The 144,179-nt window shown below is 40.7% G+C and overlaps 1 protein-coding gene across 2 annotated transcripts; it reads left to right on the forward strand.

Annotated features, from left to right (window-relative positions):
- Positions 1-2,211: 2,211 nt before the first annotated feature.
- Positions 2,212-54,168, forward strand: mctp2a (multiple C2 domains, transmembrane 2a). Of its 2 annotated transcripts, XM_072695488.1 has the most exons (23): positions 2,212-2,301; positions 7,368-8,159; positions 8,732-8,785; positions 10,771-10,843; positions 16,728-16,870; positions 16,958-17,034; positions 17,223-17,334; positions 17,782-17,817; positions 21,198-21,356; positions 22,067-22,200; positions 22,811-22,982; positions 23,162-23,255; positions 23,354-23,456; positions 23,673-23,775; positions 23,958-24,059; positions 24,381-24,455; positions 24,688-24,807; positions 38,902-39,021; positions 40,797-40,838; positions 47,408-47,517; positions 49,029-49,138; positions 49,982-50,079; positions 52,597-54,168. In XM_072695488.1, the coding sequence occupies exons 2-23, from the start codon at positions 7,413-7,415 to the stop codon at positions 52,654-52,656; spliced, it is 2,844 nt and encodes a 947-aa protein (XP_072551589.1). In that variant the 5' UTR covers positions 2,212-2,301; positions 7,368-7,412; the 3' UTR covers positions 52,657-54,168. The 2 variants fall into 2 exon arrangements, with proteins under 2 accessions (XP_072551589.1, XP_072551590.1); XM_072695489.1 differs by lacking the exon at positions 2,212-2,301 and having other exon boundaries at positions 7,308-8,159.
- Positions 54,169-144,179: the final 90,011 nt, after the last annotated feature.

The raw sequence follows: 144,179 nt of genomic DNA on the forward strand, positions 1-144,179 counted from the left end.
TGTGTTTTCACTAGAACATTTCTGCTACATGGATTTTAAGAAGATGAGAACAGTGAAGTTACAGGAGATGTCTTGGAAAGAGTGGGCTGGCACAACTTCACTGTCCAACAAGGTGCTCGATAAAGAGTAAAACCAGCAACACTTAATGCCTGGAGAATTCCACACTTTATTTAAAACCAACACTTTTCAGCTTGTGGGCCTTCATCAGGGTTGACAGGGTTTGAGTATTGCGCAGACAGGTAACCACATCATAAAAAAGAGGCATGTCTTTTGGATTTTTTACTTTCACATATGGAGGAAAGAATTATAAGTTTATAATAAACAAGTTTTTTAGAGTGACTAAAGGACAAAGTAGGTAAGGCCTGGGAAGCGTCCAGCACGTTCAGAAATGTAGAATTACATGTAAAAAACAATCATTTAAACTATTAATTCATTGAATTATTAAAAAGCAAAGTATGCAATCAGATTGTATGCGTGTTTGGGAGTTTTCCTGATGCAATATGAAAATGCAGTCTGTCAACCTTATTTGCATTGGAATTTTTCACTAAACCAGGAAACAAACACAGTTTCACCAGCTTTCCATCGCTTTTAATTAAAGTTAGATGCAGCCTTTTCAATTTCCTTTTTTTACTCTTACCCTATTCTCACTTTACTATTATCTTCATTTGTGTATCTGTGTCTATCATTCAGCAGTGCAAAAATACTACTATAGTATATTACTACTATAAATTGTTGTTTTCACACAAAAAACAAAAAGATAACTTTACATAAGAAGGAAAACCTTCTTAACTTGAAGTCAGGGTAAAGACAGAAGTCTTTTTGGAGCTTTTCTATTGGTCCATTCATCATTTTGACACAATGTGAAGAACAACAAACAAATTCACATTAAAAAGTGAAAATCTGGAAAACGGAGATGACAAGGTTTTTGCACAATACATGGTTTTTCCTAAACAATGACAATCGTACACAGATCAGGTGAAGTGAATAATAAATTAAAAATGGTGATGGTATTCCATGATGGCAGTGGCCTCTTTCTTATAGCAGGATAATGTTGTTCAGTGTTTTGAACAAGTTCAAGGTGTTGACTTGGCTTCCAAGTTCTCCAGATCTTAATCCAATAGAACTTCTGTAGGATGTGCTGGACAAACCAGTCTGAACCATGGAAGCCCCACATCGCACTGCCCGACTGACGGCTTGGTGCCAGATACTACATCAGGCCTTCATAGGTTCCACACCTCAATCGGTCAGGGCTGTTTCTGCCATGTAATACTCAATATTAGGCACAATGTTATGGCTGATCTGTGTATAGTTTATACCACCAAATGCTAATAGATGCTGAGACATCCATTTTTTCAGTGTATAAGAAATTATTTTTTATATGAGACATATATACAAAACCAATGATTAGCACTGCTAAAAGTTTTCTTTATATATTCATTTAAAAAAATGAATTAAATGGGAAGAACAAAGTTTGCTTATGATTAAGATATGCTAACTAAGGGAAAGTGAAATTAAAAGCTGGTGTACTGTTCTGTACTGCATGTACTGCTGCAGTGTGGGGTTTTGGACGTAGCCATTGGCTCACTGATAGCATGTCTGGCATTTGACTTTATTGACTGAATTGAATGCTTCACATATCTTGGCCTTGCTGAGAATAAGGAGGTCATGAATGAGGAGGCAGCGGCGAAAACAACGTGTACAACTAACGTACAACTAATGATACCAAAACACAGGACGGATCGACACAGCCAAATTAAAGCAAACTAACGAGACTTAACGACACGACTAACTTCGTTTCGCTACGACTGTTTTCGCCGGTGGCTCATATTTTCCTCTTCCCGGCCGTCTTTTTGGAGATTTGGGTGCAGTTGCAGAATAAAACCAGCAGAGGGAGACATAACCCCTACCAAACACAGCGCTGCACATCACTTGCTGGGCACGTGGACCGTCTGAGGCTCGTATCAACAATGCAAAGTGAGGTGAATAAGAGAACTCTTCATAACTGAATAAACACAGAACAAAGACTTTGTATAATACTAAAGTAGCACTTCGAAAAAATAAAAGTGTTAAATGAATGTCGTGTTCTAGACAGTGAGGCGACACAGCCAAACAGAAAGGTGAGACAGGAGCCACACTGTGTTTTTATGGATGACGTGTTTGAACTACGCCCCTCGTACACAAAACAAACCGGCCAAATGAGACAGACTGCTTCGGGGAAGCTGAAGCACTACAGAGAGCGCATGTATCGGTCATGACTTACATAAGGAATGCTATGACTTAAGTGTTTTTACCTGGGAATAGGTAAGAGATACTCACATTATTATTTTCCAATGGCTGAATAGGGATTCTGAGGAATGCCAGTTGTGTTTACCTGTTGACATTTGCTTACAGGTGGGTTTCACAAAGCACTCCTCAGTTAGCCTCAACACTGAAGCCAAAGGTCAAAGGCTGTGAATGTGAAAGTTTTACTATATTTACTAGAGTAAATAATAACTAATGTTCAATAGGGAAAAACGAAGGGATGCTGGAGTTAAGCTACAGCTTATTCAGCATTTCTGTTCCACCTTTACTGGCACAGAAGTTATATGTTGTAGTCATGTCTTGTGCAGGCGGCAGAATGGAAATGCTGCACCCTTTAAGGTGGAACAACTTCAGCTCTGTCTTTAGGTACAGGTTATTCGGCTTTGTGAATACTCCCTGCTTTCTGGAATACTTCATCTCATTTTAGACATCAAGGCTAAAGGTGGTGCCTAAAGTCCTAAAGGTAGATATGGTGAACCAAATCAAGCAAATTAGATAAAAGTCTTAGATTTGGTTCATTCATTTATTTATTGAGTAACATGATCCAGTATTACAGATCTATGAGTGGCAAAAGGTATGTGATCCTTTAGGATTAGCAGATCATTTAAAGGTTTCAATCAATGGGATGACAATCATCCTATTTTATTCAAAGAACAGGGATCTAGCAAGTCTCAGGGACCTCAGAGGACCTCAAAGGACCTCAGAAGACGAGTTGTTGATGCTCAACGAGCCGAAAAGAGTTACCAAATCATCGCAAAAGGCTTTGAATTGTGTACACATGGAGGAAATTCAAGAGCATTAGTACCCTCCCCAGGAGTGGTTGACCAACAAAATCATTCCGAAATAAAAAACCTTAATCTGTGAAGGTGGTGGTAGTATCATGGTTTGGGCCTGTTTTGAGACGTTTGGCAAGGAGGGCTTGTCATCATTAATGAAACAATGAATTCTGAACTACACAAGCACATTCTAAAGAAAAATGTAAGGACATCTGTCCATGAGGTGAATCTCAGGAGAATGTGGGTCATGCAACATGACAATGACCCTAAGCACACAAGTTGTGCTACCAAAATATGGTTAAAGAAGAGTAAAGTAAATGCTTTAGAAGTTAAAGTGCTGACCTTAATACAGTAGAAATGCTGTGAAAGGACCTGAAGCAAGGAGTTAATGGGAGGAAACCGACCAGCATAACAGAGTTAAAGCTGTACTATACCGGAAAAAAATCCTCCAAGCCAATATGCAGTTTAGTTATTGCTGCACGAGAGAGTCACGCCAGATACTGAAAGCAAAGGTTCACATACTTTTGCCATTCACTGATTATATCTGTGGATCATTTTTCTCAATAAATAAATAAATAAGCATATCTAATATTTTTGTCTCATTTGTTTGATTGGGTTCTCCTTATCTCCTATTGGACTTGTATGAAAATCTGCTGAAGTTTAAAGTGAAATGTATGCAGAGGGTTTACAAACCCTATACTGTACAGAACAGGATACTCTTAGAATGTACATGGGTTCACTCATTTTCTAACAACCAGCACACTGCCCAGGATCAACTGTAGTAACCCGGCTGTGATGTTTGGTCTATTTTAGAATGTTAATGAATAATACATAAACTAGTCAAGTCAAGTCAAGTCAAATTTATTTGTATAGCGCTTTTTACAACTGTTGTCGTCACAAAGCAGCTTTACATAATTATTACTTAATAAAGAACAGAGACAGAGAAGAAAGAAGAAATAACATGAAGCGTCAAAGACCCCCGTGAGCAAGCCAACGGCGACAGTGGCAAGGAAAAACTCCCTCAGAGCTGGAGGAAGAAACCTTGGGAGGAACCAAGACTCACAAGGGGGACCCATCCTCCTCTGGCCAGACTGTTTTAAACATTAATGATAAAAATTACCAAACCAGGTACAACAGAAAGTTAATAGTTGTGATATTAATAGTGTCAGACAGGCACGAGTCCATCTAGGTTTCAGCACGGCCACCAAACAGGCAGCAGCGGCTGGCGGGTGAGCCATGGGTGGTGGCGGGTTGGGGGGGACCCGCTGGCTGGACTGGTAGGTGGCAGCTGGTTAGATGCAGGTAGAGGGGACCTCAGCGGGCAATCTTCCTGCAGATCGGGCTGGGTGGCCATTTACTCGGGGAAGGTAAAGAGAGAGAAGTTAGTTCTAAAAGGAATTTTATGGAGTGCAGAGAATGTTGATCATCAGCATCTGGGTATGTCTGATGACTCCGGCAGGTCTGATTATCACAGCATAATTAAAAGGAGAGAGCCAGAAGGTAACACGGACACGGGCGTACCCTGAGAACACCAGCATCTATCTGCTCCACCGTCAACAAACCTGAGTGATCGCGTGTAAGCAGCGAGACGACAGCTCCAGCATCTCAGAGTACTACAATTCCCTGGGTCCGCGAACCCCTGGACCTGCAGCCTCTTAAACTAGGACATCAGTTTTTTATGATTTCTAGGCTTTCAAAGAGTTGAGGTGATAGTTTAACTGAGGGGAATGAGGGGAAACCCAGCATGTTTATATGTTACTCATATGGGCTATTAATGAATGTAAGTAGTTAAAACAGACAGATCACTAGCTCCTAGTCAGGTGAAAGGTGCTTAATTATTTGCTCACATCTGAGAAAAAGTTGTTCAAATGGCATAATTCACAGTCATGCAAAAACAAATTGAAATATATCTGGATTGGGAATGTGTCTGTGCCCTACTTACGACTGTGCTTCCATTGCCACATGCTGTTGCCATCATTTGACAACGATTGTTGAAGTTCTTGTGTATACATTAATTATACACAATTCAAGAGTGCTTCAGAAGATTTGATGAGAAAGCCATGCAGTAAAGAGTTTACCATGTCCCAAACTATTTCCTTAGTTGGTAATGCAATTAGAAATTGAAGTAATTCAAAATACGGTAAAGGTCAATTTTACGAGAGATGGCTGGCTAGGGTAAGTTACTTTGAGGCACCTATACTGTGTGCAGTCATTTCATAATGTCTGGATGTTTTGACCTTTCAGGAGTTCTGAGTAAGAGAATAAACACAGCCACATTTCTTGATGATTATTTAAATGACTCAGTGTGCTGTGGAAACAACTATCCTGCTTTAATTACCAGTTAGCAGTTTCTGTTATCCACCTATTTTTATTACCCATCCCTGTTTTGGTGCCACATTTGTGCATAACAAAGGTGTCTGTACTTCCAATACACTTGCATGCTAAGAATGCTCTGTCAAGGCCCCAGACAGTATCACACCCAGCGTGGACAGATTGCTTGCACCAGGTGATAAAAGCAATGGGGCTGTCTTTTGCTACCACCTTACGTTGCATGGTCATCATTTCTTAGAGTGAAAGCAGGAAGAACACATAGGAATCTGCTACCAGTATTCATTGAGATCCTTTGCAGTATGTTTCAGGGGCAGGAGAGGTGCAGCAGAATGCAAATCAGTATATTTTAAGGCGGAACAAAAACTTCAACATTGTCTTTAAGTTGAAGATAATCAGCCTAGTAATAGTGCTTCATGAATACTTCCTGCTTTGTGGAACATTCCATATCCCCTATAGACATAAAGGCTAAAGGGACCTGTTTTTTGAGCATGAACTTCAGAACAGTGACATTCTTTAAAAAAGTGGATGGTTTATTGCAGGTCTATGTAAGTTTGACTGATTTTTAGACTGTAGTAGCCTGGCTGTGATGTTTGGTCTGGTTTAATATATTGGAATGCAGATGTTTGAGCACTCCTAGTCCAATTTTCCTTTTATTTTCATGTAGAAATTTCATTTTAATCAAAATTACTGTATTCTTTTTGTTTTGTACAATTTTAGAGTGAAAAAGACTTGCTAATTAGTCATTAGCTTTCTAGGGCTAAGACCTGTTCACAGTAATCTTTTGGAAAAGCCAGGTGGTACATGTCAAAGCTTTTAAGCTTTGCTAGAAAGGCCTATGACTGCAGAAGACTTTAGAGAAGATTTAGCAGACTATGCTGTGTGTGGTGATGTATTATCAGATATCTCCAGTGAAGATTCGTTAAGAGAAAAACATTTCTGTGTACTCACCACAAAAATCAGCATTTTCCCAAAGGAACTTCTAAACAAGACTGATGCAACCAGTGGCACAGGGAACATTTTCACTGTTAGAAGGAAGAATGGATTCAATTAATTACCAATAAATTCTGAAAGCACACTGTGCTTTCACATCTGTGAAGCTGATGATGATAAGAACATGGTTTCTACAGCCTTGACCTAAACATCATCGCAAATCTATGGACAGACCCCAGAAGAGCAGTGCATGCAAGAATTATTTTAGAATTAGAATTAGAATTATTTACTTTTATAAAGAAGAACTGAATGCTGATAAAAAAGCATATACAAACTGTGATACTTGAAAGAGGGGTTTGAGGAGGTCCAAATGTTTGCCTTGTCCCTTTTTCTTTTTGTTATTTTGTAACTGCAAAACAATATATATATATATATATATATAATTAAATAGCTAGTATAGTGTAATAATAATAGTGTAAAATATTAAATAGCTGTGATGCCTTTGCAAAATCAGTTTATTCATCATATCACATGAATAAACTGACATCTCATTTATTGATGTTTTCTAACTTTGAGTAGAAAATAAGCATATATATATAAGTTACTTAAAATACTATACAGTGTGCAGTTCTACTGTGTGTTTTAAAAATGACTTGCTTGCAGCTTCTGTGTTGCACCTTTCCTGTTTTGGTTCCACCGCCATACATGATGATGCTGGTCCATGTATGCCCTAGGCCCCAGACAGTAATACACACTATTTTTTTCTGCACCAGATAAAAAAAGCAATGGGGTTAAGTCTGACTACTATCTTTTGGTGAAGAACACTTAAGAATGTACTTCCGGCATCCATTGAGCTAACACTGACACAGTTTCAGGTGCCAGGAAAAGTCTTAGTTAATGTGAGCGAGAGAGAGAGAGAGAGAGAGAGAGAGAGAGAGAGATTTTTTATGACCATGACTGCAACAGTGTATAATGTGATACGTTTGTAATGTTTACTTGTTTTAACATCAGTTTGTTTGTGTTTTTCAGTTTTTGTTCAAAAATCAAAGTTGGAAAAAAATATTTGCTGTCAGAATGGATCCTAAAAAGAATGTTTTTTCCAAATTGCGAGATAAAGCGAAACCCCTTTTTAATGTAAAGAAGAAGAAGAAGACTCCCTTGAAATACAGACGGAGTATCTCGGTGCCTGACCTCAGCCAGACATCGCCACAAATGCTGCCCAGATTTGCCCAGTTTAAAGTCCCCGAATCTGCCTCTTTCCTGAGCTCTGTTGATGAAACCTCCAGCTTGGCAGATTCTGATAACCTCACAGATGTCACAGATGCAGCTGTTTCAGCCTGCCCCCCAGACCAGTTCCTATGTCCGGACACACTGTCCTCAGCCAGCTCCAGAGATCAGCACACTGCTCCAGACACACAACCTCTAACCCAGTTACTGGCTCAAAACATTTCTGCAGACACAACATCTTATGTTAACCAGTTCCCTGTCCCGTACAAATGTGCACTCAAGCTGCACGACCAACTTATTGCCTCATCCACACCATCTGCAAACAAGGTTCTGGATAGGTTTACCTTCCCAGATATACCATCGTCAGCTAGGATTTCTGGGGGTGAAGTGCCTTCGACATCAGAGTGGTCAGCTGTTGTGGATAACCCTACCACCAATGACAGGCCTGATCAGATCAGATCCAAATGGTACATAGACGACCCAGATAATGAATCTGCGAGCAGCATGCCATCTGAAGATGAGTCTTTCTCATGTCCTGAGCAGGAACTCACAACAGAAATGTGCATTATTGGATCGGCCGAGTACATAAATGAAGTTAGTTGGAATAATATACTCTAGGCTACTAGCTGGTTGGGTACAGATGCCTTTTATCTACACTCATTCCTCATTTTATCAGGTACACGAATATAAAAAGATGGTAGTATAAATACTACCATATCAGCCATAACATTACTACCACCTGACGGTGTCTCATGGTATCTGGCACCAAGACAATATTAGCAGATCCTTTAAGTTCTGTAAATAGTGAGGCAGGACCTCCATGGATCATATTACTGAGCCTCGGGTGCACATGACCCTGTTGCTGGTTTACCGGTTGTCCTTTTGGTATTTTCTGACCAAACAAACCTGACTGTTTTTCACTTGTTTTTCACCACCTGTCAGTGATCTGTCAGTGGTCAATCAACAATATTCAACCAACACAGCTCAGAAACTGACCTCACAGGCTACAGTTAATCATTGTGAATGGTAGATGTATCTGATAAAATGGCTAGGAGTGTAGATAAGGAGTAAGTGTACCAGATTTTGTGTCTTAATGCATATCTCATATAGGAAGGATTGACCACTGTCACTACTGACTACTGCCATTCTAATCTTTTTCTTGTCAGGGTACAAATGAGAGCAATGACTATGACACAAATGTCTCAGGAGGAGAAAAGAAGGTGAGTAATGTGCAATCCACACGTGTTCCATATTTACAATCTGTGTGTGTGTATAATCAGTGACAATGATTTATGATCAGTGCTTGTTACTACTTATAAATCTAATACTTAATCAATTCTGCAGCGTGAACCGTTGTTTAACCTTGAGTTACTTCTGTTCTTAAATTCATTCTTCTTAATGAGTAGCGCTGCACTGCTACATTGTAAAAAAAGAAAAAAAAAGAAAGGCAGGCCAATTAAAAATAAAACGTAACAGTTTTTTTTTGTTAACTCAACTTAGTTTAGTTTTTTTTTTATTTTCTTCATATCAGTTTGGTGAACAATGCAGTAAGTAAAACAAGTAATAGTAAAACAGTTAATAGTAAAAGGCAGTGGTGGCTCAGCGGTTAGATAACCAGGCTTGGCAAGCTGCAAACCACTGCCCACCGCTCCGGTGCTCACTGTATACTGTTTGAGATTGCTTACTGTGTGCAAAATCTGAAAACAAATGGTAAATATGCCTGTGTTTGTCTAAATGTACTGCAGATGAAATTGCTTTAATATTTTGGAAGATTTTTAGTCTTGTTCTTTCCTTTAAATTTGTTTACTGTCCATTGGACCATTGTGCCACTGTAGAACTGTGAAACTACAAAACATTAAAACACAGTTCTGAGTAAGTTCACCTTTTTATTCTTTCTTGGACACAGAAACGTACATGGTTTCACACAGAGTGGCGTAACCTATTAATTGCTTATTTGGAAAAGGAGATCATAAGTTTGAATCCCATCAACACCACAGCCCACCATGCTCCAGAGTCTGAGAACAGGAGCAGCAGAAAACATTATATGGAACATTCAGCAATGTTTAGAAATAATGAGAAATAATATTTCAGGAAGCGTTATAAAAATGAGTGAACTATGTTATTAGAGACCGTTTAAGAATGTTTCTTACACAAAGTTCATAGTTTTTAGACAAAACTTCATGGAAACATTAAATACAATACAAAACAATACATTAAATACAATAGAGACATTGAAAAAAATTATAAATAATCAATCACACTTAATATTATATATTATATATTAAATATTATATAATATTTATTAAATGTGTCATAAAACATTTTCAAGTTTTACAAACTTAAATTTGAGTATTATATAAACATAAAATAGAATATATAATGTACTTACACTGATAAAAAAAGTTAAAATTATGTACATTGCATTATGTTTTGGAATGTGCCAATCCAAATGTAAAACAAAACGCCTGGATTAAATAAATAAATGAATAAACAGATAAAAATGTTCTAGGAACATCCAGAAAACTAACTGTTCTACTAACCACACTTTTCAAGCTGGGAAGGCCTCCCCCCAGGTGATAGAGAGTCCTAACCTGCAGCTGGAAATGAACAGTAAACAAATTGAAACGAGGGGACTCCGACACCTCAATATAAGCTCAACTTAAAATGTATTGGTGATTAAAATGAGGTGCAGAACTAAAACATGTGAGTTAGAAGAACTTGTGACTAAACTGAGTTGAGTTAACTCAAAAACACTCTGTAGTGTCATAAGTTGATATGTCTTTACGTTTTTAAAATATGTATCATATTCTTAATCTGATTGAAAGAATTCATTAAAGCCATTAACCCCTTAAACTCCCCTTCAGAAACGTACAGTTTTTTAAATGTTAATGCAGCATTTCTGCAATGCAGCGTTTTTGAAATTCAGCATTTAATAAATGTCTTTGGTTTCAGTTAATGCAGCATTTCTTTTTTCAGCATTTTTTAAAGAAAAACTTTTTAAAAAGTTTTGGTTAATGCAGCATTTTTGGAAATACATTTTTAAAGTTTCTGCTAATGCTGTGCTACAGTTACTATTTAGTTTTTGAAAGAAGAAGAAGAAGAGGAAGAGAGTCCAAAGAAAGCTGTGGCTTAAGCCATTTCTCAATATCTAAACTTTGTGATGACCAATTAATTTGTATTTTGTAATTTTGTATTTATATAACAGCCCCAGAAGGTCCACTATGTCCTCTCCATCAACTTAAAAGAAGGAAGGAACCTGGTCATCAGAGACCGCTCTGGTGAGCAATTTTATGTTTTTATGTTTTAAAATGTAAGTATTTTCTATCCTCCTTTCTCATAAGTTTTGTTTTGTCTCATTGCTCAATTTAATCATTCATGAACGGTTTTATAGTTTGTAATATTCTGTGATGGCTTTGTGGAGTGTTTTTTCATTTGCGAAGAGATTCATCTGCAGTAAATTTGCAATTATTGTCATGCCTGCCCCTGTTTTGTGTTGCCATGTGATCCCAAGCACATGGCTCTGTTTGTATTTTGCTGTCCTAGCCACACCTGTCCATTAGTGTTTCCACCTGTGTCTCATTTGTAACCACAAAGTATTAAAGAGTATTATTACTATTAATAATGAAATTAGTATTAATAATAGCAGTATTGCTATTAGCAGTAAGATTCTGATCTGCTGTTTGCACATGTACAATTCCTACTTGACAAGAACCACCTGTTTGCAAATGTTTTGATATGGTTTTAGTAAATGGCATGCAGGACATGAGGCTAAATCATGCTAGATATCTGGCAAGACTGCATTTCTAACCCAAGCATTGACTTGGTACAGACGAATGCACAGGTGTGGCAGGAGGTTTGCATCATGGACATAAATGTTGTGGCAATACTGGGCTTTCAAAAATTTCTTTCAACTGTAGAAGCAGTTCAAAGAAATGATTCACAGCCCAATATTGCCACAACATGCCAAAACATTATGTGTATGCAAACCTCTGACAGCAATTGTATGTTATGGAAACATTTATTTGATTGATAAATGTCTTATGATAACAATAAGGTCAGGATCATACAGGTCAGGATCAGACTGTGGAGTAGATAAACTACTAGGAAGCTGGTGCACTCAAATTGTACCTTAGAGAGGTGAGAGTCTAAAGGGTTGCCTCTCTTAATAGAGAGGGTTAAAGTAAGGTTTCTGGATATAGAACCAACACTTAACAGACACAAGGAATCATACTGTAGCTCCACATGGGTGAATGTTGATCCTGAATGTACTAGCAGACTTTTATAAACTGTGGAAATAGAACATATAATACTGTAATAAAAATTAAACATTTATTTGTTTAAATAATCTCAACAAACAAACAAATAAATAAAAACCACAATACATTCTGTAAACAATACATTCTGATTTTGTGTGTGTATGTGTTAGCTTAACCATTTCCAAAGCTCTGAAGGAAATCCAGTGTTTACAGTTAACATTCACTACCTAATTTATATAATCAGTTCTGTACTAGAGTAAATCTGGTGGAACTAAATAAATCAATACAGTGGCTGGAGTTCACAGAGAAGTCAGTGAATAAATAATAATTATAAATAAATAATATTCTAATGGCATTTTGTTTAAGGCAAAAGCACACTTACTGCTGAGATACATAGTTTTAAACCATTATATGGCTGCCTATCACGTTTGGACAGTAATGCATATGAACACAAAGCGAACACTTTAAATTGCACTAAAGCTTTGTCACAAGACTATGACCATACGTCCGGTTTCTTTATCTCAGCTGCTTTAGGCTGGCGACACCTTTCTGAGACAACAGTAAGGCATGTGGTCTGACCTGAATGCAACAGTGCTGCAGACTCAGGCCACTCCTTTAATGGTTATAGTATTCACAAAACGTACTACCCATCTGTCAGAAACAGCTCTTGTATCATATATGTCCAAATGTTTCTGGACACAACCTCTAATTAACAGATTCAGCTATTATAAGTTGCACTCATTGCTGACACAGATGTGCAGATGCACATGCACATCTAGAGAAGGATTGCCAATTGAATAGCACTCTCTGAAGCAGCTAAACATGAACTTATTGGAACTATACCTAATGCCAGTGTTGGACTAGAGGGGTATTCGGCCTCCAGCATAGGGCATGAAGCAGTGGAATGATGGTGCTCTATCCAATATTTTTGGCATGAGTAGGGGCTAACAGGATTAGGTAGCAACCTGACCTAACTAACACTCTTGTCACTAAATGCAATCAAATCCTCACAGGAGTGCTCCAAAATCTAGTTGAAAGCTTTCTCTGGACAGTAGAGACAGAAAATCAAAAAGTCTTTTTAATACCCTTGACTTTTGAAGAAACAATGAATAAGCAGGTGTCCCAATACTTTTGTCCATATAGTGTATGATATGATATATAGACTCTTGGCAATGAAATCATGTGGGAAATACACACTGAAACGTTGTTTCTATTTTGGTACAATGCATAAAGAAGCAAATGAGACTTTCGTCAGAACACAGTGAATGCAAATGGACTGTCCGGGCATAAAACAAAGCCTAGAGTCAACATGAGCACAGTCAGGCTAAGCTGCTACGTGAGGAGCCAAAGAGAAAGAGCTTTTGCTCCACGTCAACTATTCTAGCACAGATACAGAGGAATCTTCACAAGAGCTTTTAGTTTGCAAAGTGTTTGCAGCAATCTTAGGCACAAATGGAGTGAGCACAATTCCAATTTGATGCCCAGCACAATTCTTCAGATCCAGTGCCAGTTTATCTGGCAGGCCTTGCCAAGCTGATTGGGTACCTAATTCTCCTGATGAGTGTCACAGGTGTATGCCCAGAGGCTGTTAATTACGATCATCCCCTCATTATTTCTCATAATTACAATATTTCAGTCATATTCCTCACAGCCAGTTGAATCTGGTATGAACGTGATTCATCTCTGCATTTCCAGAAAGAACAATTATTGGCGATGCAACGCAGACTAGATCTTATAAACCAGAGGCACTTGTCTTGTCTTGTGAGACAAAAAGGAAAGGAAAAAGAAAAAACAGCTCTTTAAAATTTGAAATATTCTCAGAGGGGATTTTCCCCTTGTTGATTATGCTGCACAGAAACTGAGTCCTACAAATAAGTGAAATACATCACCATCTGCTGGTGGTAACATATAACATCATCTTCAGGTTTCACCACACCCTGCTTTTCAGAACACTGTGGTCTACTCATCAGTAGGCCTACAACACTCCACAAACCAGACCACTGTTTAAAATGTCAGATAGGACTATATTCTCTAATTCACACTGTTAAAACAAACCTTTTTTAAGAATGAAAATTCTTTTTGATGTTAGTTATTATAATTTTTTTTTCCTCAATTAATTTTGGACAGTTCTTAATGGTCCATGCATTATGAAATGTTCATTATGTAATGTAGAATAAAAAAATTGGGGATTAAATTCCCTCATATATAGAAAACTGCAAATGTGGCATATTCAGTATGATACCTAAGATCAAGACTTGTATTTAAACTGTAAATACGGGATGCACTGTTATAGGAATCATGGACTAATTCCACCAGGATGTTTCATATGGTAAATATGCAAATGCAGTAAAATACAGTATCTCCATAGGTTGGTCCATTATACTGATCTAATTGTACATTAGGTTTGTGAACTATATATAACTATATATAATATATCTCTTATTACCTAATTAGTGTTAACCACATATTATTTGTGCTACATTTCAGCTAAATACATTCACACTATTTAACAGCGAACACTTGCACTTTGGGTAGGCTTGAAGAGTTTTAGGTATGAGCAGGATGAGGAATAAGGAAGCATTGGATCAATAGATTCCACAGAAGTTTTTGATTCCTTAAAAACATGTAAGAGTGTGATGAACCTTAAAGAAAACATTCACACCATAGAACCTTTCCTTTATTTCTTTATTTGCAAGTACCCAAGGCCTAAAGGTTAGAGAAGCGTTCCCGTGGACATCCACAGCTGAAGTGCCCTTGGGCAAAGCACCTAACTCCAAATGCTCACCAAGCACTGCTGCCCAACACTGTTTGTCTGTGTGTGTGTGCGTGTGTGTGTTTGTGTGTGTGTGTGTGCATGCGTGATTACTGCCACAGATGGGTTAAATTCAGTGGGTAAATTCCATTGTACAGTGGTTATAAAGGATGATCTACAAAAATAACCATTAACTGAATGCTTTTTAGGGAATTAAAAGAACTTTATTATTGAATTACTTAGGAGTGTGTGATGTGTCATAAATAAGAAGATATCACAGTATATTTCTCTATTTGTTTTTAAATTTAGTTTTTGACATCTGAAATTTCAAATGGATGAAAACAGCAGGGTGTTTAAACTAAAAAAAATTATGTATACATATGATTTTGTATTCAAGTTTGTATTATGTTTTTATGCCATTCAGTAAACTGTGCTAAATCCAATCAATCCAATCGACTAATTACACTCGCTCTGCAGTGAAACATGTAGTTGGTCAGTGTTTTTTAGTGTTCTTTTTTTACTGATGACATCCGTAATATACCCAGACAAGTTATGCTGTGATTTAAGCAGTGCTGTGATTTAGAGCGTGGAAAAAAGCTGTGGCCAGTTGTGGCCAAAGAAAATGGCTTTGTGTGGTCAAAATGCATAAGTGAGACTTTTAGGCACATTTAGGTGTGTATTCTCTGAACTTTGAGATCACACACACACACAATATTAAAAACATATTAAGTAAATATTAAAATAGCAAATATAACATTTTGAGGAAATAGAGGTTGTTAGTTTGTAGTTAATGATGCGCATAATTCTACCTGATATTTTGCTCAAAATAAAGCCGCCTCACCTTTAAGTTTACTCATTTGAATTAAAAACACTTTGGGAAAGAAAGGGCAGTAAATCTCCCAACGTTACAAACTTCAAAGGAGGAAAATGTTTGAAATCACTGTGTGTGGACTTTGCAGCTTGCACCTGACAGCTCTCATTAAAACTGCAGGTGGAGGTGGTGTGTGCCGTAGCTGCCGTTTACACCCTGATCTCTTTCTGTCTCTTCACTAGTTGAGTCTTCACTTTCTGTGACAGCGAGGCGCGATGCCCCCCAACATACCCCCACCTCCGTCTCGCCTCTATTTGCCTAACAATTAACGCCCAGCCCACTGCCCGCCTGACACCACACACACCACTGCTATGTCCTCTAAAAAGCAGTCCGACAAGCCCACCCCCCCAGCACACACACCTTCCTTTTCTTTTTCATCCACCCGCCTCCCCAAACACACACACCCTGCCCGCGTTAATTTCCGCCGTCACCGCTTTCAGTCACACTGCAGCTCTTCCCTGGCTGCTCCAGCCCTTCTCCTCCTGTCAGGCTGCCTGAGGCTGGCTTGTCAGCGGCTGGCAGGGCGGAGCTGCCTCCTGGAGCTGTTCATTTGGAGAGGAACGCTCTGACAGGCCTGACAGCCCGTCCCCACAGGGCCTTTTGTCATGTGATTCCAGGCTCCCCGCAGCTTTTCTCAAGCACTCCCTTTATCCGTCCATACAAATGAAGCCATGGGTCCCTTTCTTTCCGCTCATATTTTGTTTTTTGTTTCTTTTTTTTTCCCTCCCTCTCCCCCTCCTCTTCTTTTTCTTACCACCAATCTAGCGTGCCATAGCATAGACAAAGACACACTGTCCCTCTCCTCTTCTTCGCCCAGCCATAGCAGGATGGAGTCTTAACAGGCTTTTTGGAGATTAACACCAGTTGCTCCTGGTTTCGGGGGGTTTAATGTGCCGGGGGATTCAAGCTGCCCAGAGATCTTACTTTCTTTCTTTTTTTCTTCTTCTTCTTCTTTTTTTTTTTTACAATTAACCAGCTCACATCCTTCTGTGTCTGAAAGAGATGTGATGTCCACCTCCCCCCAGGCCCAACAATAGCACTGCTGCTGTATCTAGTCTGCATATGTGTGTGTGTGAGCGAGTGAGTGAGAGAGTCTGTGTGTGGTTTGCAGGTTGGGTGGGCCACATGGCTGTTCTTTCTTTTAAAGCTAATCTGTTTTTCACCAAGCTTACGTGTTTTATACCCCACCAGCTGCTTTATACTTGAGTTTTACAGAGAAAAACGTGATTGCAGTAATTACTAACACACTGACAGCTGCTTTTTCTCAAATTCTTTCTCAACAGGTACCAGTGACCCATATGTCAAATTCAAAGTAGACGGCAAGACGTTGTACAAAAGCAAGGTTGTGCACAGGAACTTGAACCCCATGTGGAATGAGTCCTTCTCCTTCCCCATCAGAGACTTGGAGCAGACTGTTTTAGTTCAGGTGTGTCAGAAATCTCCCACAGCATTTCTTTATGCATGTCTGCAAGTTCCATCCAAGCCTTTTCTGACTGTTTGTTTGTTGCCACAGGTATATGACCGCGACCTGAGATCACACGACTTCATGGGTTCGAGCATAATCACGCTTAGTAAACTGGAGCTGGACAAGTACGACACTTTCGTCTTTGGTCCCTGTCATATCATATATTTGTGAATGATATGACTTGAATTGATACATGAATTGATATACGTTAAAATTTAAGACTTCCTTCTCCCTTTTGCCTCATCATACTACTTAAGTAACTTAACCTATGTACTGTTAGCAGCTGAAAATGATGCACATTCTTTTGTTTCAGAACCTGTGAGCTGATCTTGCGTTTAGAGGACGCCAGCAGTGCAGAGGACGACATGGGGGTGATTGTCTTAGACGCCTGTGTGACTGTCTCGGATGGGCCCACTAAACGAACTGTATGTTCTGCAAACAAAACACACAATATACATCAATCAGCTATAAGATCAAAGCCACTTGTCTAAAATTGGGTAGTCCCCCCTCAAGCCACCAAAACAGCTCTAACCCCTCAAAGCATGGACTCCAGAAGACCTCTCAAGGTGTCTTGTGGTATCTGGCACTAAGACACTAGCAGCAGATTCTTTAAGTCCTGTAAGTGACGAGGTCGGGTCTCCATAGATTACATCAATGAGGTTTGGGTGCCCATGACCTTGTCACCCCACAAGACCTTCTATTTTGGACATGCTCTAAACCTGTCATCACAGCTGGGGTCTTGTTAAAGTTGCTCATATCCTTAGACTTGCACATTCTTTCGTGCTTCCAACACATCTAATCCTCGGATAGCTGTAAGATACAATAATCTAATAATGAGAAATTCATGTGTGTTGTCTTTGTCTCTACCACAGAAGTGGCAACTGAAGAGGAAAGGAAGCTTTAACAAGGTAAATGATTCTTGATGATGACTTCTTAATGACTTCTTAGTGGCAATCTGTGTGTGTACAAGTACTACTGTACACAGCTCATTTTTACATTATAAAAATATCTATTCTCTCTTATCCTTAAATAGCTTTTATAGCTCACAAGCTATAAAATAGCAGTCATGTGAATTTGCAAAGAAAAGAAAGTCTTCCTTCAGTAAATGCAACAGAAACTTTCAGTTGCTCTATTATTTGCCACTGGAGGGCAGTAAATCATTATACTACATCCCAGTAGAACTTTATTTTCAGAAAGTTTTAATGCAAACAGCACACATTGTTGAGTGACTTGTCTTTTGACCACCTCAGCTCATGCTTTATAAATCTCCATATGTCTGCTTTTAGAGTGATGAGTATTTTTTACACAGTACGCTGAGCAACTGCAGCAGCTGGACTGGGCAGCATGTTGCAGTGGTCTGAACATGTCAGATTGTCTTATTTGCATTTTGATTAAGGTTAGAAGGACTATAGCCACATTTCAACAAAAATCGCTTGATGTCAGAGCAATGGGCAATAGCCTTCATTTATAGAGGCAGAGCTAAGAGGCACTTCAGATGTTTCCTGGATGGAGGCTCCCACTCATTATTTCACTTCTGGTGGTATGGCTTTATGCCCAGTCTATATATGTACTTGTCTACTATCTCATTCTGTAAGGATATTCAGTTTGGTGCAAATGAAATGCCAAACTGTGCACAGGCAGATGCAGATCAAGAACTTGCGAGGATTTTTCGATTGAACCTTGGCTTAAAATATGCATTTAGACACCTCATCTTGAACTTTACTGAAGTTCAACTGGTCTTTCATTCTGAAGGTGACTGTTTTTCTGTGGCTTTCACACTGGTGGTTTATTCAGCACCAGGCTTGAATCGCATCTCTCTGCCGGCACAGCTGAGCCTCAGCTCTATTTGACACCTATCCGGGAGAGGCGGAAGACTGTCCTCTCATCTCCCCGTCTTCTCCTTTCTCTCTCACACTCGCGCCATCACAGCCACACTGACACTGCCTCCGAGATGGAGGCTGGCAACTGTACTGGCGTGCAATGTGTGGTGCTGTTTCACTCTGACAGGGGGGCTTGAGCTTGTATGAGTGTATGTGTGTGTGTGTGTGTATGTGTCTGTGTCTCTTTGTGTGTGTGTGCGCGTGTCCGCTCTTCAAGGCATTCTGCCAGCATAGGATGCTGAGGATCTGAGCTGCGGCCCATTCCCAGGCATGGCGAGCTATAACCCAGATGTTAAGATGTAATATCACAGCTGTGGACGGACAGCTCAGCAGCAGAAGCCAAATGGGCCGAGCTTCGAGCGCCTTGCCCACCGTCCCCATGCTGTCCCACCATATGGAAGCAATCCCCTGACCCTTTTAGCACCAGGAATAGCCTCTCTTTAGGGGCCACTTACTGTTAAGTGGAATTGTTTTATTGGCCGCGCAGATCGCACATTTGTCCAAAATAAACACTTGGGATGACTTGGCTCGGATGAACATTATATCTCTATCCCAAAAACCCTCTGCAGCCCCCCTTATCTCGCACTCTCTCTCTTTTTAGAGAGCCTTGTTTATGGAGACATGGCCATCACATTACATGTTAATGCAGGGGTGTGTGCAGTGCGCAGTGTTTGGTGGGGGGGGTTGCTGTTAATGGGGCACAGGCTCAGACCCTCTCCCACACCAGCCATGGCCTGTTAACAGCTCCGCTCTTTGATTACTGCCAAACCTGCCTGGCTGCTCACAGACGCTGCTGTTTTTAAAGTGCAGGGCCATCAACCCACGAGTCAGCCCTTCACCGCACTGCCATCCATCTGCCTGTAATGGACTGTTGCTAACATACGCGTGCTCACTGATATGGACATCCTGGTTGCCACTTTTGAACAGTTGACTGAAGTATTGTGAATGCTGCCATTCTAATAACACATTATGTGGCACACTGGCCAGGAGTTTGTTTTTGTTTTATTCTTTTTGACAACAGCCTTTTAGATGTAAAGCATCCAACTTTCATTTTAGCATCTTTTTAGCATTTTTTCCTTGAAAAGACAGCCTTGAGATCATTGTGATGCTCTATTAACCTGTAATTTGTAGAGTAGTGAGACTATCATTGCTACTCCGGGCTCAGCACGCTGCTAACTGCACTATGCAACTTTGGCCGGAAAACACTCATGAGAACTGCACAACACTGTGTAACCTGAGTCACACTTATGTAAAATTCCATAATATTACTCGAGTGCATTAGTCTATGCTTTAGACTAGTCTAGTCTAATGCTTCTTTCACTTCCCATGATGGTTCTGTATCTCTCAGCTTGTCTAGAAATGCAAAAAACGTGTCATTTTGTGGTGGCTTAAAACACGAATTACACTTTCCGAAATGCCAATTATCACATAATGCTGCTTTAAATGAACTAACATGAAATAATAAGTTCAAATAAAAAAGCAAATGATGCTAAATATGAAATTAAATAACCTCCAATTAGCATTATGAAAAACAGTCCTGCTAATTGGTGGCTACTAGCTTCTGTTGGCTGTTAGCCTTGTCAGCATATTTGGTAAACTGTAAAGCCTGAAGATTCTCCACAATGGATAGCTATTGTGTAGCTTGTGTTATTACTGGAAGAGAGGAAACTGGCATGAATCTATACTGGCAGGATCTTACTGTGGTACATTTGTTTGTAGTCAAAACTTCATATGCTATCAGCATATGGTAATTGGGAGGAAATCAGGTGGCTTCTGCTGGTGAAAAAGGATTTTAGGGAGTAGGGGCTTCTGGCATATTCCTCCTCCCATATTTTTGCATAACATCACATAAAATTCCCAACATAAGATAAGATAGTCCTTTATTAGTCCCGCAGTGGGGAAACATTATACTAAAATACTTTATGAGTATGTTTATGAGGACGTGAGGTGTAGGTTTGTATGTTTAAGTAAGTAACATTTCTGTACCAACATCTGTACTGCACTGCTTTGTGATTCATCATTCCTCTGTACCTTGAGATTTATCATATATTTTAGATCAAGGTAACATCAAAATGAAAAGGGCCTAACAAAGTTTGCTCCCTGTGTAGAGAGGATATGTTTCTTAGTACTGCAAGTTAGTTTTACATCATTTTTTAATTTTTAACTGAAGTAGCAATACATTTATTTTAGTATGGGTTTAGGCTATTCAAGTCACCTTTGAGTGTAACCATACATCACCCGAGTTGTGTAGTGGTGGCTTGCATGATGAACAGTTTGTTATTTTCCACTTCATCATTTAATCACTCATATTAAAAATCGAATGTATTCTATTTAAATTTTCACAGTGTGAGCTGAGCCTTTTCTATATATAGTGATGTAACCAGTTAAATTCATGGGTTGGTTTCCAGGGTCAGCCACAGCAGATACGTGCAACCACCACCCAGAAGTGCCCATGGTGGAGTGAAGTTTACACGGTGGTGCTGGTAGAGGGTCAGGACATGCCTGAGGGTGGTGAGGGCGACTTGTACGTCCTTTTCAGCCTGGGTGAGCAGAGGTTCCGCAGCAAGGTGAGAGTTATTGCATGTTTCTTTCTTTTCTCTCTGTTTTTTTCTTGATCTCTGTTCCTGCCCTGCACTTTCTCTCCATATGCCCAGTTGGATTATTTCAACTGTAGCACCGCCTATCACTCTGTGGCCATGCTTCCCCTGTATGTACCTCTCTACTCCTCCACATCTCTCTCACTCTCTCTTTCTCTCTTTCTCACTCTCTCAGTGTTTTTTCTCTCTCTCAGGCTTAGCTGAGAGTGGCTCATTAGTTTGGCTGTGGCTGGCACTGAGAATCTCCTGATGCTTCTGCCGCTGCTTTTCACCAGGCTCATTTGCGTACCCAGCATGCCTTGCTCATCTGCTTCTGCTTCAGTGTGTTGGCCTCCCCCCCTGACGATTCCACCCAGCGCTAGTCTTGTGTTCTCATGTCATTGTATTTTCTTACTCTTTTTTTTTAACAGCTTCGGCTCTGTTTGGGCTTGCTTGTTTGTTTAACAAAGCTCATTCTAATTGGATGGTGTCAGGATTTGTAATCCCTGGGAGGAGATGCAAGTGTGTTCTCCAAAATGCCCCATTTCCCCTCCTCCCCCTGCCATACTCAGCCTTAGCCTGGCTGAATGAAACATAATTCACCTGTCATGTTAACTGTCTCTGCAGTGGCACTGCCTTAAGCCTACTTACTGTGGTGACTCTCTCTCTCTCTCTCTCCGCCTCTCTTCCCTCTGTCTCAGAATCTGTGCATTAAAGCAAACCCGCAGTGGAGGGAGAAGTTCGACTTCAATCGTTTTGATGATGGCCAATCGGACACACTGGTAGTGGAGGTGTTCTGCAAAAAGGGCCGAAAGCGCGAGGATTGCTGGGGAATGTATGTCCACATGTCAACCACAATACACTTTAGCTGTACAGTTCACTTCCCTGTATCAAGTACCAACAAGAGGCCTCTCTGACAAATGTCTAATATTTTTCTGTGTGACATGGCAATATTTGAAAAGTGAGACGAATATTTCATACATTAAGTTTGGATCCTGTTTGGATTCAGTTCAGCTCCCCTCAACTTTTTTATCATCATGCACGTATGATGGAACCAATGGTTCCCATTAAAAATATATGGACTCCATTGTGGTGCACTGCTGGACCAGGCCAATGTAAATGCAATGTTAACCTTTGTCAAGGTCAGGGATTTACAGGGCATTTTGTACTGCTATTTTATTATTCACATGGCACCACTATCTGTGTATTTTAGGTCACTTAGTTTTTGGATCAGATTTTTCTGCATGGAAAGCACAAATACCAGTTAAAAGATCAGAATCTGCACTCTGAAATCAACTGCTTGTTTTAGGGATTGAACAAAACGTAGGAAAAGATGTGTCTAAAGGTATTGAGCACAGGGAGCCCATAGGCTTATGTTGCGTACATATATAGCTTACAGTACATTGCTATTGCTGGTTTCAAATGGTAACTGCTGTCGTGTGCAGGCTTGAATTTGACCTGTCTCAACTACACATCAACCAGAAGCATTCATACACGCATGTGGTGGGTGCAGGAAAAGGCAGACTGGTGTTTTTGGTCACTCGAACCCCCTGCCCTGCAGCATCTGTCTCTGACCTGGGTTCCGCTCCAATAGACCAGGAGACGCTTCAGCAATACGTCAGTCTCTGTTTTCTTTTCCTTTAGCCCATTCTTCTTCTGCATTTGCTCCCATCAGCTTCAGTTACTGTCTAAATCAATATCCTATTTGTAAATTGATTTTGATTGAAAACAAACTAGACCAAATGAATGATTAATGGTTAATAAGGCTGAAGTGGCATGGCTTGTTTTGTGTGCAGAGTCTCAGGAACACACTAACGAACATACAGGATGTTGGGTACCTACAGGTCAAGGTTGTGAGGGCCACAGACCTTTCTTCAACTGATCTGAATGGTACTGATTTAATTCAAGAGTATATTCAAGCATTTTAGTATTTAGACTTTCCCTCATTCTCATTACATTTGTAATCTGATTGGTCTGCACTGTTTTAGGTAAGAGTGACCCATTTTGTGTGCTGGAGCTTGGAAACAGCAAGCTGCAAACTCAAACCATCTACAAGACCCTAAATCCAGAATGGAGAACAACCTGTACATTGTGAGTGGCACATATAGCTCTCATTCTAAACTTAAGTTTAAGATGTAAACCTGATATCTGCAAGTAATCACTATTAAACTTAAAACATTGTGTGTATGCAGTTTGTCCTCACATTTGATCTCCTATACACTTTTGTTAGATTCAATGGTTACTTCAAACTTTAGTACAGTCTTTGATTTACTGCATTGTGAAATGAGTTTTGGGGCTTTCCTGCAGTCCAATAAGGGACATCCACGAAGTCTTGGAGCTCACCGTTTTTGGCGAAGATGGGGACAAAGCACGAGGCTTCCTGGGAAAAGTTACTATTCCTTTGCTGACAGTAAGTGCAAAAATAGACATTCCTTGTTTTTTCCCTCTATTTTAATGCCTTGCCTATTTTTATCTGGGAGCCTGTGTGACCCGTATTTATTATGCATTTTGAAGATTACTTCTCTGGAATTCCACATAGCCCACCAGAGGTCCATTTTGACATGGTATTAATACACATCATTGATGTGATAGGTTTCCAATGGACAGCAGATAACCAGCTTTTTGAAAAAGGAGGATTTGACAGGGCCATCCAAGGGAAGCATCACGCTGGAGATGAATGTTGTATACAATCCGGTAAGAATGCAGTTGTATATTAAACAGAGGGATACTGTCTAGCACCGCCTATACTGTGTACACTAATATTTTGGTAATGAAGAATGTTTTTAAAAAGATTACCTTATTACCTTATTTTAGATTTTTTGTCCAAACAACATAGTCCTGCTTAGTACTATCAAATAAATTACTACTACTGATTTACTCATTATTAGTAATGGGTAAGTAGGTGTGGGTGAGGATAAGTCGTCTGACCCTAAGCAAAGAGTGAACCAAAGCTAACATTTTCTTTGACTTGATGAAGCTTTATCCCCTCATTGCCTTGAACTCTCCCTCTCACAGGTCAGAGCTGCCATCAGAACCTTCAAACCCAAGGAAAAAAAGTTTGTGGAGGACAACCCGAAGTTTAATAAAAAGGTGGGTTTATCACTACTGGTGTTTTGCAGTCTGTCACCTGTGGTTGGAGCATAACAATATGTTCTTATATGGCTTCACATCAACACACAAGCCCTAACACGGCTCAATGCATTAATATTTATTACCAGCTAAGCTTCCTTGTAAAAAGCCTCTCCACACCTCACTTAACGTCGTGTTGCGAACATTACGTCCCCAAGCACATCTTGCTAACTACTGTTTTGTCCCCCATTAGCTGTTAGCGCGCAACATTTACCGTGTGAGGAGGATCAGCATGGCTGTTCTGTATACACTGCAGTACATTAATAGCTGCTTTCAGTGGGAGAGCACTCAGAGGAGCATCACTGCCTTCCTGGTAAGTCCTCCAGCCATCCTGTATAGAACTCCATAGTAGGCCTACGTCCCAGCGACAAGACTGACAAAGTAATCACTCAGCTATGATAAAGCACATTTATCTTAGCACTTTTAGACAGTCATCATTCGATCATCAGACAGCACACATAATGCTGTAATGCCACCGCTGAGTGGTTGTGTTCTCCCATGGAGTTTACCTTTGTGGAACACTGTGCAATATAAACATTGTCCTTGTGGTGTTGTTCCAGAACCCTCTAGAGCATGGCTCCGCTCTAGCGGAGTGGGTATTTTTAGAGGCAGGGCGTTTTGGGTGCCAGAGTGCAATCTGCACTTCCCCCTGTGCCGCTGGAATGAGCAGTGCCCCCTGAAGGGTAGGTGTTGGAGGGCCATGTGCTTGGCCACCTGGGGAGAGAAGCAGGCTAGCGCCGCTGCTGGCTGTTGCCCCACGCCGCTCTGTGAATAGAAAAAACAGCCACCTTAGAGCCAAGCTCGCTATTCACATGCGTTACATACATGGATGTGGGTGAATAACGCAGGGTTTGGGTTAGGGATGTTCAGAGCAACTATGTGCTGCCCTTTAAAAGTTTGGGGACTCCTTTAATAAAGAAAATCGAAAAGTAGGCAAACCTACTTTTTATACAAAGGATGACACATACACAAAGAATTAACCAGCTGTGTTATGTTAAGAAGAGCTTTACAGATATTTAGGCAGAAAGTGAACAGCGAGTTTATGAAGCTGATGTGTTGCAAGCAAAAAAAAAAATTTAAATGGACAAGCATATTGAGGTCAAGCATCGCTGAAAGAGCCAAATTGTGATCATCTCCAAAACAGCAGGTCTTGTAGGGTGTCCCCAGTATGCACTGGTTAGTACCTAACAAAAGTGGTCCAAGGAAGGACAACCGATGAACTGACAACAGGGTCATTGGCACCCAGGGCTCATTGATGCATGCAGGGAGTGACGGCTGAGCACAGACTGCTGAGAACATAAATGCTGGTTATGTCTTGTGGAGTCAAAGCTCTTTTGCCAGCTGGGGGGCACAAAGCATACAGATGAGTAACCAAAGGTTGAGTGGGGTCTTCTTGTAAGCATTATTGGCCACTATCTATAGCTCCTCTTGGAGACATATTACATCCAACTGCCAGCCCCTCTTGAACCAACTCACCATTGATGTGTTGTGAGCAGTGTAAATCTAGATTAATGAATAGCTCTCTCATTTTCTACTGTATGCTTATGTCTTAGGGCTTTAAAGAACTAAGGTAAGTGAGTCAGACATTGGGCAGATGGCCTCTGCTTTCCTCTTACATCTGCATAATTAGAGCAGACTCTGTGCTTTTGCTGTGCACTTCCAGGCTATACCGGCGCCATTCGCCTCATGTGTGAGCCTGGCTTTAATATACATTACCATACATTATTTATAAATCACAGTTCTTTGGGTTTTACACCTATAATGCATTTGCTCTGCTGCGGCTTCTTTGTCCATAGCTATAGGCTCCAGCAGCCGTGCTGTGTTCCAGGAACACACTCGTACACACAAACTCTGCCGCTGGAAATCCCCGAGGCCAGTGCGCTGACCTCCCTCACAGCACAAGAGCTTATACACACTCCCTCTCTCGGCTCTACTCCCTCTCAAAAGACATGGCTTTTCATCCACAGGCACTGAGAAATCTGTGTGTGTGTTTCAAAGAGTGCATCTCTGTCTGAACATGCAGACTTAGCACAAAATGTATCAACAGCCTTAATATATACATACATACACACATAAATATATATATGTGTGTGTGTGTGTGTGTGTGTGTGTGCGTGTGTGACAATATATTTGGGCCATCTGAACACAGTGGCATTTTAAATAATGAATCAAATTTACCTGATGGTATGTTGATTTTGTGACTCAGTAGTGACTAAAGTACTGCATTATCTATGCTCAAATGCCTGTTATGGAAGCAATTCCGAATGGTTCTGAAGCCCAGTTTTATGAGACAAGATCCCTCCAGCGGTATCCCTCACTGTTGGTGTAAACTTCAGCATAGAAGTCATTGTGTGCGGGGTGGTGGGCTTCTACCTCTGATTGCATAATCTCCACTCTAAGTGGACGTCTGCCTTTTGAAGTTCTCCTCCATATCAGACTGCGGCGGTGGTTTTAAAATAGCACCCAGCTCATTAGGTAATCTTGAAAGGGCGCATCGTCTGCATTTAGGGAGAAAACTTCTGGCGAATCCTTCGAAAGCATCTGCAGCTCTGCACCCAGATCCAAACAGCAAAACCTGGAATACATTTTATTACTTGTTTATGCTACAGTAATGAGTCTAGAAATGGCACTTCTAAAGTTTTGACAAGCTTATGGTCTAGCCACAGAGAGAGAGCGAGACAGAGAGAGAGAATCATAGTGAGGGAATGCGAGAGAGAGAGAGAGAGAGAAGAGAGAGACATAGTGAGGAAGGGAGACTGTGACAGCTAAAATCTTCATAAAATGCTGCTTTTTAGATGTGGCTCTTTCCAAGACAGAGAGATGAATGTGGCATGCATCAGCAGAGACTGCAGAGGGGTCAACTAGAGTTCTTTTGTGCACTGCCCATTCAAGACTGCAGATGGTGCTATAGCACTGCCAAACATACACACAGTGTACAGAGCTCTAAACAGGTATTATTCCTCTACTTCCAGAAGGAAGCTGTGAAGGCTATAATGGCAGACAGCGAGTATGAGAAAATCTCCCACTCATTGTCCAAACAAAACACACACAAACACACCATGAAAAAGTTTTGTGCTGCAGAGGCTAAATGAGTTATGCGTTTACATGGCCAAAATTACTATGCCTCAGAACTTGAAAGTTCCAAAAGCAGTTTCAACTGGGATGAAAAAGAAGTGGAAGAAGGAGGAGGAAAAAGCGATCATTTACACATGAAAGCTGATTGCGAGCTTTGCTGTCATTAGAGTGCTTAAGGTATTTAAGTAGAATTAATATTTTAACATATGAGCTTGCTTCGGCTGTCAGTAGTTGCCACTAGAAAGAAAAACCTGTGTGTATGTGTATTTGTATGTGTGTGTGCGCCCACAAGTGTGTTTGAGACGTTTTTCTTTTTGACACTGCCAGGTAGCAAGCGGTTTAGACATCATTTGACAGGCTGTGAAATGCTGATTGCTTCACATCACAGACTGTAAAGATGGCATCTGATGAATGTTTGATGCCGCGCAGCTGTAAACACAGTTGGCAGCTATGACGGAGGGTTTTTCTCTCTATCTCTTCTCCCTCGCGCCCTCTCTCTCTCTCTCTCACTCTCTCTCTGGGTCGGCAGTGGCCATCGCTCCAGATGAGAACTGCAGAGGGGCCAGAGCCGGTTCCAAAGACCCCCGGGGGAGCAGCAGCAATAGTACTGTCTCAGTCTGGGCCATTAACTGCTTTACTGGGACCACCATGATCAAAGCGATTACCACTACGGCCACCATTATTCCGCTTAACTCTGTCCCTGGCGATGACAGGTTTAAAGAGATAGTTTGGCCAAAAATCTAATTTCCACACAATTTGTCCCTTACCTGCCCTAATGCAGCCGATTAGCCAAGACAAGCTTTGGTGTTCAAAGTTTACTTCTTCAGTGTTCCAGTGTCACTAAAACCAATAGGTAGCTGGAGCTGGAGCAGCTAACAATGCAAGTAATGCATTAATGTACATAAATAATGGGGGCTATGTGATAGATTAGTCTTGCAGTTTTGATGATTATGATTATTACCAGGAAGTCCCATTGTGATCAAAAAATCTTTTTTACAAGACAGACCTTTTTTTAATATTTCTGCAGATTATTCTATGTCCAAGGTGCGTAATAATGAACAGAAACAGAAGCAGTTTTTTCCAGATATGTCAAAACCCTGGGTACATTTAAAAGCAACCACTTGGAAGAGTGTAGCTGATAACTACCCAAGCTAAAACATAGAAGAGTGCAGAGATAAGATGGAAACATCAGTAAGGCTTTATAGATCCAAAACATCCACCAATGCTGTTCTCTGCAGGTGGTCAATGATGTCCAACACATTAAGTCATAAAGAATGCAATGGTGAACAAAAGTTAACAATAAAGTGTATGGATGTTATCCACAGGCAAAAGTGTCTTTCTCAAGTGTTTTATTTGCATTAAAAGTGAAACAATTTCCAGTCTTCCAAACTTAACTTCTTAAGGACATAACATTCTTATGGACATTAAATCTTCGCATCTGTCCAAATAAACCTGTACGTTGTAACCCTTTAAATGACTTTTTCCATCAGACATAAAAATGCTAAAATGGGGAGGTTCACATTAGTCGTCGGAAGTTACCTGCTACATTAGCCTCTTAACTCCAGTGCATTGGATGCCAATGCAATAAAGGGGAGATTATATTATATTCATTTGATATCTGAAGTGCTTTAAGATGCACTGGAAAGTGTTGTGCAGTTTTTATTTTTATTTTTATTTTCACTGCATTTCAGTGTGAGCAAATCTTACTTCATCCGCATTTCATTTTTCTTTCTTATTTCTCCCACTTTGGTTTAAAAGTTTGCTGAATGGCCTGGCCTGGACATTTGGATTGAGATTGAGTGTGTATGTGTGTGTGTTTGTGTGTGTCCCTCTCGGCATCTCATGGGGCCCAGGCTCCAGGCTCTTCAGGGACCTGTCATGGAGTTTACTGCAGATATGACAGCCAGAAAAGCCCTTGATGGCGTTATATGTGAGCAGGGTTTTCTTTCTTGAAACCATCCTCCAATCGATTAATAATTAACGAGGCGGACTGAGGCAGGCGCTAAGCGTAGCGTGATGGCTGCAGCTTTGACAGTGCGAGCATTATTGAGATGTGTATGCTGGGTGTTATCTTCTGGCTCCTGAGGCTTGGCACTGGGTTTGCGCTGACCTTATGGACCTTTCTCTCATCACGCATGCTGACAGGCCTGCCATTGGCCAATCATGTCCCTATGCTCACAAACAGCTTCAGAATGCTTGTGCAATCACTCAAATCTCAAATGTGAGCGGCCTTTCCTCTAGACTGCTTTTACGTGAATACTGCTAGGTGTGGTAGGTTTGTGATATGCATACAATGAGGCTTTACCATTGTAGGAAATCTTGCCTATTGGTGAACTTGCATGCATGTTTTATTATTCGATTATTCAATTAATTGACTTAAATGCCTAGTGTGGTTTGCCACATCACAGTGCTGCCATCATTTAGTCTGAGATATATTATTTTATGAGGTCAAATGTTCTTTTAGTACATTACAATGTCAGAATGACTGTGTGCATCATATGAATGTGCAGTATTATTTTCAGATTAGATATGAGGCAATTCACTTGCATAAGAAAGGGAAAAGTCGAAGGAAAATCAGTGAAAACGGTTTTCACCAAATAAATAAAAAAAAAGCCAAACTTTCATCTTTGAGCAAGAGGAGAAAATCATGCTGCATTCTTGCTTCAGATCAAACCACAGGTGTTTCTTTGCATCCTTACACTGTGAGAAGAGGACTAAAAGTATGTGTAGGTAATCAAGAATCTCTTACTGAGAAATATAAACAAACACTTGGTACAAAATATTTGGAAATCAATCAAATAGGCTGTTGGTGTTCTCAAAACAATGGACCAGTCCGGACCTCAGCATCACTAAATGTGTTTGGGGTTACTTGCATCGTGAGAAGCAGAAAATGCTCCAATTTCTAAGACTTAACTTTGGAAGTGTGGAAGAACCTCCCTGCAGAAAATCTGAAAGCAAGTCTCATGAAAAGAATAGACACTGTAATAAGGGAAAAAGTGGACATCTAAATGCTCCAAAAGTTTCCATTATATTTAGTTGTTGAGACTTCTGTTAAATGTCTTTTTCTGCTTTTTTCTCTGTTACTCAAAAAATAACTTGTACTGCATGACCATTTTGACTGGAAATGATAGTAATAGACAATAGAAATAGACTTTGTGAAATTTCTAAAGTAGTCTGTCTGCAAAGGCTGACTTTTCTTTTTAATAAAAACAAACCCTATTTTTTTACTGTCCTATTTTTAAAGCCACTAATTGTAGTGTTTCTTAGCCAGAGTTAGCACACACACACATCGGCATAGTTGTGAATATTTCAAATTCACTAACTATGTGTGCATATACATGGATCAGTCATAACATTAATACCAACTGCCTGATATTGAGTAGGTCCCCACTTGTGACACCACAACAGGTCTGACACACTCAGCATGGACCCCACTGCATACTAAAAAACTCCATGATGATATTAGCAGAAAATCTGCTTCAGTCCGCTAATAAATCCAAGGCTAGCAATGCAACACAAGGTACAGTTGCGAAGGCATTGCATGGCACTGGAAGTAAACATAAATTCAGTAAAGATCCAAAAAATTGTCATCGCTGTCATACCAATCTGTGTATCTCTATTTTAGCTATTTTTCACTTTTTGACATAGCATGAATCTGACAGTTGTTCTTTACATTGTATTACCGTTTTATGATGAATGGACCAATAGAAATGCTTCCAAATGACTTGGAATAAAAATCTTTTTTCTTCTCCTGTAAAGCTGACATTTTGGAGATATGAGGTGGAGATACGAGCGACGATATACAGGATAATGTATACCTATGGTAAAAGCTAACATGTGGTTTTACTGCACTCTGCATCTCGACAGCTCTTTGCTTTTGTACCTATTATAAGACACAATGAAACATGTTCCATGTTCAACCCTAGTGGGTGTGTGTTCTGTGCTTACACTATGGTAATGAACATGCTCACCACCACCCCAGTCAGAGTGGACAGTTCTCCCCAGGCTCCACTGGCTCTGGCCTCGGCTGGCCTCTGCCTGGTCCTTCTGGCCGTGATGCGCGTGTGTGTGCGTGAGCAGAGCTGACACTCGGGCTCTAGTGGCCTCGGGGGAAGACGGCTCGCATGGCGGATCTGTCACCCAGAAGGTCGCTGAGTGTTAACGCTCCCGACACGGATTAAACAGTGGTGGCCAGTGTGGCTGGCCGCTGACAGCCACCCTGCATTCTCTGCCGGCAGCACACACACATTACCACATCCCACCGGCAACTGTATGGCCCGCCGCCCATCAGCCTCTATGTGAGTAAGTTGAAACTGTAGTCAGTGTGAACAACTCCAGTAGCTTCACAGCAGAGCAAAAGACTACACTATACACCAAAAGGAAAGCAGAGCACAAACCGTCATTGTGCAGCAGTACAACGAAATTCACCCTCCGCATTTAACTCATATGTGGCAGTGAACACACACACTTACACACTAGTGACTAGGGGCTGTAAGAACCCACAACCAGAGCACTGGGCAGCTACCTCTACTACCGGAGCTGCTGGGGAGCATTTGGGGGGCAGGTGCCTTGCTCAAGGGCACCTCACTCGTGTTGAGGTAGGAGAAAGTGCTGTTTCTTTTACTCCCCCTAACCCCACTGATTTCCTGCCTTGATTGATTTTTGTTTTGTTTGTAACATTTTTTTCTTTTATTTCCAATTTGGTACTGCCAATTAACCCACATTTATAACTCCCCCTATGCTAGCAATGCTTCCAACACTTAACACATGTCTTCTAAGGACTAAAACATACAAAGCCAGCCCCCACCTATTTTTATACACACTCAGAGAAAAGCGTTGGGTCCCCAGCTCCACAGTACCAGCTAACAGATGCCAGTGACGGCCAACATTGCTTGAAAGTGATGAGGTTGGAAAGCACCATCTCTCCCTCTCAGGTCACTGATGGCAAAGCAGCATAGCTTGGGATTCAAACTCCCATGGCCATCGTGGGAGCGTATTATACCTCTACTACCTAAAAGTGTGGAATATTTCACAAATATTAACTGACCAACAATCTGCATGTTTATTGACATCTGATTTGACTAACAGTGATTTACAGGGGTGTAACTGTATCTTACATGAACTATTTGTAATGCTATGTAAACTGCTTTCTCTTCCGATTAATTTCCTTAAGCATTCAGGAGCACCTGAATGGGAGGATGAGGTGGTTATGATTAGGTCTGCAATAAAACTCTGCAAAACTAATCAGTCAATTTTACACTAGAGCTGCAGAGATTTAGTAAATTACAGTTCTTCTTAATACCATTTAAAAAAAATGGTGACATATGTTTTTCAAAACTACCATGATTATGATTCAGAATGCTACTGAATGATGAGTTTTACTTACAGTACTGTAGCTAAGGCATAAGCTCTTTGCAGCAAGTGCTATTACTGAATTCATTAACATGCAAGCAAAGATGTTGCGCAGCGCTGTAAATGGCATTACTTCTGAAACTGCTCTGTTTAGTCTGAGCCACGCTGGCTGTTAAAGATGCTAATGACAGAGATGATATTTATGCCTTCCTCAGCGCTCTTAGTAAAATGAAGCTGTCTTTCTCTGTCATCTCTGTCTATGCCTCTCTTTCTCTCCATTCCTCCCCCTCTCAGTGTTGATAGGGTTTGAGCAGAATGTATGTGAAATATTTATTCAGCGTTAGCTGCGAGCAGCTCGCTCACCCACCCACTCTACCTGCCCTGTGGAGAAATCTTCTCAGTGTGTCCCTCTCACACACTCTCTGAAAGCCTGGCCCCAGCTCGCCACAAATTACATGTCTCATTGCTCCTGCACTTACTGCAGCTTTAAAGAATAGCAATGCGACGCCATGGCCAACATTAGCCCACGGCCGGCCTTCTCCACTTCCTCTCTCTCTCTCTCTCTCTCTCTCTCTCTCTCTTTCCCTGGCTGAGAAAAGGCAGGCGTGAGCTCAGCAGTCGCTGGGGCCTTTGATTCATTATTAATACTATCTTTTTTGTATTTTAATTGAGAAAGCAATGCAGATTACTCCAGCTGCCCTCTGATTCACCTAGAAAAAAAAATAGCCAAGCAGTTTTCCCCCTACTTTTTCACGTTAAAATTCTCTCTCACACACAACGCACGCACAAAAAAAGCCTGTAGCCACAAGTCGGCCTTGTTAGACTTGTTCCGATATGTTCATATAATTTGGCATCCATCCATGGCCCTCTTGCTGACCCTCACAGGCTTGGCTGGCACTGGCAGCTGTGTGTTAGCGGCTCAGCCTCTGTGCTGCTTCTATGCTACAGAAATACATGAGAGACACACATCTATGAGAGAAACTTCCCCATCAGGTTTTAGCTAGCAGCTGTACAAGCAGAGAGAAAGCACAGACATGCAATCCTTGTCAGACTGGTCAATTTTAATGGTCAGTAAAACATGCAAAAATGTTCATGTACAGAGTGAAAGTGATTTTACAGTGTAAAATGGCTGTGTTTTATGCTGCTTTAGTGCTTGCTAATCTGAATGTAGTTTACTAGTAAGCCAGGACTTTATTTTTTCATGTGCTTCAACAGTCATATTTTTCACTGTTGTAATCCCATCAGTTTATTCAATTTATCTCTGCTTGTTTAACGATTTATCTCTTCTGCCTACGGAATTCAGAGGAATTAGATCTTAACAAGGAAGAAGCTGCATTGTACTCCCACTACAGTAAATGTTTACATGTAGCAGTGGTTTGAAGAACCCACCATTCTGCACTTTTTTCCCCCCATCGCTCTGCTGTTCAGTTCTTCAGTAAGCAGTCTGGACTGAAAGCCTCTCTCCACCCCCTAGACCCGTTTAATCAATTTGCAGGATTGTATAAACTCTTAGTGAGGGCGTCTTTGTCCTTTTGTTCCTACTGTGGCTTCCCCTCGCTCCCCCTCCAGGGACAGTGTGGGTGGTGTGCTGCTGCCAGCCTTGCTCCGGCTCCTGGAGTTGTTTTATTCACACTTTTAATCGCTGAGTGTTTTATTATTAGGTGCAGGAATTCCACCCAGCCAGGGGGGATCAGCTCTAGATGGCACCGAAATGCATTTAGCGGAATCATATTAACGGTGGCATAAAGCAAGAGCTGTCAGGCTGTTGTTAACCCGTCGGTGGAGTGGCCCGGCCCTGGCTGCTCTCCTCTAGACACGCACAGGTTACGGAGCAGAGCCCATCTCCCGCTACCCGTCAAGCATACTCAAACACACTAACACTTTTTAATAATTTGCTTCTTTTTAATTAGAGCTTTTCATTAAAAAAACTGGTGTTCACTAAAGGAAGCTGTTCCCACCACACATACACACTGATATCTGTTCAAATTAGCATCTGTTCATTATCCAATTCTGCATGGTTTCAAAACAAATAGCCTAATTATGGCTTATGACTTTTTTCCTTCAGTTTCTTCCCCTCTTCATGTGAACGGTTAATGATTGTCAGCCATATAGACTCAATGCCGGCTTGTTGTTGAATCCAATCTGACTCCCAATAACGCATGGCTATGCGCTTCTCTGCAATCTAAAAGGAAGTCTTAATTCTTTGGCCAATTAAAATGTGGATTATTTTCAATATAAATTTACTCCTAAGCCTGACAGGGTGCAATTTGTCTACTCGGCTCTTTAATCACTGACGCTGGATGCTAATAAAACATAAACCACTTAGTGGAGAATTAGTTCCGTCTCTCTTCTGCAGGAGCGGTGGAATATTTTAGAGGGGGGGAAGGTAGACCGCTGCCTCTGCTCATTAGCTTGAGGCTATTTGACAAGTTGGACAATGTCTCTACGTCCAAGCGATGGAACTGGAACGGCTTTCCCAGGCACTTGCCGGGACATTTTTATTAGCGTTTAAAAAAGGCATGTAAATTCAGTAGATTTGGGCTGATTCTCTCTTTCTCTTCCTTACACACACACACAAACACACACACACACATGGTGGGAGGCAAAGCTGAAGATTTTTCTGACAGGCTTAGTTTATCCCCCCTCATTTAGACGCTGCGTTTAGACACAAGGCGCTGAATTTCGCTGGGCTTTTATCTTGTCCACCAAGGCTGTGTGCCGCTGAGCAAAAATTTGCATTAGTGTGCGATTATGAATACCTGTGACAGATTCCCACTTGCAGCTCCCCAGGTGGAAATGAATGGGCTTCCTCTGCCTAGTTGTGCGGGAAGACACAGAGCAGGCAATTGGACTTTAGTGGTTAATGTAGCAGCTTGTGCAGTGAGGGCAAAAGGGTTTTGGCTCTCCTGCTGGGCTAGAGGCAGTTTTGCAGACTCGCTGTCTCTTGCTCTAGCCGCGGCTGGCTACCTGTAGGCCAACCTGCTAAGCTCAGGTGGCGGGGGAGCCCCAGAACACTACCTCTGGGGACTGAAGGTGACACAGTATTACGCAGGTTACTCCAAATCAGAGCAGACAGGCAGAGGCCTCCCTCCACACAAACACACACACACACACACAAAGCTTAATACCATTCCCTTCTCCTCTGTTCATCTGGCAGTTTTCAGTTTGTATCATTTTCCCTCACAGATTAAGGTACTGTAGCGGCAAGTGGTGAAAGGCATCACTTGCAATGGTACAGTACGGCCACGATTGTTATGAATTATTAAAGAAAGCCCCAGACGTGTACCATGCTGCTGCGATGCCTGGGGGGCTGTGTAGGCCGAACGCTCTGTGCATTAGACATGGTTCACATATCCCCGGTGGCAGTGTGTGTGTGTGTGTGCGCATGTGTGTATGAACCATGTCTACGAGTGATGGTAGGTAGACTGGCCCCAGAGCATGGTGTCTGGATGCTGGTTGATATGACAGGAACATGCTGCTATTTTACCAGTGCTAAAACTCCAGGCCTGAAGGCCTAGTCCAAGCTAAGCTTGTCTCAGGCTTAAGTCAAACATATTGTTTCTAACAAGCACCTAGCCAGGCAGCAGCCCATTGTTCTGTGTGCCGCTGTAAAGCCAACCGTCACTACAGTATATTCACTCTGCACATAGAGAAATCCACACAAAATAGAAGAAATTGAGTGGAATATATATTCACACTAGGCCTAGTACTAAACCAGTACTGCTACAGAGGGTTTACTACAGGAATTTATATTTATATTATTATACAGTAATATGACATGTTATCTTTACTTTATGATACATAATATGTCACAATATTTATATTCATATATTTTATAAGGATAAATACTGCAGATGTATATCTGCTTTTGCTGCATTATCAGGAAAGCATTGATGGCTCACATGGCTCACATCTGTAGTTACATACCATTTCTGAGTATCATAAAATTGGTAACTTTACAGAAGAAGGGAAAATAATTTCTATTTTAATTTATAATCTATAATTTCTTATTTTTTGTTGGTCTTTTCATCATGACGTTAACACAACTATGTTTCCAAACATTGTTTCAAACGTGTATTATAAGAAAATCCATGATGAATGATGAAGGTATTTAAATGTTGACTTCAACAAGACCAAAATTCTTAAGGCCAGACAACTGGGTTGGAGTCACTGGTCTCCAAATCAACTCAAAAAAATGGCAAGCGGCTGTTGGGCGCCCAAGGCTCATTGTTATGTGAGCAGGTTATCCAATATGGGAGGAATTGGCAGAAGGGCTACTGTGGCACAAGTCTCCAAAATGTGTAATGGCGGTTACAGGAGACATTCCTCACAACACACAGTGCATCACACCCTGCTGAGTAGCTGCAGTCCAGCCAGAGTATAGAGCCCATACTATCCCCTGTCCACTATCAAAAGTGTCTACAATGGGCACACGTGCATGTGCACTGGACCTTGGAGCAATGGAAGAAGGTTGCTTGGTCTGATGAGTCCTATTATTTATATATATTTAAGAATGTTAAATACATTTTTAATAAGACAGCAACAATATGTTATAACATCATATACCTAACACACAACATCTCTGCACTCGTTCGTAGACCTCTTTCTTCTGCTTCTGTTTGATTGACAAATCCTCAGACACGCTCATTAAGTTGCCACTAAAATGGCTTAAGCGCAGTCATCCAATTAGTGCTCAGATGTGAGATGCAGAGCTGCCGTGTGTCTCCTCTAACTGCAGTATAACCCGTTTGACTGACATGATCTGTGCCTTACTGCTACCAGAGCAGCTGTCTTTTTACAGGGGTCTTTGCAGAAGAAAGATGTAAAGTCCTAACAGTGTTAGAAGCACCTGCACAGTAGTCCAACGTCAGGGCTACGCAGTAGTCAGAAAGCATTTAGAGCACAGTATGTCAAACCAACTCTGATCAGCCCTGCTCTGCTGTCGCAAAATTATGTGGCATCAGCATGGTGTTAATCGATGCAAATGGAATTTTGAAATATTAAAAACGCTGCTGTGCTGCTAACATGTATGCACACCCCCTCCCTGTTCTCACACACAGACACACACACATTCAAAGAATCACAGAGGTTCTATAGCCAAGACCGAGTGATATTCAGGAGGACTAGAGTGTAGGGTAATCCATCATCTAAACCAATACTGACGTTGCATAATACTGATTTTTAGTTTAGCATCATTGACAGACCTAAACCTTAAAGTAGGAGTGGGACATATGGTGATATTTAAGCTTTATAGTGATAAAGTATGTCAAATGATACTTTTCTGAGCATATCATGTATATCAGTAAGCACTTAAAGAACACATTTTTATTTGGAGTTGTGATGCAGTGTCTAGGTCAGGCTAGTGGAGCAAACCACTGAAAGGTTGTTGGATCCAAATATTGTACTGAAGTTAATCATTCTCATTTAGGAAAGGAAACAAGCCAGTGGATTTATATAAAGAAATCCGGTGGTAGAGAGTAAAGTTGCTTTCTACCAATCCAAAACTGGGACTTATGCATTACAATAAACCCCAAATCTATTTGTTCCAAGAATGCATTCACATTCAGTTGTGTTCCTAATGGATTCATTACCTTTATTAATTGAAACTAATACTATATATTATATAAATTGATCTCTGATAGTACATTGTAATAATATTTTGATATTGTGATATTGAATTTCATAAGTACCGCCCAGCAGTACATAGCCATAGCGCCTGCTTGGGTTATTTCTGTGGGCTGAAAGGTCTTATGACACATTTGTGTAGTGTTATTGAGGAGGTGGTGTACTGGGCACCACATGGCTCAGTGTGTATGGGAGTATGGGAGTAGGCTGGTGTTGTGTGAGGGCAGCACTTCACACTGGTCATTTCGTGACTCTCACCCTCAGTCTGCCCTCTCTCTCTCTCTCTCTCTCTCTCTCTCTCTCTTTCTCCCTCCCTCCCTCCTCCCTTTCCTTCTCTCTATCTGCTCTCTCTCAGATCTTTGTAGGGACGGTGTGCCACTTTGAGCTCTTCATGCTGCCTCTCTTCCTCCTCCTGCTGATTGGCTGGAACTACTTCCACAACACCCCAGGCGCGGGCAGCCACAGTCAGGACCTGGTGAGTGCTGTGACCTCACCCACACAGCAGCGTAGCAGATCTCCAACTTGCGGTCGGCCTACACAGCCCTCCAGATTGAGAAGAGATCAGCAGGGCACACTGCATTTTGCTGCATTATTTGAAAGAGGCAACTAAGAAGCTCATATTGCACAAAACGCTTTCTATTCAGGAGTAAGGACATTAAGTAAATAGTGTTATTTCCACATTTGAACTAAGAGACCTTCTCATTTATGGTCAAAACCAGGTATATTGTACAAAAAATAAATAATAAAAAATGGGTGATTTGAAGATTTACTGCAGTGTACAAAGGTTTTAGGCATGTAAGCACATTATTTAAAACCATTTACACTATATGGTCAAATGTTTGTGGAGACCTCTTCTAATTAATGTATTCAGCTACTTTAAGTGGCAACCTATGTGTAATGAGCTTTGTCTAGTCTCTGTAGTGAAAGTATTGCCAAAAGAATAGGACTCCATACCTAATACCAGGCCTACATTTACCTTTATGGTATTTAGCTGACATTTATCTATTGGTGTAGCACAGCATAAGCACCCAGACCAGGAATAAAACCACAGTCTCCCACATTGTGTGTCAGCTTATAGTCTAGTAGAGGTGTTGGTCTAGAAGGGCATAAAGCCCCCCAGCATTGAGCTGTGGTAGTGGAATGTTTTTTTTTCTGGAATGATGACGCCTCATTCAATACTTTTAGGATGAGTTGGAAGTTGGGGAATGAGGTGGGGTGGTAAATTAACATAATTGAGCACTGATTTGCCAAATGTCCATATGTTTAAATATATAAGGTTTTCACATGACTGTAATTTTAAAACACTAATATTAGTGTTTTACTGAGTAAATAAACACTAGCTGCTCAGATTAGGGACTTTTTACATTACATTACATTTTTACAGGAGTATAGAACATTTGTGCAGTAGTGTGTATTGTTTAAAGTGGTGTCAAAGGTCAAATCTCATTGTGGTCTACATCACAGAACCACTGGCCGGTATTTACCTCTCTTAACTTTTAGAATTATAAAAGACAACTTTAGCAACTCTAAATATTTCATACTGTCAAAGCAAAATGTCTATAGTTGTGCTCATGTGGCTAATAGGTCCAGTACAGACATAGATTAATGTGCATAAAAGTTTTATTTGAGGCTAGCATTGTTCATGCAGTTGGAATGACCTCCATTTCCACTGGTTTGGAAGTTTGTCGCCCCAGTCTTTACCCAGAATGCATCCCATCCTTTGAGCGACATCCTCCCTAACTCATGGCCTGTATGTCAGCGCTGTGGGCAGAGCAGTGCACTCAGGGCAATGTTAAAGTCTGGGTGCGCCTCTGTCACCTTGCCCTGACCCCTTTTCCCCGGCAGAATGCTCCCTGGCAATGTCACATCCCATCCCCAGCCAGTGACAGCGATGACTTGATGTAAAGTGATCCAGGCACAAGCAACCCAAATTAAATGTTTTTCATTTTTCCCTCCCCCTTTCTGTTTTGTGTGTGTTTGTTTGTGTGTGTGTGTATGTGTTTATGTCATGAAGAAATGAGATTGCTCGGTGGTGACATGGCTCTTCTGAGGAAGGCCCCTTTCGCTCACCTTTCTTTTTTGTACGAGGTCACCCGTGATGTAGTTGCTACGGCAACAGGCCTTTCCCAATAGGGGTGTATGTACAAGAGAAGGTTTTCATTACGAGGTGTTTGTTAAAAAAAAAAAAGCTCCTGTGCCTACATGTGTCCACCTTGCAGACTCCACTAAGTCATTCTTCTTTTCGTCCAGGAGACCATGTCCGTGACGGAGGACGAAGACGAGGATGAAAAGGTATTTCTTTTTTTTTTATCCTGTCTCATTCCCCTCCCTGAACCCCCCCCCCCCCTTTTTGATTAACCACAGCCTCAGAGTTCACAGAGCTGCCGTGTCTGACCTTGCAGCACCGCGCCAAGCGCCACTGTCCCTCCAGTCGTCGTGTTTAACTCGCAACATCCAAGTTAAACACGCTGGAAATGAGGACAGGCACTGTTACCGTCTCAGCAAGCACAATTTTTCCTCTGGTACTTTTAGTCCAGTCTCCGGGGAACGCTCCCGCATACGACAAATGGATTTGGTTGCTTTGCTGCGCTCCTTTGAAACACAGAAATAAGCACAGAACGGAATCATTAATTGAAGTCTGGCTTCCACTGGGGAATAGAGGCATTGTGAAAATTTCACACCAGACGTGTCTAAATAGGGAGGCTCGTCTTTAGTTGAACTCGAGCTCAACAAATAAACTGTGCCTCATTCTCTTTTTATATGAAGGGCAGCAACCATTTGCGGGCCTAAGGTAGTTCTTCGGGTTAATAAACTGTAACAGATTTTGCGCCTTATTTAATGTTTTACTTGTATAGTAATCATAATGCAGTTGCAAATAGCTTCTCGTCAGAGATGAATTTTAGTTCCTTTTGCTCTGGCGTGTAGTTTAATTTGTGGCCACAGTTAGAGACTCATAACTGTTAGCCATTAAAAGCGCACTGCTGATTGAATTTGTATAGTCACTGATATGGCTCCTAATCATATTAGCCTATGTTGTCTGGTCTGGAGAGGAATGAGTTAATAGGAAGATGATGTGTTATTGGTTTCTGACGGTGATGCGTGGAAGTATGGAGCCCCGAGCCTCTGAGCAATGACCCTGGCGCTGTGTGGCTACAGGCCCGGGATTCATATCCATAATGTGCTAAATATATTCTGTTGTGATGACCGCAGGCTAGCTTCATCTATGGAGAGGAACCCCTCTGTTAAAAACAGGTCTCTCTTCCAAATCCTGTCTGAGCTGAGCAGCTAATTCAAGGATGAAACACATTATGTGTGTGTGTGTGTAAGCACATTAACTGATGCCCAGCAGCTAAACAATTGTAATAAATCTTGGGGGGGAGAAAACGACTTTGCGCCCAAAGAAAATGCAATGATATGGCAATTACATGTGGCTTATATGAGTACTGAATGCAAATGCCTGTATGTGTTTAAGGCTCAGGAAAATAATATTAGCTTTATGTGTTATCCACAATAATCAGTTTCATTTGTCTAATTAGTTTTGAATTTAGCAGTAAAAAAAATGCCACCAGTTCAGTTCCCACTGTCAGTGAACAGTGATAAGATATTTTTTAATACAGGCCACGAGTATCAGAATTAATGTTTTTTTTTTTGTCTGATGCTTCTTTCTCTGAAGCCCTTTCACATTATGTGAAAATTAAATATGTCTTTTCATTTACTTAATTAAGCAGCTGTCTATGTTTGTTTTAAGCTGTCTGCTCTAATTTAAAGTGGCCTTGTTTCAAAGTCCTGTTATGGGTCTAAGCTGTGCCTTTTAAATTTGATATCATAGAGGCAGATCAAGCAACGTAGCTTTTCACAGTGTATCAAAGCCAACACGGCTAATGTTTGGGGTTAAAGAAGGGCCGGTGTTAAATTTGATAACTTCAAAGGCGATACTTTCTCCATGTCGTCTGGTTAAGATGGGAATAAAGGTTATCCCCTCTGAGAAGGTGACACATACTGCTCGCATTTTTGGGGGATATTTTCCCCATAGCAAGAGAATATGTAAACGTACTGCCGCGCAGTGTGGAGGTCGAGGAATGAGGATAAAGAAAGCCGATAGGAGAGGCTATGTTACAGCAGAAATAACACACAACAGATCCTGCCCTATGAGCACAAATCTGTCCTGGGGGAAAAGGGTCTTACCGATCATGTGAGCAGGCAAAGTCACTTCCCTTTGGCCTTAGGTCCCAGTTAGATTGTGCACATGGACAACTGGTTTAATCAGAAAGCAAGAGAAAACAACCCCTGGATGTGTCTTGGATAACTGGGAGGCCGCTGTGAGTTTGGCCACAGGCCTTGATTAGCCTCATGGTGCCTGTCCTGGTTGGAGAGACCATGCAGCACTGAGCTAGAAAAAGATCTGACCTTAACGACTTTATTTATACTATATATATATATATATATATATATATATATATATATATATATATATATTTATATATTTATATATATACACTTTATTTATACTATATATATATATATATATATATATATATATATATCATCATCATCACTGGCATATATGACCATTTGTCTTTCCCATTGTGTGACTATAAATGAACGGGGCACATTCAGACACGTTTGGACGACCTGGGCATCATCTATTCACCTTATGTTGCCCACTATCAAGAGTTTGCTTTTTCCGCCTTTGTGTTAGAATATCTGCCAATTTCGTATATATGATGGTTTATGGTCATATAGTATTCAAAGTTAATGCAGTCTAAAGTTGTCTATTGCTGTGGACACTGTTATGTGTTGTGGGGCACCATATACAAAGAAGAGGACCTGCGTCTGTTATTGTAGGTGGTAAATCATCTGACCAAATGTCCATACATCTGCATTTACCATTTTGTTAGTGATAAACTTGGTTATGAAACTCGTAAAGCAAGTAAAACGGATGCGTCAGGTTTTTGTGAGGCTAATCTAAAAGCTTACCCTCCGCTTCAGTGGAACTTCATGACCAAGCCATTTCTCTGGGTAAAGATGTTCTGGTGTTGGTTTCCCCACCACACAATGGTAAGAGCAGACATATAAATGGTATTTTTATATTTAGGGCATTTAACCATAGACGCAGGTCCCCTACTTTGGAAGGCGGTGTATAAGTTATATGCTGCCCTACAATGGTGATTGTGACACCCTCTGGAATTATTATACTACTTATTGTATTTCATATTATCGCTTATAATGCTTGTATCTATATCAGTGAGTCTGCTGTTGCACTAGAATTCCTAACACAAAGTAAACAAAGATGCCCTCCATTGTTGTCAAGGAAAATAAGGTGAATATTAAGCCTGATCTATGTCTGACCCTTTTGTTTCTTTTTGATGCTGTTCTCAAGCCACTGTAGTAGAGCCTCCATTAACAGACACAAGGTGCAGAAGTGAGGTGTGTTTTCAAAGGGTAGCAAATAGGTCTAAAAACATTCTGCAGTGTGGAACTGGTTTAAATTGGAAAATGATAATGTATAATATAATGTCTGCAATCACCAATATTTCCAATGAAGCAACTGCCTTTCCTCTGAACATGAGCATGTAAATCATAAGCTTACCATGAGTAACATGCCATCTATACCATTCCCTCAATATTCTAGGCTTACATTGTATCACTGGTTAAAAACAAAATATCAGGGACACATCCCGTTTTTGTTACATGTTTAGCTGGTACAAATCAGTGTTTAACTCCATGGTAAAATTTCAGAGGGAGGAGTAGCTCTTGCAGCTAGCAAAATGAAATTACGCTATGAATCTAAGCTAATTCCATGACTTTTGTAATCCATTTGGGACACAACACTAAAAAAATGGTTATTTCATATATCTTACCAAACAAGAGTCTACATTTTTACCTTGTTTTAACTACTAAAGGTTTTAGGATGACAATGTACGTAGCTAGCTATAATGTAATGTAGTAATGGAATTTTCTAACCCTGACCTTGTCCCTCACCTCAGTAAACGAACAAAAAGAAAACAACTTGCACTTGGTTAAAATAAATGTAGAAAATGTAACTTTGTAAAACAGCACTTAAAAAAAGTCATGGTCATAGTATATACTGACATTGTAGGTTCCCCATTGAAATTGTGGTTTTCCTAGAAAGTCAGGATATTTTTGCCCTGAAAATGTATGAAAAGACATACACACACTCCTCTCAGTGCCCTTTCCCTGTCTTCACTCACTTCCATTGTATTACTGTCAATACATAACACATGGGCAGAATGCTGATGCAGGTGAGGTGCATGAACCACGGACATAGCCTTGACTGCAGAAGTACTGTATCTACTGTTTGTTTATCCACTCGCTTGTTTCCACGTTCCCATTGGTGTTGCATTTATGGGCCCCCAGCACAGGTGTCTTTCATTTAGCACACCTCTCCGCTATCCACGTGGAATAAGTGAGTTGTAAATATTTGTGCTGGCTTTGAATGAATATTCAAATTTGGCGCCACTTACTCGAATTAAAGGCATGTTAAATAAGCTCTTTCTGGACGCTTTTTGATCATGCCCAGCGTCCCTGTGAAACCATATTTTCCATTTTTTACCTTTGTACTTCAGATCAAATCTGCTTGCAGCCACCGTAAAAGCCAGCGTGCACGATTTCATCCGAAATGACACGTATTTTCTAATCAGTAGAATGAATGGCTCTTGTCGTCTGTCCCTCCAAAACCCGTCCTTTTCCTCTTCAGAGGCCTGCTCCTGATTTTGTTTTCCAAGAGTACTGAAGAGTTTGCAAGAAGCACGAGGCAATACACACAGATGAAAAAAAATGAAAAAAAGAGAGCATCAAATGTGTAATGGGGGATCTGCAGCCCATGTGGGGGAAAGCGGAAGACTTCAAGAGTGTTTTGGAAGATGAAATGCAATAATCCGCAGAGCTTATTCATGTAGTTCCCATGAATGATTCACTCTTTAGTTCTTTGGTCCCTATTAGCATGAAAGCCTAGTGTTGCTTTTTTCCCCCTTAACCTTGCAGCCTTGCAAAAGTTACATATGACAGTTTATCTTGTATGTATGTGTAGTCTAGCTGGGTAGGGTTAACTGTCTCCCATTATGCGAAATCCCCCCATGATATGGGAACTTATGTTGAGATAAAGATATGAAAGGGGGCTGTGGATTGACATGAGAGTCAGGATGTATGCATGTATGTGTCTATGATACACAGTCAGTCATTGGGGAGCACAGAACCATGTATCTGAAAAGCTCTCTGAAATGAGCTCTAGTTCCGCTGTCTAAAATAACCCAAGAGAGATGAACTGATATGGAACATGGGCCACACAGACATATTTAGGTGCACTTCTCTTGTGCTTTTCTTCCTTGTTTTGCTGCTTCAGACAACTACTTCACTTAACTGAAGCCTTTAACCCTTAGAAATCTGTTCTGCAGACAATAACAAGAGCTTGGTCTAATTTGATCTGAAGTGCTGAGGTGAGCAATCAGTATTGCTAATGCAGAATGTAAATCCAATTGAATTTTAGTAAATTTTAATGTAATTGTGCGATTGCTTTTAATACATACACCAAAATGGCAAAATATCTGTAGACCTTTAAGGGTTAAAAACATGTATTGGGATTATCCGTTGCTCTCTCTGTGCATAGACAGGGTGTGTTGACTGTGGGAATGACCGGTTTCCTATGGTTTCCTGTGTGTGTCTGGGGGAATGGAGAGTGACAGCAGGGAGTGGTGACTGGGGTCTCCCGGGGGTCGCCTCAGCATCGCCGATAAAGACCCTCTCTCAGTCTGCCGTCTGGGAGGGATGCTTTTTAAACACAAACATATACACCACACATCCTCCCCTCAATCACACGCTTCTCACCCCCCCCCCCTCCCCCAACTCTCTCTTTGACTCTCGTTCACTCTCTCTCTCTCGCTGTCATTATTCCTGTCATTATTCCCTCCTTTTGATGTGGGGCTTCTTGGCTCTCTTTAGCTTGCATTACTCCTGTTATCTGCGGCTCTGTCTCTGTCTCTCTGCACCCCCCCCCCCCTCTCTCTCTGGAGAGCTCCACGCCAGGCCTTCATTGCTGGAGAAATCTCTGATGTGATCATGCTGCTTTGGACTTCAGATTATACTGGCAATCTTCCCTAAGTAAAATGGACTTTTCTCTCTCTCTCTTTTTTTATCCTCAGAAAGTCCATTTGGTCCTTGTCTCTGAATTACACTGCAACCCAATACTCTGTGATGCATCAAATACAAAAACGACAATGGGATTTCCCATCCCACTCATATTAAGTAAAAACATTGCTCAGTATTATGAGATTAGATATACTAGCCCGAGTTCACTCACAGAAGATCACAGGCAGTAATAGATTTATCCGCTGAGTCCAACACCACACTTAAATCTCGCTGTTAGCCCTTGCGCTAAGAAGTGTGATGCATGTTAGCACGCACTCTAAAAAAAAGAAAAGAAAAGAAAAACAAGCCTGCACTTGCCTAGTGGAGACTAGTGGATCGGGCCCCCTGACAAGTTTTCTTGCATCCTCTGCTCCCTCACTCCCTCAGCCCTCTCCTTCCATCTGTCTGATGTGTTTCCTGATTGCTGATGGCCATTTTAACATCTCTTTCCTTCTCCACTTAATCTTTGATTGTGATGTACTTCCATTGTTTGTGGCTGACAAAAGCTTAAATTCTCCTCGCTCCGACTAGAACGGCACATAGGAAGTTGCCTCATTTTCAAACACCAAGGAGACTGAGGAGTTGCAGTAGCTCATTACAGGCTATTGAGTAGATGAATTACTGCTGATGGCACACTGGAAATAAACTGCTCTTTATCTGCCCGTTTCCCAACCACACGTCCCTCATCACTGTTTTTTTCCCCCGTCTCTCTCTAGGAATCAGAGAAAAGAGGACTGATGGAGAAAATCCATATGGTTCAAGAAATTGTGCTCACCGTCCAGAACGTTCTAGATGAAGTAGCATGCATAGGAGAAAGAGTAAAGAAGTAAGTGCTTACATTTCATTTGAACGTGCACGCAAGTTGGCCACAAAAAGACCCCCTGTGACTTTCAGTGAAAAAATGCAGTAAAAATTGCATTTAACACACATACACACATACCGACGTTATAACCTGCTTTAATGCCAGTGTGACTGAAGGTTTTGTGTATTACTCTGCAATAATAAACCGCCATGGACAATGAACATACTTAAAGGTTCAGGAGGGCAACAATGCTTGTCTTTGTGAAGCTATGTGTAATAGTTGCAAGCTAACACTGGATATTTTAAACACAAGTACACATAAAAGGTAACAGCTATGTTGCTAGAGGCTAGGTTGTTCTTGTCTAAGCAATCCAAGTGCAAACTGAATCAGGGCTTTGTTTACCAAATGAAAAGGTGTACTCTATCTACGGTTGTAAGGTAGATTACATATCCACATAAAGAGACACTAACATGAATATATGTACTCACCGAGCACTTTATTAGGGACATCTGTACACCTGCTCATTCATGCAATTATCTAATCGACTGCTGATCTCCTGGGATTTTCAGCTCAACAATCTCTAGAGTTTACTCAGAATGGTGTGATAAAGAAAGACAGAAATGCTTTGTTGATTAAAGAGGTAATTGGAGAATGCTTAGGCTGGTTCAGTCTGTCCAAAAGGCCATAAAAACTGTCGATAACCACTTTGAACAACTGTGGCAAGCGAAAAAGTATATCAGAATACACAACCTTAAACCTTAAGGGCTGCAACAAAGAAAACTGAGGCTGAAGTGGGCCCATGCTCACCAGAATTAAAAAAAAAGTAACCTGGTCTGAAAAATCTTGATTTCTATTGAGGCACAGAGATGGTGAGGTCAGAATTTGAACAGTATGAATCCACAGGCCCAACCTGCCTTGTGTCAAAGTCCAGGCCGGAGGATGTCCTGTAATTTTTTTTTGGGCCTGTTAAAACCAGTCCTCACTTGAATGCCACAGACTTTTTGAGTATTGTTGCAGACTATCTGCATTCCTTTCAGGGCCATAATCTACCCAACTTCTAATGTCTTCTCAATTTAAAGCTGGTTTCATGAACGACTATAAGTTCAAGGTTCTTCAGTGGCTTTCTTAGTCACTGGATCTGAATCTAATAGAACGTCTTTGACATGTAATAGAATGGGAGACTCAGCATAAGAGTGCTACTGAACAAATCTAAAGGAACTGCATAATGCGACCATATCAACATGTGAATGGAATTTCTAAGGTATGTTTGGACAAGAGCAAGAGAAGGCAAAACCCGGTATTAGTATAGTCCTTAATATAGTGCTTGTGGAGTGTATTTCATTTCTGTCATGTGAAAACTTGTCTCTGTGTCAATTTGTGTGTGCACACTCTTAATAGCACGTTTAGAAAATGTGCAACTTATTTAGAGTAAGTTGTGGAATCTTGAATAAATGCAAAAAATAAATAAAGCTCAGAACACCAGTGCTGAAAACTTCCATATGTAAATATTCTAAATCTGAACTGTTTCTTCACAGCACCTTTAACTGGTCAGTGCCGTTCTTGTCGATCCTGGCCTGTGCAGTTCTGTTCACTGCTTCTGCTGCACTCTACTACATCCCTTTGCGCTACATAGTCTTATTATGGGGTAAGTTAGCCAAGCACCAGTTCCAGTAGTGCATCACATGGATTGACAGTGTTATTCTGTCTCCATTGCAGAAAATATTAAGTCATCAGTGTCACTTACGATTTGAGCAGCAGTGCTTACTGACAGCTGACTAAAGGTATTTGAATAGTCATTCATTTTCACCGTGCTGCCTAAGCCAGCAGATCACAATCATGAATTTGATCCACTGTCAGTTAGTCAGCTGGTTGGGGAGTTCAGCTGTACCTTAAGAGAGACTCCCCAAGTGTGCCCCAAAGGTACCACACTGTAAAGAAATGTTAGATGCCTTTGATGATTGCTTTTCCCAGTGTGTGTACTGAACATGCTAGACATGTAGCAAGAGAAAGTCAGTAAGAATTGTATATGTGTATATAAACTGTATATATATATACACACACAGTGTATGCAGTGGTGAGTACCTACTAAAAGTGATCCAAGAAACAGACAATAGGTGAAGCGATGACAGGGTCGCTAAGGCTCACTGCTGCTAACATGTTGGTCCCTGATGCCACAGGATGCCTTCAGAGGTCTTGTGGAGTTCAAATGGTCAGATCTGTTGTGGCAGCACAAGAGGGACCTATTCAATATTAGGCAATATTAGGTGGTGTTAATGGTATCTCTATTACTCTGAATGTATGAAGCTGTTAGTCTGCAGATGCACTGCTGTGGTCAAATGTATTAATGCACAGTCACTGACATGTTAAAGTAAATTGTTGCTGTGAATCTGGAATTTTTCTTTAAATTTTTTGTATGATTTTGTATGATGAATTGTCATACTGGTGTGTTGCAGATGTGGTTGAGATTAATACACTGTTCTTTGCACAGGTATTAAAAAATTTAGCAAGAAGCTCATCAACCCACATGCAATTGACAGTAACGAACTACTGGATTTCCTCAAGAGGGTGCCTTCTGATGTTCAAAAGGTAAGGGTTCATTTTTACATATAGAGGAAGACATTGAGAAGGAACAGGAATTCCGGATGGGAATTCCCCTAAGAAGCTGCATTATTTGCTCTGCTAGAATTCCCAAGTGTTGTGAGGGATATTTCCTCAGGCTTTGTTTGATTTTAATAGAATCTCACCTTTAAAGGAGACCCCCTCCCTGTCTAATTATAATAGGCTATGTCTTGATGGAGTGGCTCAGCTGCCCAGATGAGGTCAACTCTGATCTGTCTTCAGCCATATTACTTCAGCCTTGTCTCTGATTATCAGAGTTGCATGTGCATGATAAAAGCAGAGTAATGTCAGGGGTGGCCAGGGATTGACCAGGGGTGGCATTCCCTGTAACTTCAGTTGTTTAATGAAGTGGTGAGTGTGCTATCCTGCATACCATACCATGTGATGGAATATAAGCCATGGTAAAGTGAAACTAAGATCTTTAATTTAAGAACTAAGATCACATTTGACTGTAACTGCATTGACCTTATGTTCTGAAAATCTGGTGATAAACTGCTTAGGGGTAAGCCTGCCCCAAATCACCAGGCTCCATCTCTGATTTGCTACAGTAGCTAGTGGACAAAATCCAAGAACTAAGTTTGATCATTTGAACTCCATTTAAGATGAAACCATCTCATATCATATGAATGAGGATGCAAGTCTATATACTGGGCACGGTGGCATTGTTTTCTAAAAGGATTAAGCAAATCTCAAATTTTTAGTCCGGAAGTCTTGAGTAATTTCACAAGAGTGAATTGTTGGGACACTGATTCAAGCCATTAGGGCAATAGTACAGTGAGCATTTCTAGCCCTCTGCAATAAACCTCTGCAATGTCGTGCCACTTACTGATCAGTCACCAGTTGGTCAGAAAAAAAAAAAAAAAGATTTAAGAAAACGTTGTTGACATTTTAACCTTTTTAAGCATCTTTTCATGACTGGATTAACTATCTTGCTTTTGTGCACTGCGCATATCAGAGAACACTCCACCACTATAACACAAAAAATGTTATTAATGTATTACATAGGATGTATGTGTGCTCTCTCTGTCATCTAAAGAGGAAGAAGGCACATGTGCAAATTGAGTACAAAAACGAGGAAGTTTGTCGTTTTCAAACCTCCATCTCAGAAACATTGCGAATCGCCCAAATAAACGGTGCATTACAAAAGCTCAAATTGACTCCTGTCTCTCGGTTTTTGAAATGACTTGGCAATTAGTGCCTGTGCAGTTCTTCAAACGTAAAGCCTCAAAACTGGACTTCTGACGGCAGCTCCTCTGTCCTAAAATAAGAAGCATCTGTCAGTTCTGAGGCCGGTTTCATGTTCTGATGCAGCCGCCACCGTCTTTGTTCCCTCTCGCTCCATCTTTCCATTCTCATAATCAGGGCCTGGTAATTAGTGTGTGCTCCGTTACCTTACAGCACACCACCAGGTTATTGTTTTGTCGAGGGAAACAAACAAGAAAAGCAGTTTTGTGAGTTTCATGCTTGAGCCCTTATCAAGTGAATTTTAAGACTTTTTCTTTTCTACTCTGTTTTGTTTCTTAATGCTGCACATGGTGTGTACTGTGGACTTGGACAGGGTGTGGGGGCAGTGACTGAACCAAGAACCAAGAAATTTAGTTTTGAATTTAAGTTTATCGTTGGGTTATTGGTCTTATTATTTAATAGCTCTTCTATAATATATTCCATAACAACTATAGGTAGTTATGAGCAAAGGTTCATCTACAGTTAAAAAATCTAACTTTTTGCACCATATAGAACCAACGGCAAAGAAACGCACATCATTTTGCCTGCAGGCATTATTTATTTATAACTTATAGTAATGGTGAATACTACATGTCTGCATGTGTTTTAAACTAAATTGTGAAGTCGAGTGATTAGTTCCCCTGTGTCTGTATGTAACGCAAACCTGCAGAGAGTGTGTGTGACGTAGGCAGTGGAAGCTCGATGGAGCGGTGCTTAAAGGAGGCGGGGGAGCAGAGGTTGGAGCTGAAGGTCCCCGTGATGAAAGGGAAAAGCGAGCCGCGTGTTCGGTGAGTCTAGAAGGAGCGCGTGATCATCCATAACCGAGGAGCCCAGAGTGGTCAAAGCAGCTCAAACAGCCCAGACGCAAACTCCTGCCTACGAGCTGCTATAATTAGGCTAGCGCAAAAAGTTTTCTTGGGAAGGACACAACTCACAAGCGTTATGACGACCTTTTGGCAGGGCTGATGAACCGGCACACATCTGCATCCGATATAGTTTGTCTACTGGTGCTGGTGCTGGAGATGTTGGTTGGGGGGGGGGTTTGGTGTGCTGCTGCATCGGAGAGGAACCCTTGGCTTTTCAAATCCTTCCTCCCTGTGATTAATCCCCTCTGCTCCTGTGTTTAAAAAATGATTCATTACAGGCGTGCCCGCCTCTGCTTTCTCCCTGCAACCGGCTCTCCTCATGGGAGCCATTACTGTGCGCCAGGCCTCAGCTCCGATTACCTGCCTCCCACCAAAGCGGTGTTTGTTTTTACAGGTGCAGAACAGCGAACTGAGAACGGCTGGCATCCAGAGTGCGCAGAAGAAGAAGCGCTAGCGCCAAAGGCCCAGCAGAGACTTTCTGGATGAAAGGCGGTTGTTGAAAGTGGTGCTCTCTTGTTCAGTCTAGACTGCCCCCTTTCAACTCCCAAGGCAGTCAAGTGGAGGCCCCCACCTCCACCCCCATCCCCATATTGGACCTCATCTACCCCTTAGGGTGAGGCTGCTGCCAGCCTTTCCTCTGGCCCTCTGTGTGTGCATGTGTGTGTCTTTTCTGACAGGAGGTTGTGTCTCTCATGGCCAGCACATGGGTTAGTCATTCACACAGTGAAACAAACAAACTAAAAATCTGACACTCTGCTATGTTAAAGCTGCTAGCTTCTGACAAACAGCGTAGTTTTTTTTACAGTTTGTTCAAAGTTGCTAAGTGACAACATTTTTAATATAAATATAAAATTCTAATGTGTGTTATTATATGTGTTTACCAGAAAACAGACATACTACAGTATCTCCTCATTTAGACTGGATATATTGTACCTATAGAATAAGAATGCTGAGAATGTTGAGAGTATTGAGTATTGCATGTCTTTAGTGGCCTGCAAAATCAGAAATGGTGAAGCACTTATAAATGTCAGTTCAATTAATGATATGTGACAATGTAATAATTTAATCTGAGATTCTAAGGGGGAGCAAGGCCCAACCAACACTAGGAATGAAGTTATGAAATAAAAATAAGTGCAAAGTTTATGTGCATTCTTTTTTCCCCCACATTTTCCACATTTGCATTTTGTGTATGAAGGCGTATTCACACCATATACAGTTTTTCCCGGACGAAAAAAATAAATTTTTTATTTTGATGCTTTTTTTTCTTTGCCCCTGTCCAGTTTTGCTCTCTTTAATTTCCCTCCTCCACACGAGTGGACATTAGATAGTTCCACCTGACTTAAACCATACAACGCGGAAATAGAGCAGGCTCTAATTGGAAAATTTACGCAGCCTGTCAGTTTCAGACTCAGTTTCAGACATCATTAGTATAACTGTGTTTGTTTTCAAAACTTGACTTGTTTTTTCGTCCGTAAAATTCAGACTAAGTGTGAATAGACCTTAAACCACAGAATTCACTCCTGTATTATTTTATTCACCCGCTCTTTATTTTATTAACATATACAATTCACAGTGAGAGCTAGACAGGCTCTGAAGTAGACCTACCTGGGGAAGGTTTATTGCAGTCTCAAATAATAAACAATATAAGAAGGCAATATCCTTCCATAAACATTCAAAACAGTTTGTGTTTTAATGCACAAATTCATGTCATCTTACAGATATTGTGTAAATATATTTTTTATATTATGTTTATGTTATACTATTAAATGCACGGGTTGCTTGTGTTAAAATATGAATACTTTTTTTATCAAAAACCAAAACATATCTGGCCGTGCCTGCTCTCCACTAATTACTATATTTACTAAGCTACTGTATATGGATTCTAAGATTTTACCCTACTTCTATCTGTATTTTTCAGCCTTTTGTACACTGTAAAAAAACATATAAAAATGTTACCACTAACTAATGGTTTGACTTCTTGAGTGTGTTTTTTTCCCCCATTGCTTACGTCCTCAGCGCTCCATTAGCCGTGGAGGATCCTTTCTGTGTGTAAACACAGTGGCGTGCGGTGAGCCTGTGTGATTAGCCAGCCCACCCCTGCTTTAGTGAAGGACTGTGGCCATGGCTGCACCCCGCTCAGTGAGAAACACATCAAAGACCCCCGCGTGTCCAGAGCAGCAGGCTAATGCACTGCTTTTGTTGTTCTATCACAATAACAAGGTCCAGATGAGAGCTCATCTCTCTCTAGACAGAGAGACAGAGCGTGTGAGACAGAGTGAGTGAGTGAGTGAGTGAGTGAGAGAGAGGGAGGGAGAGAGAGAGAGAGAGAGAGAGAGAGAGAGGGAGAGAGAGAGAATATGCTCTCCATTGCCTGCACTTAGTGTCTCCCATTTTCATTAAAATCACCTCCAGTGCCTAATGGCTCTCTAGCAGGCCCATCACTCTGTAGTGTTGTTCTCAGTGATGGAGCCCCAAGTACAGTAAATGGAGCTTCCCTGCCTCATCAACTTATTTATTCATATTATACACACATTCTTGTCTCTCCTCCATCAGAGGGCCTTTTTGTATAAAAAAGCAACATTTTCAAAAGTGTTGCAACTTGAATCAGGCCATAGAAAGCATTGATATCCAATTATAATAATTAAATGATGATCAGTATATTAATCATTGTGCGGTGAGAGTGGTCCCTCACACTCTCTTGTTTTAAGGATGTTAATTAAGTTAAATAAATAATTAAATTATTATCCCATTGATTCCAGTCTCTAGGGATCTTCGTAAGGAACGGTTTAAGGAAATCATCTTTCTAAAAAAAAAAGAAAAGAAAAGAAAACCTGAGAGAAAGAGAAACTTTTTGCTTCTTGTTTTCCTCATCTTACAGCAAGGTAAATAATACGTAAAAATAGCCATGGTGGGGCAGAGTCATGTCTGGCTCTTGACGAACAGAACAGGCTGCACCCTGCTTAGGGAGTTTGTTCTGACTGATTGGTGTGCTGAATATCACCCCCTCCCCTCCACCTTCACCTCCAACACCCCCCCACCTCCACACACACACACACACATAGACATACACAACTACTCTCCATCTTACACTCTCTCTCTCTCTTCGGTACCTCCCCTCCTCTGCAGTGTGCTTGCTGGTGAAAGAGCATCGGGTGGGTGCGGCATGAAGAGTTTGATTGGCTCCGGGGGACCTGCTGGAGCCCCGGGCGATCTCTTTTGACAGTCTGATAGAGACATCACGGCGCTCTCCCAGGAGCTGCCACCAGGGGTCCGTTTCAAAGTGAGGGGGAGTGGAGGTGACCCGCAGCCCCCTCAGACGAGAAGGAATCCCTCACACACACACAAGCTTCCAGCCCTTACCGCCTATACCAACTCCGCTGGGGCCCGGAGAGAAAGAGAAGCGCTCACTAAAGCAGACCCAATCAGGCGCCAGTGAGAGGTGAAACCAATTAAACAATGCAAGCAGAAAAGCGCTAGTCATCGGGTTAGCGACTTGAAAGCTTTCCTTTAACTTTAAGTGGATGTGAAGTGTTTTTTTTTTGTTTTTTTTTTGCTGCTGCAGGACAGGCGTGTTCTTTTTTTAAAAAAAGGATTGGCTCAATAATGCACATACAATGAAAAACTGGCAATTACAGTTCCTATGGAAAAAAGGTCAAATAATGACCATGATCACCAGTTACAGCTTTCATTTATTGCACATGTAATTTTCAAGGTTATGTTGATATATTATATATTACCTCTTTACTATAGGAAAAAAGTGCTAATGTGCTCCACTCATTTCCATCATGTACTTGCTGAGGTTGTCATCAGTGCCAATGTCAGTAAAGTGGAAATATCATCAAGGCTTACCAAGAGTTTCTCTTCAGCTGTCAAGTTATCTATGCTGGTTACCATACGTGGTTTCATTCACCCTGTCAATAACGGCAGACAAAGGATCCTGGGAAACCGCAATGGTTGTTTGCTTTCACTGCAGCATACACACAATCATATTTAAGAAATGATCAATTTATGTCCAACCCCTGGGATCTGGAACCCAAATCTCTACAGAAGACTAAGCAGGCAATATGGTCCCTGAAAGCATTTCAAATCCCTGGATGTTCCACGAGCTCGCTAATGAACATTTCAACAACGCAGCAGTTAACACGGCTTGTATCATCCCTCTCCCTTTCGTTGTTGTGCTCGGCGTGGTACTGATGTCTTCATCAGCCTGTCAGGATGGATGCGCCTGCAGCTGTGGCAGGTCCCTCAAGAGCCTGTCGCACTCCTTGTTTCCATGGTAGTCCTTCAGGCAGCACCACGGGCAGGCTGTGCGCAAGGACCCCGACAACTTCTTTTTTTCCCCTTTCCTGCCTTTTTTAAAGCAGTCATTTCTCTGATTTGTAGCCCCAAAGCAGGTGCCAAACCACCATGCACCAAACTGTGCTTGAGAACCTGCCGCATCACTTCTTGTGCGGTTCTACAGCTTTTTTACTTTCAGTAGCGACGCCAGCCGGAGCTCATTTTAATAAGTCAGGTACTGTTCAGCACCAGTTAGCGGTGTGGGAGAGCTTTCATTAAGACACGCTGACTGGCCCTTGCCACATTTCCAGGGAGGAAGTTGTGAGGCAAATGCTTCCTGTTAGCTTACAGGTGTCACATCATTTTGGGTTTCATCCGTTTTGCCCAGGAAGCTGCTAACCCCCCCCCCCCCCCCCCCAAAAAGAAAAAAAAAAAAAAACACAACAGAGATTAGAGCACTGAGGTCAAGTCATGACTGTAGAGGTTAAAGCTGAGTCTGAGAGAGAACCATGACACCAATAAAGTGGCAGGGCTTGCCTTGAATCAGTCACTAATGAGATTCAAATGACAGTCTCAATTGGTTTTGCAACACCTTGGGATTGTAGTGCTGCATAGCTGTGTAACCTCAGGCACCTTAAGCATACATGCTGGGAATACCACTGCAGTGCTGACTGGTTGAGGAAATTAAGCATCATAGTACTTTCACATTATCAAGGTATTAACGTCTATTCACATCAGCCTTTAAATGCACACCAAGTTTTTCAAAAAGGAACACACACATATATTCATGATGTCTTTTACACAGACTCCGAAACTGATAGACTGCAATGCTGCATCATTTTTTCAATTAGAGACTGCTGTAATTTTTTTTACAGATGCAATAAAATCAGGCTGACCAATCAGAGCTCTTTTCATAGTTGCAGACCAAATAAATGAGCATCAAGACAGCTTATCTTGTTCGTAACAGAACACAAAAGCTTATTACGAGCAACTGCACTGACTATAAAAATGCAGGATATGGTGAAGCAGAGCTGAAAGGCTCTGGAATGATGGTGAGTAGTTTAAAGGCACTATATGGAGACATTCAAGTTTATCTAGGTGCACCCTAGCCTGCCCACGTCCACAAAGAACCACGCGTGGAGGAGGGAAATCAGCAAGCAAAAGTGGACAGGGAGCAGAGAAAAAGAAAAATTGGACATTTATCAGAGCTATGGAGTTTCTAGCTCTGGTTACGGAGCACAGAAGGCAAAAATGTTGTCCTGACCAGACAGAAAACCGAAACCAGGATGTGTGTTAACATACAGGTCGGCGGTCCGGGTGGGCGACTTCTATTAAGTAGCAGTATACTTCATTAAAACAGACTGAACCCAAACTCTAATATTGTAATTTAGAAAGTTGCCTGTTAGGCCCAGTAGGGAGAGCTAGTAATTTCAGGAGTATAGATACAGCATACCCTGTCTTTTGGGAGTGCAATTCTCTATTATGGGTCTATAGGTCTATTTTGATTTAGCGATAAATAATTGGTAAGAACAGGCACCATTAATAGTCTACCAATAACTGCCCTGCTAAAAAATCCAGCTTGCTTTTTATGCTAGTTGAATAGCAAGCTTGCTGGTCTTGCTAGTTAACCAGGATGGTGATGCTGGTGGTGCTGGTCAACTAGCATAGTCAAGCTTGGTCATACTAGTAGTTAGCCTAGTTTGGTCAGACTAATCAACCATCAAACTCAAACAAAAATATACCCTGTGCTGGTCATGAGCTAAACTGGTCAACCAGCTTAACCAGCTTGACCAGAGCCAGCCTGGCTGGCTGAGATTTACTGTCCCTCCTTCTTTTCAAAGAAACCACCACATTTTCTTAACATTATAAAAATAAGACTTTTATCAAAGGTGTAATAACACATCTGAAATGCTCATAAAACACTGCTTTATGAAGGTCGACTGACTTTACAAGAACTTCTTTTCTATTCAAAGTGTTTTAGCTTTAATAATCTAAATGTGTTTGTACACATGTGGGTGAGCAAGTCCATTAGAATTAGCAGTCCTGGTAACCAGTAATGTAGCTCAAAATATAAAGTCATTGTAAAACTGAGCTGAAAAGCCAAAATTTTTTTAAACCTTACTTTACTTTGGTTGTTACTGACTGTGCTGAGGTTTTCCTAGGTTTCAGCTGTGGATATTCTCTAGATGCCTAAGCAGGACAGTTGTGCTATCACACCACTCTCAATTTTACAACGTCTAACAGCTAACCATTTAAAGTTGTTTTAAATGGACCGTTTCCATATTTTTGACTCTGTGGGTCATCCCAGCACTGTCTTCTCTGCTGTCTGCATTTCCCTTCTTTCAGTAGTGTGGCGTATGGCAATGGAAAGCACTAACCTCATCAATCCAACTAATCAATAACACTCATTGCCAACATTTGTTTTTATTGTCAATGTTATCGATAATGTAGATTAGCTGCTGCAGACATATAATTGTTATTGTGGTGTAATGCTGATTTGTCCTCTGTGTTTGTGTTTATGTATTTTAAACTGCTGTTAAAGTCAACACAATGAATTTTTCTTCTGTACTGTGATGCATTTCTGAAACATCAGATTAAATAGATCCTCTGAGTGTTTTCACTTGATAATAGGTGGGGGTGGTGGGAGAGAGAGGTGAACCATGTCATGATTATTGGTTAGTATTTTTCTCCAACATTGGTGCATAGTGACATAGCCAAAAAGACTTCCAACTTCCAATATCTTTCTAAAAGACATATAGATTCAGACCATTGATTCCAGAAAATGAATGAAAATTAAATTGCAGAATATAATAAATTATGTTGAAAATAAGAAGGTAAAAAGGAAAATTGTATGTTTTTTTGACTAAAACGAAGAATCAGTAATGTCTCACACCTACACATCGTCACTACCACGCAAAAACCTAGTGTCTCCATTTTTGCCATTTTTTTTTTTTTTTTGACATAGTTTGTCAGGTGTCATGGTCAATAGAAATGCTCCAAAATGACCTGGAATAAAACCTTTTCACAGTAATTTCCACTTAAAGTTAAGATGTTATTTTCCTTCTCCTGGAAAGTTGTTATTTTTTAGAGGCAGGTGTTTTGGGGGAGAATGATGATACTTCGACAGTACATAGTTCAACATTACTGCAGGCTTGAGCAGAGTTGGGAAAATAATTCTGTAAGAATAAAGAACAGTGCTACGTTATTTCCAGCCGACGCTGTATGTAGATGAGGGAAGGCCAGACAGCGCTTAGAAAAAGGGCAAAGTTCAGTATTGAGCATCAGGGTGAAAATATTAATGAAGTAATCAAGACGGCAGATCAGCCCACGGAAAGCGAGCGCTGTTTCCAAAAGCCATAGCTTGTGAGTTATTTATACAAAGGGTGTATTGCACTCATTGACACCCAGTCACAATTTCCTGCAATACATCAAGTGCGGAGGGGTAGCCTTTAAGAGCTTAAATTAAATCATTGGCCTTTAAAAGCATCTCTCTGTGGGGTCCGCCCGCATTAATAAATTCGTCTGATTTGGCTGTAATATTATTCTGAGTGCATTAGAATAAAGTGAACAGCTGGGATGGTGGCCAGTCTCGGGGGGTGGAGTAGGGGGGGTTAGACATCAGGAAGGGCCAGGAGTTGTGCATCGTGCCTGTGTGAGGGCGGGCAGGTGTGTGAGCGGCCTGGGCCGAGAGGTCCCTGCATTTACAGGTGCAGCCATGACAGGCTCGGCTCCAGGAGCAGGAAAGGCCAGGCTTTAGATGAAAGGAGGCAGAGGAGAGCGACTGACCGCCACAGAAACAATGTCACCCCTTCCAAATGGCCGTGCCAGACAAGCTCACTGTACTGATAAGAAGCAGCAAGGGAATGTGATTTTTGCTCTCTTGTCCTGCTTTATCAGTGCACGGAAATATGCTAAGGAATGTTAATAGGAAGGGCCAGTCTTCTTGCTGACTGGGAATAACAATAATCAGGAAAAAAATAATGTGGGAAATATTCTTCTGTGATTTTTTTTAATCTCCAGACAAACTGCCTTGAGGAGGCACCTTGAGAGTCTTTTTTCATAAGAAGCAACAGCACTGATATGGAGATAGAAACACAGGCGGGGGAAGAAAAAAAAAGAATGCGAAACCTTTGTTAACTATCAATTGTTGCCTCAATGGTTGGCGTTTAGCGTGCGTGCACTCCGTCAGGCAACAATACACAGTATAATTTAATAGCATATTTCATTTTAATTAACAGTGATATAACGCAGTGCGACTCGCAGCCTCCTGAGGCCAGAGCACAATATTTGGTTTGATGAATCTGCCTGAGCCACTCTCAGTCCCCGCTCTCACCCCTGGGATTCAGGTATCATTAGAGACGAGCACAGAGCTGCTTTTTGTCTCATAGAAAGAGAGATTAAAACACACACACTCACACACATACACACACACACAAATTTTCCACAGCGAGTGGGTGACTGGAGAAGTGTTCAATATTAATGGCCTTTCATCAAGGACACAATTAGGACACCTCTATTTGACACGTTCTATAGTATGCGGATGAATATGTATAGCCAGTCACCACGAATGAGCAACAGCCAAAAAGGGAAAAAAAAAATTACAAAGTGAAATCCTGACGATAGTAGTTAGAGGAGCAGATAGAGGACTGAGGAGGGGAGTGAAATGACAATCAGGGCCTGATACATTTTGATCTACGGAGAATTTCAAAGAGGCAAGAGAGTTAAACCTCCATCATAAGCCCACTTCATAACATACAGCCTAGGGCAAATGGTATGCAAACATGCATTAGCATATGCATATGTAGCAATGTGTTTGAAATTCCCTGAGCCTTTTCTCTAGAAGAAATGAGCGCACACAATGCGCACACACACACGGTGTGTCCACGCACATGCTCGCGTGTCATGCGTACACATTCGCGCACACCTCCATATGTTACTATCTATTTTTCAAAACATTTGATGAGGATATACACTTATGTTGCGTAGGACCTTTTGACCTAATGCCAATGCAACCCAAACCTGCTGTGGTTGTTAGCATGTATGAATGTAACCATAATACTAATATTCTTCATTACAGCCCAGTTTGTCATTACACTACATTACGGAAGCAAGCGTCAGACGGAGGATCAGAGCGGTCATCATCTGTCGCCACTGATAATGCAGGCATGCTCGGGGCCTAGTTAGCCTCCATCACTCTCATTAACAAGACCTGCTAATTACGGCCCACGTGAACTCTTCCCTAGATCCAAAGCACGCCACTGCGCACATCCTAAATGAACATACCACCGATGGAAGGAAGAGGGGGGCCGTAATTGCATGAAAAAGCTCCCGACTCAGATTAATTAGATATGGTCTTGCAGTGTAACCACTTTGCTCTATGATCATGGCTTAAAGCGCCCAGTGGCGGAGATGCTAAAACACTGTTTGTTTTACTTGTAGAGTCTGCGATGTCAGCCACCAGGGCCCAATTAGCCAGCGACTGAAGCCTACATTAGATTCTCCTCTTTAGCTTTGACAGTGGGGAGAGGCCCACGTGGTCATGTTTCCCCACTGACCAGTCTGCTAGAACCTCAACACGCAACATGGCTCCATAGGCTTGCATGACACAAAGTCATAGCACACAAAAAAATCATAGGATACTTTCAGAGAACGAGAAGAGTGGAGGAGAGCACAGGTTGTTCACTACACCAAGGTAATTGTTTGATTTTTCTATACTCTATGCAAAAAAATGGTTCCCTACAATACTGAAAAGGGTTCCTTGAACAATTGTGAAAGCCTTCTTGGTGCTATATAGAACCTTCTACAAGGGTTTCCTTGCATTTGAAGGACCATTTAACTAGTCAAAGAACCACTGAAGTGTTTAAATGGTTACACAGAACCATTAATTCCACTGAAGAGCCCTTGCAGATCTTTATGTAGCGTACACACATTTACAACAGACAATAATTTCCCTGTACTTACAAAGAACAGAAAACCCATTGACTTGAAGCACTTGTAATAGAATCCAGTGGTCTGGTTCTTCTCGAAATGCAAGAAGAGCTTTCAGGGCATTTAGTGCGTCCCTTTTATCAGTATCAAATACATTAACTACACAAAAAAATCAGTCCAGGAAACACCTTTCAAAATTGGAGAAGCTCTCTGTCCAAGAGCTAATAGTGATTGATTTTGCCAAATGAGCGGCATGTCAACAGTGTTGGTAATGCAACATTTCGACATTTTCCATCGAAATTTGGTATTTATAAAACTGCACGGTCTAATTAGAAACTGACGCTTCGCAGTGAGCACTACCATCGGCAACACACTGCAACTGAATACCTAGCGCTCCACAACGTCAAGTGAGATGTAATAACACACATTACTGCACAAAAAAAAGATAGTGGAATGTCCACGGGTCTTTAGGCAGGCAGCAAGAGACCAATTAGCAAGTAGTTTGAGTGTGAAGGAGAGGTGTGTGTGCGAAAAGGGGGGATGATGATGGCAGGAGGAGGAGGAGTCTGGGCGTCAGACAGACAGAGAAACAAAGGCATCATCTTGCAATGCTGTGCCCTCCTCTCCCCTCTCCTCGGCTGCACCAATTACTGCCTCTCCTGCTCAGGCATCAGTATGCAGCCAGCCGCGCTCTCCACAGCTCTTGCCCCAGGCCACTGAATACGTTACCTCCGCTATGGGGTGAGGGGCTCCGGGGCACTGCGCCCCGTAAACCCCTGGATAATTTGGGATTTCTGCTCCCTACTGGAGGGGGAGAGAGTAAGAGAGAGCGCACGAGAGAGAGAGAGAGAGAAAGAGAGAGAAATAAAGAGCCACACCGAATTAAAAAAATAAAGGCCTACCCCCTGATCTACTGATTTATTGATTTGTTCATTCTTTCATTTGATGTTATTTGTAAACTGTTATCGAGCCAGCTTCGTCTACTCCCTCAATGCTTGTCCACTCAACTTTGGCCAACACAACACAAGGAGAGAAGTCAGCACTGCATGATAACTAGCTTCCGAAGCGTCCTCTGTGAACTACGAAAGAATAAAAAAGGATTTTCTGGAATGAGAGAAATACTACTGACTGTTGTGGAAGTCTGAATTTAAGCTGAGGCAGCACAGTGTGGAACAATGTCCTGTGGTCATTTGAAATTCTATGTGCCGACCCATAAAAAAAATTATATTCAGCAAAGCCTTGAGAACGCCTCTCAAATACTGTGTTCCAGAAGTAAGGGCCTTTACTCAGTCAATGAGGCGAGTCTGCTTTAATAGCAAGTCATCTCTTATACAGACTTACAGTGTAGGGGAGAGCTCACACTTGATGTTTGCTAAATCATTAAAAACTGAGCAAAGTTAATAATGTTTATATAAGCAACCTGCACATCTCTGCGTCGCACAAAAATGTGCACTTCGCAGCATCTATTCTGAAGATTTCAGCCCAAAGCAGAGTGAATGCAAATGTTACATTGTAGGCACAATTAAGGGATAGACTTATTTATACTTTTTTATTATGAGTCTGTGCAGAGACAAATCCTAAAATGAACTCTTTTGAATGTATATGTACTTCTTTTATTGTTATATGGAAAGGCCTTAATTGAATGCTGAACCTAACCCCTCCAAGCGAAGGCATGACTTTTGCATGGCCAGCTCTCACAGCAAGCTATTTACACTCTTCAAACCAGGGTAATGTTAAAGACACGAGATGGAGATTAAAATAATGTAGGTGTGAATTATGTGGCTTACACACACAAGTCAGTGATAACAAAAGAATAAGGAAAAGATTGTTTAGTTTGGTATTTTATGTGTATTAAGCTTTCTAGCTAGTTATTCTCAAACCTTGTATCACAGGTTCCTCACTACCACTCCTTGTCCACATATTTGCTCTGACAGTGTTTTGCAACTCAAGTCCTCCAGTTACCCACTATACAGCATACCTGTAGTTATGCCCTGTCCTAAGACACTGATTTAACTCTTCAGGTAGTAATCAAGCTCTCCATGAACAGGTGAATCAGGTGTACTGCTGCATCTTTTGCATCTAGGTGTCAGTACTGACTTGTATGTGGCAGTCTCTAAGCTTGAGGTATCTCTGGACTGTGGATTTTTTCTAAATTAACAGCGAAGCACTTTTGTAAGTTGCTCTGAATAAGCTTAATGTCTGCTAAATGCCATATATGTAAATAGAAATGTAAATAACTTGTTAATATTACCGACTGTTGAGTAAAACTGCTTATTGAGGGATTCCGTATTCTTAATTGATTGGTACCTCTGTGTCAGGTCCAAGGACTGATTGGACACTTACGGAGCTAGATAGTATATATCAGGGTAAAGCCTGAAATATCTAAAATTAGGAAAAACTGGCACCTCGCTCCCCACGGAAGTGAGATTAAGCATTTGCTTTGAAGACACCAGCGAATCAACAAAAGCTCATCCCTGGTCTTTTACAGAACTTGTCTGAAGACTTGTCTCGTCATTAATGAGCTTGAACTAAACCTTATATCGATTACACTGGTGATGTTCCAGATACTTTATGCAACCAGTATTTGTTCCTGTGAAGCTACTCTATGTAGTGTTTAATGGAAAGCAATTAATGTAGTGATCAGTGTAGTAAAGTAAAGTCAGTAAAGTTTCCTGTAATGTAATAAAATGTACTCAGAATGACTGCTCATATCATACGAACACTGTAAAACATCATCAGTAAGTAAGCATCATGTCAACGCTTCAATGACTACTTGACTTTGATAACTCTGTATCACTTTGATATCACTGTAGTCTTAGTGTGTGTCATGATGTAACTGCCTGGATACAAGGCCCTAAGTAGGATGCTGCTGTGCATGTTCTATATGTAAACGTCGAAACTAACTCTGAATGCATGTTGAAGTACTGAGCAAACTCCCACGCTGTGGCCTCAAAGCATGTCCGAGCCTCTGTCCACTCTGCAGGCCAGCAGCTGCACGCTACGGCTCGCATCCGCCACGACCATGCACTAACAGGCTGCGGGATGCGATGCGACACAACGGAAGGAAATACAGAGAGCGAGAAACAAACACTTTCCACTTCAGTGTGCTGCCTGGCCAAGTTAGCAGCCGCTCGGACGAGGAGGAAGGGGAGGAAGAGAGAAAGGAATGGCTCGGAGCGCTCAGTCAGATTAAGCTCACGTTGCACCCAAAACATTTTATTTATGAGCTGCTGACATTAATGCTTCTTTAATATGCCTCTGTTTCCCCCCCAAAAAACAGTCGGAGTAATTGATTGTTACATTAGTTAATGTAGCGGCGAATCAATTATCCAAAGTGTCAGTCTTTTCTGGAGAAACAAGCTGCGAGAGCGGCAGTGGTAGACACCAAACGTAATAGAGCCATAGGGAGGAATTATGAGACTATTAAGAAGACGATGCTGTTACTCTTGGCTTCTCGAGGAGTTTTCGTCTTTGCGAGCGGTTCTGGGTTACCAGCTGGCAAAGCGCAAACCGGAGAGAGTAAATCAACTGGCCAGGAAGTCTTACATTGGGAGATCTTCAAGTAACGCAATTAATCGATGAGGTAATGTGAGATGAGGTAATCCACTCTGAATGATTAGACCACGCTTCACACGACTTGATTAATAATAGCACACTACGATGGGAAAGCACAGTTTAAAATAAACTCTGCACTATGAAAATGTCTCAATTTCATAGCATTAACTGCACAAATGTAACATTAGATGCTGGCGAGCTGAATGCAGTCATAATCGTTCAATGCAGAACTCTTATCAAACAACAATTTCACGTTTCTGTAATAGCTGCTCTTGTAAGTAATCACCATGTAACGACCACCTGGGCAAAATTTCTGGATGTGCAGTCCTCCTGAATGCCTTTGAGCTGAATTGCTGTAAATACGTACAATATAGAATGGAAAATGGAGCAAGTGTAGCATTGTGTGTCACCGTGTGGTTATGAATGCTTCAGGAAATTAATGTAATCAACAATTCTTTTATTCGCATCATTTGCTTATAGCGACACTTCTGTGCAAAATAACATTTAGACAAATGTAGTCCATGTAGTAATTGCCAAATGCTCAGATAGATAGACAGATAGAACTGCAGCGCTACAGTAGCAATACATGTAACTGCACAAAAACAGACACATATTGCTTAATGTAGTCTGCTGCATTGCTTAAAATCTAACACTAGCTACCTGGAACCAAGGATTTCGTCTATACTTTCAACATTTTTTACAGATAAAAGTGCCACATTGTGTCTAAGGTAAGTGGTATTCAGACATGCAGCTTATCCACTGCTAACGGCCGGGCCACAACTATACCTAGTACCTATTACAGCTGCAAAACAAAAACATTATTTGTGTAAATGAATTAGCAAACATTTGATTAAACAGCTTATACTCCATCTCCATCTTTGATATTTGAGAAAACCAAATGGATATAGATATGGGCAATATCACAATATTTCATCACATCGTGATAGACAACATGCTTTTTCTAATTGTCAGGGCTTTAAGAACACTGACCAGCTGTACTACTACTTATGTATTACTAAAAAGCATATTAAGTCATTAGTGCAGCACATTTTGAATAGAAATAACCATACTGAGCAAGGGAAGGTATCTAGATAGCAGTTTTTAAAATCTGCTGCTACTGGTGCATTATAAAGTCTGCATGTCAAAGTATTTTATATAAATTTGTATAATGTGTCTTTATAATATATTTTTTTACAATATTGCCCGCTCCATCATGTCATTACGTTTGATTACCAGCTAAAACAACCATGCAAATCAGCTCACCACAAATGAACAAGCAATAACCTGAAAATACTGAAAATAGAATTCTCCTCAAAATTCTTCTCAAAAATGTGCCCAGCCAGGATTTCTAAACTGCACAAAATGTGAAAAAAGTTTTTTTTTGTATGTCAGCTGACTATATTATAGTTATATTATATTATATTACTATATTATTATGCATTTATACTATAATTACAATTATAATGATATAATTATATATTATTAGTAGTAGTATTTATATTAGCATACATTTTCTTGAAACATTAGGTAAAAGGTGGTAAACATACTTTTTGCAGGTAATGACATAAAAGTAGGTGTATTTAGGATATTTTTTTAGTCCTGTTTATTATAATAGCTGCATAGTTTTAGAGTTATTTAACTCCCTCCCACCCTTCACACAAACACACACACATTGCCATGATCCTACAACTTAGGTCTAGTTGAAGGCCCCCTGGCCAAAACATCCTAACCACTGCAGATGCCTGTTTCCCCAGTGTGCTCTTTTTTCCTGTCAAAGTGTGGAGGGAAAAAATGTGCTAACATGCAGAGCTTCTGCCATGGACCCATCTGCATTTTCTCTCTTTCAGTCGTGTGATGTAAATGGGTGGTGCAAATGTTTTCAAGCCAACTAATCGATAACATGATTCATCAACAATGCCGATTAGTCGTTGTAGCCCTGTTAACTACATGAGCCTATTAGTGCTAATCTAAAACTAAACAAGCAAACGTAGGACACCAACCATGTCTTGATTGACTACATTTGGTGCAATAAATTTCATTCGGTGCAGAACTATTGCTTTCATTGTTTATAAATCCATCACAGCGTGAGCAGCTTGGTGGTTCATGGTAAGACTTGAGGAAGGAGGGTTTTCCCTCTCTCTGCAGAGGGGCACCTGCTTCTCAAAGCCTGGCGCTTTAATCACTCTCATCTGGAGCCCTCCTGCTGCTTCACTAACCTGGACTTACTTTAGAAAGCATATCTGCCTGTCACATCCTCACACGCTCTTTCTAATTCAGCCCAGATGTGACGTTTCCCCCTCTCGGCTGCTCTGTTTTCTCTCATTCTCTCATTCTCCCTCGCTCTCTCGCCCACCTGCTTGGTGACCCAGGGACCCTGCGCCCGGGCTTCCATTTGATTCGCCTTCTCCAAAGTGAAAGGGCCGTTCTTTAGCCCGCCGCGCGGCTTCTTTCTGCACCCCTCACTGCCTGCGGGGCCTGAGCTCACTGAAAGTCTCGGTCGCAAGCCTGTGCGCGCTTTTGTCCCGCCGTCAGCAGCCTCAATCAGAAGCTCCATGCCCGCAGCCCCTCAATAACACACCTCCCATGTAGATGGCTGAGGACCAGGGATTCATGCAAGCATGGCCTGGAGACTCACTCTCAGATCTCACACACACACACATACACAAATACAAATACACTAACATACACACTCACTGCCTGTCCAAAAATTTGGGCATGCTCGTGTTTCGAGTGTTTTTATTATTAACATTTTATATATTTTTTTTATACAAATAAGCATGTTTATTTTGTTGGCTTACATACATTTACCAGTTTTACTAATCTGTTCTATTTCTAAAACACGTGTAAATATTTGTGACAGGTTTTGGGAATAATGCCAAACCTTTACATTTTATTCCCTTGTTGTGATGTCAGTGTTCATCAGGACTCAAACATTTCAGCCTCCTTGGGCCAAAGAATTTTCAGTGTGTGTTTTTAGTAACAGTTTGGAAAAATCTATTTAGGCAAAATGTACTCTTCACACATAGGAAGACACATAAATAAGCATGAAGCCTTACATAAGTCCTACAAAACACATCCAAAGTACTATATAGCTGAGTACTCTGTTATGCTAATGAAAAGGTGTTTTTACTTACTTGTCTAAAAACAACAACAAAGTTCAATCATTAAAAGTAGGCAAGGTATCCCCAAACTTTTGACAGCCAACTTTTGCTGGTTTGTGTGTTTTTTTTTTCCAAAAATGGAGGAAGGCTGATAGCAATAAAATGACCTTGGTAATGCTATAAAAAGATTGCCAAACTCTCTATTGAATTGAAGTGGACTCCTTTTGTCTTCTGTCAATGGGCATCCAAAGGAAAGTCACTGTTGGACAGGGGGACGTTGCCCGCTGCTGGCTGGCAGAAGCATTTTACCTTTAATTGGATTGGTCCACTTTAGACATGGACTGTCTGATGTACCGGCCTACATCTTTTAGGGCTGGCATGTGTTTGTGTGTGGGTGTGTGTGTGTGTGTTGTATCCGCCTTCATCGGACAAGCCTGAGTAAATAATCTCTCCTTGCTAAAACGTTAGCTGTTAATTGTGTTTGGTGTGTGTTTGGTTCTCCCCCATTCCCTCCTCCTTCGTTTAATTACGCAGCCGCCTCTGCGCCTCGGCTTGGAGGACGCACTCCGCCAGGGCCTGAGCAGGTCCCTCTTACCCGCAGAGCCGCGTTGACAAGAGCTGTCACTCAAAGCTAAAGAGCTCTCTGCGCTTCCCTTCGGCTGGCCGCCGCGATATTCCCTTTTGTCAGTTTATAAGCACACGCAATTTGAGAAAGCCACGGCTTAACCAGGTAGGCAAGCAGCCCCAGACTGTCAGAGGGAATTAAGAGCATGGCGTGTGTAGGCCACCTCACTATCTGCGAGGTGCTTTGCAGGGAGCTTATGGCTGCTCTTTTGCGTCCGATAAGGGTTCCTGCTTCTGGGACCTGCGCTGGGCTAAGAGTCCCTGGCCGATACGAGTTGGCTTTGCCGCTGTTATTACAATTATCACTGAAATTACCAGCATCATTACGGTTGGAGGCTGAATTCTCCTATGCGTGAGGGGTCAGCAAGTGCTTAAGAAGGCCACGGAGAGATGTTCGACAGTCAAAATAACCTGACAGACTACATGCATGCATGTACAAATATGAGCAGAATTAAGGCCACACCAAAGCTTCTTTTGAGCTACCATAAACCGCTTGCCCTTCTCTTCAACCCACTTCAACATACAAATGCTGGTCAGAGGGAGGTGAGCAGTACAGTTGGTAAATAAAAAGCAGCATTCTCCATGTCTTCTGGATAAGCTGTTGCACTGGCAGAATTAGGCAAGATAACAGCCAAGTGCAGACCCAGCACAGTAAGTGAAGCCTCCATTGTTATTTCCTCATACCTAACCTGGAGGGCCATTGTCAAGCGGCGCAGAAACAGAAGGCCTTAAAATGAAGCGCATAATCAAGTAACCCAATGAAAGATGAGCATGCTGGTGTGGCCAGGCAGGGCCAAGGCGGGTCCCTGATCAGGCCGACAGGACGGAGGGGGGCTGTGGAGAGAGGCGCCGGCAGCATTGCACGGTGGAAAGCGGGTCAGGGAGTCAGGGTCAGTAAGCACTGCTGTGCTATAGAGTGCCACTGACAGGACACAGAGAGCGGAGGAACACACAGCAGCAGCTGGAGCTATTCAGCCACTGAATGATCAAACTTCGGGGGCACTTGGTAGATTGCAATACGATAAGGATTTGTTGGAGTTGTTGAAAATGGAAAGTTCTGATATCTGGCGTCATGATTCATTTCTTTTGTTTTTTAAGTATTTAAGTCATTTGCAATTTAATTTGGTATCACAGAACCCATGAGCCTGCCACAACATCACAGAGATGATGCTAAAATTATTACCAGGATTTCTGCATATTAGAATGGTAAAATTAACTTAAATTAACTTAAAGACATTTTATTATGGACTCATCAATCCTGAATAAAATTAATTCAATAATCAAACAACAAAGAACGTTCCAGGAATACAATGCTGGACATGTATCTGAAACCTTGACTGGTTCTTTTTTTTTAAATGATAAACCTTTAATGACAATTTTAACCATGTTAAAAAGAAGCAAACATGGAAACTTATCTTAGAAATTGTTCTTCATCCAGTTTCTGATCATTTACAAATTCCACCTTCACACTTGCTACACATGTGCCTGTGTTGGCGTGCCCTTATAAAAAGCTCTCACGCACAAATAAAAACGGAGACATTACAAGCACTGCCTGCCAACTAGAAACACAGATAGGACATGGACTAGCACTTTGGGGGAATTCAGTTGACTTGTCGTCCACCTTGGAAGACTGTCTGAGGTGACCTAACAGCGTTGACACAAGCTGTGACTCTTTGGGGAAAAAATGATCTGCCTTGCGTTTGCCAGAAGACAATATCCAAACAACCGATAGAGAGAAGAACTAATGCGCAGACTTCACCCAGGTTTGTAGCTGAGAAAGGTCCACGGAAGCTCTTAGTCACTGAAAAGCTAACAGCTTTATAGGCACGGATTTAAAAATCAAAACATGAATGGTCAAACTCCAGTATGCGGAAAAGGAAGGCAAATTTGATAAAGCCATCAAGTTTGACAGTTCCTTCAATACCTGGACGGCTGGATGTGAGCCGTGGGGCTGCTGGTCGGGGCGATCTAAAATAGCCGAGTAAATAAATAAAGCAGCGACGGTCGAGCAGCAGTGAGGATGAGATGTGCGTAGGTGGCCTGGCCAAGACTTCCTCACAGCCACTGCTCAGGCCGTGGGAGGAGAAAGATCTGGAAACATACTTTGGCTTTTTTCCCTCTCTCTCCCATCTCTGTCCTCTAGCTACAACAACATACTCAAGACTTTTTCAAACTTATTACAGGCCTGATGAGCTGACCACATCCTTGGAAGACGTCGCTAGATAAATAACTGAATTCTCTAAAGCCCTCCGATTTCTGCAGCTGTTCCCCACTCTCATCGATCTATTTATTTTCCTGATATCGAGAGGCTAATGAAAACGTCCTTTCAACAATAAGCACAACCGGAGAAAATATGAAGCTAACAAGTGTCCAATGCTGCTTTTCCTTCGGATATTCAGTATGTAAATTGATGTATATATATATATATTATCATTGTTGTCATACCTGTATCTTTTTTTATTTTTACATGTTTTCACTTTTTCATATAATGTGAATCTGGTAGTTCATTGAGTATAATTGGAAGAGAAATGCTATGAAATGACCTGGAATAAAATCTTATCACATTTACTTTCATTGAAAGCTAAGAAGGTTTTTTCCTTCTCCTGTAAAGTTGCCATTTTGGAGAGAATTTTTTTGCAACAATACAAACACATTACTTAGTCTAAAACAACATCACAATTTCACAACAAAACAAAACAAAAGAATTATATTTCTTAATTTTCTTCCCACGTTTCAGCATTTTACACCATGTCTCTGTAAACATCAGGCTGACCCCACAATAAACTGCTATGCTAGTCTCTTAAAAGAAGCTTACGACTGGTTTAATTTCTGACCGTAGGTGGCAGTATGTCCCCACAAAAGGAGCCTCTAGCCTTTGAATGCACTGCTTGGCAGAGCAGGAACGAGCCTCCTTCTCAGATTTAATTAGACAGAAACAGATACTTACATGTTCAGTCTTCAGCTGCCATCCCTTCATTTTTTGCCCTTGTCGCAGGGAAGAAAAAGCTTATCCTCTGGTAACTTTTAAAGCAATCAAAGAAAATGAAGTTATGCATTCAGTGGGAAAAGTCAAGTGCTAAGATGGCATTTCACACCTCTGATGAATAATCAAGGGAATCAGGGCGGGGGGGAAATGATGGTGACAAAAAAAAATCTGAAAAGGATAGAAAAAAAAAGTAAAAAGTTGCAGACCTAAATTACTAAAAAAAAAATTAGAATGGGAGAAAAAGTAACCGGCTTTAATAGAATGTCTAGGGCAAGGAAAACAATGGCACATCCAATTGCAGGCTTATCAGAAGTGTGCATATGAACTGCATCTGAGAAAAAAGATCATTAACGCTTCTCTTGACCTCAGGTAACTTCTCACTCTGCAGTTCGTAAGGGTGCCCCTGGAAAGCCGGCGGGTTCACCTGCAGGTTAAAATCGTTCTGCGATCTCATGCTGGCGTGATTATGAATTATGCACCACTCGTTTATACGCAGAACCTGGCACAGTGAAAGGAAACGGCCGGGATGTTGTGCTATGCTAAAGCAAACATAAAAATCTCACGGTGCCTTGTTCACATGGTGTACGTGGGCTAAACAGCGCACTGCGGATATTGGGTGGGGGGGGGGGGGGGGTCTGAGAGAGAGAGAGAGACAGACAGAGAGAGAGAGAGAGAGAGAGAGAGGAAGAGAGAATTAGAAAGAGAGAGTGACTCTCAAGCTTGGTGTTACATTAACCCACGCATGCTTATTAAAGGCATGAGGGCACTCTATGTAAATTAAAATCTAGTGTAGTGAAGGCCTAGCTAATGAACCCAGACAATCTACAGCACACATATAGACATGTCTTTGGAAAAGCACACCAAAAATAGCTTATAATCCATGGCAGAAGCTTAAGCCACAAGGTCTCGGGCTTCTTATTCTGTTGAGATGGACAACAGGGAGGATGAGCGGACAGGACTGGGCTACGGTCTTCCTCTTTCCACATTAATTAAAGAAGGGATCAATTAACAGCGATGAAACCCATGGCGGCATACTGACTAGCTGATAGTCCAATCAAGCCTTGAAATGCAGAGCAGTTGGCATGTCTGGTGTTCCTCTCTCTGTCTGTCTCTCTCTCTCCCTTTCTCTCTTGCTCTCTGTTTTTATCTCCCCAAACTTAATTGCAATTTTCCAGAGTAGAATGACGTGATGGAAACGAGCGGGCGGAATTAGCATCATATGAATAACTATTTACATGCTATTGACAAAACACTCGCATTTGTTCATTTGTGATTTTGGCATTAAAGTGTGTCCGGCGCTGCGCTCAGCGCATGCAAAAGGAAATATGCGACGCGGACAGGGCCTCCTCATTTCTCCAGCTATTCTTCTTTCCCCCTTTTACATCTTCATGCCCACCTTTATCATGGAAATTTGGGACAGAGGCTATTACCCACATCAGCAGTAGCTTCTGCTGAGTCGCCAAACATCCTGGCTGAGGACAATTTGTCCCCCACCAACCAAGGCTGCCGCTCACGTGTGGCCACAATATGGGGAATATATTTGCATATTATGACTTGATATTCATAGCCTTTATTAAAACGCCTCCCATATACAATAGCAAAATGATAACCTACACATCCATAAGGAACCGACTGATTTAAAAAAAAAAAACAATCCATTTGGAGGTCATAGGAGAAAAACAAAGAACGTTTGGGTAAAAAAAAAAAAAAGAATCAAAAAAGGCACAGCAAAGCCAAACATAACTGGTGTGTATTCATTCATATAATAACAGGCAATGATTTGAAAAAAGGAACCGCTTCCTTTTCACTTAAAGAGGCTGATGTCACAGCTTTGACTTTTGGGCTGGGAGACACTGCTACACTTGGAGTTGAAACTAAGAGCCAACACATGCTTCTGTATCTGACTGCAAAAAGCAGGCTGCCAAATGGACAGCGATACAACGACCCACGTTAAACTCTGGCCGCACTGGCTGGGGATCAGTGTGACGCACCATTTAGCGGTGTGGTCTGCAGAATGTGTAGCCATATTTGTTTGTTTTTAATAATTCATGCAGCTATTATAACAATATTAGCAAAGATTAAACAGAGCGCCGTTGCTCATTACTTTGGGAACACAGCACACCGAAAGCTCATTTCCTGCGGAGGAAGACTGCCTGACCCCGATTGACCTTCTGATATTCCTATTACCGAGTCCCAGTGTTTAAGGCTCAGCTGCTGCGCACGCAAATCACTCGCAATGGCAGCTTTTTAAAATTACGCAGTTTCTTTTTTCCCTTCCCAAATCATAAGCAAAGGGGTCGCGGGACAGGCTTCAGCATTAGAACTGATATAAACACTAATCAAAGTTGGGGAGCGCTCCATCTCTCCATCGTTTTAAGTGTAAGAACATTATTCCGACAGATGGGGAGGAACCAAAGTATTATCAAAATCCCTCTTTTTATATGTAGTTTTGAACAGCAGACTTTGACTGAAAAAAGTTCTTATCATCTGAGGGATTTGTATCATCTGCGTCTTGGCGAATATTCGGTGCAGATCATGCTTTTAAAGCGGTGTCAAAAAGGTAGCCTTACTTTGAGGGATGTGACTAATTTATTTAATCCGTTTCCTTCTGAACGCCTTTCCCTGGGGTATCCGATCCACCTGTCACTTATGCTCGGCACAATCATTTCAGGCTGTTGCTCAACCCACATACAGTTACGGAAGGTAAAAATAATAGTATGTTCTAATGATTCCAGCTTCTTAACTTGGCAGCTCTAGAAAACCAGTCTCAAACATGACAGGGACTGCTTTGCACTCAGGCTGCAATACTTAAACAGATGAAAGGCAATTTTTCATTTTCAGAAACTGCAAAAAATCAAAGGCTACTGACTGTGGCAGGAATTCAAATCATAACTGGTCACTATCTGCATCACCATGAAAAAAGAAGCAATAATAGTAAGCGATTTAAAGGATTAGTATGGTGAATAACCAACGGCCACGCAGTTTTACCCCTGACCCAAATGTAGTGAGTCAGTCAAAAGAGGATATGTGTCTTTAGTTTTGTGCTGGAACTGCAAGGCTAATAGAACTAGCAAGTAATGGTAGCTTTTTATCAGCATGATAAAGTCATATAAGTCTTTATAGGCAAGTCAGTTCACTTGGCGGCCATCTTTGCAACACCACTGGGCAATAATTTCCAGTCATACAAGACCAGGCTTTTATTTCAGTAAATAGGGAGAGACTAAAATACTGGAAACCGAAGGTCAAATGACCATTTCAAAAACATATTTGAAATCCCTAATAAAATCTCACAAATATCTCATGAATAGTTTGGCTCCATAATGCACAAAATATGGGATTTTTCAGCTTTTGCACAGATCTCCACATTGAGGGGCGCATAACCAGCGAGCTATTTGGCTCATTTGGTTAATAGACGGGACTTTATCCATACACTGATGCCAGGTTAAGCGTTTTGAGAACTCCCATTCATATTTCAGCCTGTGGTTGGTCTCCTCATTTGTAATGTATCTGGTTTCTGGTATTAGTTAGTATCAGCTATCTGCATGGCTACATCATTGCGTTCCATTTTTGCCACTTATGAAACTAAACTCAACCATCAACTGTAAAAACAAATCATGTCCAGCTGTATAGGCGTCACTGTATTTTCATGGACTGTAGCATTCACACTGAACCCTTTACTGTTTAATTACCATTAACTAATCAAGTGAAATGTATGAGGAAAAAATAAGTGGGACCATATTTTTACTTACTGTTTTGTTACTGTAGTAAACAACATCATCTGATCATCTTGTGAATACTTTTAGTACTTGGATAACCTAAAGATGCCGGGTTTGGGGCTTAATTCTTTTTTTAGTCTCTATGTGAGAGTTAGGTATGTACTCCCTGTGTCCACATGGGCTTCAACATGGGTGAGTAAATGGTTGTATGGTACCATGCGATGGACTGGTGTCCTATTCAGGGGGTATACCTGCACAGTGTTCAATGATTCCAAGTAGGCTCCGGATTCAGAAGATGGAAGGAAGGATCATTTTAATTGCAAAATGTTTAATTAAAATCACTGTATTAAAACCGTTTGGCAGCATACTTGTTCATTCTATCTGTGACAAAAAGTTGTGATACATATCCACTATCATTCAAAATGTCCTTTCCTATCATGATGTTATATTTACATCACATCTATCATAACTACTTATGACACAGTTACCTATATAACAGACTAAAAAGTAGCTGAAAACAGTAGGAATTTGGAAGCCTGAATTTTGCTCATATTGGTAGAGGGAAAATTGCAATACTGGGAAACATGTAGGCAGGGTCTTCTTTGCACACAATCGGTAAGCCGACAGTGACAACTAGTCTGTGAAAGAGGGGAAACTTGAAAGCAGTAACCAATATTAGATCCATCATTCGCCTCTTTCTTCATATTCTCCCTCTATCGCTCTTTTCTCTCTCTCTTACTTGGAACTGTTGACAGATGTCACTGCAGCATAATGCGAGCTAAAAATATTACAAATAATCGCCTGAAATTATAAATAGGGCCCATCACTCCTGACTGAGTGATTTATGAGTGTGTGCGAAAATCGGTTTTGATCCAGACATTTCCACACACTGCAAACCCGAAGGTGCTGTCAATGAATTTGGTGCATAGAGAGGTGATGGCAGAGCTGGTTTCATAAGACACACAAGCTCACACTCACATACACACACACACACACACACACACACACACACACACACACACACACACACACACACACACCAGCCAGGCTAAGACTCTCTAATGGGTTTGTGGAATGACTACTATCTGTGGCAAAGCTGGACCATTTTCGAGCCATTTGTTTCAAAATGGTAACATAATGCAATAATGTTTTGGAGCGCTTGTTTTGATTGGGAAAAGGATACCCACTAAAGTCACGGTTACAACGTGAGAACATAATACTAGAGTCTATCATCTGAAGGAGCTAACAGGGTCTCGGTTTCAACCCTTTCGGAAATCAGATTAGCCGGCCAGACAGCCAATTTGTGTTTTTGTTTAGTCAAATGCAGAAGCTCTGTAGACAGCTGTGGGGCAATGGAGGAGGGGTGGATCAACTCTTAAGCAGTAATACACACCCCTCAAATTCTGACCCACAGCAAGACATGAGTTAGTACTGCATGTAACTGGCAACTGTAGACAACACCTACTGACTTTAAAGTATTTAAATGCTTTGGACTAACCGCTCTTGTTTGCTACAGCTAGTTCAAAAGAGGAAGAAATGGGGAATGTTGTGAGAGGGGCCAGATCACGGAAAGCCTCTACTTTCTTAACAGCTAAATCATATCAAATGGACTATCGACAGCCCCCTGTCAATGACGGAGCCCTCTGAGGATTAGCTATTTGCACATCGACTGATTGACTGTTTTTTAATGGACACATAATTGGTGACAAAGACCTTCCAATGGAGTGTCATTTGCCAGAACATTTGTGATAATTCACAGCCTGTTTAATTTTCCATTGGACACACTCCCAATGCGAGGGCTATAGAGACAGACATATACGTGTCACAGGCAGCCCAGGGATTTGACAGGGTTCAGGGTTCGCATTAGAAAGATACTGTATGTTTGACTATAAATACATGTATATATCTTAGAATGTAAAAGCAGCCCATATGTGACTTAGATAATAATTAAATAAGCAACATGTAATCATGAAGTAGTTTTGAAGTGAGGGTTTAGAGAAAGGCTGTGTTTAAAACTTTCAAACTCTTTTCAAACCACTTTTGGTACTATCCTAGTACAATTATGTATGTATTTCCATCAGTTTACATCAAATAAATACAATTCTCAAAGCACACCATTTGAATAAGAAGCGCATTAGGTGGGGAAAAATAAAAACACTCCACAAGCTTTGCAGAACAGCTTGGCGTTTTAAGGCAGCTGTTTGGAGGACGATTTTTAACATCTATTAATGCCGAATTAGTCCAATTACAAGCTTTCTTTACACCCAGGCCCCCTTGCCTCGCCCATGTGAGATGGCGCCCACCTCCGGGAGCCAATCACAGCCGGCCCCAGCCACCGGCAGCAGATGTAAGCAATTTACTTCTGATTTCTTCATATTCAGTGTGAGACGAGCTCCTGATGACCCACGACCCCAGAGCCTGCAGGATTCTAACCCTATCAAATTAAAGCTCTCTGCTCACTTATCCCCCAGCGCTCCTCCGCTGCTAAGCAGCCATCCCGCTGCATAGCAACGCCGGGCCGGGCGTGCTGCCTCATACGCCCTGCCTCATCAGCCGCTATTAGGGAAAATATACAGTGCTCTAATTGGATGAGATTCAGCTAAGGAAGTGCAGTTAAAGGTCGCAGAGCCACCGTGTGTCTCCTGCTCTTCAGAATAATTTTGCGGTGTCCTCCGTCTTCAGCAGCTGTTAAACAATAGGGCCAAAGTTGCAATCTCCCTCTCTCTCCTTCTCGCTTGCTCTCTCCCCCTCTGCGCCTGTCTCTCGGCACGCTCCTGAAGGAAGTGCCGGTGGCCGTGATGAAAGGAGAGAGCTGAGAATCATGTAAACAAGATGGCGAGGCCCCAACTGTTGTTGTGGCTCTCGGCTGCTCGGAGCGGCTGGGCGCCCGTGCCACGGCCTTGTCGTTATCCAATTTCATACATTTGCCGATGATTCATAGGGCCGTATCCCTTCTCTAATCAGGCATCCTTTTGTTGTAAATCCTTCCTCCACGGTGTCATTCCTAGAGGCTGACTCCTTCTAAGGCATTTTCATATTTCTGATTAAACTTGCACTTCCAGAGGGCAGCGGTGGAGCTGGGTGCTTGCAATGAAACTCTAATACACACGTGCCGAAAAAGGCACAAAAATGTAGGACGACAGCAGCAATTGGTTTAAAACAGTTTCCCACATCATGTAAATGGGAGAAAGTATGCAGGGTCCCTTCATAATGGCTGTTCTGGAGACAAAAACACCTGGGACATTACCATTGATTTTCCTTACCTTCTCGTTCGGATAATAGCTTATCCCCGCGGTTTCAGGGGGACAAATATTTTCATTCTGCTCAATTCCCTCTTAAAAAGGCCATGGAAAAAAGGAAATCAATATGTTTTTCACTGAGGCTGCACGGCAATGTACATGGCTAAACTTTGATTATTTCATTACACTGTCTTACAGTAATTGTATTTTTCTTCATTTCCAGTGAGCACGTTATAAGGGCTCTTGGTGAGCTTATCGAGCCGCTCAATGTTATGAACGCAAGCGCAACCGCTATTAAAAAAGACGCCATAATGCAAATGTTTAAAGAAATAATAGCGAGCAAAAGAGCACTCTAAAATCTAATAATACACATTATTCACTTACGTTAAAGGTCCTGAAACAAATGCAACCTTGTTTTCCCCCCCCACACATGTTCAATCTCCATATGCCTGAATGTGCTTGATCTAGGGAAAATAAAAAAATAAAAAATAAAAATAAAATAAAGCATGCTCGCTTAAGGGGGCAATCAGCCCTGGTAAATGCCCCAGTTGTGTGTGGACTCATTGAGGAGTGGGGGGCTTTAGAGTCTCGCTGTCAGCCAATTTTACAGCTGGAAGGGCAGGGGCCTCTGGAGCCGCTCGGCTGAACTGAGGGGCATTGACGGAGTGGGCCGCACCCGGCCTCCCACGGCCTCTCCCACCTTTTGTCCCCTTGTGAAAAGCCCTCGGCCGCCCCGCAACGCTTCACTTACCGCTCTGTGTTTGCGGTCGGAAAGGAGAGAGACAGAGAGAGAGAGAGAGGGGAAGAAAAAAAACCTGATTAAAGTAGGCGAGACACACACACGAATGGACACACACCCTCCCACCAACACACACAAACACAGGCTAAGCCTATCAATGACTCCCGCCCGACTCCCAGAAGATACAGTATTTGCCCTTGCAGCGCGGGAGCTGCAGGAGAATGTGGCCATCCATTGATCTATGCTTGATAAAGCCCTCGGCGTGGCGTGCACGCCGCCTTATGCGCTTCATTCCGCTCAGCCGGGTCCATTTTGGAGAGCCATGCCTGAGCTAATGTGGGCTCGGCTGCGCCAGGCACGGCCTCTGGGATTTGGCCTAAGTGCTGTTCTGCCCTGACGCCGTGCTCGGAGAGTCTGAGGCCGCGGGCAGTAGTGCACACCGCCGTCCTCTCCTCTCTTTAACCAAAGCAGGGTGAGACAAATGGAGGAGAGTTAACTTGTTTTAAAACTACCTTCATACCACTGTAGCCTTCCACAGGTGACTGGTCTGCTAATACAACGCAAATAGACGTTCTCATCACCCGTCAGTAAAGTGACCCTAAAAACTCTGAAAGTGAGTTTGAATCGATATGAGGTTACTACAGTTTAATAATGTAAGTGCAGTTTGTTGTAAAATCAGGTAGAATTAATGGGAATTTTTCATTAAATAATTGAAAATAACTTAGTTTCACTAACTGTAACATTGCAATTGCGCATCAGGCTGTCACATATGAAGATCTGATATATATATATATATATATATATATATATATATATATATATATATATATATATATATATATATACACACACATGCAATATTAACTAGCCTCGGGCCGATAACTGATAATATTTAATATTCATTGATTTAATATTTCATTGATTTACCATATTAATCTATGATTCAAAAGTATTTAATAAACAAACAGAACATGGTAAGGTAAATAGATGAGATTATCCAGAAAAATGCGCTAATTCACATGCTAATGCACACGCTTTATAGAAAGCTAAATACTAGCACATTTACAACATTATAAAATAGCCATTTTACATGAGTAGCTGACAAGAAACAAATTATGTCAGTTCAGAGTGTGTACCACTACACATGCAAACATTACAGATTAAGGGGTTTCGCTGCAGGATTTTAAAGGAACTGAGGGCTGAATAATCTGGGCGGTCAGGCAGACTGATATTAAACACAGAATATAATAGTATTTTTATGAAAGTAGACTACCAAACAACAGAAACCAGTCCAGAATGTCACATTATATAAGTTATTACTTTATTTTACTAAGAAGAGACTGATTAGCAGTACTTATTTAGATTGCATCGGCTGGATTATTTATACACAAAGATTGCATCATAATCGGCTGAACTCAGCATTTAAGGGAAAAAAACATCAGAACATTCCTAAATTATATAACAAAATATTAGAAGCTAGCTCAGTAGGTAATTATATAGGAATGTTATCTAAATTTAAGCTATGTGGTAAGGCTCTATAACACTAAATACATAATGCAAATCTTCTAAACCAGACGAGACCAGGCCAAGCCAAGAACTATTTAGGAATACTAATGTGATTCAGTAACAAAAGTGTCTTTAGCTCTTACCCAGCCAACAAGCTCATGTCGGGCTCACATTGGTGGAATATGTGCTTGGTGGGTTCCAAGTGAGCATGAGCTCTGAGTGGGTTTGTACATGTGTTGGGCTTCCCAAATGGGCCCCATCATTACAGCCTGACCTAATCTTAAATGGGTCCCATGCAGGCCCTATGCGCAGTGCACAACCCAGATGAGGCCCATGTTTAACCCCTCCTGATCTCATGACTGACCCTGGTGGGCATCCATATGTGGGGCCAACATGGAACCTGTGGACAAAACTTTCTGGTTCCCAGCTGGACTACCCATACTGTCACCACATAGGCATGTTATCTGGGAAGCATCAATATGGGGTATAATTCATGTGGAACTTGTTTTAAATACATTGTCTGGACTGATACGCTATTTTGATGCTTCCAGGACGTTTCAAACAAATGCTTATTTCTCCGGAACGCTTAAAACTTAAAACTAATTTGATTCAATTAACATCCCGACAGCTTTGTATTAAAGAAAATACTAATTACGGTAAAAATAATTGTCTATGGTCAACCCAATAAACGTGTGCAGACAATGATGAGTGCTTTTAAGTGTTTTATAGTTTATAGCATTACTTGATATTGAGCATCATGAAACTTCTCTTTGTACTTACTGAAATCAAAACTTTGGTAATGTGAGTAAAGCCTAATGTGACTAAAGCCTAAGTTTTGATGTAATACGTGACTATTTACAGTCAGGTTTTCTGTTCTAGCATTCTATTGGAAATGCATGATAATTAGATTTCAGTATCAAAGTAATGGTGTTTATTGGAATGTCGTCTGTAACACAGCAACTGTATGTGTCCAGATCTTAAAGACTAGAACTACTGTATGAATGCTGACTCTTCACTCCTGTCCAGCCGATCTGACAGATGCTCGGCTCGATTGGCACGGCTCCTGCCGCCTGTCACCTTTCCCATCTCGGTGCGGACGAGGTGACCCCTGCTGCTCCACACCTTATCGGAGCTAACCCAATCGAAGGCACGTTTCTGCTGAGGGGGTGGAAGAGCAGCCTGCAAAGAGCTGCAACCTCTGTGACCCCCGGCGACCTCCCGGCACCTGAAGCGCGACCCTCATTTACAGGCAGGTCACCTCCGCGACAACTGCATTTACACGGGGTCAGCTTAAGATCCTCTGTCCTCACAAAAACAGCCTGACCACAGGAGAGGTCTTAATTATGAAGGGCTCGCTGAGAGCTGGGCCTGGCCTGTGTATGGGCACCTTGTGAGAGCTAGGGCGCGACCCTGATAGAGGAGAAATTACTGCTGTTTTTGAGCGGAGCTCATCATGTTTAGTGTGAAGTGTCAGAGTGCGCATTGTTGCAAGCAAAGGTGTTCATCTGGATTCTCTATTCATTTTGCCAGATTATTAGTGATTGAAGAGCGGCTACTCACTTACGAGACGGTCTAATAGGGCTCAACCGTTGTATTGTTTGGCTGATAAAACGGACTGATATTAAGATTTCCTAATACCCCATGATGACAAAGTGCCATGAATGTCACGTTACAGGCAATATAAAAAAAATTGGTTGTTCTTTTAAATAACAGTCTAGCAGTGCATAATGTCAGCACTGTAAGGTCAGCATTGTAAGAAATCATGTTAAGTTTAATGGTTAAAGAAACACTATGGAGAATTGACACCTGGGCTCCCCTTACAGATGAGAAGTGGAATTTGCTCTTTGAGCCACACTAGGGTGGCTCTATTGGTTAGTTTAGTAATCAAGTATTCTACTGATTTTTCCTTGATTATTTCTCAATGATTAATCGAGTAATCGAATAAAAACAGTAATATTTATTAAACAGTAATATAATATATACAGAAGATAAAATAATACAGGCCTCTTGATTAACAATTTTTTTATTATAACTATTTGAAAGCACTGTATATTGTTATTATTACTAAATAGCGCACTGTAAGTAGATGTGACTGGCTACTGCACATTTGTTTACTAAGTGCTGTCCTACACTTTACCCTATTCACTGAAATAAAACTTACCTGAATACACTTAATGTATTGAATTGGTGTATTGTAGGCTCGATTGCTACCTACACACCCTGATATTTTGATTTCTGGAGTACTTTATGCACCACTGTGAGGGGAGTAGGGGATTGTGTGGCTGTGTGAGTATGAGACTACGATCATAAAGGTAACATGAATGAAGCTCAGGCTTTCACAAAGTAACTGCAATATTTTATTTTCTGTAGCAGTTTATGTTCTTAATCGAAGCTTAACTAATTTAACTCATTTCTAGAGGAGTCTGTTTAGCCCTGAGCCAAATCTTTTCCTGGATGAGCTGTGAGACACAGAACCATCACTGAAAGTGAGAAATGTATGTGCATTTTCAGGGTTGATTAATATTACTGATTTTTACACAAATATGACTTGGGTTATGCAGCGTTATGCAGTTTTTACGAGTGTTTTCCTGTTCGCTTCTCCAAAGTTACATGCAGTTAGCAGCGCCAAGCCCGGGGTAGCAACAACAGCGACACTACAGTTCTTATTACAAGTCAGAGGAGCATTGCAATGATTTTAAAGTTGCTTAAGGCAAACATGCTACATAGTCTTGCTTTAGGGCTGCTTTGTATTTATGTTATTTGTACGTTTTTTTACAGCTGTTTGCTGTTTAATAAATTTGACAACTGAAAACTAACAGTCATATGTGACAACTGCCCATTATATCAGTCAGCAAAAGATAGTTTAAAGCAGCATTATGTAAGAACTGAATTTTTTGCTTCCGGGCTCCTCCTACATTTGGAAAGTGTGATTTACTTTTACACCACTGAGTAATTTTACACAAATACTTTACACTTGGATTACAAAGCATTACACAGTTTAGTGAGAGGTCTTGTGCACACGTAATGACAGAGACGCCACTCTCCCTATTACAAGTCAGTGGAGGATTAAAATGATTTTGAAGATGTTCTTTTAAGGTAAAATTGCTACATAATGTTGCTTTAATTAAAACTACTCCCTAATAATACATTTTTGACCACAAAAAATGTTTGTTGACATTAGTGTTGGCCAATGTGACAATACTTACAATTATCAAGATGAATGACACCACTATACGTGGCAATGTTTCTATCATCAGTACTTCTACAACAATGACTAACTAAATGTTTCATTACAGAGAGAGCAATAGTCCTGAATTTAGTACAGTGTTGTGTGGAAAGATATTTTTGAAATCATACTACACAACTTACAACAACAATCAGATAAAGAAAAACAAATATTGTGACCGTAAAATTTTGTACTATGAAAATGTCCTTTAGTATCATGATCTATATTTTTTGCAGTATCAGCCAACCCTAGTTGATATCATCATAAGACAATATGTCTATATGCCAAACCTACAGTCTACACCATGGTTTGTTTAACTATCCTATTATTTTATTGCTCTGGGATTGGAGCATTCTTGATTTCATTCCGAAAGCTGTAGAGGGAAGACCAGACGAGCACAGCCTCCAATGTTAGCCTGTTCAAATATCCATGCTATAATGACTATTATGTCAGCATTAAGCTATCAAAACATATTTGATCCAACATAGACAAAAATAAACTTTCTCTCATAAATTATAAGATGGTAGCGTGAGCCAACATTCCTCATATTTCTTTTAGGGGAGAAAAAGAAAAAAACACACTCTCTCCAGGCAGAGGGAGACGGGCACAGAGGGATGCATTGAGACGGCCTGGCCCCTCTTGGCATACAGCTGTGCTGAAACAGAGCCCTTATTGCTGAGACATCTCAATAAAAGTGAAGATGAGGTCTTTTTTCTGCACTGACCTTCTGGCAACACTAAATGGCCCTAATAGGGGTGACATAATGCACCATTTTATGGTTAATCAAATTCCCACAGAGCTCAAGGGCTGCAAAACAGCCTCTACAGTCCGAGCTTGACAGATGTTGGCCAATGTTCATCTGCTTCATATTAAATGGATATTGACTTATTATGCCAAGGAATTCCAACGTTCATTTCCATTGTTATTATATAAGCGTACAGTACAATTAAGGTCCATGTCTTATGGGGGAAGGAAGGAACATTCGTTACAGAGAGGAGAGAAAAGTGGGAAATGTTTCTGCTATGACAAATGACTAATACTGAGTAAGTGGTTAGGATTGATAGTCATTCATTTGAGTTGGAACTAAGCTAATATTTGGGTTGATAATTATTAAAGGCCGCAGCAAGGGAGCAAAAAATGTGCAAAATTGAAAGGAATGAGTGGTGGTTGGTTAGTAGACTTTTTTCCCCTATTTTAAGCACGTACAGTCTGTAATAACAGGGCAAAGGTATTACCATGATAACAACCAACAAAACTTGAGATATCTTAAGTCTGCAAACTGTTCTTTTAATTATGTTTTGGCAGCCCTGTAACTAAATAAGATTACATTAACTTCCTAAACTCAAGAGAAAGAATAGATTATTTGACTCGTAACAATGGTAGTATACAGAACCTTTTTAAAAAAAGGTTCTATTCCAAGTATCACCTACAGGAGTTTTCCATGTTTACAAATAAACGGTCAATAAAAATAGAGAGAGAGAGCAAGAAAGAAAGAGACAGAGAGAGACTGAGTTAGAGAGGCAAGTGAGAAAAAGAGGCATAAAAACAATAAAGAGAGATAGGGACAGAGTGAAGAAAGAGAGAGGGGAAGTGGAGAGAGAGAGAGGAAGAGAGTGAAATCATAAAGAGAGCGATAAAGTAAAGAAAGTAAGTGGACAGACAGAGCATGCCTAAGAGCCTGTACTATGAAAGTACACTTTTCTGAACGCTGAACGCCAAATGTGCTGTCTTGCCAAATACTGTTGGCAAGACAGCAGATGTTAAACCACACAGGCCACCAGGATCCAATATACAGTGAGACCCTACAGAACATACATTCAAAATACATTTACAACAAAACACAAGACTTTGTTCAAAATAATCAATTAATACAATTAATAAATGGCAGTTAAAATATTTAAATGTATTTTAAATGTATTTATTAAAAAAGTACTTCATTAAAAAGTACTTTAGACTAGTACTTTTTAACGGCTAGACGGCTAGACTGAACTGAACTGAGAGAGAGTGTGTGTGTGAGAGAGAAAGGGACTGAATGAAGGAGAGAGATAGACAAAGTGATAGAAAGAGAAAGAGAGATAGAGAGAGAGAGAGAGATGAGAGAAAGAATCAGAGAGAGAGGGAAAGAGAAGAACAGAGGGATAGTGCGGGGTTGCAGTGCCCGTGTGATGGTGGCTGACACCGGGGTTCACTCTGCGGTCAGTGGTGGCCGTTGAAGCTGGAGCTGGAGGCACAGGCCTGGCTCTGTGTGTAGGTGCCCTCTCGCTGCCCCGCTCGCTTTCATCCCTGCTCCACTCCCACACTGCCCCAACCGCCCCGCCTGCCATCAACCAATCAGAACGCAGGGGGGCGGCAGCACAGCAGGGCTACATCAAAGCAGAGAGAGAGAGTGAGTGAGAGAGAAAGGGAGAGAGAGAGAGAGAGAGAGAGAGAGAGAGAGAGACTCAAACAGCCATACAAGGGATGCCCAGTAAAAAAAAAAAAAAAAAAAAAAGCAGACCAAACGCACCCTTTCTTACAGAAGGGCACCAGCAGAACAAAACATTTCATTCTCCTCCCCGAACCAGTATTATGCCAGCCTCACATCCAACAAGCAGACAAGGTTTTTCTTTTTTTTTCTTCACTCTCTCGCCCTCCTTCCCCCTCTCCTGCTTCTTTTAGTGCCTACAGCCAATGGCCCCCTTGAGTGTGTGAACAAGAGAGATAATTTAATAAAGAAAATCCAATCTTCCAGTTTGGGGAACAAAGTTAGATCTGAATGGGTGCAATATGGTCGCCCCCCCATTCCTTTTCTTTCTTTCCCTCCCCTCCTCCCGAATTATAATTTAATCGCTGAAATCAAAGAGATGTTGAGGCACCCTTGTTTCAAGAAATGCAACCCTCAAATCTCCCCATATCCAATGGGTTTTTCAGTTATAATACTTCAATTCACCAAAGCCCCGGAGACTCTGCAAAACCTGTGTATCCACTGGTCACGGATCCAAGTCTGATGAGTCATACAAAAAAGTGTCTTGCCATCCATAATGAAATTCTCCTCTAATTAAATGAATATGAGATGAGATGACAGTATGCATTTTTTATTCAATTTTTACTCGCAAACTGAATGTCTTCTAGAGCTGTAACCTGCATTGTCCCGCATTAATCGTGGTCATTTGCTGGCTAAAAATAACAAAGCCGCACAAAACGGCAAATATTCATGATTAATGAACGTATTGCTAAAGTGCTTGAAATAATTACAAATATACCTTCCACCTCCAGACTGCCAACTGTTTAAAATCCCAAAGAAAAAAAAAAGAAAAAAAAGAAAACCTGGTGACTCATCGAAGCTGCATTTATCATGATGTTTGTCTACTCTCCGGAGACTGACTCCTAGTGTTTCTCCCACCAAACTTTGAATGACTTTCAATGCACAGCGCTCCAGATTGCTGAGAAGTTTTCAAAGTGTGAAGCACCCTTACCAACGCGAGCGAGGGAGCCGGCGCAGTCATAAGCAGTGGGCTGCAGACAGAAAGTGTGTCAAGTCCCTCAGTGAGTATGATGCTCATGCAGCGCGCTCTTGCATATGTAAAGCATAATAATAGGATCCGGTGGGAGACGGAGCCAAACAGCCGCAAGTGAGTTGGACTGGAGAGGGGGCCAGCAGCGTTTTTTATTTTTCATTTTTTGTCTGCAAGGGTGACGAGGGGCATGGAAACTAAAAACAAAATCTAGAAAACTTCCTGTTACGCACAGCGTACAAGTCATCGTCCGTTTTCTATTTGCAATCATAACCATTTAAAGGGGAATTCCACCAACAGTCATTCAGAGTATGACTTCAGAGAGCTCAGTGTTAACTGCTTGGTAAGACACACCAAAACCTAATCCAAAATTTTATCATCAATTTGTATATCTGTAGTTTATTTATAGAGAACCCTCACAAGAACATGTGAGCAAATGCAATATTCTAAATGAACAAGTATCCTATGTCTAAAGTATTTAATGCCTGATGTCTAGTTTTTACCTATTTTTTTTCCAGATTTACCACTTTTTTACCACTCTGTTTGGACACTGTGAGGGCTGTTTGCAGACAAATGGGTGCAGAATTTCATGAGAAGAACTTCTCTCCAACTGTTGAGCACAGGGGTGGATCGATCATGCTCTGGGTTTGTGTTACAGTCAGTGACATGGGGGAGATTTCACTGATAGAGGGAAGAAAGGACTCAATTAAAACAAATTATGGAAACAAACATCCACGGTGGACAACATCAAAAGGTGTAAACTTAAGGTTGTACCATGTCCCTCACATTCCTCCAAACATAAGGAATCTGTGGACAGACTTCAAAAGAGCAGTGCATGCAAGATGACCTAAGAATCACAGAAATAGGAGCCCTGAACATAAATTTAAGGACTCCAAGTACTTGCCTTTACTAGCCTGAACAATTTCAACTCTTTTAAATTACATTTTATTTCATCTTCTGACCAAATATGAAAAAATATAATAATAAAACTGAACTGCTTATATGACATTTATTTTGGAATGTATTGCTCACAACAGTTTTTTTGTGATTTATCATGGATGACTCTATATTCCTATTTACAGAGTTAGGTAGCATCCATTTAATGTATTAGATTGTTATTATTGATATATTACTTAATATATTTAATGATTTATCACAATGGTGTTTATCAAAGGTCTCAATTACCTAAATGTGAATAAAACATTTAAAGGGCTAAGTACTGACCATGCAGGATGCCTGAACTTCAGGACTGCTTCAGGTCCTTTTTTCCTTTTTATTTATGCTAAAAATTATTTGAAAATAATTGACTAATAATATTGACTAAAATATTAAATAAATGTCTCTTTTATTGTTATATTTCAACTTCTAGCTTTACTTGCCTAGCTATTCATTGTACCAAAAATTCTGCATGCCACTTTTCTGCTAACCCAGATAATATGGGTTCACTGGTCATTCTAAATAGTAAATAAAATGACTCAATATGTGCATTGTAGACACTGCAACCCTTGGCACAAAAAGGGAAGGGAAGGAGAAATACAGTTTTCCCCTACGGATGGTGATACCAGCCAACTGATCAATACTCGAGCACAGCGCTAGAACAAACCAGTGCCCTTGTGGCTGGAGAAGAGAAGGGAAGCAGACTGCACACTCATTCATGACTCACTCCTTTCGTCTTTTGTTCTGCGCCGGGAAAGTACAGCATATGCTCTCAAGGAGACAAAGAAACCAACCCCTCGCTTGCACCTTCTGAGCCAGCCGAGAACGATCTCTGCGAAAGGCCTCTGTGAATGCTAAAGCCGCTTAACGTCCGGAAAAGCAAACAAACAAACAAGCTAGCGAATAAACGCGAATGGTACCGCACTCCAGGTGAACGCATTCGTATTGAACGGCAGACAGCTGCGGCCAGTCATTATTCCTGCAGTGTAGACAGAGTCCAATTCCAGCTGTCATGGCAGCACTAAGCCTACAAGAGCAGAAAAGTGAGGCCTTATTGACGCATGTCAAAAGAATACGAGGCAGCTGTAGGCTCCCTTCAAGTGCTGCTCCATGGCAGAGCCTTTGTGCTCCGTATAGGAGGATAATATAGATGAAGCAGAAGGCCATAATGAAGACTTATCGATGCTTCTGTGTTGCTGTAATGATGGTATTGACTAAATGCACACTGCTATTATTTGTATTTCTCAAACAACTTAGTGTTGTGGCGTGATAATGACTCAAGGCCAAGGAACGGTCTACTCCACTGTCAGTCACACGGTACAGGGGGATACTGTGGATGGATTAATTAGATGGCTGTCACTCATTTCCCAAAGCTGTCTGTGATATTCTGGAAAATATGTGCCTGCACATGTCAGATGGAAGCAACATATATCAGCAACATTTACAGTTACTCATCAGAGACCGTGTTGCTTCTTATGTAAAAGGGAACCATGACCTTGACACCAGTTTCGATTCTGGTGACGCACTCTCCTGCCAGCTGATGCGGCGCCAGCTGAACATGCCTACAGCATGCGCAATGCAATCTGCATGGGGCTTCACACTTCGGCAGCACCTTTGCTGCGTGCACTGCAAATGCACACTGAATCACCATACAGCACGGCCACTCCACAAGAAGGTTGCTGCTAATGGAGTCCAGAGAGCAGAGTGAGGCTTAGCTGATGGCTCTGGCATACGCTGGATGCATTAATGCTGACTCCACTCACGACCTTCTCTCTACGCGGATTGGCCCGGGCCGGCTTCACCATTGCTCTTGGACATGACCGAGCCTGCGGATCTCCTCGTCAGAGGTTTTTCCGGCTGCAACCTATCTGTCTTCCCTCATTGTGCGAGAAGGTGACAGCTGGCATTCAGCTGTTTGTAAAAGGCCCTTTAAAAAAATAAATAAAAATAAGGAGCAAAAAAAAAACAACAAAAAAAAAAAACAACAACACGTGGGGGCCTCCGTCCTCAGCTACATTAAAGTAATTAGCTGCCAAGCAAGTCGAAAGCACCCCCCACTGAGTGCCAGCAAGACTGCCGATTGAAGCCGGCATCCTGTTTGACACATCTGGGCAAGGGAGAGTAATGAAAACAGCTGCTTCTGCCCATATGGCATCCAAAGGCTGGCAGAGCGGCGTAGCGCCGTGCCAACCGTAGGCAAATTATCCATCATTAATCCCGGGATCTGACCAGCATACGAGTCGCTGCTAATCAAAACATCTGGGGGTGTCGGCACAAGCGGGTGAGTAGATGGGGGGGGAGATGAGGTCTCGTTTGAATAAGCTGTATTCCGTAGCAAAAGGGGATGCAAAGACTGCTGCTCAACAAAAGGGCATAAGAAGATTAAAGGTGGGAGTATGCAAACCTAAAAAAATCATATACTACACACATGCAAGTGAGCATAGGATCAGGGAAGAAGAGAGGCTTCAGGCTATAGGCATACATTCAAGAGCTGACATCTTGAAGCACACTGGCATTGAAAGTTCCAATCATTACATCCCTAATATCTAAAATGTACAAATTTACAAATGTGAGCGATCCAAACTGAAAACCATGCAGTCTGTGTGACACAGTTTGCTATCATAATTGCTCTGTATGCTAGAAAATATACTCATAACACCATACGCATTCTGTAAACTGTTTACACAATTGTGTCACTAATTGGTCATTTGCCATCTATCTCTCTCTCTCTCTCTCTTGCACTCTCTCTCTCTCTCTCATGAATAATAACTCACCCTTCCCTTCTAGCCTGGCACAGTTTACAGGATTAACTGTGGGAACATAACATTTGACTTTTAAAATGCCGTCAGCTTTTGAAATCCATGCATGGTAAACTTCTCCTCGCAAAGAAATCAATGTCTGGATGCAATTTGATTAGCTGCAAATTGCCCTCACATTTGTTTCTGCGTTTGTCTATTGCGTGTCCTTTTCGCTCATAGGCTGGCCTGTTCAAACCTGGGCTTCAAATTCCCTCAGAAAGTCTGTGACATTAAAATGTCCTTTGATGTGCCTTCTCCAAGCAGGGAATATAAACAGTAATAGCGATTCTTTAACTTAATGCTTTTCCGGGGATCAATAGCTCTTAAATGCTACAGTGGAACAATTAAAAATAAAAGGGAGGTTGCTGGAGTTGGAATCAGATTATACGCTGTTGCCCCTAGCTGGCCCTCAAAAGCACAGTATGGTTTCATCACCAGTCACCCGCACAGCACTCAGGGTCTGTGTGCAGCCCATTCATATGCAAGGAGGCCTGTATTCAAGGGCTTTCAAACCCCTCCTCTAGCACGGCATCCAATCGGAAGATAACTGGTGTCTCAAAGTCGGAGCCCTAGTGTAAATGCCTGTGTGCCAAAATTAATAATTGCCAAGGACGGGTTAAGGACCCGAAGTCCTTTCATGAATATTTGGAATATCTGTACAAAACTGTAGAGAAAGTCACATTCTTTTTAAGATTATGTATCCCAACAGTTTTCTATTATTAGCAAGAATATTCAAATCTTTTTTGGGGAATTTTTAGCACTGTTGGATATGGCTCCCTTAATCAAGGCTCTCAGGAAAGCAGATTTTGTCTGCAAAGGTGGCGGTGAGGGTCGGGAGGTGGCCCGATCCCCCAGTGGCTCCCGCTGTAATGTCAAACTCGGGTAATAATACAGCTGTAACTGGAGGCAGGGGCATGATGAGCGCCAGCTCCTGACAGACACGGGCAAATCCAACACAATTAGCCCGGCGACAGCAGGTGCTGCCTGCCTCTGTCGCGTTAACACGTCTCAGGTTTCTCCCCGTAATGGCCACAAAGTGATCCTAACTTTCAATTAACATATTCCCCCTGCCTACACGGCCCCCGCCAAACGCTCATTTCTCCACCCTAGCCATTACATGACGTGCGCATGGGTACGAGTGAGGTGGAACCAGTCAGCGTGGTGCATCTCTGCGTGCTGTATGCAAAAGGCTCCTCTTTTGAAGGGGAATTCCATCGTTTTCTCAAAGTTTCTTAAAGTTTCAAAGTGCTTAAGATGTACACAGAGTGTATCAGAGTAGTGGGATGTAAAAATGCTCCGTTCTAGCAAATGTTACCCTTTTACAGTAGTCGTCTGAAGTGTTCAATGTCTGAAGAAGCCACAGTACCAAAAGTCATTACATTAAATGGTTATGTAATTGCTGGCTAATACCTGTTTTACCATAGTTCTACGTTTATTACCGTGTGAGGGAACATGCAGAGCGTTCTAAGGCAACATTGTCCCACCAAAAAACTATATGATCATTTTTGTAATCAATGGCCAAAACATGGTCCTAACTTCTACTGTTATTCAGATAATACACAACTGTACATATCAGCCAAGCCTGAAAACAAACTTAGATTAAAGAAAATTGAGGCCTGTGTGAAAGATGTGAAATGCTGGAATGTCACATCACTTACTCCTTCTAATCAGTGACAAAACAGGTTCTCCTTTTGGGTCCAAAAACCAAAATAAATAAATGTTAAATTTGGCTGATTTCTCTGATATTCCTAGTTCAATAGCCAAGTTGACATCATAATTGATTCAGATCTATCTTTTGACCAACCAATAATAGTAGGACAGTTTTTCTTCATCTGTAGAACATTGCGAAGCCAAGAAATGCCTCATCTATACATGACGCAGAACATTTAGTAAATGCTTTTATTATCTCAAGGCTAGACTATTGCAACACACTTGCAGCAGGAAACTCAGTAAACTTTAAATTAAGGTTGTAGATTGAGGGGTTCATGGACATAGGGAATTGTGGTAAATAGCTTCCATGTCTGTATGCCGCATTAAAGCATTAGTTAATGACTGCCCACTTGTCCGGCCTGACTCTAGAGGAAGACTACCCGCGCCAGACAAGCTGCCCAGCCTCCTGATACTGCTAACTGCATACCGACTATATGGAAGTTTACTTGGACTTACTTGATTATATTAATTATATTATACTATGAATATATCAGCACACCTGAGCAGAAGAAAAGGCTTTTGTGGTGGTACAGCGACCTTTTATCAATAATTTATATGTAGTTCTAAGGAGAGGAGCATGGTTCTGCCTTGTGAGTCTTGGTTTCTCCCAAGGTTTCTTCCTCCAGCTCTGAGGGAGTTATTCCTGGCCACTGTCGCCTTTGACTTGCTCGCTTAAATTTATTTTGTTTTATTTTATCGTATTGTGATGTGTGATACACAACATGCTTTCTCTGAGCATTTCATGAGTAGTCCTGTTTAATTGGACAGTGCAGATGCAAAACTACTGTAGTAAGTAAATGGAGGTATGGGATATCATTTGGGTAGTACTATTTAAAATCTATAGTGACTGGTTCATTTTGTCTGCCTGTCACAATACTGAAATAAATATCATGTACTGTAATCTTCTATTTTTTTTTTTATATTCCGCTATGAAACATGTAGCATTACATATAAAACTCAGAAGAGATGAGTAGGTTTAATGGTGACGATATGTGTGCTGTACACGTTGCGGCCCCTGGTTCCTATCATTACCACTAAAGGATTATGCAGAAATGAGAAATCAGTGGAACCTTTATTATTAATAATAATAATAATAATAATAATAAGGGACACCAAAACCGACATATAAACCAACAGCATGGTAGCTGTCAAATACAAGAATGTACAACAGAATCAAAATCAGAGTCCAGGCTACATTAGAATTATCCTCATTTAACACCTAGTTGCTGTGGCTAATTACCATAAGACACAATTTCAATATGGTCTTAAGTTGATTTAAACCAAATATGTCGAGGTTACTCCAACTCATTCACCTTGACTCATTCCAGCTGCCACCTCACTCACTGTACATAATTTGTCAGATGCAGATTAAGGGCAATTCAAATAAGTAAAGGCAATTACTTTACATAAACTATCTGACTAAACTGGCCATCTGTTTTTTATAGCAACATACAGCCTAAGACAAGGTTGTTAGCCAGATAAAAAAATACAGATGTAATATTAGCTCTACATATAAATCTGTATTATGGAATTTTGCAGTAATAAAATTAATCAAAAAAACTTCTGCAAGTTGTTCTCGGCGGAGTCAGCAGCATCTTAACAAGGCTGCAGAGACAAAAAAACACAAAACTGAAGCCTTATTTGCACCAGCCACTACATTATATTGGAATGGACACACAGTAAAGGAAAGCAGGTGCTTATGGCAATCTAGGAATGCTAATTAGCAACTGAGAATCATGAAGACTATGCGGACACACTTAGTGAGGTCGTCTTGTCTCTGAGCTAATTTAAAAGTTGCAGATGTGTTCATCATGTAAGGTGTAGGTGTGAGCATAAAAGTTTTAGATGTGTTAAACTGAGACTGTATTGCTATTTAAACAGTACAGTACAGTACAGTAGTAGCCACCAGTTAGCATCATGTAACTTGCATTATGCAAAACTGGAAGCTATAAGCTTTTAGTCCTGATTGACCAGTTTAGCATGCAGTGAAAGGCAGTGGCCTGTCTAAGCTTGGTACCTATCTGAGCTTGTGGATGCTTTAATTGTCGACATGGTCAAAAAGCTGGTCATTCATTTAAAAAAAAAAAAAAAAAAGTATCCTATGCCGGTACACTGCTGGTTGACTAGATTATGTCTTGGCCAGCACAGAATATGTTTTCATTTTAGCTTAGCTGGTTGACCAATCTGTTCATACTGGTGGAGCAGTGTGGTGAGGCTGGTCATGCTGGTTATACTGGTTAACCACCTTGGTCATGACGGTCGTTCAGCTTAGACTAGTTGGTTAACTAGCTTGGTAACGCTGTTCACGCTGGTAGACCAGCTAAACCATCCAACTCAAACAAAATCATATCTTACGCTGGTCAATCATCTTAACCAGCTTAAGCTGGCCAGGCTGTTTTTTCAGCAGGGTAGATGTGTGTTATATCTTTACGTAAAGGCTAAGTATGCCGCCATGTGCTATAATGCTGTGTGAAGATAAAGCAAGATGACAGTGGTGTGATGCACATCCTAAGGCAAGTCTAGCAATTGAGTCTGTTACCAATTTAATTGGCAAAGAGAAAGGGAGGAAAAAAAAGTGTTATTTCATATGTGAGTTTATTAAACGAACTAGGCGAGGTTAGCCATCGGGCAGCCAGGGTAATTATGCCTTCTTTATGGATCAATGTATATGCTGCCAACTCTCATTCAGAGCCTTGTTCTGTGTTCATCAAAAGCCTAATGAGCTAAAAGCCTTTACGCTGTAAATGTAGATCGCTTAGAATAATATTAAAAACATAGGGTACGTAAGATCAACTCAGCTTAGAACCCACTTTTATCAGACTGTCAGAGGCTCTAAGCTGTTGGGACACAGGATAAAACAGGGGAAATGAAGGCTTGGTACATCAGGCTAATTCTGCAAAATTACTCTGGGAACTTCATATCGTATGTCTATATCTGTCAAAGTGTGGGTTTCAGCACCTTCAGGTGGTTATTAAAAAGACATGCCAATAAGGACAGTGTACTTTATTAAACCTATCTTTGAATGATGACTCTTAAAGGCCTTTGGAAATGATAACAGAGCAACTTGTCTTGCGGTATATTCTGGACATATCTTATCTCTCCTCTCGCACTTCATTTGTTGCTTAAAATATGGCCTCAGTGCTGCACACTTGTGACACAGAGAGAAGCAGTATACTTGTCCATATACACTGGAACGTAGGGCTCTACACAGCGAATGCTCTGCGCTCTCTGGAGAGAAGCAGCCACCAGTGTTGTCCTGCTTCTATCACTCCATTGACCTTGTTTGAGAGGCAATGATAGTGCACGGACGCTTGCCAAGCTCCCTGGGAAAGAAAAAAAAAAAAAAGACAGGTCCCAGCAGTGCCTGGATAAACATGCGCTTTAATGAAAGTTGGGCGTAATTTGCTCTTTGCCATCTTAACTGTAGTTGTTACTGTTTTAAATGGATACATCTGTCTGTGTGAAGTCTTTCATTACCTTCACTCATTATGGGGAACATTGCATAGCTCCCAGAGGACACGCCTTTTACGTGCTCATCTGCTGGAAATACACTTTAATGTGGCGGATTCGACGCCTGTCTCAAAACAAATTTGTCAGAGGCAATTAAAAAAATAAGTAAAGGAAACAGACTCTCATGCATTCCTTTTTTATTTACTTATTTATTTTTGTAAGTCTAAATGCATCAATAAAATTCAGCTCCATGTTCACCTAACCTTAGTTGGTCATTAAGGCTATACAATATATCATTTCTTAAAGACACTCTAGCCAAAAAATGAAAAATGTAACTCTCAATACATCTGTTGTAACATCCTACAGCGATAGAAGCAACCCAGCCTCCAATGTGTGAGGCAAGGTTGTTGTGTAGAATGTTTGCTGACTGCGCTGACATCCACAATCCACTACTATCCACTTCCTCATACTTGGCATGTCCAGGAACTAGTTCAACAGAGCGGTAGGAGGAACATTAATGTTAGCTTGTTTGTATTCATTAGTCTATAGACCAATGGCTAGGCTAGCGGTCAGGATTGTTTGAGCATGCAACAAGATTTAAAAACAAATCGTACATATACCACTAAAATGAACCCTGTATTCTTAATGTTTCCATTAAGCTATCTGTACATATTTTAGGATTCACAAGGAGCCCCCGTCCACTGCCGCCGCTGTTTTGCCGTATTGTTCTGTCATGTTAAACAAGCCTTAGCTTTTGTTCATCACAGAGCTTATACACAAACTCCTGTAAAAACAGTAAGAGTTTCACATTCTACTATGGTAGTGTTTAGGTTTGAGTGTAGTAGCTTAAGTTTGTGTTTAGGTTCAGGTAATAAAGTTACACTAGTTGGTTTGTAATTCACTACTGAAATTGTTTGATTTCTAAGTGTACTGGTTGCATAAGTCATTTGTGTGTCGTGCACAAGGGTCGATCTATGTTAGTACACGTTGTACTAATCCTGAAGTGGTCTTTTAGTTGCACATATGAACAGGCTAGAGCACAGCAGACATTACTTTTGCAGTGCATGCTGGGTACGTTAGTGACAGAGCACAGTATGACATAACAACCCTTTAATTGTCATTCCAACCCTGGCCTCTGAAACACACATATCACAGAAACCTAACCAATCACTAAATCTGCAAATAAGCCCCTAACCAGTCACTGAATGTTTTGCCTGCTGTGAGCTTCCTGGGACTTTAAATACATCAAGGCATTTACATGATCATTTTCAATGACTAAATAGTAAATAAACAGTTTGCATTGATATTCTACCCAAATTTTGCAGTCCTAACAATGTTAAACTATTGAACTACTAATTCCTCCTCCATCGATAGAAGAAACTAAACTTTTCTGGTCTAAAAAATAAAGATCTTATGAAGAACATTATTCCAAACACCATGTTTAACAGTTGATATGGTGTTCTTGCAGTTGAATAGATTGCTGGCTTTGTCTTTGTCCATGTGGTCAACAGCAAACTTCAGTCGAGCCTGAAGGGCTTCTTTCTTGTTTCTACAGATGTTTAGAAATGGCCCCAAATGACATTCCTGATTGGTGTAAATCTATAATCATCCTTCTCAGATCTGCACTGAGCTAAGCTTCTTTCCATTGTACTGTTTGTTGGTCAATCCAATGAGTGCACTTGTAAGTTGAAAGACCTGTTTTGTTTGAGAAAAACAAAAATAAATAAAAGTTGGGCACCAAATTTTTGTTTCTTGTTTCTCATTCTGAACCAGAAAAAGAAAAGACTGTTTGCTTTCTGTTTGCAATGAATACCAGTCAGTGAACAACGAAATAAGCAACTGGACAGTGAAATACTAAAAAGAGATGGTTTGTGAAGACAGGCTAGAGACAACTTGTTCTGAGTGAAATCCATCATGTATAATTGAAGATGGCTGCCTGACTGACTGACATGGCTGCCATAATGTGCAGGTCTAGTGAGAGTGAGGTACATGATTCTGCATGGGTTTCCCTCTCTAAGTGCTGGGGCTAGTTTCACTTTCACTTGTGATCATGGATGATGGCCCTCTTCATCTATGAACACTTCGTGACCCTGTGGCTTTGAATGCTTGCATATGTGGGGTCAATTTGACTCGCCCATTCCTCCATTTTGAATGAAATCCAGGTGGACTGAGAACCACTGGAATCGCTGGGGACAATAACAACTGTCCACAAAATGCAGCTTTTATTTTGAATAGACCTCTTTCAGCAGTCGCAATAATTATTATATCAGTTCCCTTCTGACCTCAGAGTTCATTGGAAAGGTGGTTCTACTGAACGGGCTCCTAATTCTACACATGCCTGCACTTACCATAATTACATTTTAATGTGCATTTTACTGCATCTGCTTTTGGGAGAGCTATGCGAGCACAAGGCTGAACGCAACGGCGATTAACCAAACAACACAAAACCGAATGCTGGGAATTATCTGGGGAAGGCCATTTAGGACTCGTCTTCCTTCCAACATTCTTTTCTCCATTATTTAACTGAATTATTTGCTTTGTTTAGAAAATATTACCCACATTTATTTAATAATGTTTGTACAGCTGTGCGGTTCAGCTGCACATACCTGCTGACTGACCCAAGGTTTCCTGCTCAGTCTGATCTTCAGGACCCTAGAAACCCAGTCTGGCTTTGATTAGAGCCAAGACACCCGTGTGCACTTCCACTTTCCTCAAGAGAGAAGAAAGACTTCAGCTGCGCCCACATTTGGTCTCAATGTTTGCAGTTTGAAAATTAGTAGGATGTTAAATCTTCTGAGTAAGAACAGGAAGCTGTCCCTGCAAAAACGTAAGAAAAGTCTTAGACTGAGCTCTAATTTGTGTAGTATTGTAGTATTTAATTTTTCTCTAATTAAATACTACATAACTAAAACAACATCTGAAAAAATGTCAAGCCTATTAGAAATAAGGGTACCAAGAGCACTTATTCTATGGTGGTTCTAGGTTTCTACTAATCTACTAATAATAGAGGACATCTGAGCAGAGTAAAGGTACAAGAATGTTCATTTGATTAAATGGCATGCTGTAAAGTGTCTTGAAAACATTACTCCTAAAACTGGAAAAGCAGATATTAATTTACATCTGGTGCTTGGCAGGTGTAGCTGTTGATTCTAGATGCACATCACTACATCACTACAACTTGGAAAGCTACAATCACAAAACCTATCAGCTTACTCACGTCGACACTGGAAACCAACTGATTGCTTTTCAGTCAGAATCCAAAAGTTTACGCTGATCCTTCGGACCTTTTCTACTAAGCAGGGGTATGAAGGATGGGGTGGGTGGGGGGGGTGAACAGCTGCTGAAAAAAACTGCACCCACCTGTGCGCTGTATTCCTGTTACATTCTTTTTCTAATGTTTGTCACAAAAAGGTAGAACACAACAACAAAATACAGGCTTCTCTGGAGAGTGTGTCATTAGTTAAGTTGTGAAAATAAGCACAGAAAAACACAAATTCAACGATGAGTTGAGACAGCACTTCAATGTACACTGTATGTCCATATGTTTGTGAACACCCCATTCAATTGGATGCATTCAGCTGCTGGGGATGGTGGTAATCATGGGTGGTAATCATCCAACATCCTGACCTTACTAATGCTCTTGCCTTGCAATCACATCCTCATAGAAATGCTCCAAAATCAAGTGGAAAGCCTTCCCAATAAAGGAGCGGGTGTCTCAATATTTTTGTCCATGTATATATCATATTCAAACAATCTTCTAGATCAGGGTTGTGAAATACAAGTATTCAGAACCCTGAGCCTGAGTATTCGTATTCTGTCTACGTTACGAATGTTCTTACTATGAAATGCCAATCAAACTTAATAGAGCTTGTCCAGGTTTTGCAGATGCAGACACCAGTGCTGATGTTTCTCTCGTGTTTTCTACAGCTCTGTCATGAAACTCCTAATGAAACCTTTGTGTAGTCCCTTTCCTACTGTGGGGTCATGTACCCTTGAATGTTCTTTTTCAGCAACTTCTTGGATAACAGTGCACCACCTTTTTCAGAACCTGCCAAATCCTCCTATAAGTCTTTTTCAATCAAATTGCAAGTAGCAATCCTTTGAGTAGTTCTCTTAAAAAGTTTTTTTTGGTCTTCCAGGCCTCATCTTGACCTTCACTTTTTGTGTTAAATGCCTTTTCTTAATTACATTATGAACATTATGACATTGTTACCTTATTATGCCTTGCTATCTTCACATAGCCTTGTTCTGCTTTGTGGGCCTCAATTAATTTAATTTTTAGAGTGCTAGGAAGCTGCTTAAAGGAGCCAATGATTGAGGACTGTTGGGACAAGGTGCGGTGACAGTATTTACAAAGCTTTGAAATTTGCAAGAGGCCTCTTTTCTTGTTTTTCACTCTACAATCATACAAAACATCTTGCTTAAAATGTTAAAAAGAATGCTTCATATTTGACATTATGTTTTTTTGAGATCAGCTCATCTTCTACTTGATTAACTACTCACAGCAACAGAAATTCTGACCAGGAGTGTGAAAACTTTTTCTTACCACTGTATTTGTATTAGACTCCCTGCAAAAGAGGATTTCTTTGGCTTCGTTCTTCTTTTCTAATTTTATAATCCTGTAGTCACCGGTGGTTCTGTCCTAATAATCGTAAATCCGCTGTTGCTTAACTCTTAATTCTTTCTCCCCCTCGCATAGTCTTTAGATTATTTTTTATTAAATGGCTTAATTTGGATTCTATGCAGAATGGATTAGGTCTGTCCAGGGAGGGCAGCAATGACGCATTCTGCCTACAACCTCTGCCTGTCAGGCAACTGGCTGCTGACTGCTAAGGGTCCAATGAAATAAACGTTGCCTGCTGACTTCTCCAATTTCATGGCCCTCCTCTGTGTCACCCTTCGTGCCTTCTCACAGATTGAGATATTTGCAAACTGTCATCTCCGATAAATAGCTGTCTGCGGTGACAGTTCTTGTGGTCCCTTAAGTCCAGTTTTAAGGAGGGGGTTTTCTTTCCACCGTTTCCTTCATCCCCGCTGACGAGGAGGAAGGAATTTGTCGGATTGGACTGGGCTGTGTGACAGGAGAAGGCCACCAGAGGAGAACCCTCAAACACCCCCTCTCCACACACACACACGTTTTTTTTAGACCAAAACGCATCCCATTCTGGTCTTCACCGACATCCTCCTCTGTCCCATCACTCAGCACATGCACACAGTCCTTATGGTTATTAGTTATCTGACATGCTGCAATCATTGAACTCCATTAGGCACGGCAAATCCCCCCTCTCCCACCGTGTGTGTGGAATGAAATGGGCTTTGCCATACTTCCTCCCGCTGAAATTAAAATGTGTCATGTCTGCTGTGGCCACAGAAGCGGGACATGTCTGGATGGTCCTTCGGAATCACTTCTGGCAGCCCGTTATTCCATGTACGTTCCCATTAATGTCACAAACGCCAGTCAGGTGGCAGCAGTGATTTTTACCTCAGACCTTGGGAATACAATACCATGAATGCCAGCCAGTTAGAACACTTACATCCGTTCAGTTAGCAACCCTGCAATGAAACGCACCAATTCTAATGTGTAGTAATTAGAGATACATCTTTTTCCAGCCTTGAGTGAAGTAAAGTCTCTTTCGATTAAACAATGCATACAGTGTTCTGTTGAGAGGGCGCACGGGTATTTGAAGTATCTTTGGCTAACATTACACAACTCGGATCCCCCAGGAACTACTGAACACTTCAATCAATCCCAAGTGTGAAATTAAGCTTCAGTGCATCAAACTAAAAAAGGTTCACAAACAGCATGGTATATATTTTTACGATTTTTGTTTTGCTTTGTTTTGTAAAAGAAGAAAAAAACATGAACAATTCCCATGCGGAGTGTGCCTCGTGGCAACAGCATTCCGCAAAGTACACTTGGGTAGGGAGAATAAGTGCTATATAAAACAACACTTCGAGAAACATGACTGTTCCCTCCTCTATACTGAAGATTCTATAAAGGTCCTATAGAGAATCTTGAACTTGCTCACAGTCTGTTCATTCCATAGTCAGTGCTGGGGTTGTATGCCTACATTACTAAAACTCTTATTCCAAACAGCTTTGATGCTCTGGATACTCCTCTTTTTCCAAATGTTACTTATTTATTCACAGGACAGTATGACAAAAAAAAATAGTTGATGAGACTGCTCCTTTGATGATGCTATTTTACCCTTAATGAAAGACAAGTGGAAATCCTTAAGCAAACTCCCTGTGCACGACAAGAAAGCGACAAAGAAAGGCAGACACAGTGAACAGTCCGTGTAATATCTGAAACGCATCTCAAAATATGCACCTAATTGAAAATTACAGAAAAAGCAAGAGAGTCTTGTTTAATAGCGCGAACCTTGAGAGACACTAATTTTTTGACACACTGCTTTACAGTTGGCCTCATTAGGCATGACACCATTGATGTTAGCCTGAAATGTGGTATCAAATGTGGCAGGGAAAGTTAAAAAGGAGGTTAATGAGAGGTTTAACAGAGCCCCACGGAGCCGCAAAGAGAGAGAGAGTGAGAGAGAGTGAGAGAGAGAGAGAGAGAGGGGAAAAAAAAAGAAACAAAATTGTAAAAGGTTATGTCCGCCTCCATTAAAACTGTTCTTTCTGCCTTTCTGGCCGACCTCTCTCAGTTACCACAGGAAATGCAGCGAGGCTGTTAGCCAGCGTCACAGTGCTTTATGAGCTGGGTTATTACCACTGCTGGCCCACAGTTAATAGCCATCCGATACACCCAGAGCACAATCAGCGCAGTCGTGATAATATCATAACCAAGTATTCACCATAGAGGCGTTTAAGATTTCCCAGATAAAAGGGAAACACTAGAGCGGCAAATTTGTTAATGCCATTAAACGATGTTACCAGGAACCAGAGCTGACAGAATACGATCCCTTAAGGCCCAGCGGCCTGTGGAAATAATTTATAATGCAACAGCGATCAAACATGTACAAGTTATCAGGGTTCAAGACCTGCGCCGGTATCTCAGCTCTCGGGTTACTCTTGGCTGTAGACAGAGCAATTAAAGAAAATTACCCACTAAGCATCTGCCCCCAAAATCAAATACTGTATAAAGTCAAAAGGGACGTTCTGCATTAAAAACACAATAATAAATTTAAATCTGTCCACCAACAGCAGGGTGCACAATTCAACTTGACAACAATAAAAAGCTGGTGGCTTCTGTTCTATTTCACAAAGGTGCTAAACTCCCACCCTTATTAACAATTTATTTTAAGCTACACTTACTGGGGCTTAAAGTTCCAGTAAGTCTTATTTTTTGTTTAATACAGCCCAAATTAGACATTTCCACATGTTTTACACACTACGCATGAAGTTTAATTCACTGTGACCTGCATTACTACATGACTAAAGGTGTGTAATGTGAAAATAATATTAATAATATTAATAGCTACATCCATACTATGTGTGATCCTACATTATAAATATGTTGTTAAGACACTGTTGTGAACATTTTTAAGCATTGTTACACTGTATTACTTTTATTCCTAAAGGTTTTACATAGTTTAAAACGACTTTTTGCTGATTGGTTTAGAGCTAGTAAGAGTTTAATAAGTCACTAATACTTCAAGATGTACTCCATATTCTAAAGTAGAGATGGTCATCCTAAGTGCTACAGTTGCATCACACAAGTCACTACCTACTTATATGTTGATTGCAAGATCAATTTATCCGTATTTGTGCAATTGGTTGTTAAAATGGACTGAAACCCACATACAATATTCCCAGCTTGCTGCCTTTGGCTACCAGAAAGTCATGACATTGCAAAGGCCTTTATATGACTATATGAGATACAAGTAGCCTTGTAGACTGAAAACTTATTAGTGATTTGTTAAACTGTTATTAGCTCTTAGGCAATGAACTCCAGGGAAATAAAGTGACTTCACACTACCTAGAACCAAAAGGAATACTTCCAATTATACAATAATCAGGCCCACCAGGATTTCACAGCTTTTTTTTGTGATTGTCGCGAACTAAAAATGACTTTGTAACATTGTTTCTCTAGAATTGTGGCAATTTCGAAGTCGTACTGCATAATGAACAGACCATTAGAAAGTGTGTAGTTTGTTTTATTGAACTAATGAGCTGCATTAAATCCACATTAAAAATTAAAGTTCCTTTTTATTACTATGATTCTGAAATGCCAGAGACACTTCTCCTAATTTCACAAACAATTCACCATGATTAAATATCACTGTTCACAAAGATAATGACTTCTTATCCCCAGGGGTTCCAGTTGGTCCTTCTTTGACCTTTTGACCTTGGCCTCAGTGCATGAAGGTTCCAGATAAGCTGCCTTGATAAAGCCAAACTTGTGCAGTGAAGAAGCTGAAGAAGATCGGAGAAATACAGCAGAGATCGACCTTTACTGTAGCTTTAAATTTCTATGGTAAATTTACGCTGTAAAACCAACACATCTGCTATCCCAACCACAGTGCCCCTTTTTTGTATGACTTCAGTCATCATCTCCAACCTTGCCTGGCACGCATTCAATTAATCAGTCCCTGTATGAATGTTTGCAACTATACTTGAAGGTGACAACTAGAGAGGAGCACACAGAAAGAAGAGATGGGGGGGTTGGAGAACAACTTATCAGTGTCAGCAAATGGGCCATAATAGCCCCACAGGAGTGGGAAGAAAATAGCTTGTCTTCAAGCCACCATGTTCAGTGTTCAGTGATCAGCTTTATTACATTCACAGTGGTAATGCGATATGTCACAGTGTTGCTAATACACTTCTGTGTGCTGTCATCTGGCTGTAATGCTTATCACGGCCCCTGCGCTGATGATTTGCCCTCTTGTCAGGGGCAATTATGGCTGAATGTGGCAGGGTTGAGAGCCAGGAGACTGTTATTACTGCTGGAGAGGCACGGTGAGGGTATGGTACCTCTACTGTTGGTGCAGGGCTGGCAGGTACTAAAGCAGCTCCTCCATAGTTCAGCCAGGGCCAAGTAAAGGCCCGCTTTATGTCTAAACTTACCTTTAAGGGCTTAAGTGTAGTGTGTTTTCCCCGAAATCGATGGGTACAAAAGGTTGTAAAGTATTCAAAATATTGGCCAATGCTGGAAAAGTCAGTCCCAAAAATAAATAAATAAGTAAAGGATTTCCATGCACAGCAGATCTTATACAGCAAAACTGAATATCTTCCATCTGATCTTGAAGAAATAGCGGCAAATATGCAGAAAAAGTGCTACTTCAAAAGAAACGAATCCAGGTTCTGCCGATTCAGTTTGACTCAATCAACACTAGAAATTGCCAATCCTAAAGTGAATCTTCATTCTGACCTTGAGCAACTCATGCTGTGCACACAAAACTGCGTGACATTTTAATGAACTACTCTGTAGTGCTTGACTGAAGTGACACCATTTGGAAACTTTTGCCCAGAGCTCTGATTACTCAAGTTAAAAACATCTTTGAAATGTCAAACACACATGCGATTAAACCTGAGTCAAAGGCACACCTTCCCAAAGTTTTTTTTAATTTTTTTTATAAAATCATTGAGGTTTCGAGGAAAAAAATAATTTCCAAACTGTCATTAAGGTGAAGGCAGCCTTCAAGTCTGTCAAATCCTTGTTGGTGAGGTGTTCGGCACCAGTGTCTCTCACTTCCCTGGCTGTGGGGCTTTGTAGCGTCTCTCTTTTAGTTTTTTTTTTTTTTGCCTCTGAAAACAGGCACATCGTTCCCCCCACCCTCCAAAAAATCTAACTACTCGCTGTGACCTTTCCGTCTCAATGAAGAGCGCAAATCTCTGTTTCCTTCTGCCAGCTCTTTCTCATTACTCCCCCATTTTAAAGAGAAGCTCTTCGGTCCTGAAGGCCTCATTACTGCTGGAAAAGACGCCCATGGGACAGGCAGGAAAAACACTGTGGGGACCCCCACTCTGGAGTAATCAGCCCACTAAACTTGTACGCAGAAGAACTGCTGAAGAAGTTCAGCAGCATGAAAAAAAACACACAAAACCCCCCACCCCCTCCCCTCCAATCACCCATGCAGAGTGTCTTTGAGGTTGCACTTGCTTCATGGCTCAGCAGCTATTCATTAATAACGGCTGGCACCCGTTTGAGCGTTCGCCAGCTAATTGAAGAGCTTATCGCGTAAAGTAGCACAACAAAAACGGTGGCGCGCAAACAGAAACTTCAGCGACACGTAAGGAAAAAGAGAGGGGGGGGGGGGGGAGATTCTCCATTCCGGTAAGAAAAGGGGAGAGATTCCCTTTTGTTGCCGGAACACAAACATGAAAATAAGGTTTGTGGTCCGTTATCTAGTTAACGGGATATTTCTAGCATGCATACGTGATTATATTCACGTGTGTGAGTTTCGGAAAATGACACTCGTGTCACGCCATCACTTGGGGAGGGGGGATTGGCCAGTAAACACCATCGACATCGACGCAAGGGGCGTATATCAGATGTGGGTATTTTTAGCGTTTGCACAGTTAGTGACCTTGTGGGGAGGATGGAAAACACAGCTGTGCCTTTTAATCCAACCAAAAATGTTATTTCAATCAACAAACTTCGGACTGCTGCGCTCTTAAGAGCAACAGTACAGGGGAGAAAAAAAGCCCGGCCAATTAATTTTCCCACAAAATTCTTAGACTTTTTTGTTTTCAAATTGCTGCAAGCTGTGATTCCCATGCGAAAGGGCATAAACTAGCTTCCTCCTCTGTCAGTCACTGGTAAGGATGGAAGGCTTGGTATGTCAAAGTCATGACCCTAAGCTCCAGGGTGAGTGTTCCTACCCACCACTATCTCTGCAGCTTGGTTTCCACAGGCTCCTTTTAATCATGGACAAAACCTCAAGAAGCACACACACACACACACACACACACTCGTCATACTCTACTAGGCTATAGAAACGTAGACCTGTTCCAATCGAAGTACACTGTAACTGTTCATATGTAGCTGCTCCTTGACTAATAACGGGCGCTTAACACTTGGAAATTCCAATAGGTTACTGGCATCATGTCAACGGCCGGCAGCAATGCCCTCAATTTACAGCGGGAGTCCATGTGGAATGACCTCACATATTTGTTTGCACTCACTGCCTGAGTAGTGCCCTAGACCCTGAGGTGCCTAACCTAACTGCCCTCTGCTACAGGCATGCTAAGGCAAGCATGCATACACACACACACTTAGAATTGTTATAGATTCAGCCTGAGTATAAAGTTGAAATTTAATGAACTTAAAAGACCTGGTTAAACCACTAACCAGGTAATACCTGGCGCTCATCATGGCTGCCATGCTATTACATCAATCAGTCAACATTCTCTCTGTTAGCCATATTCTGTGCTTCAGCATCTTCCAATTGGCACGTATTGTAGGCACATTTTTTTCGTCCCGATTGTGGTCCGAGGACCCTTTCACATCTGAAGGTAATGATTTGATGCACTTTAATCTACTGCTGATTACTGTAGATTGCTGATATTAAATTCAGACTTGATCATCATCGTTCCGGTGATTGTCTTAAACTCTAAGGATTCTATAAAGCTAAAAAAGTTATTTAGCTTATAACTAGGGACATCTTGATCAAATTCAGTGGATACAGACAGGGGATGATCCTGGTATATTTTAAAGAATATGGCATCAGTTATTTTTGGCACAGTTCAGTTTTAATCCCATGTTTTTAGTTTAGTTTTAGTTTAGTTGTCCACTAGGCGCAGCCTTGTTTTCTCAGAAAACAACACAATAGTCTGCAGTGTAGAACAGTTTTACTGTGTTTCTAGAGCTCTGACTGCATTCAAGACACTTTTTCCAAATGCTTGTCTATTATCTGCCATATACATGTCATATACACTGTGTATCTCTACTTGTAAACATAATGGAACCCTTTTTGGTGCTAAACAGAACAAGATCTTTCTTTCTATCCTTTGAAGACTTTTTTTACAAAGAGATCCTGCTTGTGTGGATTTTTTCTCTTTCAGTGATACACACAAGGGCAACTTGAATGTGAATAGGTCCCCCTTGTGGGGAATGCAGAAACAGCTAAATGCAGCTTGACCTGCAGATACTCTGATTATCATGCAAACTGCAATGTAATTCGTAAGGTGATACATCAAGAACTTAAATGTTTATTTGTTTTATATTATATACCTAAGTATACGTAATAGTATTTGGAGTGTACTGTGTTTGATAATCAACCATACATTACAAAAGCTAATTAAGATTCTCTAAGCATATTTCATACATGTAATACAAGTGAAATATGAGGTTTCTCGCCAAAATGCTCCTCCACATTCCAAAGCCTCTTTTGCGTTCTGTGTCCTGTTCCATACCAGCTCTAGATGTATGTGATCTTCAGGTTTATTCCAGGTCTGTATGACCTTTGCATGGGCCAATGTTTTCGACAGCGAGAAGCAGGCAGATGGCATCTCTAAAAGATTTAGTAACACATGTCAAGTGAGGCTCTCTTCAGGGAGCACCTTAGCCCATTTATAGCAGACACTTTCACATTATAGCTCATTCAACCCAGCACTGTAAACAAAATACTGCTCCCATCCCACTAGTAAAGCTTATTAAGTCATCTGCAGCATCACTGTGAATCTGCATTTAACCATGTCATGACAAATGGCAAAACTGTACAATTGTGGATGTCACAGTTCTAGTCGGTAAGCTATTTCCACACTACTACAGTGAATCTGAAGAGCCCTGGCAATTTCCTCAATTATAATTACACATACTCAATTTCGTAAGGTAATATGATAATTCAGACCAAAGATGGTGGTCCTATATTAACAATGTCGCTTGAACTCCATACAGTGGCACACATTCATCAAAGCTATGTAAAAACAAGTGACAAATGAGCAACTGTATGATATAAAATAAGATTTTAGATTGGTATACAGTTCAGCACTGAGTGCACAGTCCTCCTCTACTGGCCAGAGCCTTAAAAAAAAGTTTTATAGTTTCAAATTTATAACAAAAAATAACAAAAAGTAAATGTTATTATATATATATATATATATATATATATATATATATATATATATATATATATATATATATATATAATTCATGATAAATATATGAACCCAGATGCAGTCAATCACATGTTTGATATCTAAGTTTTTTAAAGGAATGACTGACTTTTTGAATGTAAAGGAATGATTTAGTAAACATTCAGCTCTGTAGATCAACTCCTCTTTTGTGTTTTTACTTTTGTTGCCAATTACGTCCCAGATTAGTGCTGTTAGCATTGTTCCAGGTTAGCATTTTTAGCAATAACAGTTGATGATAATGTGGAACCATGAAAACAAAAGTAACAATCTGAAGTTAGTGTAAACAGTTCAGTGTGTACGACTGATTTAATGAGACACAAATAGACAGAAGTGCTAATAAACTGTATAATACTACTGCTTTTATTGTTGCTGACATACTCACTGATGTGCAGTGAGGCCATCTTGGATTTTGAACTTAAGTTGATGAGGCTCTCCTGACTTTCTGAGTAGAAATTTTAACTAAAGAATTCTGTTAAACTCAGTTAAAATGGAATGCAAGGAAGCAAACTTCAGATACATGTTTTGGCTAATCACAACTAGCTATTAGGCTATGAATGACAATATTGTATCAGTTCATAGTAAGAAGACAAGAGGTTCTTTTGTCACCTTCACTCCAAGAATACTCACAGTTACATCCTGCAAGGTTAACATTACCATTTTGATTTCTGACTTGTGGCATTCTAGTATGTTGTACAAAAATAAACTGCCACCCTGAGAGAAAAAGATGGAGTGGATTAGGTGTCAAGTCTGGAGCAAAACCTAGTGAAGCAAAGGTGAAACATTTAAAAAGCAAAAAAATCTAAATCTTTTGAATGTAAATTTCACCATAGAAACGGTAAAAAATTATGGTGAAAAACCATATAAGTAGCAGATTTTGGAAACCAAACATGTTTATGGGCTATATTTTGTGTAATTTGTTTTACTTAAGGTGTGATCTAAGAACTGTATAGACTCCCTATAAAAAAATCTAAGAGGTGTGAGGGAAGGTGCTGTGTAAATCAACATTTAGCTCCCATCCCATCGATCACTGGCTGCAAATTTGCTTTATTTATGACATTGAAGCCCATTGACTGGAAACAACTGACTCCACACATGCAGCCCAAAGCCCTCCAGTACAGCGTAGGCAAGAACTGTTGAGCCAGAGGGGAGCGCTTATTGATGGGCCCGTAAATGCTAAAGTCATTTTAATTGATCAGCCTTCGAGCGGAGCGGGCCGCGCGCAGGAAGAGGAGGAGGAGGCGGGCAAGAGTGTTAGAAGTCCAGGGGCAGCGCAACTTAAGAGCCATTAGATGCGAGAGAGTGTGAACCGATTACTGTGGCTGGTCAAGCTTTAAAAGAACACTGATCACTGTGATTAGCTTTTCACCGAGAGCACGGTGAGAGCACTGACACTGGACAAACATTTACAAGTGGCTTGGGGGTGAGACTTCGGCCTGGACTCCTGGTGCTCCTCAGCATATACAGATCAATTCACCACTTCCTGAACTGTATTACTGTTTGCTGTACAAACATTAGGACATTAAATCTCATTTTTGGAAAACATACTCACTCAGGTGATTACTCTCAAGCAAGAGGCTTTAACTGGTCTGTGATAGCGTTTCTGCCTGCTCTAACAAGGACTGGCTGACTTATCCATTGCTACATTGTGAGGGTCGGCAGTATTTATTGTTGATATTTAGTGGCTTGTATTAAACAGTAATCTTGAATACTGACTCTGATGCGAGGGGGAATTGTTCAGCAGGCATTTACTGCCACTGCACAGCAGTACCTGAGAATTTAACCTCCGCATTTAACCCATTCATGGCAGTGAACACACACACACTCACACTAGCGATTAGACCTGTGAGAACACACCTGGAGCAGTGGGCAGCCACCTCAGCACCCAAGGAGTAACTGAAGGTTAGGTGCCTTTGTCTGTGGATACTGGTTCTGGGGATGGTGGTGGAGAGCTGTGTAATACATTAGACCAAATATATCAATGTAGACTTAGACTTTTTAAAATCGAAAGTGTTTGGTCAGAATATATTTGTGTTTATCTGCAGCAACTCTACAGAGCCACCAGAACTCCTTCACTGTCAGGGTCAAGCATTGGGTCCTGTACCGTTCTCTTGGTGGGTCCATCACACAGGCACTCACCCACCAGTTGAAAATATGGCAAATGATGACACATCTGAACAGATTACTATTATCCGCATCACAGAACAGCCCCTGTAGTTTTTATACCACTGAACATAGAACTGTACATTCATCTTTCTTATAAGGGGTTTAAACACTGCATCCCTATTATAATCTCAATTTCTATGCATTTGTGGACTGACTGTTCTTGCTGAAATTCCAAGTTACCTGTTCTGTGTTTCACACTAATGCACAAGCAAGACACTCACTAAAAACAGGCTTTCAATATTCCTACCATATTTAACAGACAATACATAGACAAGATATCAGGCGCATTATAGCAGGGAAAACATCAACAATTGCAGGACAGGGCTACTCCTGAACCATAGAACAGAGCCTTGATTTGTAATCTTAAACACTATACATCTATTTTACTGCCAAAAAAAATCTGCCCTTCAGATGACTGCTTAAAAGAGTGGGAAAAAACAACTTATTTATGGTAAGAAGGTTTCCTTACCATAAACGGTCATGCCGTGCCTATATTTATTTGCTTATCTATTCATTTCATCCATGCAAATACTTCTCCAAGTTGGAGAAGGCTTTTCAAGTTGTCTGCAAATGTAGTGTGCGAGCCAGACAGTGACTGATTTAGCAAATGTTATCTTCAGCAACAAGAGCCTCAATCATAATCTGACTGACTCACTTTCAAGTAGCTGTTGAAAGAGCGAATGTGGATGTGGAAGAAAAAAAAGGCTTCATCTGATTACCTTCATAATTCTGAGGCTTTCCGCACTCTTGTTCTTTATAATAATGAGCTCACCTTGATATTCTGCCATCAGATCACATAGGTGTGTGGAAATAAAAAGAAATGCCGAGCAAACTCTGGATGCAGCAAAGAGGGAAAGTGCAGAGCGACGTTTCTCGGAGATTCGGAGCTGTCGCCGAGTTGTCAGGAGGCAGTGATGTTGACAATTGATTCATGTGCAAATGTCCTCCGCTCCCCGGCTAGCAGTCAGAGTGTATAAAACTCACTTCTAGCGCTGCGAGACTGACAGCATGCAGCCAGTCAAGACAACAAAGCTGTCACAAACAGCTGTCTACGCAGGGAATGATCATATTTATTTACTGACAATGATTTAGCGGATCTGCCGTTTGAGAAGCATAGCTTAAATAGTAGGACATCCTGTCCAGTCGGTTTGGAGGGATGATGCTAATAAACACTGTTACTCTGTGAAGCACTTAGGAGCGGTTGCCAATCATGGCTTGTAAGTACTCAATCAATTACATCTGCTTAAAAAATAATATATATATATATATATATATATATATATATATATATATATATATATATATATATATATATACACAAGAATAAATTCTGAGACTGGCCAACATTTAGGAGTGTAATGCAGTAATGCAACAGAGTACATCTCAAAGCAAATGTTACATTTTAAATAGAAAATAATACTATATGCTGTAACACTATATTATGTAAATATATTGCAATAAAATAATAAATACATAAAAAAGCACACACTGGACAGAGTACAATGAGCTTCACTTTGTTAATAATGCCATCCAATACAAAGTCGCAAAAAACCTGTACCAGCATGCTCAAAGTGACATGCCAATCCCAGCTCTATCCTCATTAGTAAGTTGTATAATGAATACAGTCGTAATTGTTCTTCATTTTCCTTAAACTGTGAACCAGTATCCAGAACACCAGACTATAATGGATATCACTAAAAAGGGAATTCAACTGATTGAACTTAGAACAGTTTGATGTAAAACATGGATTTTTTACATTGGTTGTGACAAGGGGTCATACTTTACAGGGGTCATACAGTGTTTAGAGCAATATATATTTATTATACTCAGGTTATACTCATTATACAGGTGTCCCGAATTAAGATTTTCTGCCCCCCCATCCGAGATCTTTATGTTTCTATAAATAATACAGCCCCACAACAAGTAGATGACTATTCTAAACTTTATATTATAATTATCCTATAATCCAGTCTGACTGACCTGCTTGACCATTCAGCTTCTAGTTTCTTTAAAACCCTGCAGTCAAATCACTTAGTTTCCCTCTTTTGGTTCTAAACCACAGCAGTGTCATATCTTACCAGGCGTAATTTAAAAGTAACAACAAGGTGGGAGTCTCTCCAAATGAATGGAATAAAATGGAATAGAATATCTTTTTCGTTGCACAACTAAAGTGAAACTAAACTGGGTGCGTTTAACCACAAGGACAAAAACGGAAGAAAACAGACAAACACCTCATGGAAGAGAGGTTTAAATGATCCTCTTCTGGCATATTATCTAATACTGCGGCAGCTGAGAATCATGTCTGTTAATTGATTGCCGATACATTAAAAATGGCTATATTGGCCCGATTCCGATCGACTGGAACCCTTAATACTCTCAGAAATAACCACTATATGCAGCTTTGCCAAGTTTTTTGTCTCTGTATGTACAACCTCCACCCTGAATATACTATAAAACATACATTTTAGTCCAAAACTTTCTCAAGGAGTAAAAAATGGCTTTAGGTATTAAGTTGTATTTCATAAGCTTCTGTGACGTGCCTTCGAGTTTTTTTAGAATAGAGCATTTCACAACAAACAAAAAAGCAAAAATACTAACCTGTTGCAAATGCTGAATTTTGCTTAAATTCACATCGCTATTAATAATTTGGAAGAAATTCTCTCTCACACAGGCTTACCGCAACACAGCCACACTAATACATGTTGTGTTATCTCTTTTTCTAAGGACATATTGACTGAAAGAAATATGAAGCCTCTGAGAGTCAAATTGGGTCAGAACCTGTACAAGTAATTTCCCCCCAAAGCAGCAGCAAGGCGAGGCCTTTTATGATCTTCCTGTACAGAATATGTGGCCCCTGGAGTGACTTCTGTTCCCCTAAATAGATGGCCAGTGCCCTGTGGTTAATTTAATAATCTCTCTGGATCAGGTGCTTCTAAATGGCGGGAGTAATAACACTTGTAACCCTACTTGAGCGGTGAAGAGCAGGAGCAGCGTGGTGCCTGGACGTCGGGAGGGGGGCAGGAGCTTAATCCCACTCTAGAGCACGTCATCTCTCCTTACCCCTTCACATCATATCAGGCTGCTGCCCCACTGGCATCCATTAAGCAAGGTGACCACACTGTTTGTTCCAGGCTATTAGATCTCCTCCATTTAGTGAACCAAACCAGGAGGAGTCCGTTTATGGAGGTGGATGCACACAGCATGCTTCATGCTTCCCCTCTTCAGGGCAGACTATGTGGACTAAAGACCACCAACTGATATGGGTAACAGCTTTTGCACCACAGCAAACACAGGATGTGGGCTTAAGTCTGCCCCTAATGACAATGGTGAAGGGTTAGCTGATCAGAAGACCTGATCATGATTATGGGCAAACTGTGACAGAAGAGAGTGTTAGGAGATTAAAAACGGGACATAGGATTTACTATGTTTAAAAAAAAAAACCTCAAAGCAAAATACTTATTAAAATAAAAAAATAACTTTCTGCATATCATGGGTTCCTCTAAACAGCTCATAATCCTGACTTTCCTAAATGTCATTAAAAAATGCCCGTCAAGGAGAAATATTACACTATTTGCAAATCATGTTGAATAATTGAATGTGATTTAAATGGTCCACGACTCTAGGACGCAAATGAGAATCACAATTGAAATATTTGTTTTTATTCAGTGTATCGTCTGTTAACATGTAGTTCATGTCCTATCAGTCTAAACGGCTTGTAGTAAATCAAACTTGTTCTTGGATAGCGGTCATGCTGCAGAAGCGATTGTTACACCTACAAAAACTACAAAACTATCAAACAAGAGAAAATTATTCTATAGGTTTCTGAGTTAATAGATGTTTACCATCCCTCACAAGCCAGTTATATGTCCATTGCTCTGTTCATGTTTACCCTTCAGTTGCCTTATGACCACTACCTTTAGCAGCTTCTAATGCATACTTTGGTCTACCAGCTGAAAAGAACACCTAAACACATTCTGAAAAGTTCTACAGAAATCACCTAAATTAGACTTTATGGCCTATTTCAATAGAACACTTATTTTAAAAAAAAAAAAAAAAGCTCATTAATAGGCCTAGACCTGAATACTAACTTAGCTGAAAAATAATAACAGCATTCCTTACACAATTATTCACAAGACTTCAAAGGAAAGGCCGTCGAGTTTGTTCTCTCAACCTTCTACCACAGGCCCACTCCTCTCTCCTTCTCAGTTTGATGCTCAAGCGTCCTCATGATATGATTTGGCTATTTTACTGAAATGCAAGAGCTCATATTGTTGTGTTTGAAATGAAGGGCTTTTTTCCCCCAATTGTATCTGATCTACTCATCTTAGCCCCTAAAGATCAGAGGCTGTGTTTCAGTCACTGTGCACACATCAAAGGCCTTATGGACGAGATAATCCACATAACTAGGTAATAATGCTATTTTCTCCTCACAAAACATGTTTTCAATGAAATTATCACCACCGGATTTCAACTAAAGGGCTTTGGAGCTTCCGTATCTGATACCAGTTAGCGCAGACGGAGAGCACATTGCTCTCTTTCAAGTAATCCAAGACAAAATGCCTAAATACCTTGTCGGGCCATCCGAGGGTATTAGGAAAGGAAGGAGACGAGCCGCTTCTCCAGAAAGCAATTAGCCTCTTCTACTTCCCTTTTAGATTTAAATGCAAACAGTGATTGGAATTGCTCATTTTGGTATCTTTTCACAATGATTACATTTATGGTCCAAATCGATTCCCTTTTACCACGAACAGAAAGACCAACCAGCACGACTTTGAGTAAAGCAAAAGCAAAGCAATGGCAAAAGGAGCGTTTCTTTTGGCCAGCAGACCGTACATACCATGAATACCAATATTCCCGGCAGCTAGCAACGGAATTAGACATTTTTTTTGCAGTGGGTGCAGGTGAATATATGCACAGTGGCCTCAGGAGGACCTTTCGTGCTCTCATTCCACTCTCATATTTGCCGTCACTTCTTCCACAACACAGTGCAAATAATTTTCAAAATTAGGTGACACATGTTCATATTCCAGCTCAGTGTATTAAAGTGGTAGACAAACACAGGCGGTGTCAAGATGGCCTTTCATTTCCTTATTCAAATCAGCAAGACTCTAGGCTGTTGAATCTCAGTACTGCGGTTGGAGAGGAATTTGCTCAGATATGAAGTGCAATATGTCTATGTTCCATATTCTTGTATTTACTTGTAAAATGATGAATCAGATGAGTGTTGCCTGTATGGCATTTTCCATATTCTTTTGAAATAGGTGGTTATGGCCTATTGATAGCATATGCTCAGGAAGGCCGTGCTCCTTTTAAAATTTGAAATCCATGTAATTTCTAGTGGCGCTGCTTGGACAAACGAGGCCTAGAAATTGTTATGCAGTCCCTGATTGGGAGGAAAAGTCAAGTGACCCTGGTTTAGTATTCTAATTAGCCTTGATATGAACAAGGGATTTGTAAGAAATGTAAGATTGCTTGTTTATGAACACACAAGGGCTCCCCAGTGATTGTTTACTGTCCTTTTTTCACCCGCGTTTCTGCGATATGTCGTTTCCTACGCCGTTTCCTTTCACGTAATTTCAAACAACATGCACAGTCTAAATCTGGTCTTTATTTTTAGACCTGCGTGCTCATCTTCCCTGTCACAGCCATCATTAGCACTTTTCTAGCTGCTTGCCAACTGTTTCGCTCTTCCACACGCCGCCCATGAAGCTGCTCTGACCTGAAGCACACCCGCCCACATACACACTCACATGGCACAACACCACACTACACTCTGACACTAGACCAGAAAGCACACACATGCGCATACTCACATTTGTATACACTCACACACACAGGAATGCACACTTGGTGAAATGTGTTTTTTTTTTATGTATGGAGGCAAATGTACAGATTAAGGAGAACTAACACTGACTGACGCACAAAGAAAAGACGGATATTCACAGCTTTTTCAGGAATCTGAAGCCCCAGTTTACAGTTTTTTTTAGGAACATAAAGTCTGAGTTGTAATGGTATCAGGACAAAACATGACAAATATTATAAATATTTATGGTTTTATCTGACCAGTTGTAATGAGGTTTTTTTTTTTTTTAGATTAATCAAATTTTAAGCTTTATACATTTATATGCCTCTTCAAACCTTTTATTACCACTCAAACATGGGTTCCTAAAAATCTGAAAATGAAAGTAATCAATGCCTACAAGGCAGAGGAAGGCTATGAGTAGATAGCCAAGTGTTTGGTGCAGAATGTTATTAAGAAATGGCACTTCAGAAACAACTGTGGAGGTCAAGATGAGATATGGAAGGCCAAGATCTTAAGAACTGCTTATCCGTTGGTAAGTCAGGCAAATCAAAATCCCACAAAACTGCCAAGAACATACATGAACTGTTGAACTGTTTAGCCACAATCAACTATATATATATATATATATATATATATATATATATATATATATATATATATATAAAGGTGTATTTGTTGGAACACAGTGGCAACTGTGAAGCATGGAACCAACTGACGTTGAGTTGCTGTCAGTGGCACAGGCAATACTGTATAGGAGGAGGGAAGAATGGATTTTACAAAATATCAACAAATCAATCTGTTTGACATTTTGAAAAGGCTGAAACTGAAAAGAGGATGGCTTCCACAACAGGCTAATAGCTTAAAACACATATTCAAATCCACCATGGACTACCTGAAGAGACACAAATTTAAACATCATAGACATTTTTATCTTAGAATTGAAGGCCTAAAAAGACTTTTAGCTGGCTACAAAAAGCAAAAGATATGTTACGTTACATATGTTACATACAAAAAACAAAAACTAAAAAAATACATATATATATTTTCATATAATATTATATATTTTTCCTTCTTATATTACTATATGCCTGTAAAAGTTGCATACACTTTGCATACAACTGCATACAAAGATATTGATAAATTCAGCATGCCATATAATACTGCTAAATCCAGTCAAAAAGTGACAGGCACCTATAAATCACAAGCTCCCTTGAATTTCAGAGTACGAGTACCTGAAGAAGTTGTCCAACACATGAATGAAGTGTGATTTAAGCAATTGCACTTGAGTGCCTCTTTCCCTTACTTTCGTATAGATTGGTAAACAAATCATTCTCAAATTATGCCGGGATGGCTCATTTTCTTATTGACTCCTGTGCACGGCTATTTTAATCATTACCTAATTGTCTAGCTGCTCTATCGACAGCGTGGCGGCCCCTGCCGCACTGATTTGTGCTGACACTGCCACGGGCCCGCTGGATCTGGGTTAACCTTTCGATGTCCATCGGCGCCTGGCGCACTGATGATGATTGATCGAGGTGGCCCTTGCCGTTAGATAATACCTAATCAGCGTTCGGAGTAATTTGTGTAAATGAGACCTCATTATTGATGATGGGCAACTTTTGAAGCTTTCATGCACACTAATGCTGGCCCACCGTTCAATCAGCTAGAAAACTTGGTTCCTTCAAAGGAAGGGAACAGAGGCCAAGAGTGGTGGGGAGTCTGTACAAAAGATTAAGACAAACCAGGTTAATATCATAGAAATGTATGACAAGATGTCAAGCAGGAAAGGTTAGAAGACACATCTCACTGCAGGTCTGACCACAAGACAGAGCTAGACATTGTAGTACATTTATTGCATGTTCTCAAAAATGATTTCTTGTTCCTTCCCCCTCTGCTCAAGCTTCTTTTTTTTTTTCAGAAACGCTTTCTATCACACACAGACCCAACTCTTCAGGTGATTAGCTACATTATTCATCTCATAATAGCACTTAATCACCACAGGGATTTCACTAGTCGCCATCTGCATAGTTCTCTTAATATTACTTAGATTTGCTCCATTATGTGACTCCCTTATCTTATTAGAGTTATCTACTGGTGAACTGTGGCATAAATGACTTCCCCTACCCTAAGACTACTTACTTTAGAAAACCATTTTGTCAGCAGCCCTGACTGAAATAAGTGCAGCACTGTATTAAAATGATAATAGGCGGTGCAAGTGCTTTGCAGTATACCTATTCACTAAAATGAGGATTATAAAAAAAAAGAAAAAAAGAAAGAGGAAAAAATAGCTATTTAATTCCCCTTCTCTCTCTAAACCAATTCAGCTCCAAGGGGAAAGAGTGGAAATATAGTGTAAAATATGCTGGAAACTTTTGGATAAAAATGAGAATTGACTTCTGAATGCAGCACACAGAACAGGCCAGAACACACTGCACACAGAATAGAAATGTGTCATTTATTCTAAAGACAATGGCGAGGTGGAAATATGCCATATAGGATCTTGTAGCAATGGTGTGTGGGGGGGGGGCATCTGAGCCGGGCCTCTAATCTCATTAAGGATTTCTTTTTCACAAGCTTGGCTTTCACGTTAGCATGTGCTAGAGGGCCGCTGTGTCTCCTCCAGGCTAGTAGCCCCCTGAAGATGGAGCTGTGCTCCAATAGCAGCAGTTCAGGCCCTGGCCACCACCCTGACACTCCTGCACCTTGATGATGATTGATCATGTTGTTTTCTTCATTACTTTAAAACCCAATCAGTGCTTGCTGTAATTTGAGTAATGATAGCTCATTACTGCCAATTGCACAGTTTAAGCTCTTCTTAATTTTACTTCACCAGCAGAGCCCATGGGATATCTGCATACGCTAGACACCTTCAGGATAGCAGATCAATGCCCCTCCCCACTGCCGCCATGCACTTTCAGTCCACTGCCTTTCTCCTACAGACAAAATGATCAAATAGAGGGGAGGGGGAAGAAAAGGGTCATGTTAATTACACATATCGCAGAAATTCATTTAGAGCTCAGTATGATCACAATGGAGTGAAAAGTTAAGTGTACTACGTGGGGAGGTGAAAATATCTAAATGAGAGTTGTGTGCAGTTAATTACTGAGAAATAACAGGACATGACCATCCCTATATCATTTTTTTTTATTTATTTGCTGCATATTTTCATAATTAGATATAATACAAAAGAGAGAAGCAGAATATTTCAAATCTCATTTTCATCTAATTACAATAAATGAACAAAACTAATATCATTTTTCAAAAAAGTAGAAATGGCATAATGGTATTTTCTTCCTAAACCTTTAATGAACAACCCATTAAATACACAACACCTCAATTAGACTGATTAAACATGCATGTGCTGAATCAAAAAAAAATGAAAGGAAAAATTGAGAGCAAAGCGAGAGTTAATCCAAGACATTTTTGTTTCTAACTTTGTTGCAAAAACTGTTATAAATGTCAGATTCCTCTTCTGATTCACACATTGGGTCTTATAAACTGGGTCATATTTAGGGGTCATCACGTGAGGGCAGACCCTGAATCCCTCTCCCTCAACAGGAGGAGGAGGCCCAAATGCAGGGGGGGGGGGGGTATCAGGGAGGTGGGTAAAAAGGGGTCACGCTACAGCTTTACACACTATGATCAGAATCAATAGAAAATTTGGAAACAGAGGTTCCCTCTGGTCCGCTAGGAATCTCTGATAGATAGGGGTGATTCATCATGCTTGCGTGTTATTATTGCTCTGATTTTTCTTTGGGTTCCAGCTTTTTTGGCACACATGCTCAGTTTTCAGCGTAATAATCACAAAGAAAAAGGGGAATGAAAGGTGAATGCGCGATGGGAATGCATAATTATCTCCATATCTATTTCACACAACTGCTGTTTCAATTATAGCAGGACTTTGTTATCAAATGGCTGCGGCGTAACAAGAGTCCATGTGAAAATAAACCACCACGCTGAAATAAACAGAGACAATTTTCCCACTCAAGCAGACTCTGCTGGTGCTACTGCCAGAGCAACGTTAAGAATAGAGCATCTGCACCCTTAGCCTTTGCTTTAAAGGGTAGAATAGCCTCTAACGTCATAGTCAAATATTGTTAAATATAAAAATGAAATGAAATGAAATGAAATTTCAAAAAATGAAATTGAAATGTACAAATCCATCAGCAGATGTAACTACTGGAACAAGAAAGTCATTTCTACTTCTAGTTTCTAACATTCCTTTGAGATTCTGATGCATGTTGACGTGACTGCATCACACAATACATGCGTATTGCTATACAGAGAATCTCTTAATTTACCACATCCCAAAGATGTTCTAATGCATTTAAAACTGGTGACTGGGAAGACCACTGAAGAACACTTTCATTTTCATCATTATTTTCATGTCCATGAAACCAGGCTGAGATGACTTCTGCTTTGTGACATGGTGCATTATGATGCTGAAAGTAGAGGGTAAATTGTGGACATGAAGGGATGCACATGGTCAGCAACAATACTCAAATATGCTGTGGTGTTCAAGCGACGATTGGTATGCATGAATGAGTGGATGGGTCCATAGTATGCCAAGAAAATCCTCCCCAAAACCATTACATCACCTCCAACACACTAGAAGGTTTAGGCAAGTTGGTCCACAAATTCAAACTGTTTGTGTCAAATTCTAATTGTACAAATCAGGTATATTTATTTCCAATTTTTAAAAACAGTTTTAAGCCCTATTCAGATGGGATTAGTTTTACATGGTGATGTGGAGTAATGTCATTTTACTACAAGGTGTCTGTAAAATTTATGACAGATTCACACAAGATAGGAAATCTCAGTATAAGTAAGATGGGAGTGGGTATTTGATTTTTGCCCTGCCGTCACTTTCATATATATAAACCATATAACCCACTTACAATAATGAAATGTAGTTTTAAAAATAGCAGCTACATGTGCGTAACACATATTGTATGTAGGCTATAGGTAACATTTTTTTACAGCCCTTTTTACAGAAGGTAAATGTTTACTGAAGTGGAAGTGCGCAGTCTGACGTTAAAGCCGTTTCTACTTCTAATTTCTAACATTCCTTACAGATTCTGATGCATGTTTACGTGACTGCATCACACAATACATGCTTATTTTTTAGCTGCATTTTTATTCTGAGAATCTCTTATTCTACCACATCCCAAAAGTGTTCTACGGCATTTACATCTGGTGACTGGGCAGACCACTGAAGAACACTGATTATCTCTTACTGACACTCATAACACTCATAACACTATAACACTCAATACTACATGTATGAGCCCAGGTTGGCGCACTTGGAATGGGAAAAAAATCACTGAGAAAGACTTGGAATTATCCTGTCCGAATAGGGCTTTAGTGAGTCTGTGCTGACTGCAGCTTCAGCTTTATGATCTTGACTGACAGAATTGAAACTCAGCATGTCCTTCTGTTGCTGTAACCCATCCAAGATTCAGTGTGTTGTACAGTCTAAGAATTAAAAGCACTATAGTGCTCCAGAACAATCTGCAGAGACCAGAATCTGTAGGAATGAAAGGAAAGCAACTTCTTGTGGAAAATCTTGTGGTCAGTGAGTGAATATCATAATTATATATATCCTGATAAAGGTAACATATCATCACATTACCCACCCCAACATAGGGTGAAGACTGAAAACTGACTTGAAACACCCGCAAGTATTTTAAACAAACAACCCCCCTCACCCCACCAAGACAACAGCAGTCACAACAGCTATGATCCTGTGAGGCCCTAATGTCCTAAATTACAGGACAAGAATGAAGCTCTCTGTCACAGCTCTGATACTTATGGCAGTATTTCCACTGCACGGACAGGCCTGCCCTTTTCATCTCACTCCCTTTGGAGAATTCCCTGTGGTCCGTGTTGTCTCCTTTCTTCTGCAGGAAATTTCAGTTCATCAAAAGCGAGGTGAATGTATGTCCTCGCGCCGTGGCCGCAGCCACATGCAGTGTCATTAGGCGTCGAGAGAGGGAGGGCATACATATAGGGCGCCGCACAAGGACGGGCGAATGGACACGCGCACACATAGACATACACATTCACACACAAGGGTATTTGATGTTGCCCCTGTTTGAAGCCAGATCCTTGTTATCAGAGAGCTGTTCTGGGCTCCATTTCCTGGCTTTTTGAGAGGAGGCCAGAGGCTTTCATGTGAGAGCCACACTCACACTCTCTCTGCTGAAGCCAGCAGAGCATAAGCACTGCCTCTCAGCTGCTTATCTGTTCAGCACGCCTGCCTTGGGCTCACACATGACAGGTACAATACCTACATGCCGACCACGTTGCTAGCACGAGCATTATGTTTCATAGCAATGCAAACAAAAAGAGGCTTAATTTCTCTTAATTTAGGCTTAAATACACATCATTTCAACAGTAAAAAGGAATTCTTTGGTGAAATAATAAAAAAGATTTCCTATTTGGGCAAATGCAGGAGTGTTTTCATTAAACATTCGGTGTCTTTAAGTGTGACAGTATTCACAATATGCTGATAAAAGCATTGGAAAATTTGTTTACATAAAAAAATCTTGCCATGACACACGTCACATAGTTAAAACAGCAGTACCAGCATTCCTACAAGTTATCAAGCTACAGTGCCATGCAATAGTTTGGGCATGCCTGGTCAGAATTTCACTCATTGAGAATACTGAGTAGATGAACTTATCTCCAAAAGTCATGAAGTTAAAGATTAAACTTTCTAAAAAAGGAAAGGACCACAATGCAAATGTTTGGTTTGAGCTCTCAGATCATTTTTCTTGTCCCAACATTCAGCAGCCATGGGCTCCTCTAAGCTGCCTACCACCTTAAAAGTTAAAATAATTGCCCACAAAGCAGGACAAAGAAAGCTTTTAAAGATAACAATGTGTTTTGGGTTATTGTTTCCTCAGTGTGTTATGTAATTATGAAATGTCAAACCCCCATTTGACTGCAAAAGACCCTTAGAAAGATGTGGTGCACTGTTCTACTGTGCAGTGACAAATGCACAAATTTAATCTTCATGGAAAAGTCATCAGAAGAAAAACTTTTCCTGCATCCTTACCACAAAATTCAGCATTGAACGTTTCTCAAAGAAAAAAACGCCTGAAACGCCAAAAATCTCCATTTTTGTAGACACGTCATGTATGTATGACATTTTTTATGTCATACAGTGTCTGAGAGTACCTAACACTTATCCCTTTACTACCAATTGTAATACTTGAGAATAGTGGCTTTATATAAATAACTAAAAACACAGAAACTTACAGGGAATTAAATGCCACTGTACATTTAGAAACCTCCCACCTTCATACATTGATCAAGCTGTTCTAGCCATTTGCAGGAAATATACTTGTCATGGAAAACAATCAAGTCCAGGGTGAAATAGTCTGGAAATCTTGACATGTTGTGAAATAACAGGCGTTGTTTTAACAAGACACTGAAACCAGGGAGTTTGAAAACAATTCAAGACTCAGATTTAAATAAAGAAATACAGACATGTTTTGACTGTATGAGCGATCCTCAAACGGATGGTGTAAGGCATGTTATGACTGGCAGATGACAGATTGCCTGTTCAAGTTCTAAAATTACCATGTGCTAAAGCACTTTTGTTTAAACATTGTAAGCATGCAAATTCAATCGAAACAAATGTAACTTAAAATTACACATTAATAGCATTTATGATCATAGGTGAATTGACTGCCACTGCCAGTACTGAGACATCTGGTCAAAATGAAAAACTAATTCATCACTAATCATGCTCCAGTATGTCTCTGTCTGTTAGTAGAACAGCATTCTCCAAAAGGAATAAGGAGCTTCAATTTAGCAACCTTTTCAGCGCTCTGGTATTCAGTATTTCAATGCATTATTTAAATACATTAGTACCTGGTTGTCATTACATTTTCCTGCGTTTTCAGAGGTTTTAACTTATAAAAAGATAAAATAATCAGAGTGGTAAAAATCTGAATATTTTTCTGTTTTATCCAATCCGAAAATCTGCTGTTCAGACTCGGAATGGACACGGCTACTGAAGTTCTCAACTGACCATTTGTGGTGCTTAAATCACTGCTCAGGTACTCGGGAGTACTTGTATTTGTGAAAAAACAAACAAACAAAAACACACACACACACACACACACATTTATATATATATATATATATATATATATATATATATATATATATATATATATATATATATGTATATATATTACACATTGTTACATGCTACTATTTGACTGAGTTGAATCCATGTTTGAGGTCTCTTGACTGGTTTCTTTTTCATTTTAGGAGAGGAGACAACAAAGTTGTTTTAGTTAATTTTAGTTTACAAGAAATTCTTGCAGAACTGACTTGTTCTCCCAAATTCGTTAGTTGGTTATTTGCTATTTTGGAATAATTTTATGTCTAGCACATCTGTGCTAAACTAAAACACATTCTGCCTCTTAACACCAGTACTGCATTTCTGACCAAAGTCTGTTTATATCACTTACTCGAATAACAAAATTAGTCAGAATTCATATCACTAGTTCAGACGGGAATACTAAACTTAATCCAAATCCGAACTATGACACACAAAGCAAGTCAAGGTAAGCAAGGACAAAGCCTTTTTAAATGCTCCTTTGGCCTATTGTGCCCAATGTTAGTCACTGACTAGTCCTTAGTCGCTAGTTATTTTCCCCCATGGTTGACTACCCTATTGCGCATGCTCCAAAAACCAACACTGGTTGCGTAAGCAAGCCTTTCACCCCCCCACCCGCTCTGATGCTGCTATTTCCTGTCTCAGATTAGCTGGCACAGCCGGAACAACTGAGCCTGGGAAGGGCCTGCGGTCAAACAGCCCTATAAAAGTGCATGAGCGGAGAGGAGGGCTGGGGAGCCCCAAACTGAAATAACTCAGACATAAAAGTCTGCTGTAAAAATCCCCGATTTTATTTTCCATTTTATGCACAAGCAAACTTAAGCAAGGCTAATCTACGGTAAGTAGTTACAAGCCTGAAAATCTTTCTCCCATGTTTATACCATAAAATAATTGGTGTTTAGGCCTATTTCACACTTGGAATTTGAACCATATGTGCATGGAACAAGTCCCCTGACAATGGGGAGTGAGAGAGGGAGGGAGAGGGAAAGGGAAAAGAGGGAAAGAGGGAGAAAAAAAGAAAGGGAGAGAAGGTTTATGGGCTGGATTTTCTCTTTGACTGTAATCACTTCTCTGGAGGCCCATTGGAGTCCCCAGGCCAAAGAAAACAGTTATGATTGGAAAATGATACAGCGTGCCCACATGCTGATAGGATGGCTAGTATTTTCTTTTCCTACGTTCTTCTCCCCTCCTCTTACATCTCCCTTAACGTCAGGCCCTGACATCTCTGCAGAGACGGAGACAAGGAGAGGAGAGGGGAAAAGGAAAAGGAAGAAAGTAAAAGTCTGGACTCTTAAAGCCTCCCTGAGCTGCCTCGGGCTGTTTTCTCTTCTTAATGACCACCTATCACCCCCCACTCTTTCCACCAAGATTTACAAGATAAGTAAAGGGCAAATTACCATGAAATGATTTGGGTTCCTGTAGAATGTCAGGTGGTATTAGTGTGAGGAATGTGCATTTTCTAATCTCCCAAATATTCACTGACGGCACAGGAGAGGCATATCTGACTTAGCAGTAGTTCCACCATAGGGTCATAGAGTCATATCTCAGTAAGGATGAGTGGGATTGCTCTTGGATCTTCTGTTGTGGTTTAAAAGATCACTGACAGGGTTAGCCCTAAGGCCATATTTCCGAATCCACTCTCAACTTCACTGCCCACCTGCCATATGTGAATTTGCACCACCTGGCCTTTCCTAACGATGATTATTAACAATCCATAGCCCTAAAAAGCTACTTAAGGTCTGAACCTTAGTTATCTTACTTCAGTAAAGTTCTGAAAGCTCAAATCTCTTGGTAAGAATCTTGATTAAAATTGATTAAGATGATTAAAATTCATCTTACACCATTTACAAATTCTAATCAGGGGTGCACAAACATTTGCATGCAACTGTACACATTGGTTTTAAGACTTATGTTGTATTGCATAAACATGTAATGTGGAGATGTCAAAATGTTGAAACAAACAGCACAAACTACAAAATTATAAAAGCACGAATTACAACTGTGGGCACATTTTCACTACAAGACAAAACAGCATTCACTAGTATGGGTGGTTCAAACAGTTAGATTAGGAAATGGCATCAATTGTGTTAAAAAAAGAAATACATTTTTGGGGTTAATAATGAATGACTTTCACAGTCCTAGTATGACATACATACATTTACATACATGCATTTGTTTCACTGTGATCAACATGGCAGCAGTATGGCTGAGAAAACAGTCTTTTTGCTACAAAACTTGCAAACAAAGACAGAAGTTGTACAAAGTGACTCCTTTTGTGGAGTTTCAGGGTACCTCCAGAGGTCAGCGCAGGTAATTGGAGTTAACAGATGCTTCAGTTCTCACATATTCACTCCCTAAGAAATCATTAGTGCACACACTATGTGCAATTACTCCAGAAGATGGTGGATAGTAGTGGATAGTGGATCATCTGGATAAGGAGGAGACTGCACTTTCCAAATTCGGACAGAAAACAAATATATCGACACAAGAACAGCTGTATTTATGGTATAAGCAATTATGAAGTACTGAGCATGTTGAGTAGCTTATTTTACAGCATGCACTGAACTGTCAAACACTAAAGCCAGTCCTCTTTAGATTAAAAAGGTCCATTTAAATTGCATGCAGGTTACAATTGCTAGGCTAGTCAGATTTTTCATTTTGGGTTAATTTGCCTGCATGGTTTGCCACGAACAGAATCTACTACCCAGCAATTAGCATGTCACTAGGATAATGCTAATTAGAGACTATATAGTTTTAGTCACTGTTAGCAACATTAGCATTTTTTTACTGAACTATTACTTTACAGACAGATCCGCGAGGGCCTCCAGGCTAATATGCTCGATACACTACGTTTTGAGCAGTGCCATCTCTGTGAGTAAACACGCAGTAAATCTGTTACCCTCTGCGTCTTGTACAGTACGTGGGGCGCAGACAGATAGCCCCAATTACCGCCGCACATGCTACGCTTATGCTTAAGTTAAGGCAGAGGGTGGTGAGCGAGAGAGAGAGAGAGAGACAGAGAGAGAAAAGGGGGAACAGTGTAGTCTTTTTCATACATGTAAGGCATAAATTATGTCCGGTGGTGCGAGCGGCGATGCCACCGTCGAACAGCCAGTCAATGGAGAGGGCAGGGAGAGGCAATGGAGCGCGGTAATGTGTAATCTTACTACTCAATGGGCTGTGCCCGGCAACGGGCCTCTGAATGCAGGAAGTGTCAGAGAGATAAATAGCGGAGTGTCCCTCTCGAAAAACATGATTAATACCCCGGCTAGTGACGCTGCAGAAGATGAAGTGGGAGCAGCTGGCTCAGGCTGCGCAGGCACGCGGGGAGAGGCTGGAGGGAGGTGGGGGGGTGCGGATAGGGGGTGCAGAGGAGAGACGGGAGCGAGCGCAGCGGAGCAGAGAGGGCAAAGAGGAGGACACACCGGCAGCCAGGGGGAGGGAGGCAAGGCAAGGGCAAGCCAGGCCGCTCAGAGAGGAGAGACCCCCCCCATCACAACCACCACAAACCAAACCATCCCACAACTACCACCCTCCCTCACTCAGCATGTGAGAGCATAACCTGCATACAAGCACCCTTCCAGCTTACTGTGGCTCAGTTTAGAAATAATCTCCATCCATCACAACCTAGAGCACACATACATCAGCACACAATTACACACAGTGCTGAATGGGTAAAGGGAGTGTAAAAGCAAGGCCATTTAGTTACATGTTAATGTACAGTGCTGTGCAAAACACAGAGGGTCTCCTAGAAAATGATGGGAAACCAGAGCATTAAGGCATAAAAGCCTCAATAAGGTTTATATGTCCAATATTATTGAACTATTAAAAAAAATACAAATTCCCTTTATAAAAAATACACATTCCCTTTGCTAGTAGGCTGACAAATAGCCATTTCCTACTAAAATTACAATAAAAAGCTACTAAACTGATATAATATGTAATGAATGTGTCATAAATGTTTATCAAATTCAACTATTGGATCATTTACTTAAATATACAATGTAATATTTCCTGAATTCAATTTGAAATTAATGTCAACTTTTTACTAACCAAACTTTTCTAGCTGGAATTGTTCAAAAGTTTGAAATTACTTGTCAAATGAATAATTATGTTAGTTTATTCAAATATACTGTACACTTCCATGCTGAAATACTAGAAGATACACACTAGAAAGTATTCAAATATGCTTTGAGGAACATCAAGTTTTTAACAAACAAACAAACAAACAAAAAACAGTAATTTAAAGAAATAATTACAAACAGATCCAATTCGAGGCACTTTGGATATTCAGAGTTCTACAGTGTATTCAGTTATCTGCTCCATTCATCATTCTGCACAGAGTGTCATGACATTTTTACAGCTTTGTACAAATCAAAAGCTATGAAGCTGTAAAGTTTAAATTTATACATGCACATTCAACCAACCTTTTGGTTTGTTTTGAAAACCGCTGAACAATATTTCTGAACTTTTAAATGCTAATGATAAAGTCCAAATGGGAAAACATTGATAATAAGCTAGTGGTGCAATTTTTTCCCCAGAAATAATTATAGATGATCTCGTTATCAATTTGTTTAAAAGTCCTGATCAGAATGAATGCAAATAAGCAATGGTAATGCTGTAACAATGTTTTAAGAGGTGGTGGGAACAACATAATTTTTGCTCTATGCACACTAACTACATTTGGCAATTCAACCACCAGCAAACGTAATTTAACATTTATTAAGGTTATGGCGAAAAAGTAGCTATTTCAATCTACTTTTCTTTAAACTTGAAGTATCTAGAGAGGAACTGGAATTGAAATAAGAATGAAAAGATTTTTAAACAATCACAATTTGTTAAATTAGTTAGTTAAGTTAGAAAAATGACAATACTAAAGTGATTGTACTCTAGTATTATGTGAGAATATTTTAATTTATTCCACTTCAGTCAAATTAATATCAGTGTTAAAGATACCGTCCACAAGTATGATATGGTCAGCTTTCTTCATATTTGTCTGTATTTTTAATCAACAGATATGTATTGGTACATTATGCTTCAAAAGCTCAGCTTTTAATTACAGCTTCATCTGCCCGGAATGATCTGTAGAAACATGTGAAATTGATAGATTTTAGGATAATTTGCATAGGGGTTCATTTGCAAGGCATTTCTAATCTCAATATATGTAACTCGGTTAAAGAAAGGTTAAATAAACATAAATAAATACGTGTATTGTCTTCATAAAAGAACTTTTTTTCTCATACACTCAAAAAAATAAGGTGCTTTAAACGGTTCTGAGTAATGCCATTGAAGAACCACTTTTGCTTTTAAAGGTCTAAACAACCTGTGACATTTTGTTTACCATAGTCTTTTTCAAGGTTTCTCACACTTACACACCTCTTTTCCATACAAAGTTCTTTATAGAACCAAAAGTGGTTCTTCTATGGCTTCACTCAAAGAACCCCTTAAAGCACCTTTTCTTTAAGAGTGTACTCAAGTTTATTTTTAGCTAACATAAGCTAACATTACATAAGTACAGTTTCTTTTCTAGATTTTTTTACCCTGTTTGAACTGATATAAAAAATAATTTGACAGAATTCAACATATTAGCTACTGTTCTCTTAACAGTGTTTTTGTACTTTTGATAAAAAAAAATTTAATAACCACAAATTGTTAACCACAAATAGAATCTATGGGCAGTCTAAGACTTTTGCACAATACTGCACATCAACATATTTAGTCTAACAAAAGCACTTCTGCAAAAGCAAATCTGATGTGAGAAAATGCTTTGTATGCCTGAAAATGCAGAATAAAATGTAAGGCAGTGATAAACAAGTCGAATTTCTGGATCTTTACTGTTGTAAGTAAACATGTCGAGGGGCGGGCTACTTTTTCATGGTTCAGGGGGCCCAACCCTCCCCTCACACAATTAACTTTTTTGCAGTGTAATGGGATGATTGATATGCTGGAAGTGTGAGCTTTAAGGAGATATTAATCATTCCCTCTGGTAATTTTAATCATGCGTTCCATCATCCCCAGATGCTGAGGATCACCTTCCTGGCAAACAAAGGGCAGCCACACCACTCGCATAGTCATTTTGTTCTAGTTTAACTTTATTTTACGCCGGTTTGTTCCTCCCATCTGTTCGCACCAGGCTCGGCGGCCCACGCTGCATGTCCGCAAGCTGGGGTACCAATGTGTGGGAGTGCGCTTGTGAGAGAGTATATGTGTGTGTGTGTGTGGGTCTGTGTGTTCGTGTATGTCTGTGTGTGTGTGTAAACTTTAGAAAAACAGGCATCTTTGAAATGGTAAGCCGAGTCTTCTAGGTTCGTGGCTATCTGCTGTGCTGACACAAACCCCCACCAGACATACTCACATATACACACGCGTGCTCGCTCACATTCACACACACACACACACACACACAAGGCACAAACACACACAAAGCACAAACACAATGATGTTACCACATGGTGTGGGCAATATGTCTGAGAAAAGTACAATTTGGCATTTGAACTGTTCTATTATTGGAAGAGTGCAGTTGTACTGCAGGTTAGAGTGGGATAGGGTTCTCAATACAAAGGCCGACATCCTTTTAAAAGCCTGAAAGAGTCACACCTTCTCCCCACGCACTGATTAGTTCATGCTCACTGCCTTCATTAAGTGTTAGTGTTAAGCTACACTCACCTGAGCCAGTGTTAAACTTCAGCTTGTACCCTTAAATCAAACGCTGCTGCTCGCCCGGATCCTTTTGACTAGCATCAGATGTACAGCAGCAGCTATAGAGATATTCATAGTGGACAGGACACAAACAATAAACAAAACAAGTGTAACAAAACACAATGACATTTTAATTTACGGAACACATATGCCAAACAGAAACAAATTACTGTTGAATTCACAATCCTGATTAACGGACATGTGTGACAAAAGAAGCACTGCGGACAAAACCCTTTGCCAAATTGAGAAAAGTACAGACTTAATTACACTAAAACTGAAGAGGAGTTGGAGGACCACGCCGCTGCCATGAACAGAGACAAGTTTAATTGAATTGACATTCTAGGAACAGACAACGGCGATTACAACAAATCAAATTAACACAGACCTCGTCAGCTGTTGACATCTTATCAAAAAATTCCTTTAACTACAAATAATTATTCAAGTACTTTGGAGACATGCCATACAGAAATGGGGTGGGGGGAAGAGTGTTCAAACAAACAAACAAACAAACAAAAAAAAACAGAAGTCCATGCTTCCAAAACTTTGGTCTGACATGTGTCAAATAGGCCCACTTAATCAAGTGCAGACTTAATGACAAGCAGATGACAGACAGTTCATCACTGTGGTGAAAGTTTGGTGAAAGTTACTTGCCGGGTGAGGGAGGGTGAGGGGAAGGGGGCTGAGTGAATGTGAGCAGATTAGAATGAGGAGCATGCATGTAGAGCTGATGGGGCCATCCCTGGAGGGGGTGATAGGAGACAGCCCCAAAAGCGCCAAGGCTGCACTGCCTCTTAAAGGCATTAATTGACAAGGAGGGGAAAAAAAGGCAATTTAATTTTACACCGGGTCCAACCTCATTCGTTATCGGCAGCACACTTGCACAGAGTACAGGGAGGTAATAGAGGTTTTCAGGGGCTATTCCCCACTTATTATCTAATAATGATGAATGAACATGCCTGCAAGTGACAGCTGTTTGGATGCTTTGTTTGCAGTGAGGCATCTATTTGTAACTTTCCTCAAACCATGTCTGTTTGACTTTGAGGATGTGGGCGGAAAACTACTTAGGTTAGCTTCATTTGAATACAGACAGGTTGGAGCGCTGAACGGATGTGCTGTCACAGTGTAAGATGTGGATAAGCACAGAACACCATGTTAAAAAAATGATTTACGTAAATTTAAATAAAAAGCTACATTAACAAAGTTTGTATGATTCTTGTTAATCATAATAATAATAATACAAGAAAGAATAATAAAAATAAACTGATTGTATGCAGCCTCCCAGCTCTGGGGCAGTGGTGGCTCAGCGGTTAGAGCACCGGGATATCGATAACAGGGTTGTGGGTTCGATTCCCGGGCTCGGCAAGCTGCCACTGTTGGGCCCTTGAGCAAGGCCCTTTACCCTCTCTGCTCCCCGGGCGCTGGAGTTGGCTGCCCACCGCTCTGGGTGTGTGTGTACTCACTGCTCCTAACACATGTGTGTGTGAGTGTGTGTTCACTACCAGATGGGTTAAATGCGGAGGACACATTTCGCTGTACAGTGACAAATACGTGCACCTTTACCTTTTTTTTACCTTTTACCCAAAAACACATTGTGGGTGAACTGGATATGCTAAGTTGTCCCCAGGTGTGAGTGTGTGACTAAATTGTTGTGTGTGGTAGCCAGGAATGGACTAGTGCTCTGTCCAGGGAGTACTGCTTGCTGCCTAGCACCCAATGATGTTGGGTAGGCTCCAGACCTACCGCGACCCTCACCAGAATAAAAAGATAATTATTTATTGTTGATAATTTGAAGTGTGCCAGTTGCCCCTCACATTGTGGTGAATTTTCATGAGGAAAAGACCAATATAAATGTTACATTCACTTACATTTTGTAAGTAAGTGTTTTACTCTTCTGTAAAGTTACTTTTTTAAAGATCTTCTTTCTGAAATTGACAATTTATAAACATAAAGCATAGTACTAAGAGGCCTATACAAGCTCTTTGAGAAAGCTGTTGTAGAAACTGAGAAGGCACTAACCTACAACTACATCAGTAGGAAAAAAAAACATCCCTCATATTTGCCCACATTTGTTTTGACAACCCACGTTTGTTTTTCAACAAGAGGAGCTACACCCTTGGGCACCCCCAGACAAAAGACAGCGCAAATATTTCACTTTGTCGTTCAAAAGCCCATGGATCTTCGTCAGGTTTCACATCCACGAGCAATGAGTGCAGGAGTGGAAGGGTTTGAGGCTGCTATGATAATCAATAGCGATGATGTATAGGAGGTCAGGAGGAACGTAATGAAGAGCAAAGGTTGTATTAGCTCAGGCTGAGTCTTGCCTCTGACTCTGACTATGGCAGGTATGTGTACATTGGAAAGGACCACATAGCACTGAACTATTCAAGAACTTGTTTGGCATCATATTAACTGTCAATGAACTTGTCTCTGTGTGCTTAAGCCTTCTTAATGAAAGACACTGCTTGTACGGACTATTTTCACAGTAATTCCCTCCTCACCCGCCCCCAACACTGTAGTGGTGCCAATTCCAATGGCGTTAAAAGGGCTTTTAAATCACATCTCTAGTAAGGGTTGATTTCACAGAAAGCAAGGCGGCTTGCTGGCCCTCATTATCTGTGGCCAATTCTGTCCTGGCCTGTGTGCTCCAGTGCACTGCTAAAAGACAATTAATCCTAATAATCAAGTGCCACCACGTCATTGCTCATTCTGTCAGGCCCCTTTTTCTCTGTAGGGTTTACTGGAGAAGGCTCGAACTCGGGACCCGTGGGGCACGGATGAAGCCCACGCAGATGCTGCGCACTGGATGGATTAATAATACCTTTAAGAGGGCTTTAACAAACACTTAAAGGGGGGATTTCATAGATTTTTACAAGGCTGCTGAATCATTTAATCATTATAAGCTAAAGAAAGTGGTTGGAAGGAGGTGGACCATTTGTGCACCAACTTATAAGTCTGCTTGACATGCTGAGACACTGTTTAACAATAGGACTTAATCGTAGATTTTGATACCTATGAAGTACATACATACAGGACATGTTACAAGACAAAATAGTAACCATAGAACTTTAAAACCCAGCACTGATTTCACTATTTTATCATATTTTATCATTACTCATTTTTACAATTTACAATTTTTCACATGTAGACTCCCTTATCATTTTGAGCAGCAAATAAAATGGTCCCATTTGCATAGCAGATATTCCCACTCCCGGTTTCTATCATTGCAGCACTGTACATCTAGTCAGTAAGTTTCTCCACACATCAAAGCACTCCGAATGACTGCATTTAAACAGAAACCTTGGAAAAACAGTAGAATTTCCCTTGGAAGTTCTACTTCCCAAATCATTCTCAAGGCTAGAGAGAAGTATTTTCAGCACAGAAAGAGACAGCAGTATGACTCAGCGTAATTTCAGGACATGTTTGGAAAGGGTAATTTATTCACTTTGTGCAAACAAGGTTATCCACGACTGCAACTTTGCAGAGACATATTGGTGCCATCAAAAGGGTTAACTGGAGGAGATTCTGTTGCATAAACATTAGTCATTAGTGACAAAACAAGGTTTCTTTTTCAAACTGGCCACGTTCCAACAATTATGGAATAAATCTTACTGTCTTGAACCAAACCCAAAGACATCACACAGAGATGCCTTTATAGTTTTGCTATTCCGAGACGAGGTGAAATCCGAATAGCCTAATACTTACAAACGCACAATGGACAGTGGATTCAACACATACAGCAATAGTCTCGAAATTAAATCCTATTTCGACAGGGCGGGATGATGACACCTTTTTTATTTTTGGATTTATTATACTCCAGAACAGTAGAGAGATGCTGGGCTATTGAGCTACAATATTAGTGTATATATGGGCATCAACACGTACATACAAAAACATTGGATACTGTAAATTGCCTCCCATTGGATTCCCATAGCAGTGCATCCCTATTAAAGATTTTCTTAAATATTCATAATAATGAAGGTGGAAAACACTTCGAATCAGAGAGGCAATCACAGGTGTGCTAATGCTGCTGTATTTCAATCAGTATTTCTGCAGTGTTGAGGTAACAAGACAATGCTGCTGTAATTTACTTGTATCCATGTACAGCCCTAACAGTTGAAGGAGCATCATATGTTAGCAGGGGATTGGCATGCTCCTTGCAGACTAAGTTGGTACAAATGAGCAGATGCTGGGGCTTCTCGGGAGGGGGGGGATTCATAGTGCAGCAATTATGTGCAGGGAGAATTGAGCACAGCACCGCGCAGTATGCACTCGCTGGCTCTCTGCAGCGCTCTCAGCAACCCACACAACAAGCTCATTAAGGGCTGCTTACACATTCACTCTTATTTAGGCTTGAAAAATTAATGCACTGGCACCTGGAATCACACAGCCATTCATTCTGCCACGGCGGCCCCCACGCCCAGTCTGGGCACTATCGGCTTCAAAAAAAAAAAAAGAAGTAAAAAAATAAAAGGGATGAACGCCGGCCACCTCGACTCAGTTTTTAAGCAAGCATCTCTCTCTCTCTCTCCCTCTCTCTTTCTCTCTCTCTCTTTTCTGGAGTGGTACAGCAGGGGCTAGCATATTAATCACCCTCACAGCCACTAATGCTAACAATCAGTCAATGTGCTTGGCCGGGCTCTCTATCTCCTGTGACAGCCAGGTTTGTCCTGAGGCCTGCTGATTCGTCCTGCCACTATAGCCTGTAGGACAAAACACACAACAACAACCCCCTTTTCTCTCCCACCACTGTTTAAATAAATAGGCATCTTATGGACTTTAAAACCCATGTTCAAACTGGATTTGTTTTTTTTTTCTTACCTTTGGGAGGGGGCTACTGTAATAGGTACTGTAATAAGGGTAACAATTCACACAATTTATCGTGAATTTCATCATTTCTGATACAGCAACTATCATAGCTGAACATGTGCCTTCCAATAATATGGTTCTATTTCCCTTTTTTATTGCACTCTGTATAATAAAAGTACAGTATTTGTACTAACATTCTTGTCTCGACATTATGATACGTCATATACAGTTGTGCTCAGAAGTTTATAAACACTCATTATTAACATGAATTTAATGGCAATATTTTCTTGAACTGTTTTATAAATGAGTATGTTGGTCTTCATGTGTTGGTCAATGAATGCTGTCAAACAAACCCTGTTTATGAGGGCACAGAGAAGCTACTCGTTATAATCAATCATTTTAACACACAAAGTTAAGCTCTTGACAAGTTAAAAGCCATTTTCATTAATAATCTAATTGGGTTTATGTATAATTTTGATCGTGCATTGATTTCACAAATCACCAAAACCTTGTCTTGTTTTTAAATAATAGATGTTAGTTTTACACTCAGTCATAACATAAGCACTACTGACATTAAAAACAATAATTATCTTCATCTACAGTGGCACCTGTCAAGGAGTGGATATATTAGACAAGTGAACAGTCAGTTTGTGAAGGTGATGTATTAATAGCAGAAAGGACAAGCATAAGACTCTAAGCCACTTTGACAGGGCCACATTGTGACGGCTAGACGACGGATCAGAACATCTCCAAAACATCAGGCAGGTCTTGTGGGGTTTTTTTCTGGCATGCAGTGGTCAGTACATACCAAAAGTGCTCCAAAAAAAGGACAACCGGTGAACTGGTGACAGGGTCATGCCCACAAAAGCAGCACAAGGGGGTAATGCTAATTAGACAGGTGATGCTAATGTTAGGGCTTATTGGTATATTCTGTCCCAATACTGTTTAAAGGAATCATTTAAAGCTCAATATTGCCATGACATGTATGTCTATGATGAGTGTACGTAGACTTCTAATCACACTTTCTCAGCAGCCCTGCTTAAACTAACCTCCCAGTAATGTAATGTCGTGACATGCAAATGTATAGTCAGTTTCACCAGGTCATTGAGTTTTTAAAGCCTCTTGCATACATATAATAAAGCTGTTACTAGTGAAACCGACCTGTCTAATCCTAGCCATTGTTCGTCTGCCTAACAGACCTTTTTAGATAATCCTAATATTAATACTAATGCTAATACTAATATTTCCTTATGGAAATTGTGGATCTCATTTTCACTCAGATGAGAACATTAATCACTGGTTTCAATCTGAAGATCTTTATTTAATGATATGCTTTATTATCCAGTGTTTACTAGTGATGGATGGCTTCTTCTTATAACTCTTATAACCTCATTTGACTTGCTCACTGGCTTGCCTGGACCTGTATTTCTGTATAGCTGCCTTATGAAACACCCAGTGTAAAACATAAATGAGTATCTAAATAAACTTGACCTGACTACCAGTAGATTTACAGAGATAATTTCTACTGTACAAATCATGCAGTCAAATCCCCAACGAACTGTATGACACAATGTCCTCTAAAAAAAGCAGATCCAGTTGGAATAGAGCTTACAGAACATTTCAGATGCGAGTGATGCAGGTCTTTACTTATAGATCCAGCCTACAGGTTCTTATATGGATAGCACTGATAAAAGGCTAAGAGAGTGTGTCTGCATGCCTCAACAATAACCACTTAACTCATATATCTGTGACTCTGTACTCCCTTTACATTCTATACTGCTGTGAGATGGACTCTTTAAAGCAAGGCTACAGTACTAATTCAGGCACAGCTTGTCACATCAAATATAAATATTCCGCCATTATCTCTGAACAATATATTTCCAAACCCAAACAGCTGGCAGGCTACAGAGGGAAGAAAAGCGCATGCTGAGATATTCCTGGACTGTCATCCGCTCTTCTCGTATAAGGCAGGGCTGGCATGTTTGCATTCAGCGAGGAAGAATACAGCCCTTCCCTGACAGCTTCAAGCTGACAACTGTAACAGTGACACAAATCATTTCAAATCAGTCCAGAGCTTTTTTCCTCTTACAGAGACAGTGAGAGAAAGAGAGAGAGAAAGAGAGAGAGAGAGAGAGAGAGACAGACAGACTACTATGTATATGTGTGTGTGTGACAGAGACAGAGAGAAAGATAGAGAGCGCTAAGGGCTGGGAACAAATGGGCATAGTCAAGGAAGGCAGCGTGTTGTGCACAGTAATGGATGAATGCATGTATGTATGTGTGCATTCTTGTTGCAGTCCCCCCCCCCACACACAGACTTTCCCTCGCTTAAGTCCGGGTGCTAATTATTGGGCTTCACATAGCATAAAATGCACAGCTGTGGTGACTGTCAGAGCTCCATGGGCTGTTAAGTTTGTGTGCATTTTGACAGTGGGCGGGCAGAGAGAACAGAAGAAGACAGAAAGAGAGAGAGAGAGAGAGACAGACAGACAGACAGAAAAGGAAAACTAATAAGTTTCACCACCATGCCCACTCAGTAAACAGACATTTTTCTCTTTCTTCACTCATCCTTCATACAAAGTCATATAAACTTATGGACAGCCCAGATAGCAGCAAGTGCGAAGGACTTCCCTGATGGAAAAGAAGGGAAACCAGGATAACAGCCATACTGCTGAGTTCTTTAGCACTATGTTGGGCTGTGCAGGAAGCATGGCTAAAAGAAAAAAACAGGAAGAAGACATTCATGATGATAGGCCCAGGAAGAAAACCACCAGACAGCAGCGTCAGTCTCGGTACAGAACTTCTGAGCTGTGCACTAGACCCTCTGACAACAGATGCACGCTGAAATATACAATCATATAGCGCAGCGCACTGTTATAGGAGTTAAAGCCAGATTGCTCTCTCAGGGGGATAAACTTCATAGAGCAGCTTGGCGTCAATTTTGATTACTTTATTTCTGAGGAGTTCCAGATGTTCTGATTTGTGACTGGGTCTTCTCACAGGGGGATGCTGTAGATAGGGTACAGACGAGGTCCAAATGTTTGCATTTGGAGCCAATTACGATGCTAGCGCAGCATATCAGTTTTCCGCGTACTCATGACAGTATTACAAGCTTAATACTTTTAAATTGGAAACAAAGCACTATAGATGCTTTGTGTAGTTCTTTGGTGCAAACTGTCAGCTTAAATGGTGCTGCTCAATCAACCTATACAATCTGTATTTAAGGAATCAACAACTACTTCATACTACTGTATGGAATGAAAACGTAATTTGTGTACTTTTGTGTACAATTCTAAATGGAAAGCAAATTATTAAGCAAAGCTCCAAGCTTTACATCACCCATATCCGTTCTTTCTGGAGTGTAGGGGACAGAGTTTTATACATGACGACCTATTCTTTGACACACTTACTCCAGACCACACCTCAGCATTCAATCACTCCCAAAGGAGAAGGCCTTAGTAGGTTGTAGAGAAACACCACAGCTTAGTGACGTAAGAAGCTCAACACATTTAAACCCTTCTTAAAAAACATTAAATTAGTGTTTCATTACAGACTCCACTCACAGCTGTTCTGCCAGTTTTTAAAATGTTTTTGTGCTATGCATGATGAACTAAAGCTCTCCAAGGACACCCCAGTTTACTAGGCCGCATGTGAAGCATTCTGCGAAAGGACATCCTTCAGCGATGTAATGGCTGAGAGGTGTAGCTTTCTTTGCCTTTTCTATTAGCCATATCTATGAAACACTTCTAAAGCATGCAAAAAGAATTACCACTAAGAAAAGGGAAAACACATGTGCATGCTAAAGATACAAACACAGTTGAAAGGCACATGGGTGAGCTTATAGCCCTATGGACTGAAGCACTAAAATGCTCTTTGACCATGAAATGGTCTTAGTCAGTAACCATGGTTCATGGGTGCACAGCGTAGTGATGAAGCCGGGGTGCTGGAAGATTTCCTTACCAGTACAGGAAACCAGAGGGTTTTCTCAACATCCTTAGTGATGGCTAACTGTGACACGGGGACATTGGCTGTGGGTCTGTTGGATTTGATATTAGTTGTATAATGATAACTGTACAAAAGCAACAGAACACAAGAACACTTGCCCTTTCCAGGGAGAAAGTATTTGCAGTAGAAGTAGTAGTAACAATATTGTCCCTATATGGAGAAAGTAATTTACAAGGAATACCATTGACATGGCACTGGCTACAAGAAAGGGGCTCTTTATAAGTTTAGAAAAGGTTACGGTTAAGCATGGAACAAAAACACCCCAAGGAACTGTGGTGAACATCTGAATGTTTAAACAGTTCTTCTCTATGATTGACCACATCTTTAAGAAAAGACAATAAACTTTCAAGTTTCTATATAGCACTAAAGTGCTATATAATACATAATACATCCATACCATATAATAGCTGAATCCTAAGACATATAGTATGTAGACTTTTTAAGGTTAGGGAAGTTAAGGGTTAAACAATCTGTTTTTATTGTAAAGAGGTACCATGGATCAATTGATCATTATTGTGAATCTTACTAATTATTTAAGGTAAAACTTTACTTGGATGTAGCTGCATTGTAGATGCTCACCTTACATTTAACTTACATTCAACTGAATATTTATTAAAGGCAACTGAACAAAACACTTACACAAATCTTAAATTTAGTTTAAGTCAGACTTGAGTCACTATTGAAATCCAATATACTATACTGAAAAGAAAGATCGGAATTCACAGACTTTTACGCCAGTCCAACTAAATCTTTCGTTATTACTTCTGCACACAGAGAAACTGGCCCCTTAAGGCAACATCATCAAACTGTTTGTTACTATGGTTACACACTTCATTTAGGAGGATGAGTAGAAGAGCATGGGCTGTGTAAACAAAAACATTGCACTGTCTAACAGGAGAAATCAAAATAGCAACTATTAAATATCAGGTTTATTCAAGAATATTTTGGGGGAAAAGGGAATATGAAATATGACATCTTGTCATGTTACATTATTTTGTATTATCTGTTAATGTCCCATTGTATATTGTTACTGTATATCTGTTATATGTATTAGATTAGTCTTTGTAATACAATAAATGAATAAAGGCTACAAATTGATAGACTTGGGAGTTGGACAACAAGCAAAGCAGCATAATTAACCTACAGTCAAGTACTGTAGTGTGTATAAAATATATCATAGTATTGGGAGAGAAAATATTGTATTGCAGATCTTTGCATCAATTCATCAATTCATTGTCAGGCCAAAGGTTTTACAGCCCTGCAGGTATTTTATCCACTCCAAAAGCAAACAGCATATTTTTGAATGAGCTTTTGCAATAGAAGGCTCTAGCTTGTGCTGGAAACAAAACTGCATACTGGGCCCTGTACAGACTGCCTGCACAGATAAAAAGAGGGATCTTAGTTTTAATGCCTGAAACACAGTGGGCTGCACAATTATAAATATTGACTACTTGACCTCGGTGTCACAGCTAGGGTAAATCTTGCTTTCGATCAGGTACATTAAATTGACAACCGCTGAGTTGAGCAGCGGACCAAAAGATCATTTCTCCCAATGTAGTTAGTCTTTCTACCAGCAGTCTTTCGAGCCCTACAAAATCATACTTATTTAAAAAGGCCACATTCAGACTTACAGTAATCTATGACAGTCAACACTGGTCAATAAATTTTATTTACGCACCACAGACATCTAAAGCACAAAGTTATTTAAAACTCGGTAAACAGTTCAAAGTGTCAGTATTCCAATACTAAAATGACAAATTTGTGCAACATTTGAGTGAATTTTGTATAAAATTACCCTCCTCTGTTCCCAAGACACCTTAACATGAGCAAGTTGCCAAGGACAAGTTGCATGAGATGGCAGAGGCAGCAATAACTCCTGTGGTTAGCTAGACGTTTTTCTCTAGAAGCACCATGTTGGATTGGATGCATTAAAAATGAGAGATGTCCCGATCCATTCCAGTGGCTTTTAAAGGCAGATCCTGTTCCAATCCTTGTTGTTAATGCAGGAGCGTGCACCTCTAATGTCCGCTAGGCGCC

Source organism: Salminus brasiliensis, chromosome 13 (genome assembly GCF_030463535.1).
Source record: "Salminus brasiliensis chromosome 13, fSalBra1.hap2, whole genome shotgun sequence".
Classification (NCBI taxonomy): Eukaryota; Metazoa; Chordata; class Actinopteri; order Characiformes; family Bryconidae; genus Salminus; species Salminus brasiliensis.

Coding starts and splice junctions, on each gene's coding strand:
- mctp2a (XM_072695488.1), top strand. CDS start 7,413: ATGGATCCTAAAAAGAATGTTTTTTCCAAATTGCGAGATAAAGCGAAA. Junction 23,256..23,353: donor TTCTTCAACTGATCTGAATG/GTACTGATTTAA, acceptor GCACTGTTTTAG/GTAAGAGTGACCCATTTTGT. Junction 23,776..23,957: donor TTACTATTCCTTTGCTGACA/GTAAGTGCAAAA, acceptor TTGATGTGATAG/GTTTCCAATGGACAGCAGAT.